Below are 143,709 nucleotides of genomic sequence, written 5' to 3'. Positions count from 1 at the left end.
GTCTGTAATGAAGTATATGCAATATGTGTCCATGTATATGTAAGAAACACAGTGCTTTTTATATTTGCATTTTCAATGCTTCTATTTTCTTCTGAGTTGTGGGGTTGAGGTCTGGTCTCTGAGGGGACTAAACAATTCTTCCACACTAAACTCACAAACTCACGCAGCACAAACTCTGTTTTCTTAGGTTAAGCGCTGGGGCGCACTAGCTTATGCTAGAGCACAACAGCTCCCTTCCCAAACTGTTTCCACAGGGTAGGATGCATATAATTGTCCAAAATATTTTGGTACACTTTAAAGTCTCATTCTGTTGTTTTTTATTCATTTTAAAATGTCTAATTGTGGTCTCTAGTATGAATGAATGCCATGCGAGCCGTTTTTTTGTGAAAAAGTGCTCCGGTGTTTCTGTATAGTATCACTGAATTAGATCACTGAATTGGAGGTCTCTAAAGAAAGACAGGATTTGGCTCTTTTGCATGTATTCATACATGCAAACATATCACTTCTGATTGGCTAACAGCACTGCAGCAAAGAACACCTGCCTTCCCCCACAGTCAATTTACAGCTCTAAACTCAAAGGACAAAATGTTTTCGGAGCTTCAGCCTTAGTTGTAAAGATAGGCAAGCGGCTGAGAAATGTTATTAATGCCACAGTGCAATCGAGGTGCCAATGTCCCCTCCCTGCGACCACACAGATTATAGCAGAGGGAGACCTTTAAAACACTGGATCTAAAGGGTCTAGGCCAACTACTGAAAATCAGTCTGGAAGCATTATCCCTCCTCCACCAAACTTTACAGCTGGCACAGTGCAATCAGACATATGTAAGGTTTTCCTGGTATTCACCCAAACCCAGACTGCTTCATCAGAGTGCCAGTTAGAGAAGCTTGATTCATCACTCTACAGAAATCAACTTTTGCACTATGCTTCTCAGCACTCTGTAACTCTATGGTGAGTTTCAATAATACCACTCAAAGCAAATGGTGGAATATCTGGGATGTTAAATGATAAATACAGGTTGCATGGATGATTATTTTTATTCATCTGTAAAAATGGAATAATAAAAACAAAACACCGGTATGGGGTTAAAAGGTATGTCCCAATACTGTTGTCCATTATATATATATATAAATATATATAAAATATATAAATATATAAAATGTGTGTGTGTAGTCAGTTGGAGATTCGAGCCTCTCTGCTCGGTTCTCACATTGTCGCTAATTATCGGCTTCACCCCCAAACTCTCATTAGTGCGGTAATGAGGCGCCGCGCGCTCCGTGATCCCGGGCCGCTCCGCGTGGTTAGTGAGATCTCTCCTCACTGCTGATTATGTTATTTGAGATGTGATTATTGTGATTATTGTAATTATATATTTTTAGGACGGAGCACGAGCCTGATCACACCGCGCAGAGGGCGGCAGCCCCGTAATTGGCGCACAGAATGCGTCCGCTGCTGGGAACGCGGACACAACCTGCAACCGCATCCTCCCCCTTCATCCCCGTCACCCGCGCAGGCGTGACTCTGTGCACGCGCAGACAGGCGATCGATTCTCTCTGCAGAAATCTCTAATTGAGGGAATGCAGTGTGTGTGTGTGTGTGTGTGTGTGTGTGTGTGTGCAGGGGTCGTCCCAATGCAGAATCCGCAGACCACTTTATACAAGCGCGCACAAGTGGAGGTGGAATTCTCCAGGCTGGAGAATGCTCTAAATTACAGTATTGTGTGTTTGTATGTGTGCAGATGTGTGAGTGTGTATGCATACACAAGTGTGTGATTGTGTGTGTGTGACACTCCTGGTCTCTGGAGTGTGTGAAAGCTCTACTTTCCGCGCAGATGCGCTGCATTAACTCTGCGCGCGCGGATTTGTTTGTTTGTCTATTTTTATTTACAGGCGCAAGGAGAGATTGATGTTATCAGCGCGCGACTAAACCAGAGATATGACTCAGCTCTGCTCCTGATTCACCACACACACACACACACACACACACACACACACATATAGTAGTAAAAATAATGATTATATACTACTACAACTACTATTACTATTATTACTACGACTAATAATAATAATAATAATAATAATAATAATAATAGCAACAATGATGATGATAACCATAATATAAATTGGTGTATTTGGGTTATAATATTTAGATTTAATTACACCAAATATTATATTTATTGGTTTTATAATAATATTTAATAATAATAATAATAATAATAATATTTAATATTATTATTATTATTATTTGTATATTCACTAAAGCAATAGAATAAGAATGAGGAAGGAGGAAAATATGAATGTATAATTATAGTAAATTTATTATAAATATAATATAATTATAGATATATATTTGAATATTTTGTGCCTTACATAAACACATAAACATGAGCGCCGTCATTTTGATTCTTTTATCTCAGTAAAACATTTCACACCTGCAGTTATGAGGAGAACAAAATTTAAAAGAAATATTTATTTTAGTTCTAAAAGCCACATGTAAACTTATTTTTAAAATATGGGAAAATAAAAATGTTAATTTATCAGCATTAACTTAAACTATTTCCTTGAAGTATTACAGAGTCTTAAATTCGGCAATGTTTGGGGAGTAAATATGTTTATAATATATGAAATAGTTAATTAATTTGATATATTTTAATAGCATATATACAACTGGATTAGTTATAGGTATGATAATGCTAAATATATACTAAGCATTTTACTAGTTATAATTAAGATAATTAGTTGCATAAATAGTATTTGTTCTCGTGTTAGTATATAGTATGTGTTAGTATTCTGTTGGTTTATTTCTTTTTAATTTTGTTGTGATTGTGGTTTATGTTGTCTAAAGTTTTATGCAGTTGTACCTGCTCTGTGTGTGCGCGCGTGTGTCTGTTTGTTTTTCTCCACGTGTAAGGGCGCGTGCTTTCCTCAAACTCCCTTAATAAAATGTTTTTGGTTTCTTTGTCTAGCGCCTCTCCAAATCGCGCGTGTGCTGCTAATCCCCGCGCGCAGCTCCATCGGCGCGCAGAAATTCAATTCTGTACAATTTCTCCGGAAGGTGAGCGCGCGCTGATCGCATTAGAGGGACCGCGCGCTCCCGGCTAAAGCCTATTTATTAGGAAAAAATCACTTTGATCCGCAGCGGAAATCCACGCGTGCTCAAATAAAGAGGGGGAGGGGGCCAACGCTAGCGCTGCAAATAAATAAATAAACAAACAAACAAATAAATTCGTGCGCGCGGTTTGCCTACGCTTTATGTCACGCGGAGTGACTGTTTTGTTTTGAACCCGCCGCTCGCTCTCGCTGACAAAACCGTAAAACCCGTGAGTGCGCGCGCGCACCATCCATCACTGTGCGCGGGGAGTGCGATCATGTCGTATCATAGTGATTGTAAAAAAGGCGCTCCGCCGCGCGCTCTCCTGCAGGTTTCCCATAGCTCTGTGCGCGCAGGAGATGAGCGAGCTGCCTGTTAAAATTGCACTGCTGTTAATACCCGGATGAGACTCAGAAGAGTGACGTGTGGGTCAGTTCTGACCCGGTCCAAATTCGTCCGCCCGGTCCGCCCGCTCCCAAAGTGCACAAGCGTCACACATCTGACCCATTTGTCCCGGTTACTCTGAGACACCCCACAATCTCTACCCTTAGTAACCCCCCACTCTAAAAGTGCCCCCAAATTCCCTCTTTTGTGCGCCTCTCAAAAAGATCTGCTTAGCCATACATCTATACATCTGTGTCTCTCTCCCACTTACTCTCTCTCTCACTCTCTCTGTTTCTCTCTTTACCATCTGTCTCTTTATCATTTATCCGCAAGAACCACCCCTCCTGAAAAATCATATTCCGGTGAAAGCATTTGGACACTGGTGTTTTTAAAGACATTTTAATGTATTACGTTTTCGTAAATTATTGGTACATTGTTTTTGAATAAATGTAATGTATAGTGTTTTTCCCCAAGAGATTTGTTGCGTTCTATTGCTTTCTTAATATATTTCATATTTATGGCATTTTTGGAAATGTCCGCTGCCTTCGTGGCGGATTTTTTTGTAAGGTGCGGTTTTTTACATTCAGATGCCTTTTGCTTCGCTTTTAAATGACTTACCCCACCCTTCAAATTACGCACCTCATTTACTCGCGTATCATTTACAATAAGCCCCCACCACCACCACTTAGCCCACCCACCATACACACACACCTCTTTCTTCCAGTGTGAGAGTAGAGTCTCTAAACAGCCCTAAATCAGCCCTAATTCATCCTGATCTCTAATAATCGCGATAAAAGCGCGAATAGATTCTGGGACTCTAATTACATAAAAGCCTAATGAGCTCTGAAATCACCGCCCCACCACCCCCACTCCGGAAATGTTATAGTAAAAAAAACACAGAGATTGCCATTAGAACAGGTTCACTTGGCCTCTAAGCGAGGCTGGACATGCTAGGCGAATAGACTACAAAATAATATATATATGTATGTGTGTGTGCGCTGATTATTTATATTGAAAACTTCAAAACTATGAAGGAACGAATGTAGTCACCTGGAATGGTGGTATTAAAATAGTTCCAAAAAGTGCTGTGTCCAACTCATCATGTGTCCCTCACTTGGATTTATTGTGGAGGCCAAATACATTTTTATTAATCCACTATTAATTCAGTGTTACGAAATAATAAGAATATGTGTCTGAACTTGAATGATACTAGTACTGTGTGGATGTGGATTCTTTATTATAATTATTATTAATTATTATTAGACAACATCTACAACTTCCACTCATCCTTTTACCTTAAGCTCTGTTCAATCAGATGCTCAGGTCGTTGTAAAGGGCGGGTTTTTGTAGTGAAAACACAGAGACAGAGAAAAGGAGAGAGAGAGAGAGAGAGAGAGAGAGCAGAAGCATCATAGACAGCTGAACTGCTGAAGGCTCCTTTGAGTGGCTGGCTGGACCTCGCTGACCGTGTCCGGCCTTCAACGCTGATTGGCTCTTATTTGAAGAAGCTCACGCGCTCATTCAACTATTAAGCGCCTCCCCGTTCCTCTAAAGGCCATTATAATGCAAGAGACCCTCCTCTTTAAAACCACAAACCGAATTTGCTTTCATTTAGGCCATCTATGTCTCGTTTTTTTCTTTTTTTAAACTCGTACTGAGGGGCTGCTTTCCGTTTTTATCGTTTTTTTCCGTTAGCCCCAGCCGCTCGGCCCCTTTGGAGAGGCGCGAGCGCGATGCTCTCGCACGCCGATCTGCTGGACGCTCGCCTCGGTGAGTTACCGGCCAACCCCGGTCTACAACTCTACTGTAAGCTGAAGAACTCTTCCTCTTCTTCTTCGTCCTCTTGTTGTTGTTGTTTATTGGCGTGTGTTTAAATGGAATAAACTGGCTGTGGGGGTTAAATTAGAGTTGATTCTGTTTAAGTGATTTAATTCATTGGGAAGAGTGATCATTATTATTACATTACACTTAATTTGATTTAGTCTGAATGTGTGTTTCAGTGTGTGTGATTGAAACTGAACTGAATGTGCTATAATGTTTTTTTATTTATTTGGTGCATGACATGACATAAACTTAACCACGAATAGCTCGTGCTTTATCTGCTCTAACCCTTTCATCCCAAAGCAGGCAACTTCAAACAGAATGCCTTTTAGATCTCAGACTGTATGTGCGGGCGCGTGCGCGCGCGTGTGTGTGTTCCGCAGGGATGAAGGACGCCGCGGCTGAGCTGCTCGGTCACCGGGAAGCGCTCAAGTGTAGACTGGCCGGGGGAGGTGGTGGAGGAGGTGGAGGAGGCGCGGGAGCTGACCCCGTTCACCCCGGAGAGCTCCCGCCAGGCTCGGACACGGTGGAAGGCGCAACGCTGCTCCCGGGAGATGACATCAGCAGTGCCGCCGCGGGAGTTCCGGTGAACGGAAAGGATCAGGACAAGCACCAGCATCATCAGCAACAACAACATCAACAACAACACCAACAACAGCAGCAGCAGCAGAACCAGCAGAACCAACAGCAGAACCCCGCTCAGCAGACCCAGAAGCAGAAGCGGCACCGCACTCGTTTCACCCCGGCACAGCTTAACGAGCTCGAGCGCAGCTTCGCCAAGACGCACTACCCGGACATCTTCATGCGCGAGGAGCTCGCGCTTCGCATTGGACTCACGGAGTCGCGTGTGCAGGTAAGCACAAGCTCGTTTAATTCTAACTACCTAAAACAAATAAACGAAAAATAACCAGCACTTAAAGTGACGCACCTAACGGACATGTATTCCATCAAGGGCGCATTTACAGGGAATCTTAGAAGTCCCACAAAAAAACATTAAAATAAATATTATTCGTTTTAAAGTTAATGAAGAAAAAAACGCGTTTAATTGCGAAAACAAAATAAAATTTTATTGGTAGAAAAAAAACACAGACACTATAAGACTCATTAATGATGCTAAAACGACATTCTCTCTCTCTCTCTCTCTCTCTCTATATATATATATATATATATATATATATATATATATATATATATATATATATATATAAAACGACAGGCTATATTTAGGCTATTAAATTTTTTTAAAAGGCTTTCTGAGGTTCAGTAGGTTACTATAATAATAATAATAATAATAATAATAATAATAATAATAATAATAATAATAATAATAATAATAATATTTAATAATGTTTTGAGAATGGGCTGTATCGCCCAAAATATTACATTGTGGTGTTGTTATGATGACTCGTTTTAATGTTATTAGAAAATGAAAAAAATAAAACTTTTTCATTGTCGAAAAGAACGTGTTTTGATAAAACATGAGTTTCGATAAATAAATAAACATGCAATTAAACTGTAAAGATGAACGCTGGTATAATAAAATAATATAAGTGGACTGTGCACACAGACAATATTTGTTAATAAATATAATGACACATTTTAACGACATTACGAAAGAAATTGTTAAGAAACGTTATACTAGGTATTTGTTTTAACAGTCCGAAAAAATATGTTTGAAAACAGCGTTGTTTATTTATGAAACATTCTGATTTATGTGGACATCCTGAGGCCCAAAAAGGAATCAAAAGGACATTTTCCAATAAAGACTGATCAGCGTCTCAGAACCTATAAGAGAACTAGCGTGAGAACATATCACCGGGTACTGAAACAGAGAGCGGCCAAATTGAATGAAATGACAAAACAACCCTTACATTTAGTATAAACTACTTAGCAGTAATGTTGCTGTGTAATGAAAGATTAGAAATTAGGAAATGTATCAAGCTATGCATGTAGTTTCTATTTCTGTTTATGTTACAAAAAATATATATAATATATATATATATATATTTAATGTGCCATTACTTGGCACACTGTATTTTAGTAGAACCCAGTAAACAAAAAATAACTAACATATACAGTATACCAATAGACTAGAAATAAATATATTAAGTATATCCACACATATATTTATATTTTCATTTGCTTATGATAACATTGATTTTTACCTTGTTTATTGATTTGTAAAAGCGGTTACATTTTACATTTATATATGTATTAATACTGCAGCTCGTGCATCTCAAATAATACCTGAGTGGAATATCACTTGCCATCTCATTTTCATTTTGTCACTTTAATCGCCTGAGCAGACAGCGACCTTAATCGCAGATATTACATTATGGGCTATATATTATACATTCTACCATTATAAGGTGTTGAATTTCAGCAATCTTGTGTCACATTCTGGAGCTCCAGAGATCATTAAGTGCACGAAGGTTCACAAGGCTTGTTAAACAGCGCGTGTTTTATTTACACTTAAGGTGGATAAGTAACATGATGGCATTCTCCTGCTGTGAACGAGCATGTCAAGCTCCAAGTCTTAATAACCCGGCTTCTAAAATACTACATATATATAACGCAATTTCTCACCGTAATAGCGTGCACGCGCTGTCCTTAATAACAGTGAAAAATAGCATTTTCTTTGTCCCTGGCGCAGCAGGCCGGGTTTCATGGCTGGGTGCGCAAAGCCTCCTGATATGACACCAAGCGTTATATGCGTCTCGTGCTCTCTCTCTCTGTTTCTACGCCGGACTAGGACGGGCTCGTTAATCATCGCGCGCTCGGCTGGACGGAGAGGTCTCTATAAAGACCTCGAGGACCTGGGAAATAAACACCTCGCGCTACCGAAGCGCTTTAACTATACGTGTTCTCGAAGTTCTCAGGCGATGCAATCTAATTGATTCATGTGCAATAATAATATCTAACACATTTCCAGCACCTTAAATGTCATTAAAAAACCCCGAACAATAGTGTTTATAATACATATTAAGTTGTGTCTACAAGAAAACATTTAAGGAAATGAGATTATAAAGTGTATTGTTATTGTGGTTAGCAATATTATTTTTTTTACAGTGATCAATACAAAACAAGTGTAAAATAGATTATTCTTACGCAAATACTTTACTCACATCTGTAAAATGTTAAAATATAACAAAAACAACATTAATTGAACGAGAACATGACCGATTATTTAAAACTAATTTTTAAATAAGAAATATAAATGTTCTCACATTATATTTCCGTATGCGTCTTCGTCAATAAAATACAAGTTTTGGCCCATATTTCAAAGTGCGCATATGTTTTAAATAAATAAGTTATTTTAAAATATAATAAGAAAATAAGAAATAAATTATTTAGAATTATTTATCAAACTTACAGACCGGAAAACAATGAAACGTAACGTATACAATACGTTTGGGTGCTAGGTTTGCACGAGCCATGTACATGTACATAACAGTGTTTCTATAGAAGAGGTGTATTTATTTACACCTACATCATCAAATATATAGTTATGATGATGTGACCAGGGCTGCACGAGCATTTGCACAGTGTGTGGCATTTATTAAAATAGTAATTCTCTATTTTAAGATTAAAATAGTGGTTTAATCTGTGAGAATAATCAGTGTGCTCACAAACACGGACAACAGTTAAATAAAAAAACAGATATGTAGAAAAATATTTGTAGCTCATTTTTGCCTCCTTGCGCATGGGTTGAGTCATAAATTGAAGTGTAATTGAACGCAACATTAATAACCAATATCAGTCTTAACCTTAATGGGGCTATTTAATCATAAAACGACCTTAGCTTTAAACGTTTATTACTGTGGAAACGGTAAAACGCGAGTCAGAGATTAAACAAACCAGAGGTCCCGGTCAGAGCTTCTAAAACAAACACGCCAGTGATAATTTATGCTAGTGCACTAAGGAGAGTATCATTTGATAACTACATAAAATGTTATAAATGTTAAAAATGTGTGTATATATATATATATATATATATATATATATATATATATATATATATATATATATATATATATTGTGAAATTAAAAAATAATAAGTCCCCATTTTAATTAGTTTTATTTGCTGTATGAATAAAACCATTACTGGAATTAAATACATACAAAATAAAATAATAAATAAATGAGTTTATATTTAAATGGCGTAATTTAATGTTGTAACATTAATCACAAATAAATTACATAATTGGCAGTGCAATAATTAAAACAAGTATTACATGTATATAGTAATTAATATAATTATTTATTTTCAATGATTTTTAAATGTACATAAAATAAAGCTACTGTTAATATCATATCGATCATCATTATCATCATCCACATCCTTATCTTAATCATCATTTAACCATACATTTATAAAATTAGCTTAATGTCCGCTCGCTTTATTAAATGTTTTTTTTTTTTACCGTTTTTCCTGGCTCAACACTACTTTTTTATTTTAAAATTAGTACTTACGCATTCTAATATTTAAACGTAAAGTGCGTAATAGATGACGTGTGCACATTTTGTAAGGAAGCAATGAAAGAATAGCAATACTAATAACTATATAATATGAATATAAAGACGAGTGTAGACAGCGCGCGCTGCTCTTCCAATGTCTAATCCTCCACTCCACTCTGTTCTCCATCCTCCTCTTCCCTCCACCCCACCAGGTGTGGTTCCAGAACCGGCGCGCGAAATGGAAGAAACGCAAGAAGACCACCAACGTGTTCCGCGCGCCCGGCACGCTCCTGCCCACGCACCACGGCCTGCCCCAGTTTCCCTCCGCCATGGGGGACGGCTTGTGCTCCTTCCACGCGAACGACACGCGCTGGGCGGCGGCGGGCATGCCGGGCGTGTCTCAGCTGCAGCTCCCCCCCGCGCTCGGCCGCCAGCAGGCCATGGCGCAGTCTCTGTCCCCGTGCAGCCTGAGCGCGGGCCCGCCGCCCACCTCCATGGGGCTCTCCAACATGTCGTCCAACGGCTCGAGCCTGCAGTCGCACCTGTACCAGCCCGCTTTCCCGGGCATGGTTCCCGCCTCGCTCTCGGGCCCCACGAGCGCGGCGGCGGCGGGAGGATCCCCGCAGCTCTGCAGCTCGCCGGACAATGACGTGTGGAGGGGCACGAGCATCGCGTCGCTGCGCCGCAAAGCGCTGGAGCACACGGTGTCCATGAGCTTCACCTAATGCACCGCTCGCTGTCCAGGAGCCCCGTCTCCACCTCCCACCACCACCTTGACCATTTTTAAAGCGATAGTTCGGCTGTCAAGCGACGGGTAGAATTTCACCCTTAGCTCTAATGTACAGCTAGTTTCATTAGCTTTGGATTGGACCTTCAAAGCTAATAAAGCTACCGTTCATAATATATCGTGCTAACTGACTGTTAAAGAACTAAACTATTATAAATATTATCATAAATTACTCACTACAAAAATTACTGTAACATTAAAATAAATGACTCATAATTTACTGTTAACTAGAAACATTACTGACATTGTTAAGTACAAAAAATACATTGAGTAGCATGGTTATCATTTTCAAAATAATAATAATATTATTCTGGGCTATAAGAATCCAGGCCAAATCTAGGTCTACAAAAACTAAATCGACTGTTCAGTGAACAGTGAACTTATTTGTTGTTAGCACTCACAATAGCATACACAGCCTGGAGCGCTGGAGCTAAAAGAACATGATTGTCTTTGTGCCAGTTGACGTTAGCAGACGGGTTTTGTTTTTCCAACAATGTGTGGAATACTATTAGCATTGAAAATCAACACGGCACAGCTAAAGTCTAATTATAAAGGCGAGCAGGCGACCTTCTGGGCAGCACTCTATATCTACAACAAAAAAATAACGTTTGCCTACAGTTGTGCACAGCTAAAGTGGAAAAGACTATTTGTTTTTGTGTTGTTATTGTGTTTTTAACGAAGCTAATGGAAATTATTAGCACTGTGCTAAGTGACTGTTAAAACTTTAAATTCTACTCTTTATGAAACAGATTGGCTTGCATTATTTTCATCATTGCTACATTTATGGCTCCGAAAACACAAGCATACCATTAAGTTGAATGTCCATAAACCATGGTTTTGAAAGCTAGATTTTGAGACATAGTCCGAATAAACAAACTAAATCGACTGCTTATTGAATCTCTCATTGACTTCCATTTATCTGTAAACAAGCTTAATTCTTTTAGAGATGAGGGTAAAATCCTTCGGCCGATTGTTAACCGAACTTTCACTTTGACAGACCCCAGCCACGCACCATGGAGTCTCAGGATGCAGACCTCCTCAAGCAATGCTACTACAAAACAAACAAACAAAAAAAAAACAACAGAAATATCAAACAAGTATCAGAGACTTGAATCACGTGCAATTTAGGGACTCAGTAATGCTTTGTAAATCCGTCCCGTTTATTTCTGTGCACATTTGGTTTATTTATTTACTTATTTATATGTTCGTTTGTTTGTTTATTTGTGTGTTTATTTATTGATTTGTTTCAAATAATCAGCATCCATTTCTGCAGCAGTTGGGCTAAAAAAAGAGAAAGAGATGAAACAAGCCAAAAACGGACTGCACGAATCAAGAGCTGGGATTTTTTTTCTTTGTGAAACGAAAAAGAAGGACAAATAAACAAGAAACGATGAAAAAGAAGAAGAAGAAATCGATTTTTATAACGACAATAAAACCGATCGTCGATAAGCGATCATTTTCAGAAGCATCAGCCAGACTGCATGCGCCCACTGAAGGTAGAGATGTTCTGGGGGTGGGGTGGGAGGGGGAGGTTCTCATTTCTAAACTCTGGACTCTGTTCTAAACTGTTCTATGGGGTGTTTGGTGTAGATAACGCATTCTTGAATTGGTCGGTTTGTGATCTGTTCTGAGTTCCTGTCTGTGATTTAAAAAAACGCATTTCGGATCTTTATTCCTATATGAGACGCTTTTGTTCCCTTTTATCATGTTTATATTGATTGAATGTGATGAGAAATAAAATCATTTTCAGTATCTCACACCGCCACAGCTTCTTGCCATTTGTAGAAAGATATTGTAGGAGCTCTACAAGGATTATATAGTAAAAGTATACACTGCGAAAAAAGAAGTTAAGTTTCGTTAAGTACTATCTATAAGAATAATCTAGTACAGTCTAATTACTTAAGAATTTCACATAAAATTATATGCACTACTTGGATCCGCATGCACAGTGTTGGTTAATACAGCTTTCCTATAGGCTCCTGGCACTATGTATTTGCAAATTGGGTGTGGCATCTTCCACACTTACCATCTTTGTGTTGTCTGTTGCCCAAAGCTACCTTATCCTAGACATACTTTAGTGTAATATATGTTGATTGTCAGGCCTCATTGTTGTAGGCTGTAAGAGCAAGTTAGCTTTATTTTGTGTTCCTAGTTGTCACAGTATTTTGGTTTGGAACTACAGAGTTCACTCTTTATGGAGTTCACTATTATGCTGCCCCAGTTTTATGCTGTCAGTATTGGCAGTTCTATAAAATATGCTAAATAATGTTGAGAAAACCTATTTAGAAATAAATAAACTAAATTCTTTAAGTCCACAAAAACTGTTGAGCTAATTAAACCATTGTTGTGTAAACCAAACTTAAAATGTTTTATATTGACTGAGTCAAAGCATAATTATGACTTGACTGAGTTGAGTTGAGCCAATGAATATTTTTTTCAGTGTACAGAAATTAATCCTATACAACAAAATAAAATATTTGGCAAGTGAGCATTACTAAAGAATTTCGACATTACTACTACTATACGGTAAATGACAAAAGCCGTGGGAGAACGTGGTGCTACATTGTTGTAATATCTACTAAGACTGAGTAAAATCTAATTGAGTTGCTAAATAGCATTTACTGAAAAATGAGTGAATTATTAGTAAATATTACTTGAATATATGCTCTGTTTTAAGTGAAAAAAACTTAACTAAGTTTTTTTTAAGTAAATACTATTTAACATTTTTTCAGTGTAGCAAAATCAGTGATTATATATACATAGATAATATGTGTTAAATTTGCTTTTAACTGAAAATAGTTCCCACTGTTAAGAACTGAAATCAGTTCTGTTATTGTATATAAATAATGTTTAACAAGCATTTGAAAGGTTCTTTGCATTCTACACCATAAACCCACAATTTAATTGAAATCAAATAAATTAAGCCTGTTTTTTTAGGGAAATTTTGATATTTCCAAACATTACTCCAGTATTTTCAGTTAAGTAAACATTTCATGCCACTTACAGATTTTTGTCCGCTTCTTTTCTATTAGCTTTTGGCACACACGATGCAACTGCGACGCAGGTGTTTCCCAAAAGCGTACTATGCAGGTAACCACGTTAGTAACTTACATAATGCGGCCCTTAGTTAAGCTACTCAGGTGTTTCTTAAAACCGTAGTTCCAGCGAACCTTCGCAACTATCGTGGTTCAACTGCGTCGTTCCAGCTACAGCTCTAGACCTGTTGTTAGGAGCTTAGTTCCTGGTGATGCATCATCAGTGACGCAAAATGCAGACGATGGATGGTAGGATTCAGAAAGCTGATAAATCACATTAACATTGCTGCTCGAGCATTTAAGATGTGAAGTGTTTTGAACATGTACCTAATTATTTTTTTATGTTTTTGCTTATTACATTTATTGAGTCACTTCGCTTTTACCCATGTGCGCAGGAAAAATAATCTAATGCAGTACTCAAATTTTTTGAAAATGTAAGAGAATTGCCAATTTTTAATGTATGACTTTAACATTTAGCTTTATTTGGCAAACATGAATTCAGTGTAGTGAAAAAAGTGCACAGAAGAAAATTTGTGCTGTGAACATTTATGAATTAGTGTTTTTTTTAAACCCACTGTGCTATATGCACTCTCTGAATAAGGGTACCAAACTGTCACTGGAGTGATAACGTAAACACCTGAGGGTATATTGAGGGTATATTAATATTGTTTGTACCCAGCGAAACAAATGTATCCATACAGTAAACAAGAAAGTATATTTTAATAATATATTCATAACAAGAAAAAATCAGTAAAAAGTGTCTTAAAATAAAAATAAAATTATAGAGACATGTAATAATAAGCAGGTGTTTTGAATGATCTAATTACTCCTCTGGAAGTAACAGGCCCAGTGTGAATATAGAAAATGTATCATTTACCCATTACGACTTGTGTGTTTCTAGGCCTATACAAATGTTATAAATTAGGCTTTGTTAAATAATATATATCGCACACAATAAGTCAAAATATGTAGGCTACCTTAATAGATATTTTTTAAATGAGAACATTTATTGCCATTATGAAAAACATTAAGAGAATAACACCACGACTGGGATTCAAACTAGGCTGTGTTCTGTCAAGTTTTGCTACCCTGTCAAACCGTGCTACCCTAGTGTATATTTAAGTGTAAAAATGCCAGAAAAAGGCCCTTATTTAAACATGCTTTCGGTAGGATATTTGGGAAGCCTGTATCAAAATATCAGCAGACAGTTTAGCGTTATTAAGGGTGATTATAACCCGTATTTTCTTTCATTGGTAACTTATTATTACTTTTATTATGATCAACTGTCATTTCTGCATTCGTAATACTCAGACAAACAATGGCAAGGGGTTTGCGGTTGTTTAATGCACCCAAGAAGAACAGAATTACCATAAAAAAAATGTTTCCGTGCATTCAATTTATTGAGTTCAATTCTAGGCTCCACCGTTGTACGGGAAATGCTCCCCAGAGGTATTCTTGCTGGTGCGTTTTGGATCATTGTCCTGCTGCAGAACCCAAGTTCATTTTAGCTTGAGGTCAAAAACAGATGGCCGGATATTCTTCTTTAGGACTTTTTGATAGACAGAGGTTCCATTTATCACAGTAAGTCTACCAAGTCCTGAAGCAGCAAAACAGCCCCAGACCATCACCCTACCACCACCATGTTTTACTGTAGTGTGATTTTCTTTTTCTGAAATGTGGTGTTTCTTTTATGCCACAAACCTTCCAAAAAGTTTAACGTTTTGTCGTCAGTTTACAGAGTAATTTTCCAAAAGTCTTGAGGATCATCAAGATGTTTTCTTGGAAAATTGAGACGAGCCTTAATGTTCTTTTTGCTCAGCAGTTTTTTTTTATCTTGGCAAAAGAGAGAAGGAGATCAGGTGATCTTGTACTGAGAGATGATTTTTCCCTCCTGCCTGCAAACAGATGTGGGATGATATTACATAAATATTGTAATTTGTCTCAGTACCTGCCGGGTTAATTAGTTTGTGGAAATGCGAGGGGCAGCTCCTCGTTACCTCATTTGTCACACGCTGACGAGGGAGGCGAACACTGACCCACCATGCCTCAGTTCCCACAATGCACTACGGCAGCGCCTACCAGTGTCCCCCTTGCCTCCGACCCCCCAACCAAGTAAATGAAATCAGTCAATAGAACAGTAAAGGATGAGTCTCTCTCTCTCTCTCTCTCTCTCTCTCTCTCTCTCTCTCTCTCTTTCTCTGTTTTCCAGCATATGGGTTATGAATGGGGACTCATTAATTTTTTAGGGCCTATGTGTGTGTGTGTCTGTGTGTGTGTGTATACGATAGTGTAGATGTCTGTATTCTGTGAAATATACATACACAATCTCATCAAAATGCAGAAAATTATGACCACTTTTCTTTTTCACGTTTCTACACTTACTGTGCATTTGTAAACTCCACTGAACTTGTAGAAGTACTTTGTAGTTCAATTACAGACTCTAATTACAGACTGTAGTCCTATATCTGTTTTTCTGCATACTTCATACATTATCCTCCTTTTACTCTGTTCTTCAATGGTCAGGACCCCGCAAGACCACCACAGAGCTGCTGTTATATGGATAGTTGGTCAAGTGACACTGGCATACTGGTGATGTGTTAGTACTAGTAGATCAGACACAGCAGTGCTGCTGGAGTTTTTAAACACTGAAGTGTCCACTCACTGTCCACTTTTTTAACCAGTCCTATCTAGGTGCTCCACTGTGTAGTTGTAAAGATAAGTTGATTCCCAGTTTGTGCTGGTCATGCTCTAGTAGTGAAATATCAGGAGAATTGCAAGTAATATGGGGAGGGGATCTATTGAGTAGGTGGGTTAATTGGTTTAGCTAAATACAGTAGGTGAGAAAATTGGGTTAAAGCTGATATCCATAAGTTTGGGGATTTGGGGGATTTAGGCCCCTCTTTGATGAGAGTGGGTAATTGCACTGAGCAATGGGGAAGAATCATTTTACACTGGGTGGGTGTGATGCGGTCTCTTTTCAGAGCAGATGAATCTGATTCCAGGTTATGTTCAGTCAGAGAGAGAGAGAGCGCTCAGTCAGAAACTTCACTTCTTCGTTTCTTCGTTTTAACTACGAGTGAATGACCTACTGAGGTCTGAGATTCCCCTTCTGAAGTCTCCATTGCTCCACCAGCCGCTCGCGTTCGGTAAAACTGAGTCGGATCCTCTTTTAGAGGCTGTACGAGTGACGCGACCAGAAGAACTTCCGCGAAAAGCGACTCAAGACCCCAGTTTTTAGAATGTATATATTAGGCTTAGCAGAGATGGTTGTTTCAGCACACTGGTACCTATAAACACAATATTTTGTCCCTTCTTCAAAATGGTATATCCTGACTTATTTTACAGTTACTGGACTAAAAAGAACTAAAATATATATTTTTTTAAAAGTCATTTTTGAAGTATTTTCACTGGTCCAATACTTTATATCAAAAAGTGTACAACAACAAAAAAACAGAGATAAACATAGATACATATTTCATGCACACTGAAACACGCACCCACACCCTGTTCTCCTGAACGCAGGCCATGGCTTCTTAAAATGCAAATGCAGCTGGTCGAAAATATTTGCTGTTGCCACGGCAACAGAATCCAGACTGAGATATTGTTTTTCTGATGCTCTGAATTGTTCACTGTTTTTTACTGTGCATTTTTGTTTGTTGTTTATTCTGAGTGTCCATATGCACCCATAATCCTTCCATTTGTATCCTCCAATGCACTGTGGGATGTGTACTGTTTGTGTTTACCAGAGTAAAGGTATAATTAATGTAGATGAATAGGTATATTGGGTCACAGTCACACACACACACATATGTGAAAAAAATGATTTAAATATTTGTGTGGTGTGTTTATGTGAATGGTGCAATAATTCAGATTATTAAGATGTTTTGTTTTAGTGGTTTCACTTAGTTTCAATCAATCCTGTTACCGTAAAACTTTACCCCCTCATTTTAAACATTCTAAAAGTCACATCTATAACAGGAAGGGACATCAGTTGGTTCTTCTGAAGATCATGGGAAGACCAAAACTAAGTTCCCTCATTTGTTTTTCTGTATATTTAATCTTATTGTAACTGTGACTGAGGAGGTCAATCTCAACACTCTGTCCTGTTACCTTAATTAATTCTTAGATTTTATTTGTTTACTTTTAAAATACATATTTTGGGAAAATAACCAGAATAACCAGCTATTTTTCGTGTTTTTGCTAATTCTATTCTAAAAACTCATCCCTGTTACTTTTATTCCTGTTACTCAAAACATAAAAAGTAACAAGAGTGAATGCCAGCAACAGGAGTGAGTTCCAGTAACAGGAACACGTGCCGTGATTTTTTTTTTCGTTATAAATATCAATTATTTGAACATGCAGTTTACTATTTCTTTAATATAAAGACTTTCCTGAGAGAAAATCAAAGGAATTAGTGCACTTGCTTTTAAACATGATTTTTAAATGTCACATTAGTTTGTAACCATCTTTGGATTAGAAGCTTTGTAAAAAATTAAGTAAAGCTGCCTGATTGACCAGTATATGCTTTGAATATTTAAATATATATGTGTTATAAGACTCAGAGTTGAAAAAAGATTAAAAATAGTGGAAGAGTTACAACAAGCAAATGGCACCCATTCTGTGGAATGGCCCAACTGCTCTTTGGGGGTCCTGGGGGATCCTGATCATTGAAGAACTTGGTAATTGGTATTATTATTATTATTATTATTATTATTATTATTATTATTATTATTATTATTATTACTATACTATTAATTCACATGGGACATGACCTCATCTCATATATTGACAAGGTATAAGAACTAACAAGCCAGTTACTAGGACACACACATATAAACACACACACCAACACACACAGAGTCTATGCTGTATATGGAGCCCTACTTTGCTCTACTAAAGGTAAAACTCCTAGAGCAATACCGCAGCATCTCACTACAGATTACAGGTTAAATCCCCCATCACTCCATCTATATTCATCTCTCTCTCTATGTTATCATTGACTTCAGTGTGTGTGGGGATTCATTCCATTGCTCATGTTTGACATTGTGTTCTCTGTGCTGACACAGAGCAGTGTGTGTGTGTGTGTGGCAAAGAGAACATCTACACCCAGATATCTCCACTACACAATTATCATTGTACTCACTTGCTTTGACTTGTTCTCTTACTGATATTTTTGACTCTCTCTCTCTCTCTCTCTCTCTCTCTCTCTCTCTCTCTCTCTCTCTCTCTCTCTCTCTGCCCTTGAGCTTTTCTATTACCGTGTGGAAAGCACCTCAGTGGCGTGACAAGCACGGCGGATCGACACTAAATCAGAAATCAGTGCTGGAGCTCCGTCTGACCCGCCGTGAAGGTCACACTTCTCACACACCCATCTCTATCCTAGTGTGTGTGTGTGTGTGTGTGTGTCAGAGAGGGGACAAAAAATTTACTTTAGCCCTAGTTACACATAGCACATGCATATATACATATATACATATGTATATGTGCCGGCTTTGTTGCGTATATATGTATACAGTACTGTGAAAAAATTATTTGCCCCTTACAGATGTAATTTGTTTTTGCTTTTTATTTGTCATACTTATATCAGACAATGATAACCTGAGTAAATAAAAAGTAATTTATTTATTTATTAAGTGAGAAAGTGTTCCAACGCAAAACAGCAATCTCACATTTATCAAAAACAAATCAGACCACTTCAAAATAATATGTTTCTTTGATTTAACTATTTATAGATATATGTAAACAGTGTGGTTTTATTATATAAACTACTGACAACATTTATCTCAAATTCCAAGTAAAAATATTGTAATTTTGAGCATTTATTTGCAGAAAATGAGAAATGGACAAAATAACGAAAAAGATGCAGTGCTTTCAAACCTCAAATAATGCAAAGAAAACAAGTTCATATTAAGTTAGAAACAACAACAATACTAAAGTTTTATCTAAGGAATCAATATTTGGTAGAATAACCCAGATTTTTAATCATAGCTTTTCATGTGTCTCAGCATGCTCTCCACCATTCTTACACACTGCTGTTGAGTGATTTTATGCCACTCCTGGCTCAGAAATTTAAGCAGTTCAGCTTGGTTTGATGGCTTGTGATCATCCTTCTTCCTCTTGATTACATTTTATAGGTTTTCAATGGGGTTCAAGTCTGGAGATTGTGCTGGCCATGACACCTTAATTGATCTAGCTGTGTGGAATTGAGCATTGTCTTGCTGGAAAAAAAAACAATCCCCAGAGTCGGGGAACATTGCCAAAGCAGAAAAAAGCAAGTTTTCTTCCAGGATAACCTTGCATGCAGCTTGATTCATGCATCATTCCCAAAAATCAAACTGCCCAATTCCACCCTTGCTGAAGCATCCTTAGATTCCTTCAGATTCCACCCTTCTCGAAATTTCACTGTGGGTGAAAGTACACCTCTGCAGGTCTCACATTTGATGGCTAGGTGTTTGAGCAAAGCTGAAAATTGTACTCGTCAGACAAGGTGATCTTACTCTAGTCATCTATAGTCCAATACTTATGATCTTTTGCAAACTTCAGCCTGGCTCTACTTTGCTTCTCATTGAAGAAGGTTCATTTTCTAGTGAGTCCTGCCTCTAACAGATTGTTTTAAACTGTTCTTTCCATGCACTTCACCCTAGCTGCCATTTGCCATTCTTCTTATAGGTCACTTGATGTCATCCTGCGGTTGCTGACTGACATTCAAATAAGTTGACGGTCAATCTCCAGCCCTGACCCCATTGAAAAACCTCTGAATGTAATCATGTAAAATGTAAGTTGGATGGTCACAAGCCATCAGACAAAGCCGAACTGCTTGAATGTTTATGCCAGGAGTGGAATAAGGTCTCCCAAAAGCAGTGTGAAAGACTTGTGGAGAGCATGCCAAGATGCATTAAAAAGCTGTGATTAAAAGTCAGGGTAAATCCACCAAATATTGATTTCTGAACTCCTAAAACATTAGCATTTTTGTTTCTAAATGAATATGAACTGTTTTTCTTTGCATTGTTTGAGGTTTGAAAGCACTGTATATTTTTGTTAATTACCTACAAATAGTTAAATCAGAGAAACTGAGTATTTTAAAGTGGTTTAATAATTAACTATTTTTTCCAGAGCTAATGGCACAATACCAGTTGAATTTCAAAAAAGTAAACATCACAAGATTCTTCTTAAGGTTCAAATTGTTGTATCTTATTCCGGCTGTAGTAATGAATTTCTCCTTACATTCAGCTACATTCAGACAGTTACTGACACACAAAGCTTTACAAAATGCTGACAGCCCTATTTTTTAACAATTTATTATGATCATCAGGTGTGTTTAAACAGGTATGGTATGGGTCAGAGCTGGAAGCTGCAGATGACTGACTGCATGCTGGACTGCTGCTAAGAAGACCTTCTACAGGCCCCTGATTCTGCAAGGTTGGTACTGGCTGCCATCTTGTGTTGATATGTGGGATTGTAGGCTTGTAAGGAACACATAGTGATGATCTGATTTCAGGATCATTAATTAGCTAATCAGAATTATCCCCACAGCACAGCTGACTACCAGCCACATACTACAACACATCAGCTTACTTCAGCTGGGTTAGACATGTTAGCTTTACTGTGTCAGAGGATCCATTTAAAAAAAAATGTATTCTCTGTAAATAAATTCTTTACTCATCCAAATAAACTGTTTATCTGTGTAGATCAAAATCCAGAGCTCGTTTGACTTTGAAATTTTTTTTTTTTTTTTTTTTAAGAATTACTGTTTTGCTTACTTTGACGACCCCCAGTGGCAAGACCTGCGGAATTACAAGGGTCCACCTTACATTCAGCTTAAAACACCCTATATTAGCTGGAAAATATATACATTTAAACTTTTATTTTAATAATAACAGCTATTAACCTGATACTGGTGGCTAATAATATGTGTAATAATTCGTATTTTCAAATCGCTGGGCTTACTTTGCCTGCGTAGGCTATTGTAGACATAGTGTTTCTTCACTGTGCCTATGGGATCGCATTTGGTTTGTATTTGTTTTGTAAGCGCTGCATCATTTCTAGATTACTTGTATGTGGCGGAGTAATAAGTGGAGAGCTTCGGTTACAGTGCATTACCAGCTGGTAACAACACTAACAAATCGCATCTTAGCCAATCACATTGCAGGGTTGGAACTAACTGTGGTACAATATGTCAGAAATAATGGCCAAATGCCACTTTGGGGCTAATTCTCCTCATTGTCAAAACGTCTCAAAAAAAATGAAAAACTGACTGTCAGAAACAATGTATTAGACTGTTAAAATCCTGGAGAAGAACAAATATATTTGTGGATTTTGTTTATAATAACTGTGTTAGACTTAAGTGACAAATTGGTTTGTTTAACACTTTAAATGTATACATGATTCCTTCTGTGTTGTTTTATAGTTTTAATGACTTCAGCATTCATTTACAATGTAGAAAAAAAAATGAAAACACTGAATGAGAAGGTGTAACTTCTGACCGGTACTGCGTATTTTGAAATGTTGAATACTTTAATAATCTGGAAGGGAAACATATTTAAAGTAAATTATTTGTGAGTCATCAAACCAGTGCAATGTGGCTAAACTAACACGACAATATAATACAGGCTTTTCAGCTGTACAGTTTCTGCTGCTGCTGGAGAGCGGAGTGTCCGTGTGAGGCTTCCGTAGTAGGTCATGTGATGGAAGTATGTTGTAGGTGTAAGTGACAGTACTAGACTGAAGCTGTTCTCTGATAAATAATAATAATAAACTCTAATAATGAGCTGTGAGCGCTGAGCTGAGCGGTGGTGAAGCCGAACTGGTGTTGGAGCTGCGGGTCAGTGTGTTTCAGGGCTCGGCGGCGGCGGAGGGGCGCTGGAGGGGCAGGTATGGAGCTCAGTGGGCAGAACTGGGGGACTGAGGGGTAAACAACACTGCAGCAGTTCATTATTAACTAACTAGTTGTTTTAAACAAGTATTCTGTTAATCTCTAGTACAAATAAGCATGTAACATTAGTTAAAAGCTAGGTGTTAGTTGTGAAGCTACAGATTTTAGCTAGTTAAGCTACAGCACTGAAAGGTATATATAGGTATATTAAGTAAAATAAACGTTGTTGTTTTATTCTATAAACTACGGAATTTGGAATTTCTCCCAAATTCCAAATAAAAATATTGTAATTTAGAGCATTTATTTGCAGAAAATGAGAAATGGCTGAAATAACAAAAAAGATTCAGAGCTTTCAGACCTCAAATAATGCAAAGAAAACAAGTTCATATTCATAAAGATTTAAGAGTTCAGAAATCAATATTTGGTGGAATAACTCTGGTTTTAAATGACAGTTTTCATGCATCTTGGCATGTTCTCCTCCACCAGTCTTACACACTGCTTCTGGATAACTTTATTCCACTCAAGGTACAAGGAGGGGCACTGGTTGATGTATGGGTTTAGGGGTGGGGCAGGAGGGAGAGCTGATTGGCTAAACTTTACACTTACTGTGTAACATGTGAACAAATTTTATTAATATTTACATATCCATATATTTTTGGTTATGTGACTATGATCTGTGTGTTTTCAGGTTTTAGAATCTGCTTCCTGTACAAAAAGTACATAAAGACCCTTAGTCATGCTGCGATGGATCCTCGGTGGTCGTGGTCCTCAGGGTGCTGTCGAAGTAAGTGCAAAAACATCTGCTGGCAAATTACAGAGAAGAAAGCTTTATGCTTCTTTTTTTATATAATACATGTATTCTGTGTGTGTGTATTTACACTAATGTGTCACAGTTTCATGTGTAAAGCGGGAGTGCCGTATCGTATCGTACACAATAATATTGCCAACATCTTTGAATATCGTGAATGATACTATACCATAAAATATCGTGCCATATCACTCACCTCTAATTATCAGAGCAGGGTACTACTTTTTTTTACTGTTTTTAGCAAAAGAAAAATTCACACTGATCTACTAGAGACAAATTATATCTGTTTAGTATCATTAATTTTACTTTAATTCTGGATATATGGTGATAAATGGAATGCATTATAAATTTTATTAATTCTGTTAAAAATCTGATAAAATTCTTGTATTTTTTAATATCCCAGTTAGGGGTGTGCCATATCATATGGTACGCAATAGGGGTGGGAGATATGGCCCTAAAATAACATCACAATATTTCATGGTATTTTCGCGATAACAATACTCCTGGCAATATGACAAAACATTAAATTAAAAACATTATTTCAAGAATACACTACTGCATAAAATATATAAATTAAACTATATAACTTATTATTGCATGATAAATGACATGGTATACCCAATGAGATATAAAAAAATACAAACTTTTTATCAGATTTGTAAATGAAGTTAATGATCCAGAATGTCATGATACTAATAATGCACATCAAATATCTCCATATATCCAGGATTAAAGTAAAATAAATGATAATGAACAGATATAATCTGTCTCTAGTAGATGTATAAATACATATAATGGGAAATAAAAACAGTGTGAATTTTTCTTTTGCTAAAAACAGCAAAAAAGTAGTATCCTGATGTGATAATTAGGGGTGAGTAATATGGCACGATTTTTTCAGATATCGTTCACAATCTACAAAAATTGTTGGCAATAATATTGTGTACGATATGATATATCACACCACTGGTATGCAATAATAAAATTTAATTTCTATTTTGTTGCAGTAGTGCATTCTTGTTTTTTTTTTTGTTCAGTGTTTTGTCATATGGCCAAGATTATCGTTATCATAAAAATATTATGATATTTTTTTTATGGCCATATCGCCCACCCCTAGAGTGGGGCCTACTCCATTGAATGTGGATGTGAATTTTTCCTCGGACAGTTCTAGTCAAAGGCTACCAATCACCATCATTATCATCCACTGCACTGTCCACTGGGGTGGTAATGTCTTCTATGACAAATATTTCTGTAACACATGTAACTTTGTGCATTGAGGAATGTTAATTGTCTGCAAAACATTGGAAATAGAGCATTCTTTCCATCTTGTCCCACTATTAGGCCTCCCTTGAACAGGCTGGCTAATGATGAACCTCACTGACAAGATATCACCTCATAACGTACACAGTGTGCTTTTTTACAGGGCATCCCCTGAGGTAATACTTTTACATAGCAGTATTATTTTACATCATCATTTAATGACTATGCATGAAACATATACTATATGTCATTTTAAGATGCACCCATATAAACACATATACACATACAGTGTGTGTAGTTTCTGTAGAGAAATACTGCCAATAGAATAGGACCGAAAAACATGCCTCACCCAACATCAAGACCGCACACCTCACAACGGTGCTTCAGAATCTGGTAGAAAGCCTTTTTCTCTGGATATTAGAGATGGTCACTCCAAAAAGTGTTGGAGAGCAGAGTTACCGTGACCCAGCCTGGGCAGCGAGCGTGATTCCGGCTGGCGAGGGCTGCTGATTGAAGGCCCCCCCCCGTGGCTCTGATTGGTTTGTCCACTGTGTGTTGTGTGTGGTGCTGCAGAAGAGCGCGGCGCTGTGCATCGGGGAGGAACAGCCCAAAAACTGCTTCACGGAGCTGCAGGTGCTGAAAGGACATTTTGACATTGTTCGATTTCTGGTGCAGATTGATGACTTCAGGTAAGCAATCCTCTCCTGCTCTTCTCTAACTCTCTCTCTCTCTCTCTCTCTCTCTCTCTCTCTCTCTCTTACGCTCTTACTCTCTCGCTCCTCACCTCTCTCTCGTCAGCTCGGCCGACCTTGTGATTGACAGCTAAGCCTGAGCTAGATCCTTTCCAAAAGCAAACTTACAGAGCGTGACAAGAGCTTAATCATCAGAGCCGGGAGAGTTTTAGTGTGTGTGTGTGTGTTTGTGTGAACCTGCTGCCCAGCGTCTACCCTTCACATAACACCCCTCACCTCTGCCCCTCCCCAACCCCCACTTCCCCCACCACAACCACAGATGCATTAAAGCTAGCCCAGCTATAATGGTGTGTGTGTGTGTGTTTGTAAGTGTAATAGGAAGTGCAGTAGAGCAGACAGAACTGCATTCTACACTGAACTTCCATTCTAGCAACCTCAGGCCTAGTTCTGAATCCCACTAACAAGAGAAGTTTGCCTTCTTTAATGTTTTCCAGGTGTTTTCACATCCACCCTATCTATCTCACACCCATCTCATATCTCCAGCTACCTCATCCACCTCATACTCTTCATCTACTTACCCTATCTACCTCATAATCTTCATCTACCTGATTCACTTCATAATCCCCATCCACCTCATATCTCCAGCTACCTCATCCACCTCATACTCTTCATCCACTTACCCTATCTACCTCATATCCACCTCAAAATCTGTATCCACCTCATCCATCATATCTACCTCATTCCCCTCATCATCCTTATCATCCACCACATCCACTTCATAATCTCCATCCACCCTATCTACTTTACATCCACCTCATAATCTCCATCTACCTGATTCACCTCATAATCTTCATCTACCTACCCTATCTACCTCACATCCACCTCATAATCTCCATCTACCTGATTCACCTCATAATCTTCATCCATCTCATAATCTTCATCTACCTACCCTATCTACCTCATATCCACCTCACAATCTCCAGCCACCTCATCCATCCTAATTACCTCATTCCCCTAATCATCCTTATCCACCACATCCACTTCATAATCTCCTTCCACCCTATCTACCTCACATCCACCTCATAATCTCCATCTACCTGATTTACCTCATGATCTTCATCCATCTCATAATCTTCATCTACCTACCCTATCTACCTCATATCCACCTCACAATCTCCAGCCACCTCATCCATCCTAATTACCTCATTCTCCTAATCATCCTTATCCACCACATCCACTTCATAATCTCCTTCCACCCTATCTACCTCACATCCACCTCATAATCTCCATCTACCTGATTTACCTCATGATCTTCATCCATTAACCTATCTACCTCACATCAGCCTCATAATCTCATCTACTTCATAATCTCCATCTACCTCATCCACCTCATAATCTCATCTACCTCATCCACCTCAAATCTCCAATCCACTCTGTGCACCTCATTCATGTTATTCATCTCATCCACCTAGTTTAAAAAATAATCTGTTGAATCTACCATAATCTATCCCTATCCGCCTTATCCTTCTCAATCTACTCTTCGTTTAATTCTTAGGTTTGCTTCTGCCGGTGATGATGGGATGGTGCTTGTGTGGAATGTTCAGGTGAGAGATGTTTTTTTTTTGTATCCCCTTGGACCTTTACATTTTGTCACATTACAACCACAAACTTAATGTATTTTATTGAGAGTTTATATGATAGACCAACACAAAGTAGCACAGAATTGTGTGAAATGTGAAATGAAAATGATACATGATTTCCAAAAATGTAATCAAATAAAAAGCTGTAAAGTGTGATGAGCAAAATTGTAAGGGTCTGGCCGAGGGCTTCTTTATCAGACCTGATCCACTTCACCTGGGTTTGCCCCCATATAAACTCTGAGATTCAGTTCCTCTGCACTGGATCTTTAAAGCTTATGGAAGCGAATCTATGCCAGATTTTCCTCTGAGCTCCGGCTCTCTTTTCCTCCCTGCTCTATCCACCCTCTCTCCAGTCTCCACCCTTTTTTGTGCGCTTGGCGCGATTTCTTTTGCGCCTCTTCTCGGGTTTTCACCCATTTTCAGGTTTTTGTTTTGCACCTGTGTTGAGGAGCTCCTGTCAAGTTAACCTGCTTTGTATTCTGCTGCTCTGCACTTGGGTTCTACAACCTTCTGGGCTGGAGAGCTACTGCTCCCCACCCATTACAAAAAGTATTTAGTTCGCCTATACCACGGGTTCTCAACCTTTTCTACCTTACGTCCCACCTCTTTACAACTTGAAAGCGTCCCCCAAAACCGATGGAAACGATTGTTTTCTTTTGGAGCTGCAGTCCATTGTATTTTCCTTGAAAGTACTCCACTGGCTTTGCCACAAGTATAGGGTGTTTGTTCTCGAGATGCTGCTTTAATTTTAAAGGATTTAGTGCTTCATTTGAAAGAGTCAAACCACACTGCGCATGCGCTAACCTATTTTTTTTATTATTTCTCATGTGTTTTATAATAATTCTGTTTCTAGTAATTAATAAAAAGTAAATTAAATATCTAAAAAAAAAAAAACAGATTATAATAAACTCTTACTACCATAACTTTACCCTGAAACGGTGATTTAGGCTTTCCGAACATAGTACATGAACTTTTTACTGGAAACATGCTCTAATATTGTGCTTCTTTTGTATTTTTAACTTTAAAGTCGCAGCTCTGATGACCTTTTTGTCGGAGGGCGGGGTTGCGCTCATGCAGCGGCTTTCTCTATTTAAATGAATAGGATGCGCTGTGGTGGTGGGCGGGGAGAGGATGAGTCTTCCTTGCGCGCCGCACTAACACTAAAAATGTATTTTAAATTGCGGCCATAACATATCGTTCCCCCCGGTTGAGAAACCCTGCCCTATACCAATACTTACTAGAGCCACCTTCAGCTGCAAGTATTATGGTTTATATGTGTCTACCAGCTTTGCGCAAGTAGAGACTGAGATTTTGGCTCATTCTTCTTTACAAAACAGCTTAAGCTCAGTCAGGTTGGATCGGGAGCATCTGTGAACAGTTTTACTCTTCAGAATAAAAAGTAGTGATTTCACTGCAGTATAATTCAGCAGCACATCCTATCAGAAGTCTGTAGCTCTTTATTCATGAAAACTTCAGGTCTGTATCGCCTGATCTGAAAAATTTAGAGTGAAACTGATGGAGACAGTCCTGTCTGTAAGTAAAAACTGTGTATTTGTGTGTTTCAGACTGGAGAGCGGTTGGTGGAGTTGCGAGGTCACACTCAGCAGATCACGGCTATGATATCATACACTTTCATCAAAGGAGGAAAAGCTCACACTGCGCTTCTGACGGCATCATCGGATCGTACACTAAGTGTATCCTTTCACGCACATAATACTGAAGAATAATAGAGAAACCGGGATTTGTGATGTATTTAAATTGAATGGCATTCATAGATCATTGAGGTCAAAGAAAAGGTTACTTCTATTGATATCCTTAGTCCTGATGCAGCTGTGGGACCCAGACACAGGAAACCGAGTGCAGACGGTGTCTGATCTACAGTCTTCTGTGAAGGTATGAAGTGGTATCTGTAAAAATAATAATGTAACAGATGTTATATGTAGTTAAACAAATCAACGTCTTTCTTTATGCTCTTTTGGGCCACTTTAAATTTTTCTTTACCATAAAAGTTTTTTTAAAAAGTGTTTGATGACAATTATGTGTAGATGTTACACAATTTATGTCTTTTTCTATATATTTAATATTTTTATTTAAGTTTCTGTAATATGATTTTGAAAAATCATCCACACACTGCGAAGATTTTAGAAATGTCCTCGATCCGATCATGTGATTTATCAAAAATGTAATGTAATGTTATGTTGTCCATACGTCCATGCTGTAAACACCACACACTGCGACCCCAGTGAGATGCACAACAGTTAGAAACGTTTTAAAATAAAGACATTTTTACACTAATAAGAGTCTTTGCAATGTCATATGTTACTTTACAACATGTGTAATGCCCTGCTAAGAGCATTTCAGTCACTGACCTAGTCTTAGAGTCTTTATAAAACATGAAATCCATCTGAGATCCCTGAGTGGTCTTAAAAACTTTTACATTTAATTTTCCCGTACAAACAGATAGCCTGTAACCCTGCATAAATTGTTCAAAAACAAGCACTGATTAATAAGAAATTCTAAAAGTCATGTCAAAATTCACGCATGTATTTTAAAAGCGGTGTAAAAATGTTAATTAGAAATGTATAGGAAAGTAGAATGATTTGTTGTGAGTGGTGTCAGAGGTTTGGACCTTGCTGTGTGTTTAGTGTGTGTACTGATGGGTGTTTCTCTTTCGACAGTGTTTACTGGTGTTGAACAGTGTGGATCTGTGGCTCTCTGGTGGTAATGAACTGTGTGTGTGGAACAGAGACTTTCAGCTGCAGTGTAAATCTGTACATCACAGAGATACAGGTACACACACAAACATTCTCTCTCTCTCTCTCTCTCTCTCTTTCTCTCTTTCTTACACACACACACACACACACACACACTCAAAAACACCACATCCGGTTCTTAAAGCTTGCTTCTTTAAATATATTTATAGGAATCTCTGCAATGGTGGAATTACCCAAAAACTGCATTGCTGCTGCCATGGACAAAGAGATTGGTATGTGGTGTGAAAGATCTTTGTTTATATACAGTATATAATATATATATATATATATCAGTGGCGTGCAGTGAATATAGTGGGTACCCCTTCTACAACCACCCACCATACCCCCCCACCCCGCCGCCGGCCGACCGACACATAGATAAATATTACAATAGCTACATATTCTCTTTCTTGACTTGGTTATATTAACTTAATACACATCAACAGCCCACAAATACAGCCACAAACTACAAAAGTATACATCAATGAACAATACCCAACAATAAATGCTTAATTTGCCTACAACTCATTTGTATGTCTACAGTACGCCAGAGCAGCCAAAACATTAGGAACACACAAAAACCTCACCAGTCAGGCGGCCTATTATTGTGAATTAGTTGCACATTGAAGGAAAAAAGGCTTTTTAATATTATGTGACACAATATTTGTCTGATTTACAGCCGCAATACCATGATAGTTAGCTAAGTATTGAACTAATCCAGTATGAGCTCCGTTTATGACTTAACAACGCGTAGCCCCTTTACCACAGCGCTGAGAAGGAGTTAGACAGCCATGGCCCCGCCCCCGTAGTGAAAATCATGAATCTGATTGGTTAGACTTGCTTTGACTTTGCTAATAGATTCATTACTACACCCTTTTTAAAATCAGGAGAAGGGGCACGCAGGCATGTGGGGGCAGAAGCCATTTTAAAAAGCTTTGATTGGTTAAAACCGCTGTCAGTCAGATAAGAGTCCGGTAGCAACTAAAAAAACACAGACTTATGCTTTGAATTAGTTGCTGTTTTTTATTTTAGTTAATTTATAAAATTAATTCTTACACTTACAATAGCTATGATATATATTTCCTGCTTAAAAAGCATGTAATTATTTACATGCATTTATTGTCACCCCTTCTCTGAAGGGTTAGAAGGGCCTCACTGCACACCACTGATATATGTATATAAGAGACCACTTCATTTTATGAATCCGTTGATCTGATTTTGCTGTTTATAGGTATATGTTTAAATAAAATAAACATTGTTTTATTCTATAAACTACGGACAACATTTCTCCCAAATTCCAAATAGAAAAATTGTCATTTAGAGCATTTATTTGCAGAAAATGAGAAATGGCTGAAATAACGAAAAAATATGCAGATATGTCTTAATTTTTTTCCAGAACTCTATATTTGAGAAATGGGTAACTTGACTGTATTATGTGTGTAAATATGTATTTGAGTATTTCTTTTTTTTCTATTTTAGTTATATTTAAGTTAAGCCTGTCTGACCCGGAGATGTCAGTTTTTGCTACCCGTCACCTGGCTGACCACCAAGATACGATCCGAACGCTTATCAGCATCAATGGTGAGATTACACAAACACAGGCTAAAGTTGTGTGGGATTTGAGTTGAATGTGTTAGTATTCTTGTTGTGCAATGGGTATTATTGTCAGGATATCTGCAGATTCTTAAATACATGTATCAAAATAGGGGCCTTTTTTGTATAATTTGTTTTAAAATGGCTTAACTCCATCTCTCCATGGTTTTAAAAATGCTGCAGAAAGTAAATGCATTTTTTAAATTTTATATGCGAGTTTGGGTCAGAAAATACTGGAATCACCAACTTATTGTAAAGTCTGTAAACTAAAATATTGGAGTCTTTTGCTATTATTGCAACAGTGGTCATAATTTTGGATATGAGTGCTAGAACATTTTTTAAAGATCTTACAATGAATTTCTCCATACCTGCACCTGCACTAAGGCTGGGTGCAGCAGCACTACCATTAGCCGCTAACTGTAGCGCTAGCGGGACATAAATGCCGCCCGATAGCGCTAGACAGAGGAACCCTGCGTGCTATCAGCTAGCGATTCGTCTCACGTAGTTAGTTTTAACACGGCAAAAATGCAGACTACAGTCCAATGTGCCCGCCTCTGAATGGTGAAAAAGCTAGCGCTGGGGTTAGCAGCTAATGCTAATGCTGGTCCACCCAGCCTTAGCGCTGGAGAAACTTATAACACTGCACTTCTAGCCTAGTGGCTTTACTGATCCTTCTTGGTAAAATGAAAGGATTTTAAATGTCTTATGTATTATTTACAGTATGTATGGTTTAGATTAGCCAAAACATTTTGATCACCTGCCTATTCCACAGTTCTGCATCCATGAGGCACTAAAACAGCTCGCTCTAATTTGGTTACTGGCACCAACACGTTCCAGCAGTTGGTGGTTATTGGTGTTCTTGGGGTTTTACAGATGAGTTGAGATGTTTTTATTCTAAAGAAGCTTACGTTGTTTTTTCTGATTTTTAGACAGCCTGTTTGCTAGTGGATCTCACAACGGTGAGCTTATCCTCTGGGACGCCCTGGATTGGACGATCCAGGCTTATGAACTGATTCTGTGGGAGGAGGCACCAGGAGATGGCCAGTCAGAGATTAGAATGGGTCAGCAGAAACAGACTGAGATGTCTATTCAGCACCTGACCTCTGATGGGGAGGTGGGTTTATTAGGGCAGTGTTATCTTCAATTTATATATCAGTATATTAGTAGTTTGGAAGGCTGAATCCTGAACACGGTTTTACACAGGTTTTCATAAAATTTGCCTTTTTACTATTTAACAAATTAAATAGAATAAATGCATTTTGTCTTACATTTCATAAACAATAACAATCACAAAAAAAAAACACAATTAAAAAATATTTATTTAACACTCAGTGTTGGCAGTGTTACACTAATCATACATTTGCTTCAGCCATACTATTCAAGTCACATATTTAGCTAGCTAGCTACTTTGGCAGTGGTAGTTTTCCTCAAACATTTACTCAGTACTGCTATTCTAATCATAAATGTACTTAAGAAGTGCTAATTTAGTCACAAACGTTCCTCGGCAGTGCTACTCCAGCCACATGCAACTATCTCACAAAATTTACACAGAGAAAGGCTGGCAGTCTTTTGGTAAAGAAATAGATGCTAAAGCTAAGTTACCTCAGCTAACGTTTCTATACTAGCCCTCTACAGCTTATATATTTCAGATGGAAACAGCTGGTTTGTGAGGAGGTGGAAAACTGAATAAACTGATACAGAGATTGATAAGTGATGTTGAACGCTGTATTTAAAGTATCTCATGCTCGTCAGCATGCCGTGTGATTTGATGCTATCTGTATGCTCAGCTCCAGTCTTGGAGGCTTTACTTTCAGCACTAGTGTAACACTTCAGTGTAAGAGTAGAAGAGTGAGCTTGAAGTCGTGAGTACGTCAGATCTCCTGGGTTGGAGACAGGATCTGTTGTTGTGGAGATTTTTAATGAAGTCATTTCTCTCACAGCTGGTGGTTGCAGCAGTAGGCAGTGGTCTGTATGTGTACAACGCGGTGATGAAGATGGTGGTGGCCTACAGGAAGATTGCACATGACTCTGATGTTCTACACACCATGCTGCTGGACAATGGGTGTGTATTCACCATGCTGGTGAAAAGCGTTCACCACACTCTGTTCGTCACACTAGTTTATTTCAGAGGCTTATAGAGCAGAATAGAATGTTCACATATGTGATCGAATGTTTATGGACGACCCTTTAAATTAATGCTGTTAGCTTCTTTAAAGAAGAACTCTGGTATAAAATTGATATTGGGTGTAGTAAATCACGATAAGGAGTACTAACCTTGTTGTTGAATAGCCCACCTCCGTTGTCCTGCAGCTTTCCGAGATCCAGTCATTTTTTTAGAGTTAGTTGAAACATGCTTTAGAAAGGATGATATGCTTTAGATATGCTGCAGAAAAAAGGCTTTTTACACCGTTATCCAGGCTCAAAGTAAAGGTAAAAGGTAAAGATGACAGCGCCCAGAGATTAGGTTACGCTTCGGGTTGTAAACAGTGTTTTTTAATAAGCTTCTTGTGCACCTCACAAATGTCAGGACTCTCTGGATTCTACCAATGAGGTGTGGAGCTACTTTGAGTCTGGATAACGGTATAAAAAACGATTTATTTGCAGAGGCAAAATATGCCCCATATCATTCATTCTGAAGCATGTTTGGACTAACTGTAAAAAATGACTGGATCTCGGAAAGCTGCGCTATTCAACAAAGGTAAGTACTCTTAATCATGTTTCACTACACCAAAATCAATTTCACATCGGAGTCCTCCTTTAAGATGCACCCATTACGTACACAGATATGCAAATGAACACGTGGGTTATCTAGTCTTAGTACTGGTTATGTGTTGATGTGTGTTGTGTTATTGATGATTTGTGCTCTCTTGCTTGTTTGTTGTGTTCTCCTGTAGACTGGTGATGTCATGCTCTGAAGATGGCAGTGTTAGGATCTGGGAGTTGCAGGACCTCCCCCTAGCAGCAGAGCCCGCCTCCTCAGGTGAGCCTGCCTCCTTTTTTTTTTCTCACTTTTTCTCACAAGTTGGACTTTTTTTATTTCCTCTTGTCTCCTCTCTCTCTGTCTGAGATTGATCCAGATGTTGGCTTTGTTCTCTTTTCACATCCATCACTTATGTACTGTGTGTGTGTCTGAGATCGACTCTAATTATACTTTAGATTTGTGCTTAAACTAAGTTAAGTGATTCATGAGTGAAATATAAGTGAATCGTGTTCTTCAATTGTATAAGTACTAACTAATTACTGAAGGGAAGTTCAGCCTTGTACACACCTCTCTTTCTCTATCTCACTCATCCATTTTTCTCTCCTTTCTTCCCACTGTTCATCTTTTTCTTTTCTTTCCATATATCTGTATTTCTACCTCTTTCTCTCTGCCTGTCATCCTTTCTTTCTATTTACATATGTATCTCTCCTTTTTTTCTTTATTTCTCTTCTCTTTTCTCTATATGACTGTATCTCTCACTTTCCATCTTTAATGTTCTCCTTTCTCTTACTTTCTAACTATTGTTTATCCTCTTTCCTCTCTCACTTCCAATCTTTAATCTTCTCCTTTTATCTCTCTTTCTCTGTATGTCTCTCCTTCTTTCATCCTCTTCTCTTTCTATTTCTGTCTCTTTTTTTTCTTGTCCCACCTTTTATCCTCTCTCTCTCTTTCTCTCTCTCTCTCTCTCTCAGGGTTTTTTGGAATGTTTGGGACGTTCGGCCGGTCCGGTAAGCAGGCTGCTGGTGCTCCTGTGAAGAAGCTGCTGGATGTTCCTGGTCTGCGTTCACTGGAGCTGATTGGAGATCTGATTGGTCACTCTGGTGCTGTTCAGGTATGGGGTCGTTAACATGGTTCTACCTAGGCTGTAAGATAAATTCAATTTATCATATTTTCAAATTAAACACATTTTAAGAGCTGTCATGGCACGTTTATTAACAGTAAAATCAAATTGCATTTGTGCAGACTGTGCTTACATGACATAACGAGACTGGAGGCAGAGCGAGGTAGAGTAAGGTACAGGTGCACACAACAAACTAACAAAATACCTCTTTGCCTGGTAAAAATTAGTGCTTTTAAGAAAGCCTCCTCAGAGGAGTTTAAATTCATTCAGGATCTTAATTTTTCATGTTCCACATCGATATTGGGATATCCAACAGTGTCATCATACATCACAGTTTTGTCCGTATCAAAGCCCCCCTAGTTCCTTTAGGTATGAAACTGCTGCTGAAGTCTGGGCTGAGTGCAGACTCTCAGCGCTGCTGGTTATCTGAGCTGCTTGTTTAAAGTTTGAGCCGTTTCGACTCGTCCGCGTCAGAAACAGCAGCTGATAGGAGATATTGTGAGATATTGATTGGTCAGATGTGTGTCAGTATCGATGTGTTTAACAGCAGCGTAATTAATGCAGCTGACAGTGTGAAGAATGTGATCTACATGCGCCTCAACTTTCCCATCGATCACAAGTCTGCCGGAGAACGCACAATGACGGCAGCCCAAAATCTTTTTGTGCTAAAATTCTGAAAAGTTCAGTGAGGACACTTCTAGCTCTAACGCTAAGGCTAGAGTCTTTAGTTTTTACAAGTTAGTGGGCATCATGGGGTGTGTTGGACAATCTCTAGCTACAAACATTATCACACTCATGCTCCTTGGGCTCTAAAAGGAGGATAAGATGCAGATATATGAAACATACTGTAACATATAGGTAATACATGATCACAGCAGTTAATGGGTTACTATGTGAGTTGAGGAGTCTGATTGCCTGGGGGAAGAAGCTGTTGCAGAGTCTGGTAGTGAAGGCCGGACGGACGGCATCAGAGTGAAGAGTCTGTGTGAGGGATGGGTGGGGTCATCTACAGTGCAGGTGGTGTAGATGTCTGTGATGAAGGGGAGAGATGTCTAATGCCCATGTCTAGTGCCAGGCGTGTGCTCTAAGAGGGATATAAAGCATTTCAGCATTAAGCTGTGGAGCAGTGGAACTGTATTCTCTGGAATGTTGGAGCTTCATCCAGTACTTTTCGGAAGAGTTGGGGTTTGAGGAAGATGAGGTGGGGTGGTGATCAACCATCCAACATCCTGACCTCACTCATGTCACTAAACCAAGTCAAATCCTCACAGCAATGTTCCAAAATCAGATAGAAAGACTTCTCTTTGTAATACTCTTGATGTAAGAAGAAACAATGAATGGTGTCCCAATACTTTTGTCTATATACAGGGTATCTGCAGGTAAATGTAAGAGTTTTTAATATTACTCAAAATTAAAACCACTTTTGCTGTAAAAATTAGAACAAGAAACAAGAACACCAATATTAGGTTAACAGACTGACCTGTGATTCTAGTATTTCCTGACAAACTAAGTTGTGCTCAAATAAAAAAAGGAAAGGTTCATACACTAAACAAAGGGTCCAGTTCAAAATTGTTGTTATCAAACCCCTAATGCCTACAGTACTCTCTGCAAGCTAAAAGCAAGTAATGTATCGTCGCTGTCCAATGAAAAGCACTTATCTCCATAACAGCAACTTTACAGAGAAAAAACCTTGTAAACTTTCAATGGAAGTCAATGTAAAAATAGTTTATTTCAGGTAATTTTGAAGAGTTTCTATTGGTCCGTTCATCAAGAAATTTTGGCACATTCTCAGAGCTGTTACTGATGCTGTTGTTTCCGTTTAGTTTAGTCTCCCCTAAATCAGTAAGCTATCTTGCATCGAATACCAAATATCACAATTAGAGGAAATTGTATTAAAAAAAATTAATAGGACATTTAGTATATATAAAAAAATACATTTTAGACAAATGTAAGACTGACTCTTTAAGACCTCCTCTTTTTGTGCTGCAGATGTTTTTGAGTTTCGGGGAGAGAGCCTTGGTTACCTGCTCAGCTGACCACCTGCTCATCGTGTGGAAGGACGGCGAGAGAGAGTCACAGCTACGCAGTCTGGCGCTTTTCGAGAAGCTGGAGGAGATGCAGGGTCTGTAGGCTGAGTCAAAAGTTCAGAAGTTCCTCATTCAACTCCATCCATCTGGTTTTAAAACTCCATCTATGAACGAGCTTAAAGCGAACTGACACATTTATCAGCATCAACCAGGGACAGGTAAACAACATGCCCCATGACCCAAAGTGTGACCACTCAGTGACTGCAGCTTATTTTAACTTTTTCTTAAAACTTCTAAGAGCCATTTTGAGCTTGGGATGCTATTCCTGCCTTACACACAAGCAGTATTTATCTGTTACTGATCTGGCTTTGCTGTCATGTTTTAAAGTGAGATTTTAATTTTATTTGTTTGTTTTTAGTTTTTAATTTTTTTTTAAGTGTGAATGCACTGGATGTGATTTTAAGCATTTTAAACATTTCTGATTATTCTTTTTATACACATTTTAATGTATGGTTTACATTTTATGTAGATTTGTGTGCAGAAATATTGTATTGTTAATTTAAATGGATCATGATTGTGGCAATGTTTGAAAATCGCACGTTTGTTTTTAACGTTTGCACATTTTAGTTTTTACCTAAATGTAAAATGATTTTAATGGTTATTTCAACAATATTAATGTAAACTGACATTAATTAAAGCCTGCTTTATGAGAAGGGCATAAGACAGAACATTTATTGCAAGTGATTTTTAATGTGTTTCACAAATACAACGTTTTTTATGTTTTCAAATGGGGAGCGACTCCTCAGAAACAACAGTGGATTCTCAGACAGAAATGAAAACAATGTAAGCAAAAACTGCGGAAAGTTTTGGTGCGACATACAGATATAGGCTTCTTTGACAACAAAATGTTAAATCCTTCAAAAACAGAATAAACAGAAAAGAAAAAAAAAACAAAACAGAAATGTCTGGCTGACAGTGTCACCACTCACCATTCCTGTCCTCAATATTGTTGTTCTTGTTTATTAAAAAATATAGCTTATGTACATTTATGCAAATACTATAATCTCGTCTGTTTGTCCGCTCCTGAAGGTCAGTGTAAAAATACAGCAATTGGCACAAACACACGACCCGTATGCTTACTTCTGCTAACGAAACTAACACGTCTGATGGCAGGAAGAGCCGCTACAGGACGGACGGATCCAAACGGCTCACTCTGTACTGATACAGTGGAGACCAGCACCCTCTGGTGGTGAAACTCCTCACAGTTTCACCTACAATTACACCATTCAAATTACAGTACCGTTTTACACCCCTGCCCTGCCCCACACATTCTAATAATATATTATTAATAATAATACATAGAAATCAAGCAATGACAATCAGGTGACAGAGCTGGTTGATCATAAAAAGATTAAATAAACAGGCGGTAACATTCTCAGGATCCCTCTGTTTATACCTTTAGAGGGTTTACAGAGAATACTGGAGCATTTAAAGCTATGAAACGCTCACACACACACATTCCTCCTTATGGCATAAAGACACACACACACATTCACATGTGTAGGCACACTTCACATATTAACACACAGACACGCCACACTGAAATGAAGGGGAAGGGGGGTGAAGTGAACTCGGACAGCTGGATGGTGCTGGTGCAGGGCAGTAGGAAGTCTGTGTGTGTGTGTTAAGAGTGTGTGTGTGTGTGTGAGAGAGAGAGAGAGAGAGAGAGAGAGAGAAAGATAGAGAGCAGTGTTTGTACATTAGGACTGTATTTAAGGCAAATATCTGCACACCAGACACACACAGGAAAACAAGCACAGAGTATTAACACACACATACTCACACAAATGATGACTTGGGGACATAAATAAGCCTGTAGACCTAAAGAGTGGGGACCTCTCAATTTGAAAGGACTAGACATCATTCAATTTAGTGTACAGCTGGATGATATTGAAACAAATTATTACCTTAATATAATTATCAAATTACTTAATAATGAAAAAAGTGTGCACTTAAAAACTGAATATTTGATTAGGTTTTTAAGTGGAGTGAGATGTACGGAATGACGTGGCATTTGAAGATTCTTTTAACTTTTAACTGTAGGCCAATATATTGTTTTAGTATAATTTAGAATTAAGTCTCAAAATGTCAGGTGGTACATTTGTTGATTAAATGTATATGCTAATTAAGTAAAAAAAAAGAATTATATATATATATATATGCAGCTCATTGAAAAATGTTTTGTTCATAAATTTCTACTAAATCAATTAAATGACTGTTATACTGAGCTGCTTTTAAAAAAGAATGGGCTTATAAAGAACAAGTAAAAGTGAACAATACCCAGGTTAGAAGCCCATATATAAATTTGTTGGGCTGGTGCAATCTACCAAATCAGTTGGTGTTTATATACAAATACTTTTTGCACACATTTTTGCTAAATGTGGAAAAAAAGCTAAAAGAAATAATAATTAAAACTTCTTAAAAAAGTTTTAATTAATGTTCGGTTGCACTACCTGACACAAAAATGTTGAATTGTTTTAAATTAATTTTAATCAGTTTTTAAAAAACGTTTTTTAAATCAGTGACTCAAACCTTGGAATACCTGTCCTACATCAAACCACCAAAGTGCCTAAAATTTGCAGGGGAACCATAGTTAACCAGTTCAATTGCAGTTACTTCAGTTAACAGTAAATAAAAGGTTTTAAAGCGAAGACAAATTGAAATTCTGGTGAAGCCGTCTCAAATACTACCTTGAACTAGACCTGCAGAAATGGTAATTCTACATAGAGGACATTACCACCCACAGTGGACAGCACAGTTTGTCAGATTCTTTCAGAAATTGCATCCACGTGCAATGCAGGAGGCCTCAAATGCATTTTAGGGACATCTAGATTACAGGCAGCAAATTATTAAATTACTGCAGTAAAAAAAAAACACATGAATCTGATGTAGTTTTCATTAGACCTTTTCTCAAGAACGAATTAAAAGACATTCTTAAAGAAGATAATATTGGTGAAAGAGGCCCAGTGTTCTGTTTCCTACACGATTCATAACTAAGTAAGCTGATGTCTGTTCATGTCGAGAACCTTGTGTCTTTGTTTATCAGCAGTTGTGAATGTTCCTATTCAGCCTTTTCTTTTTTTTTCCTGATAAGAGCTGCCCAATACAGCCTTGGTCAAACTGTTAGCCTTAGCATAGTTGCAGGTATAAATGGCTTAAGGGCAACACAACTGTCTCCCAGCTCTACTGTGAAATGCTTTTATTACTAGCTTAATACAAATGGCACCAGTACTTGCATCTGTTACTTCCAAACACTGTCAGGTTCTGTGTAAATGATCTAGGGCTAGGTTTGTGGGCTGTGTGGCATGACTATGCTACAAGGTCAACACATATGAGCCTCCTGGACACCAGCTTAGAGAGAATACAGAATGATTAAGCACCTCGTAGACTAGTACTTGTACCTTTGGCCAGTCAAGTAAACAAACTCATTACACAAATATATACATATATATAGCTCTAGATAATATGAGACCAACTTAAAATTTTAAGTTTCTTTGATTTTACCAAACTAAAAACCTCTGGAATATTATCAAGAGTAAGATGGATGATCACAAGCCATCAAATCAAGCTAAACTGCTTAAATGTTTGCACCAGGAGTGGCATGAAGTTATCCAAAAGCAGTGTGTAAGACTGGTGGAGGAGAACATGCAGAGATGCATGAAAATCAGGGTTATTCCACCCTGATGTCTTAACTCTACTTTATGAATATGAATTTGTTTTCTTTGCATTATTTGAGGTCTGAAAGCTCTGCTTTTTTTTTGCTTTTTTTTTCAGCCAATTCTCATTTTCTATATTTAATTTGCAATTTGGGAGAAATGTTGTCCAAAATTTATAGAATAAAACCACAATGTTCATTTTACTCAAACATTTACCTATAAATAGCAAAATCAGAGAAACTGATTCAGATTTCCAGAGCTGTATATACCAGCACATCAGATTTACACTGACTGGGGGGCATGAAGCTGAAAAAACTATTTTGGACACTTGGTACATAAATACTTTACAAGCTCTTTCCATTGGAACTGGAAATATTGCAACAAAACTAAAAATAAAACACCTCACTGTATATAACAAATTCAGTATGAGAGAAATACATTTATGATACATGCATGACCAGGCTTAACCCGTATTCATACAATCAACCCTAAAACCTGTAAGCCAGTGGAACTCCAGGACCAGGGTTACAAAACCACTGTACTAGAGGGCTTTATAAACAGGACCAAATGTATGTCCTGTCATTCACCACTAGAGGGAGACACGTGAGCAGCTTTTCTAATTCTCACCTTTCGTTCACACTGGCCAGTTCTGTAATCACTTCACACAGCACTAGAGAGTTGGCCTCATTCTCCAATATCTTCTTAAGAATGTTCTTAAATTAGTTCTAGAAGAAAGCCTTCTTGATTTTAAATCTACATCAGATTCATAGTGTGTTTTTAAACTATCCACAGCTCTGCTCTTAAAATGAGAATCTTATATAGACTCTCATTAAAGAATAACTTTCTTCCATACAGTTGGTGAAGACCAATAATTCTGGTACCAAAAACAATTTTATTTTCTTTTTGTTCTAGTTCTAGTACAGATATTTTTGCAGAAGGCTAACTGAGCCGTGAGTTGCAAAAGTTTGGAAATCCCTGCTATATAGAAAGCGTGAACTAATACCTAAATCTTCCTGCCCTGTCTCCTTCCGTATATACTCCAGGTCTACATCTGAACTCAGCTGTTTCCTGTAAACTTTTTCTATTACTTAGGGAAGATGATCACTACCTTACCTCATCCCCACACCCTAACTAATCCCAAAAGAAATGGATGGAGCACCATCATTTCAGAGAACACAGTTCCACTGCTCTGCATCTGAGTCAGTAATAGCTTTAGCTTTAGCCCACACCTGGCGTTTGCGATGTCCCCAATAATTTCATGTTTATCTGCTTCAGAGAGTTCTATTCTATAGGCAGTACTTCTCTAAATGGACTAGCCAAGCAATGGGTGCAACATAAATTAACTGAATCAATTTTCAGGAGTGTCCACAAACATTTATGGCGTTTTCACACCTGTAGTTGGTTTCTCTGGTCCAAATCAGTTGATGAGTTTGTTTACTTGGAGCGTTTTTCCCTCTGTTTGTTCTGGTTTCACACAGACATAAATGTAAATGCACCAAAATGCGCACCAATAAACCACACAACAGGCTGTGTCCTCTGATTGGTCAGAGCTATCTGGTGTGGGAGTAAATATACATATACGAAAAAAGTAAATATAGCGAGAAGATTCTGTGTTCCAGCGTGAATATCTGTGCTTTAACACTGAATGCTCTCAGACTGCGCCTGCATGGACACAGCGTTTATTCATAGCTGTGGTAATTAGTGTTATCTGGCTAATATATCAGATTAAACTGCGCCTTATCAGCAGTTTAGCTCAAATAAAAGGACTATATTTAATAGCTGAGTCGGATCGAGACCGGATTACGTTCTCACCACAAGCGAAGCGCTCCAGAGTTCGTATGGGACTGGACCGAGACCACCTCCTCTAGGTGGTCTCAGTCCGGTTCGTTTGATCCGCACCCGAGTGCAAAGTTACAAACGGACCAGAGTTCGTTTTAACTGGACCAAATAGTGCTGGTGTGAAAACGCCCTTAGACATGTAGTGTATCTTTCACACACACACAAAAGACACTATGGAAACAAAACAAAAAAATGCTGTGATTCTCTCTCTCACATACACACACACACAAAAAAAACACACACTGCTCTGAGGACTGTGAAGTGCGTGATGAAATGTGTAGGACTGATTCTTTGTTAAAAATGGAAAGCCATGCTTTCATAATCCGCACATTCATAACCAGACAAACCTATGTCTATGGATGTTCAAAAATAAATACAATCTAGCCTCTCGTCTCTCTCGCTCTCACACACACACACACACACACACACGCACGCACAAACCAGCGCGCCTCGCTCTCAACAATACAGTAAGTGTCATAAATACAGTTTCTCTGGAAAGTGCTCGGAGATCTACAGTAATCTTTGAAATTTCTATTATTGATTCCTCACACGTCCTTAAAGCCCTGAAGGGAAGAGTGAAAGAAAGAGCGAGAGACAGATACAAGCCATTAGCTTATAGAAATGTTTGGAATGATCATCCACTCCAAAAAAGACAGTGTGAACACACGTCTGAGGACTGATGCAGATATACACACACCCCTCAGAAAACACTGAAGAGCTTTCTCTTTAAGACCGAGAACATTTCAGGCCTGATCGTATTCGCCCTGGCGAGTAGTACACAGATAAACCTGTGTGGGGTTTATTCAAGCTCAAACTTGATCTAGAGACAACATTCTGGTTGTTTAACAGTGCCGTGTGGTACAGACATTGTTCTAGAACACTGCAGTGAGTCGGTGTGGTACTGTGCAGAAGTTAGAGACAACATGATTTCATTTCCAGTCAAAACAGCCATTAAGATTAGAGTATAAGATTAGGTCATTCATTAGATAGAGAACTTTTTCTCTGGGTTCATAGAACACCCCCACCAGATGATTAACAGATGAAGCAGGATGATTTGGATCTTCCTGCAGATTTCAAAACACCTCCACCACCATGTTTAACAAATGAAGCAGAATGATTTGGATCTTCCTGCAGATTTCAGAACACCTCCATCACCATATTTAACAGATGAGCTGGTATTTTTTTAATTTTCTACATATTTCTGTAGAAACACTGTTGCCAAAGCAGAAATAAAGGTAAAGGTGGATGCTCTAAATATATATTTTTTAATATTATATTTAGTTGTGCTCAGTTTGCTGTGCTCATATCTCTGCCTTAATGGTCTAGAAATGACAGTAATGTAAATGTCGGTCTCTAACTCCTGCACAGTGCTGTAACAGTGTCTGAAGGCAGCTGTGAGTGAAGGAATTCTTTGCAATATTGATGGTGGAGTGTGAAAGAGAGCTAGTACACTCGACCTGACTGCAGATCTCGTTCACCCGTCCATGTTGGCACAACACTGACAGAAAAAACTGCACTCGCTTCTTTTGTTGTAATCACTACATCTTGAGAGCCAGAATAATCAGCTTGTTCTTGAAGGCTTGACAGAAATGTGAGGAATGGCTTGAATTAAAAAATAAATACTTGATTCTAAAGGAAAGAAGAGTAAGCAGCGAGTTTCGGTAGGGAAACCAAGCAGGGTCACAAACACTCACTTGCACACACACACACACACACATCCCCAACACACACTCCTGCTTCCTGAGCACGTCACACTATCGTCTTGTTACGCATTTTTCTTGTGTGTGTTTTATATAACATCTCTCTCTCTAGGTGTTTTAAGTCCGGCGGCAAAGTCCTTTTCATAAAATGGAATAAACTATCAGTTCAAATTAGTCCTCTTACGCAACGATTTTATAAAACGTAGTCCTGTAGAACAACAGCGTATCAAAGAGAACAGGAGCTGGACGAGAAAAGGGTTACGAGTAAGAAATCTAGAGGAGGTTGGTCCACTTCTAAAGTGCGCTTTGTCCTTTTTTTTCATTTGCGTTGTACCCTTGTAACCGGGGCGATTGTCGTCAGGGGTGGAGGCAGCTCCGCCACCGGGGTGACCATTGCCGAGGCGACTGTTGCCGAGGCTCACCTCCACGGACTGCTAGTCTACATTTGTAGAAGGAACCTTCGAGGGTCCGGCTGGCGTTCTACCGTCACAGTGGGGAGGTTTGATTAGAGAAACACGCTACATTCAGGTCCCCGAGCTTGACCTCTGACCTTTGGCCTTAATAGGGGAGCAGGCAGTCGGGGACAGTCGGAGAGGTCATGGAGGAGGGGGCGGCCGAAGGCTTTTACATTTCATCTCGTCCAAACTCTTCCAGTACTTGTAGTTCTCAGTCAGGTGCTCCATTAACCCGGGCAGACCAGCAAATGCTGAGAGAGAGAGAGAGAGAGAGAGAGAGAGAGAGAGAGAGAGAGAGAGAGAGAGAGAAAGAATTACAAAAGAATATTTCACAGAACTTTTACACCATATACTGCATGAACAAAAACACATGCTTTTTTTATCAAGGGAAAAAGTATTTTTCTGTCTCTTCTGTCCAGGGAAGGCTTTTTACTACATTGGATACATTTGGATACATTTTGATTCTAGCTCATCCCGACCTGCAACACAACTCATCACAACTCAGTTCTTCTCCACAGAGAAGAAAACAGCAAACTGAAGGCCTGTGAGAGTCAATTTGTGTAAAATCCTCTAACACTACTTTACAGCCTCAGTCCATATGCATCTTTGACTGCAGATGTGTGGTCTCTATTTACTGCAGTTGATAACAGTGAATCCCACTGCCCGACCGTAGGGGGAGCTCAGGAGTACAAACATACCAATTCTCACATAATACTGTTAATTCACAATCAAATACTGACCTCCGACCAGAGCTGCATTTCTCACTGGCTAAAATAAATGGGAATGAAAAACACTGCTGTTGCTCAGGGAATTGCAGTGGTCAATGGCTCTTGAGATTCTGAGGCTTTATAAAGTATGAAAACACACACACACACAGACAAACAGGCTCTCTCTTTACTAGTCCCTTCGTCTGTTTTAAACTTTCCGTGACATCAGCAGAGGGGAGTAAATAGGCTTTGACTCTGGGGGGTAAACTCAGTGGGAAACGGGACAGATAGACCATAAACACCACCAACACAACTCCACCCACAACCCATCTACAACCACAACCTCCAAAAAAATCTCATTAACAACCTCCAGCACAGCTCATCTACAACCATCAACACAGCTCATCTACAACCATCAACACAGCTCATCTACAACCTCCAGCACAGCTCATCTACAACCACCAACACAGCTCATCTACAACCATCAACACAGCTCATCTACAACCATCAACACAGCTCATCTACAACCCCCAACACAGCTCATCTACAACCTCCAGCACAGCTCATCTACAACCACCAACACAGCTCATCTACAACCACCAACCCAGCTCATCTACAACCATCAACACAGCTCATCTACAACCACAAACCCAGCTCATCTACAACCATCAACACAGCTCATCTACAACCATCAACACAGCTCATCTACAACCCCCAACACAGCTCATCTACAACCTCCAGCACAGCTCATCTACAACCACCAACACAGCTCATCTACAACCAACAACACAGCTCATCTTCAACCAACAACAAAACACATCTACAACCACAACCTCTAAAAAATCTCATTAACAACCTGCAACACAGCTCATCTACAACCATCAACACAGCTCATCTACAACCACCAACCTCTAAAAAATCTCATTAACAACCTGCAACACAGCTCATCTACAACCACCATCACAGCTCATCTACAACCACCAACCTCTAAAAAATCTCATTAACAACCTGCAAAACAGCTCATCTACAACCATCAACACAGCTCATCTACAACCACCATCACAGCTCATCTACAACCACCAACCTCTAAAAAATCTCATTAACAACCTCCAACACAGCTCATCTACAACCACCAACACAGCTCATCTACAACCATCAACACAGCTCATCTACAACCATCAACACAGCTCATCTACAACCACCAACACAGCTCATCTACAACCACCAACACAGCTCCTCTACAACCAACAACACAGCTCATCTACAACCATCAACACAGCTCATCTACAACCATCAACACAGCTCATCTACAACCACCAACACAGCTCATCTACAACCATCAACACAGCTCATCTACAACCATCAACACAGCTCATCTACAACCACCAACACAGCTCCTCTACAACCAACAACACAGCTCATCTACAACCATCAACACAGCTCATCTACAAACATCAACACAGCTCATCTACAACCACCAACACAGCTCATCTACAACCATCAACACAGCTCATCTACAACCATCAACACAGCTCATCTACAACCACCAACACAGCTCCTCTACAACCAACAACACAGCTCATCTACAACCATCAACACAGCTCATCTACAACCATCAACACAGCTCATCTACAACCACAACCTTCAAAAAATCGTATTAACATGCAATACAACACAACCATAGCCAGTAAAACTCATCCACAACTTCAACACATCTACAACCACAACCATAGCCAATAAATCTTACCCACCAGCATAAACACAACACATCCACATCCACAGCCAAAAAAACTCACCCATAACTACAATTCTACTCATCCACAACCTCCAACATAACCCACAAGCACAGACATTACAACTCATCCATAACTATAATTCTACTCATCCACAACCTCCAACATAACTTATCCACAAGCACAGACAATTAAACTCATCCACAACCAGCTGATGAAACTCATCCATAACTTCAATAAAACTCATCCATAACTCCAATAAAACGCAACCACAACCTCTAACAAAACTCAACCACAACCATAGCCAATGAAACTCTTTCATAACTCCAACACAACTCATCCACAATCATAGCCAATAAAACTCTTTCATAACCCCAACAAAACACAACATCCACAACCATATCCAGTAAAAATTAAACTCCAATAAAACTAATTTGCATCTACATCACAACTCTTTCACAACTTTAAAACAGCTTAAACACAACACATTCAAAAACGACAACACAATTCTTTTACAACTCTTACTCAACTAATCCACAATTCCATTACAACTCAATTCATCCACAACGCCTCCATAATGTTCAATACAACTTTAAAACAAATCCATCACATCACATACATAATTTCCAATACAATTTAAAACAAAACATAAATCTGGCACGACTCCAACATGACTAATCTCCTAAACCTCTATATAAACATACATCTCCCTCTGTCTTTTTCCATTTCCCTTCTCTCTTTTTCCTCTATCTCTCTTTCTCTCTAGTTAATATGTTTGAATGTAAAAAGGTGGAATGGTGGAATGTTCAGAAGCATTAAACTTTCAGTAGTTGCTAATTTCAGTTCAGGCAAACTTTAACCCTGGAACCCGGACCCAAAGGAAGTACGAGCCAACAGGAAAGCAGAGGGTCGGCTCCTGACCCTGATCTGCCTCAAAAAGAAAGATTGCTACAGGGCACTCCGTTCTCCAAACTCACATCTCACCAGGACCATGTGTAATGTCCTGATGTTTACTTCTCCACAGAGAAGAAAACAGCGAGCTGAAGGCCTGTGAGGGCACTACTATATATACATGGCAGCTGCTGCTCACAGAAGGTCATGTTAGAATGACTCACATCTGCCAACAACAACCCTAACGCTCAAGTCAACAATACAGCCCCTAACGGCTCCTTACTGACGGATTACTGCAGAACTTGTGTTAGGCTGAATAAGGAAAAAAAAGACTTAGTAATTTATTTCAATTTAAATTGCCTCTGGGGCACTGCCTATCAGAGCATAGCTGTACAAACATTAACTAAATTAACTAAAAACAAAAAAAAAATCAATAAATCTGTCAGTTTCGTAGCTGATACAAGCTGTGCAGGGCTAGGATAGTAACGTTAGCTGAGCTCATTTAGCTTTAGAATTTCTGTGTGTAAATTTCTTTTAAGAGACTTGAGAAGTACTGCTGAGGTACAATTATGATTAAAATTTCAATACTGGAGTAAATGTATAACTTCAATTGCACTGCTGAGGTAAATCCATGATTAGAATACTACTACTTAGGTGTATTTACAAGTGCACTGTAAATATAAATATGTGACTAGATCAGCACAGCTAAAGTATGTTCATGATTAGAATAGCCTATTTATGACTAAAATTGCACTACACATGTACACACATGACTAGAATTACACGGCTAAAATACGTTCATGATTAGAATAGCACAACTGAGCTACATTTATGACTAAAATTGAACATTAATATGCTTGGCTATTAAAATATTATTTGAAAAACAAGACAAAACTATATATATATATGTTATTTTATTTATTCAATTGTGAAAACAGTGGCTAAACGTTCAACATTTGTTTTTATTTTGTACAGTTTTGGCCTAAATCGTTAATTTCTGTGCATCCCTACTGAAAATGTCTCTTAATTCCAGAAACAAAGTTTTACTGTCTAAAATCCTGGGTGGAATTTTTAACCGGCCCACATAGAACCGCCATTTGGGCTTTGATAATTACTAAAAAACAATCAGCCAAAAGATAAGTGAGTAGTGTCATGGTTTAAGCTTCCTTATGGAAAAGACTCACTACTCTTTACTGGTGATGTAAATGCAAAAATCTTTAGAAACCAACAGAAAAGTAGGATCTAATCTAATCTAATCTGTAAGAATGTTATAATGCAGCAAGACAATGACTTCTAGCATACTGACAACATGAAAAAGTCCTTTATCAGGGAATATAGAATGGCAGTTTTAGACTGGCTAAATCAATCACTAGAACCAGAACTTAACCCAACTGAACATTCATATTCATTCGCCTCCAATGAATACACTGAATAGATGGACGAAAGAGAACTAAATAAGATGTGGTAAAAAAAAGTCTGGAAATGCAAGAAAAAGATGTGCTTTTAAATATTAGGTGTATTTATAAGTTAATTAACTCATCTGGTTCTAAATATTGGATGATTTTGCATTTTTTTTTTCTTAAACCCATGTAACCAAAGTATAAAAAAAAGAAAGTTTGTGTTTGTGTGTGTTCGTTTACCGTCCCAGGCATCGAACATATCCGTGATGAAATAGTCGATGAAGGAAATCTGGGATTTGGGAATACTGCAAGTGTTCCGATCAAACACAGGCATGACAACGGGCAGCCCCTGTCTTTTTTCTTCATCCGTCTGTAGATAGATAGAAAGATAAATAGACAGACAGACAATCAGACATTTACATGTTAAGCTTTACATTTAGTGTTGTGAATAAGATGACTGAATAAAAGCAGCTAAATACAGAACCTTTAGCTTTTTTATGTACTTAAATAAGCAAACAGAAAAATTCTCAATTCTCAAGAACTCTATACATTTATGCATTTGCGTTTGTGTGTGTGTGTGTGTGTGTGTGTGTGTGTGTGTACCTGGGCAAAGTACTCCTCTGAGATGCGGCCTGCCCACTCGATGCAGAGCTGCAGGGGTCTGCAGGGATTCGCCACGTCAGCACATTTGATCATCATCCTCTTTATCAGCAGACGATTCTCTGGAGAATTCCGCACGTTGGCCTGGCCTTCACAATCACTCCCATCACTCTGAGACACACACACACATGGTCAACACACACACACTTTACACAGTTATACAAGGACATGGTTATACACAGACCGTCTTCCACACAGAGTACTGTATTTTTCGCACTATAAGGGACACTTAGAATTCTTTAATTTTCCCCCAAATTGTCAGTGCACCTTTTAATCTGGTGCGCCTTCTGTATGAATTTTACCAGTCAGGTTGTATGGAGCAGTAAAGCCACTCTGCTGAAGCCCAGTGTTATAAAGGTATAAAAGGTTTTAGATTAGCTCTCCAGCAGTATTAGCTTTACCCGCTAAGCGCTAGCCATTTGGCCGTTCAGAGGTGAGTATTATCAGCCTGCAGCCTGTGCGTTTACTGTATTAAAACAAGCTACGTGCGACGAACCGCTTAGCTAATATCGCCCTGGCTTACTGGAACACTTATGGGTCTTCAGTGTAGCGCTGTGGGGTGGTAGTTAGACGCCATTAGCGGTTAGCCACTAATGCTAATGCTCCAGCCTTAGTGGAAATCTGGAAATCTAAGCTTACTGTAAATAAAAGGAAGTGCTTTACTCAAATATACAGTTTTTAGGGGAGAAATCTGTGTAGATTAACATCCAGCACTGGTTGACTTGTCTGACTCATAAAAATGTTTTTTTTTTTTTTTTTAAGAATTACAGTTTTATTTACTTAGCTTAGCTTTACACGCCTCAGCAATGAGACCTGCTGAATTAGAAGGAAAACATGGCCACAGCCCTGTTTCTAAGAAGTGTTGCTCAAAGTGCCTCTTTTAATCCGGTGCGCCATATGTATGAAGATACATCTATACAAAAAATAGACATGCGTGTTATAATCAGGTGTGCCTTATAGTGTGTAAAATTTGGTAACATTGACACAGCCTTAAATACAGTGACGTAGCACTTTTTGTGACGTAGATTCTTATTTAAACAGAATTGCAAAAAAATACAATGGACAATATTGAGATCACCAAAAATAATTAAGGGTCATATCCTTTTATTGTATGATAAGTGGAATGGCTAATTTCTAATAGTTTTTTCAACTACTAGTTACTAGTGTTGCATAAAATGCGCCTTATAATCCGGTGTGCCATATGTATGAAAATAGACCAGAAAATAGAAGTTTATTGATAGTGCGCTTTATGAGCCGATGCACCTTATAGTGTGAAAAATTCAGTAATAAATACACATTCATAAAGAATGAGATGGTAAATCTGTAAGATTCTGAATATCTTACATTAGAGCTGGACTCTTCAATGGCAGCCATAGGCTTGTTGATGCTGTTTACAAACTTGTTCACATGCTCAAAATGCCTGGTCATCTCTGTGGCCAGCACCATGTCTATGATCGCCTGCCTCAGAGTTCGAAACTGAGTCCTGAAATACAGAAAGAAAGAAACTGTTGGCAGATCAAATCATTTGTAGTTATGGATATTTGTCCCTTTAAACTCATTCAACACCACTGCTTCAGCTCAGCATATGACAGATATTCTGTACATCCTGTGTCTAAATATTTGTAGGCATCCCTTATATTAAATGATTTCAGTACACTGAAAAAAATGATGCGTAAAATTAACTTAAAAAAGTTTCTCAACTTTCTGCATTTGCTTTTTTTAAGTAAATTTAAGGAAGTTCAACTCGGTTTCAATACTGAACTTCAGTCAATCCTTTCTTTTAGTAAACTTTACTTAATTTAATTTTACTGAATCAAAACTTTTTTTTAGTAATCTTTACTTAATTTCTGCATACAATATTACCTTTACAATTACAATATTATTCAAATAATTAATGATACATAATATATTATAATTCCTGAAATTTAAATATGTTTAGTTAAACACACATATTACAAAAAAAAAATATTACATGTGATCCATGTGTTGAGACAGTGAGACTTGGTCTGTTTACAAAATAAATCTTTGAGATTATGTAAATATTTGAATATGTGTTTTAACAAAAAATATTTAAATTTCAGTAATATTGTATAAATTAATTAATTGTAATTAGGTAATACTGTATGCAGAAATTGAGTAAAGTTTACTAAAAGAAAGGATTGACTTGATTGATTCAGTTCACTCATTTACTCTATGTTACATTTAAGTCTTGAACCCTAGTTTTTAAAGTAAATTTTACACATCATTTTTTTCAGTGTAGCTTTAATGTGCAAATGCTCACACACAGCTTGTCTAATCCTTGTATAGCAGTACTGCCAATAGAACAGGACTCTCTAGAGCAGATAAACATAAACCTATTGTCTCTATGCCTAATGTCAGGCGTGGTATGAGGCAGAGGAACTGAGACCTCTGGAATGATGGTGCTCCTCACATTATTTTGGGATGAGTTGAAAAATTTGGGGATGAGCAACGCTTATTTATATATATATATCAGTCTTAAAGAGACAATAACAGAAATAGTAGGTTTGAGGGTTTTTGTGCATGGATGATTTTAAATGATAGACTGACACAAAGTAGCACATACTAGTAATTGTGAAGTGCAATGAAAATTATACATGGTTTTCAAAATTTTAATAAAATAAAAATCTGAAAAAATCACTGCAATTACAGTTGCAAGTCTTTTAACGTATGTTTTTAACAGCTTTCTACCAGCATCTAGGGACTGAGATTTTTGCTAATTCTTCTTTACAAAACAGCTAAAGCTCTGCCAGGTTGGATAGAGAGCCTCTATGAACAGAATGTTCATGTCTTCCCACAGAAGCTCAATGACATTTAGGTCAGGACTTGACTGAGCCATTCTAACACATTAATATATTTTAATTTAAACCATTCCTCTGTAGCTCTAGCTGTATGTTTAGGGTCATTGTCTTGCTGGAAGGTGAATCTCCTTCACAGTTCACAGTCTTTAAGAGCCTCTAACAGGTTGTCTTCCAGGATTACCCTGTGTTTAGTTCCAACCATCACCTTCCCGTCAACTCTGACCAGCTTCCCTGTCCCTGCTGAAGAGAAGCTTCCTCACATCATGATGCTGCCACCACCATGTTTTACAGTAGGGATGGGATGGTTTGTTTAAGGTGAGGAAGGAACGCTTGCATTTAGGCCAGAGTTCAACCTTGGTCTCATGTGACCACAGCACCTTCTACCACATTGTGGTACCACGTGTCCCCAACATGGCTTGTATGTGGTAAACTGAAAACCATCTTTTTTCTATATCTTTATGCTACTCTTGCATAAAGGCCAGATTTATGGAGTGCACAACTTCTAGAGTTGTACTGTGGACAGATTCTCAACTATAAATTTCTGCAGCTCCTCCAGAGTGACCATGGGCCTCTTGGCTGCCTCTCTAACCAGTGATCTCCTTGCTTGATCTGCCAGTTTGGGTGGATGGCCATGTCTTGGTAGGTTTTCAGTTGTAGAATACTTTTTTTCATTTATGAATGATGGATTGTACAGTGCTCATTGGGATGCTTTAAGCTTGGGATACGTTTTTACAACCTAACCCTGCTTTAAACCTCTCTACGTTTTTATCGCTGACCTGTCTGGTGAGTTCCTTTGTCTTCATGATGCTGTTTGTTCACCAGTGTTCTGTAACAAACTACAGATGCCTTTACAGAATCTTGTTAACTAATTAAGTGACTTCTATAGGCAATTAATTACACTGGATTTTATTTAGGGGTTTCAGAGTAAAGGGGGATGCATACTTTTTGTCATACCTTTTAGATTTTTATTTGATTAACCATGTATCATTAATTTATCATTTTGCTTCTAATGTAGTACAGTTATGTGCTTCATTGAGTTGGTTTATTACTCAAAATCTCAATAAAATACATTTACGATTATGGTTGTAAGGTGTCAAAATGTAAAAAAGTTCAAGGAGTATATTTTGCAAGCCACTGTACAGTCATGCTTGGTACTGCAGAGTAGCACTTTTTTAATACTTTAGTTGTAGCTCTTGTAGCTATATGTGTGTGTGTGTGAGGGAGAAAGGTTTCCAACAAGCTATTTCCTGGCATAAAGTAAGAATCAAAGGAAGAAATGAAAATCAATAAAAGATGTGTTTCCTTTGATGTCGTTATGGTTTATGTTGGTTGTGGTAAACTAAAAGGAATTTTTATGAGCGTGTGTGTGTGTGTGTGTGTGTGTGTATGTTCTTGAATATGTTGCACTTGCGGTTTTAATAGTCCTCTGTGTGTGTGTACCTCTCCATGTTCTTGAAGATATTGCACTTGCTGTCTCTGACAGTCAGCTGGAAGGCGAGTGCAGCGTGGTGGCTCTCCAGTACGGCTGTGTCGTTGTACAGGATGGCCAGTTCGCTGCCGGCATTACACAGGAACGAATTGGTCCGGCCTGGGTGATCCACGTCATGAACTGTCGCTGCTATCAACGATGCTATCTCGTCTAGCTGGTCCAGACTGCCCTAAAAACACAGATCATAGGTCATCTGCAGCTCGGAGTTTGTGTCTGTAGATGTGCAGCCAGTAGATGTGAACAGATTTTATAAGAACACTAATAAAATAAAATGTAAGCAGATTATAAGGTGAAGCTTTATTCCACACATGCCCTATAATTAACAAAATATGGTTATATCAGTAATCAATAATTCAAAACTCATTTAAATCTCAGCAAGTGTGCCAATGGTTAAGTTTTGTTTATAGGTCATATGGCGTGACACTATGTCATATGGTGTGACATTCAGAATTGTAAAGAAAAATAAGGATTTAAGTTATTTATCATAAACTCTTTAATGTGATATATGAGAAATAGTGCCAGCAAAGGTTACAAGAATTTTGGTACTTTTATAAAAAGGTATTCCCAAATTAATTTATAATAAAGTATATTGAAAGAATTCCATTAAACGTCTTTCTGTGAATTAAAAATAATGCAAAAGGTAACATATTTGCATGTGAACAATGCTATACTTTTATATAGTAATGATAAATAATCAAGATAAATTTACTTACATTATCACATTATACCTATTTTTAATTTAATACACAATAACATTCATGTCGCACCATATGACAATTTTAGTCACTAAGACCGTAAACTAGTGAATGAATGTACATTTCAAGAAAAACATCTACAAGATCATCAAAAAAATCACACAAAATCTAAAAAATCTACAAATCTAAGAGTTGGTAGAATATAACCCAGTGATTTCCGTGACTTAATTCTGAGATTTTTTTTTTAAACATTTTTTAGCCAAATATGTCAACCACCCTTATACACAGATCAAGCATTGCCCCATTACCAGTTGCAGTTCTGTTTCTGTTTTTCTGCATACTTTATTATCCTCCTTTTTTCCTGTTCTTCACTGGCCAGGACCCAACCGGACCACCACAGAGCAAGTATTGTATGTGTTGTGGGTCTGTTTTTCTGTATGAGTTGATTAGACACTGCAGTGCTGCTGGCGTTTTTAAACAGTTATGGCCCTATTTTAACAATATTTATGCAAGCTTTCAACCAGGCAATGTAAATCTGGATTTAGGATGTGTCAGTGTGTGTTTAATATTGTGGTATCAATTTAAAATAAGGCTTCTTTATAAATATGTTATAAATAGTTTATAAAGTAGTTTATTAATGTTATAAATTAGGTTACTGTGTTAATAAAAGCTACATAGGATGAACCGCTAGCTAATATCGCCCTGGCTTACCAGAGTGTTCCTCAGTGTAGCGCTGTCTGGCGGCATTAATCGCTAATGCTCATGCTCCAGCCTTAGTGCTGGAGAAATTTGGGAATCTGAGCTTACTGTAAATAAACGGAAGCGCTTTACTCTCCCAAAATAAACAGTTTTCAGGAGAGAAATCTGTGTAGATTAACATCCAGCACTCATTTGACTTTAAAGAAAGTATTTTTTTTACGTAACTTAATTATCTATCACCCACCAACACCCAACAGGCAAGACCTGCTGAATTAGAAACTCCTCATAGTGTCTCTTGAAATGCGCCTTATAATCCAGTGCACCTTACGTATGAAAATAGACGTTTATTGATAGTGCACTTTATAATAATCCAGTGTGCCTTATAGTGCAAAACATACAGTAAAATACCACAAGTAATGTACTACTGTGTTGTTTACTGTTTTATATATTGTTTTTTACATACTGTTTAGCATAGTAGTTTGCATTTTTGGAGCAATAATAACCTAAGCTACCACCATTATCTTGTCTCTCCACACCTCATAGTGAACAAATGTTTCAATCTTTCTCTTTCTCTGTATCTCTCTTTAAAATTTTGTGCTGACTGCTCATTAGTGTCATACACATTAGTGTCTGTGTTCATATTAGGTCAGGCAGTGCTACTGGATGTCCTATTCACTTTATTTTAATACATTTCCTCAACATTCCTAAGTTTATTTGGACAGCATGTTCAGTTGGCAGAGTGTAAACATCAGTGATCTATCTGTAAGCACTTTGTGATTCCGGCCAATTTTCATTACATCATTTTAATATAAAACGCTTTTCAAGACAGTTTTTTTTTAAACAGAGTCAGGTGCTTGGCATGTTTTTCAGTGAGGAATTTCATTTCTAATTTGTTTTTTGAGAAAAATGAACAAAGCTATGTTTAAATAAGTAAAATAATATGTGACACAAGTTAAGTAAATGTATGTAAAAAATGTACAAATACCTACAGCTCCATTGTGGCTAATTTGCTGTAGCTTTATATTCATAAAAAATGTATACTAAAAACAAACTTTTGATCATAATATGGCCAAACATCTAAATTGTTTAAATATTTGAATCTGAATTCTAAACCTTTTAGGGTGGTTGGTATGTTTTATTATTACAGAGCAACATATTTCAGCTATTAATGTAAAAAATATTGTAGTAACACTTTAAAACATATTTTAAAAACCTATGGTCTCCTGATAATAACCTCTGACATGTATGACCATCATTTCTAAATGCTTTGTAAGTTTGGGACTCAAATTTATTAACTATATATCTAAAAGTCTTGTGTATTGTGTATAAGTTTTATGGTCAGGTAAATAAAATAGATTTGTATTTAGATTTAATGTATGTAAAATACAAATTTTAAATTCTTATAGAAAGTCAGATAAAGAAAGAAAATGCTATAGATGCTATACAGTTTAGCATACAGCCAACACAGACTTACTGCAGCTCGGAAAATGATGCTTCTTCTTACAGTCAACAACACAGAGGCCAGGCAGTTAATCAGCGTGGGGGGAATCACTACACACTAATGGTGAGTGACTAAGTTAAGTAAAGATAAGTAAAAAACTGTAATTATAAAAAAAAAATCAAGTCAGACGAGGGCTGGATATTAAACTACACAGATTTCTCTCCTGAAAACTGTTTACTTGGGCAAGTAAAGTTTTCCAGATTTCCACTAAGGCTTGGTGCAGCAGCATTAGTGGTTAGCGCTAGTAAATGCCGTCCTCTACACTGAAAAACCCTGTTCCAGAGTGTTACAGTAAGCCAGGGCGATATTAGCTTGTGGTTCGTCCCATGTAGCTTGTTGCAACACGGTAAACATACAGGCTACAGTCCGATTAACTTACCTCTGAATGGTGAAAGAGCTAGCGTTGCAGTTAAGGGCTAATGCTAATACTGCTTCAGCCTATGCTGGAGAAACTTCAGTGAAACTCCTTTATATGGCACACTGACAATTTTGGGGGAAAATGAAAGGATTTTAAGTGTGCCTTATAGTGCGAAAAATACAGTAATTTGTTTGAGTTTAAACTAATTGGGATAATTGTGAACTAATATAGTTCACTGCATTCAAGCCAAGCAGTAAGTATAGAACACTATTGAATACCGTCAATGTGTGATGAAGTATACAACAGGTGGCAGTATACAGCATCCAGCACTACTCTATAGCATTTTCTTTCTCCATCTAATTTTCTGAGTATTTCAAATCTATATTATTAGTTCAAGACTTACTACAAATCTAAATTATTCACCTGACCATAAAATCTGAAGTAGAATTGTGCACAAAGGAACTGATATGACAAGAAACATCAAGTAAATGAACGTACAATTTAGGCACTATAATTTAGTTTCAAAGACTAATTAACTTAAGTGCTTAGTAAATTCAACTTACACAGGCGGACAGTGTTCTGAAGAAAGTAAAGGGTTAAAGTCAATACAGTCCATTCAGTTCATCTATAAAAGGGCATCTCAGGCTCTCACAGTAGGTACTGTGCTGTTCAGGCCAGCATTAAAATGAACACAAAGTGCTCTGTTTCTCTGCAGCTGTGATGATCATGACATTTTTGAACTCCAGTACACACACACACACACAGTCTCCGAGTCTCTGTTCTGTAGCTGCTCTCTGGTCTCACACACATAAACAAGTGCTTGTCTTTCCAAACACTCACCCTCAACCATGACATCACTGTAAGCTGATGTAATGCCCAAACCCACCAGGTCTCAATATCCCTCGAATGCACTAATAACACAGCCAGATCCCACTTTCTCTACGCCGCCTCAAACTATTACAACATATGAGAAAAATCCAGAGTCATCAGTGTTAAACTCCTTTTACAGGCCAAGACAGACTTTAATATCAGCAGATTCGCATGAGCACAACTCCAAATATCTGAAATGAACTGGATGACCAGGATTAAAAAAAGATGCTGAATCGCTGAAGCTCTGAAACAAGCTCAGCACCACAATCCTCATATCCACTCACAGTCAAATATTACACCATCTCACATTCATGAAAAGCCTTGCCAACCATTATTTACTCCCCTCACTATTTCCTCTAATTTGGCCTAAGGGAAAATAGTTCTTCAACATCTGTATTACCCTTGAAAAACATCTGTATTGCCCATGAAAGATTAATTGCTGCCTCCTAAAAATTATAACAGGTTTTGTCTCTTTTTTTGTATCTACATAATGACAATCAAGAATGAAAGCACTTACATATACAGCTCTGGAAAAAAATAAGAGAGCACTTCAGTTTCTGAATCAGTGTCTCTGATTTGCTATTTATAAGTATATGTTTGGGTAAAATGAACATTGCTGCAAAACATTTCTCCCAAATTCCAAATAAAAATATTGTCATTTACAGCATTTATTTGCAGAAAATGAAATATGGTCAAATTTACAGAAACAAATGCAGAGCTTTCAGACCTTAATGCAAAGAAAACAGAAGAGTTTAGAAACCAGTATTTGGTGGAATAACTCTGGTTTTTAAATCACAGTTTTCATGCATCTTGGCATGTTCTCCTCCACCAGTCTTACACACTGCTTTTGGATAACTTTATACTAATCACTCCTGGTGCAAAAATTCAAGCAGTTCAGCTTGGTTTGATGACTTGTGATCATCCATCTTTCTCTTGATTATATTCCAGAGGTTTTCAATTTGGTAAAATCAAAGAAACTTTAAAAAAATTTAAAGTGGTGTTTTATTTCCAGAGCTATACGTATTTATAAATGAAATACTCAGTACAAAATTTTACATAGCACTTGCCACCTTCACCAAAAAATCTTGGGCTGTTAAAGAAAATACTTTGTAGGACATATTTTAGGTATCTTTAAAAGCATTTTTTTTTTCACTTTTACTCTAGTATGTTTTTAAGGAAATGAATCCACGTGTTACACTTTAGTGTTTTGTGTTCAAATTTGGTATGCTACATAAAAATAACATTTTGTAATATAAAATAAAAATAAAGTTGTTATACAGATATATCACTGTTATTGAACCAAACTTAAAATTTATAGCTATAACAAAATATGCACGTAAATAAAGGTAAAAATAGTCATTATTTGTCACCAATGTTGTAAAAATGTAATACATACTGTAAATAATGTAAATGTTTATTTTAACAGGTGATTTATGTATTTGGAACACTTGTTTTAATGTGTGTTTTAATCAAATACTTTTTGTTTTTGATGGATTAAAATTGGCAGAAAAAAATGTTTCTTTTCTGGCAGCAAGGTTGCAAGAAAAAACCTTAAAAACCATCTTACGAACCATCTAACCAGCAGTAAAACACTTTAAGCATGTTTGCATCTGGCATTATCATGTTTTAGTAATCAGATCACTTGTTCAGTGGTGGTCAGGTGATCAGAGATGTTAAAATGTAGTTAGTTTTATGTGATAGGATTCTGTCAGGCAGGCTGAAATACGACTGTAGGTAGATGGATGTACCTTGACTTTGTCTTTGCGCAGGAAGTAGGCAGTAGCGTGGAGTACATCAGCTGCATGAGTGGAGTTGTGGTAGGAGTTGGAGGCATGGTAATTAGTTTCGATCATCTGCAGCCACGAGCGCATCACAGCCTCTGTACAGTTCAGAAACTCAGAAACTCCAAAATGAGCAAAGATCTTCAATCCCAGGTACGTTAGGGGCCTGAAATACACAACATACAGCATGTGAGTTACAAAATCATAAACTAAATTTGACCAATCAGCTCTGTAGTTAAACACATTTCCTTCTTCTCCTTTCTTACACCTTTCTTTATACTCACTAAGTTTGTAGCCCATACCAATTGACTTTTTTTAAATTTTTTCCATGATAGATTTAATAGATTTTCAAATGCTTAAATTATGTGGTGCTTGACTGTCCAATAGGATTACATAAAGTTTTTAATTTTAAAATCCCAGTACTCTGGATAGGGCAAACAATTTCTAGTACTCATTATATCTCTCTTATTTTCCCTCTCTCTGTTTTTTCTTTACCTCTTGTGTGTAGCAGCCTCCAACTCCAGGATGCTGAAGTCCCAGTGTTCCTCCTCGTTCAGTATCTCAGCGATGGAGGCCGGCACGTCTGTCAGCGGTACCGGTACTGCCAACTGGCTCTGACTCATATCTGTCATATAACACACATCACACATAATATCACACACATGTATCAGACTCATATTTGCCATATTATACACATATTACACTCAAATCTGACTTATCAAACAAATTTCACACTTGTTTGTCATTTTACCCACATATCACACTCATATCTGTAATATGACACACATATCACACTCATATCTCTCATATTACACATATCACACTTATATCTGTAATATGACACACATATCACACTCATATCTCTTATATTACACACATATCACACTCATATCTGTAATATGACACACATATCACACTCATATCTCTTATATTACACACATATCACACTCATATCTGTCATATTACACACACATCACACTCATATCTCTTATATTACACACATATCACACTCATATCTGTAATATGACACACATATCACACTCATATCTGTCATATTACACACACATCACACTCATATTACACACATATCACACTCAAATCTGTAATATAACCACATCACACTCATATCTGTAATATTACACACATATCACACTCATATCTGTAATATTACACACATATCACACTCATATCTCTCATATTACACATATCACACTCATATCTGTAATATTACACACATATCACACTCATATCTCTTATATTACACACATATCACACTCATATCTCTTATATTACACACATATCACACTCATATCTCTTGTATTACACACATATCACACTCATATCTCTTATATTACACACATATAACACTCATATCTCTTATATTACACACATATCACACTCATATATGTCATATTACACACACATCACACTCATATCACACACATATCACACTCAAATCTGTAATATATCCATATCACACTCATATCTCTTATATTACACACATATCACACTCATATCTCTCATATTACACACATATCACACTCATATCTCTTATATTACACACATATTACACACATAGCTGTCGTAATATACACATTATTTTGTATTATACTCAAATCTGCTATGTTAGACACATACTACACATTTGTTATTTTACACATGCAATCTATTAAAATCTGCAATATTGTATGCATTTTACACTCATTATCTGTTTTTTTTTACATCCAAAAACTTCACACTTGGCCTGAGATGGCCTTAAGAAGACTCCAGGTTTCTGACCCAGAACTGGATCTGTGTTTTGAATCAGGCCAATGTGTGATCAGCTTACACAATCACTCACAATGCACCGTCACTGCACCTCTCTGTACAGTTACATAAGGACTTATAATAACTCACTAAATCACACAGCTGGTGGTAAAAAGGCCTCACAGCTTTGCCTCACTCACTGCTGCTTTTTCAAGGTGATGCTGGTTGTCCAGAAATAGTGTCCTCAGAAAGGTAATTTCTCATTCTATTTTTGCCCATTCAGCCCATTCTCATCTATTTTCCCCATTCATTGGAGTAAATATAAAAATAGCTACTTGTATGCCCTTTAATGATCATAAATCCCTTTGTATAACATATCTGAACAAAGGCTTCTGCACACCAGCACGACTCCATCGCCGTTTCCCTGTTACTGATTTGAATTATTTCTCCAAGCAGCACTTTTTCCTGTTTTGCCAAATGCGGTTCCATTCTCTTTCAATCTTATACTATACAAGCCTGCAGTTCTTAAAGGTTAATACATGCTTACTAAATATATTAATGTACACAACATACAGCTCTGGAAAAAAAACAAGAGACCACTTAAAAATGATGAGTTTCTCTGATTTTACCAAATTGAAAACCTCTGGAATATAATCAAGGACCAGGAGTGGCATAAAGTTATCCAAAAGCAGTGTGTAAGACTGGTGGAGGAGAACATGCCAAGATGCATAAAAACTGTGAATAAAAACAGGATTATTCCACCAAACATTCATTTCTGAACTCTTAAAACTTTATGAATATGAACTTGTTTTTGTTATTTCAGCCATTTCTCATTTTCTGCAAATAAATGCTCTAATAACAATATTTTGTATTTGGAATTTGGGAGGAATGTTGTCCGTAGTTTGTAGAATAAAACATCAATGGTTATTTTACTCAATATACCTATCAATAGCAAAATCGGAGAAACTGATTCAAAAACTGAAGTGGTCTTCTAATGTTTCCAGAGCTGTATTTAAAGTTTTATTTAAAATTTACTTGAAACAAACAAAAACACAAACAATGTCTGTATGTGTAAACAATGTGGCCTCTAAGCTTTTAATAATGAGCATTTATATGTAATAAAATAATCAGTGTTAGATCTGATTATAATTATAATTATATTAATGTCAGTTGCTTAAAAATGTTTTGTATTAATTAACCACAGTATTTAAACTGTGTTTAATGTTCGATCGGCTGCTAACCATAGCTAGGGCTGCTTCTAACCGCGCTTCTGCTATATTCTAGAAATCTGAGCTTACTGTAAATAAACGGAAGTGCTTTACCCATCTAAATAAACAGTTTTCAGGAGAGAAATCTGTTTAGATTAACATCCAGTTATTGTTTCACTTTGAAATAAAAATTAAGTTTACTTAACTTAGCTTAGCTTTATAGGTCTTGCCACCCAGCAGTAAGACCTGCTGAATTAGAAGAGAAACATGACGACACCTTTGTTCCTTACTATTGTCACTTGAAATGCGCCTTTTAATTTGGTGTGCCTTATGTATGAAAATAGACCAGAAAATAGACGTTCATCAATAGGGCGCCTTAATATACGGTGCCTTATAGTCCGTAAAATACAGTATTTTTATACTATTTTTGATCATTTTAATTTTTGTTTCCTTATTAATGTACTATAATGTTGGAGCACTGTCAATAAACCCTGCACTGGGGGCAGAAAGACTCATGGCAGCCTGATTAATATATTTATGTCTGAAGTGCAGCAGCCTTTAGACTTTCAATGATAAAACTTTCATGCAGCAGTATTCACTAGCATAACGCATCAAAAAGACACAGGGTGTACAGGGTGATGAGAGGGCATGCAACAGTGGCTTGGTACTTACTCTGAAATGAACTTTTGGAGAAAACATACTCGTTTCCTGAGAGACGCCTGAGGCCATCCTGAGAAGACACAAAGAGGAAATATAGACAGATAAATGAGTAGAGAAAAAGATTTATAAAGCAGTGTGCTTTAGTGGAATCTTGGGGAATTATTCCTAGAAGTACAAGACTAACTAAAATACAAGAAAAACAGATGCAGAAATTTTTTTGTACATTTAGTTCAACACTGCCCATCATTTGCACTCTACTGGCTCTGAAATGATGTTCTGTGCTTGGGTCCCGAGATTGCCACTGGCAATGTAATCTGAGGACAGTCCATAGAAATCTGTGCTGATCATCAATGTTGAAAAACTGCTATATGTTAGCTGACAAACTTTGCTACTAACAATTAGGGCTGGCCCGAATAGCGCTTTTTGAGCTCCGGATATTCGGCACTGATTCGAAGCGAATATTCGAATATTCATTTTTAAAAAAAGAGGTAAAAAATAAAAAATAAAAAAAGCAAATCACGGCCCCTTTAATCCACTGAAAAATGTTCAATTTGCTCTGACCGACGAGACATATTCACCCCGGATTTTTGGTGTTTTTATCCCGGATTTTTGTGTTTTCACCCCATATTTTTTCTGTGTTTTTAGCCCAGATTTCTTTGTGTTTTCATCTCGAAATTTCTGCTGCCCCACACCGAGGCTGCTGCTGCACGGTTTCTCCGCTGCGCAAGCCAGCCCAGTAAATTGCTGTTTGTGTTTTCTAGGGCTGGGGCGACGCGTCGACATAATCGACGTCATCGATTACAAAAATACATCGATTTGCATAACGTGCGTCGGCGCGTCGTAAACATGGCGGCGCCTGTGGAGAGCATTAGAGGTTAGATCGGGCCCAAAAATTCCAACTGGCTGTTTTCGGGCTGTTTTAATGAGCGAAATATGATCAGAATTATGTTAATTAACACGGTAACATAGAAGCATAGAACTATTATTTAATTTAAATGATTTTTTAAGAACAGATAAACACAGTTCTGCAAGTCAAACGTGGAGGAGTTCACGTGCGAGAGACACAGAGAGAGAGAGAGAGAGAGAGAGAGAGAGAGACAGAGAGAGAGTGCTCATATTCTAGTCCCATTCATAATTCTGCAGCTCCCTCAGTGTTTTCTGCCGTATTTTGCGGCTAGCGCGAGCGCTTACAACTGACACCGCGGACCGCGAGGTGCCGCCGCGCTTGTGCCGAATCCGACTCTCTGCTGAATCTGACTCCCGCTTCGCGGACAGAATCGGCACAACACCCCCGCTGTAGAACTGCGGTAGTGAAAACAGCGCGTATAAATAAATTAGTTTAGTTTCACTTTCAGTTTTCGTTATTTTTTTTTAAAATAAAAATATAATTAAAAAACAGACGCCTACATCTCGGACTATTTTCTGGAGCCCGGGTCGGATTTACGGGCGGGCCTCGGGGTCATGTCGGGTTCGGGCAGAGAATCTAAGCTCTAGAGAGCTTGGACTCCGGAGAGCAATCTCCAGCTACAAAAAAACGCCAGCGGGCATCTAAAGTTTGGGAGCATTTCACGCAAAAGGGCAACAATGTGGTCCTCTGCCATACGTGCAAAAGGAGCACTTGAAGCGCAAACATCCAGGAGCACTATGTCAACAGGGTCACACAGTAAGTTACCTTTTACATCAGGGTCTCCGCGGGTGTCCTTAAAAAGACTTAAGGCTGTCTACCAAAGGTTTTAAACCTGCCACAGGCAGAAATTATACATTTTTGGTTTATATTTGTGCATGGCATTTCGCAGTTTCCAGAAACAGTAGCATTATTCATAAGTTCAGGTGTTTAGCTAAGCTAGCTGCCTTAAGTTATTTTAGCTAGCGCCGTCGGCGCTGCGGTGTCACACCGTTTTCTGTCACCGTCGGAATTTTGTGACCAGTGCTCACGGTTATGAGCGTTCATTGGCAAAACGGAAGCTTTCTATACCTACACCTTACCCTCAGCCCTAAACTGAACCGTTTTGGCCAGTCGGGGTAAACATTAGAAACGAACACGTTTCGAATCGGCCAGTGCACCGGTCTGCTGAGAACTACTTGCCAGTGGTCACAAAATCTAGCGGTCACAGAAAACAGTGCAACACACGGTTGTGGTGTATGGGAGCTTATCCATTTTTAGCGTTATAGATCTAAACAACGTGCTGTACATGTAAGTGATTATAAGTGTGGGGTTTGGTTTAGTAGGCTTGTGTTGTTGTTGTTGTTATTATATATAAATATAGTAATTTATCGTTTGCTTTAAAACGTAAAATAATAATTATTTAAATATGTTTCTCAATGAATAGATTAGTCGACTAATCGAAAAAAATAATCGTTAGAATAATCGTTTAAAAAATAATCGTTAGGGACAGCCCTAGTGTTTTCACACTTAGGCTATTTGCTTAAAAAAACAAACAAAAAAAACGTTTGTTCAGGAAGTATTTTATATTCTTAAACATTGTTAATTATATTAGAGGACAGTCATTGTAAACTGTACTTGGTCTATTTCGGTTAAAGGATTGTGCAGGGCATAGCCGTATTACTGATTTTGTATTTTTGCACTTGGGCTATAAGCTCAATATTAAATATTTCGTTTGCTTAGAAATTATTTTATATTTTTAAACCATTTTAAATTATATTAGATAAGAGGAAATTCGTTCAGACATCATTTTTGTAGGCCAGGCTTTTGTAACCGATTTAGCCCCTACTGTTGCCACATTACCCCTTACGTTTTATTATATAAATCAGTTTCGAAGAGCCTGCATTTTTTTTATCATGTATAATAGAGGTCTGCGCGAGACTGATTTTTAAACCCACTCTTCCACGCTCCCGCGTTTCTGTCTCGTTACCGCTCCGCAAAAAAATTGCTTCTTTTAATCCCGCGCCCGCCCGCCACATACACATTTCTGCCGCTCCCGCCCCACGTTCCTAATATAAATTAAATAAACTACATTTAATGCTTCAAATTTACTTATATATTTATTAAAACAGCAGCGCTGAATAGTGCGGTCCCGTTCCTTACCCCAGTCCAAACACCATCGGTGTGTGCGTGTGTGTGTCGGTCCATCCTGCGCGTTGAGAGTTTTCTTTAGGTTTTTTTTTTTTTTTACAATTATTACAGTTTTCTTAACTATTTATTAATTTGCTCCCGCATGGTCTGGATTAAACTCCCGCTCCAGCCAATAACAGTTCAGTTCTGTCCCGCGCGCAAGATATTCTGACGGGACCCGCGAAAACAGAAGTGGTTAGAGTGAGGTGGAACTCTGGAAAGGAGAAAAAAAACGAATATCCGAATACCAAAATTAAAAACCGAATACCTACTCAACGAACGAATATCCGAATACCCGAATATTCGGGTCCAGCCCTACTAACAATATGATCATTTAAACAAAATAGAATGGAAGCTGTGTCTTTATTTGTTTCTTTTTGTATGTTTTAATACATTTATCTTAGTTCTGATTGGCCTGTAAATATTATTCACTATATCCAGGGGTTGAGTGAACAGTAATCTGGACTGCTGCTGTGCTCTGGCTGGGGGTCAGAGTGTTGTGTGTATCTGGCAGAAAACCATCCTGTTTCTAACATTACAAACTCATCAAATCTAAACAAATTATACTAATGGTATGTGTATCATTTAAAACGGCCTATTTTACTGTCCCAAAGGCAATGTGTTTGCATGTACATAAAGAGAGAAAGTCCTTAAACAAGATCCACAACTGACCTCTGCTCCAAACAAAGCCCCAGTGAGAGAGAGGCTGCAGGCTTTGGGTAATGGGAGCTTACATATACAAACTCCCTACAACACACATACACACACACACAACACACACACACTCCAGCTGCAGCATCTCCTGAGATATTTTTATTGCAACATTGACCTTTAACCTCTAACTAAAGGCCATTTGGGGAAAGGTCACTTAAGTCACACGCTCAGCACATCTCCGGAGTTCGGACTGAATCTGGACTAATGAACTTCTAATGAAAGTTTTTAGATCCGAGATCCAAACCGGGTCTTACCACAGCCCAATATCCTCTGGGCCCTATTTTAGCAATCTAGCCGTCAACCACGCCCCGTGCAGCTTGATTTATGGTTGTCGGTGTGTTTTCGCTATCGTAGCAACGAGAAAAATATACGCCGCACGTCTCAAAACACGCAAAAGGCATGTAATTATTCTCTCAATTAATTATCAGCGTGTTTTGGATGTAGCATGAGTTAAACCAATCAGCATGTAACTTGCAATTAATTCAGTTTAGAAGCCAGATGCGCTCTGACTTTATTGGGATTTTAACGGTGCAGCGCTTCTAACTTCTCAGCAGAGGCAACTGACCTGCGCGTTCATGGGAACACAGTGCGTGTGGAGACCCTGCAAAGATAAGACAGGTGTTGACGTCTGACGGTTGACTGTTGTCAGGGTTTAAATCAGTCAGTGGAGCACCTGTGTTTTCCGCTGGCAAGATAGCAATAGGCCAGAAATTTACTTCAAGACACCTTACTTTCAGACCACCATGCCCATCTGTGTAGATATATTCGTAAGTGCCAGGTGCAAAGTATGAAAACAAACTTTTTGTGAGGGGTGTAAAATAGCAATGAACATCGTAGTGTGCCTTCTGCAGGGTGTAAGATAGGGCCCAGAATATTTTGGACTTGTGGGTTTGGTTTGTTATGATGCAAGGCTTTTTTCATGAGAGTGTGCTCATGGCAAGCGATGTGAATAAACACAAGATTTTGAGCGAGGCCTGATACTCGGTACAAGATGGATGGGACAGTACATTCCGCGTGTGTTTCGGAAATACGTCATATATACGTCACATATTAAGGTATTGCTTGTTTTAAACACAGTTAAAAATGTAGGCTACAGTCCGATATTCTCGCTTCTGGACAGTGAAAGAGCTAGTGCTTAGCACGGGCCGATATACAATCACCTCTGAATGGCGAAAGAGCTAGCGCTTAGCAGCTAATGCTAATGCTGCTCCAGGAGCTAGCTGGGGTTAAAAGCAGGCTGTAAGCCGATAAACTCACCTCTGAACGGCGAAAAAGCTAGCGCTGTGATTATAGGCTAATGCTAATACTGTTGCTGCCACAGTGCTGGAGAGCTAAACTTAAACTCCTGTATAATGCTGCGCTTTAAAAGAGTGGCTTTACTACTCTATACAACCTAACTGCTAGAATTCATACATAAGGCGCACTGACAATTTTGGGGAAATTGTAAAGGAATTTAAATGCGCCTTATAGTGTGCATTTAAAAATAAGGTAGTCCCATGTTCCAGCTCATGGCATGTCAGTGTATAAGGTTTGGCTTAAATAAACCAGATTCAGTTTAATTAAATAAAATCTGCAAGGGAATTGGCTGCAACCGAACCTCAGTGTTGCTTCCTTTACACTGTGTTTAAACACTGATGAGTTCTCAGAGCACTTTCTGTTTACACTATACCATGATATCGTTTAGAACACAGGTACAACTTGGCTGAATGTAGTCTTTAGAGTTAGAGATGTCCACAAATGATTTCCAATGTCTCTGCAGTTTCCTAATATATCGGGTGATTTAATTGGATGAGCGGTATATCTGTCCCCTTAGTCACACAAACACACAATTACTCACACTCATGAGCCCTCCCACGAGGTCATTAGTATGAGGATCATCCTCTTTGGAGCCCAACTGTGGCGAGTAGAGCTCTGTAGTGCGTAAAATCTCCAACACCCGGTCCAGCGCTTCTGCTACCGTTACTGGACTGCTTTCCTGCGCTGCGTTTATTATGTTTATCACCTACAGAGAGAGAGAGAGAGCAGAAGAGAGAGAGAGAGAAAGAGAGATAATTAATAAATAAATAATAACAATTAAGCAAGAACACACACATACAGAGACGCTTGTTCAAAACAACTGCTTCTCTGAATGAGGTTATGTAACACAGTTACACACAGAGATCTGATCCAGCATCAATTTCCTTGCTCATGTAATCTAATTGACAAAGACATTAAAGACAAAAATACAGCGGACCCTCTCTCTCTTTATCTCTTTGTGTGTGTTTATGTGTGTGTGCGTGTGTGTGTGTATAAATTTAATTCCAGTGGTGACCGGACTCTGTATTGTGCTTTACTATGCATGCAAAAAAAAAACACATAGTAAGTGAATATCTATATATATGAAAGTCATAAAACATCAAATTTGTTCCATCATCTTTTCCCCAATTTCATTTTCCAGTTTAATTTTAGACCAGGCTCAAAACTGGGACTAATACTGAACACAGAACAATTCTGCACACATTGTGCCAATGTTTAACCACCACTTAGCCATCATTCTGCCAGCATTATGTCAGTATTTAACTTTCATGATGTCACCTTTCTGCCAGCACAATATTACCTTTAACTATCAGTATGCCCACTTTTAACCACCACCATTATCAAAAAAGTTTAAAGCTGATGTCCATAAGTTTTGGGATTTAGGGCACTCTCTGGTGAGAATGGGTAATTGCATTGAGCGTGCAGAAGAATCATTTTAAACTGGGCGAGTGTGATGCGGTGTCCTTTCAGAGCGGATAAATCCGATTCCAGGTTATGTTCAGTCAGAGATAGAGAGAGACATAGAGAGAGAGAGCGCTCATTCAGAAACTTCACTTCAACCACACACTTTGTTTTTACTATGAGTGAATGAACTACTGAGGTCTGAGTTTCCCCCTTCTGCAGTTCTCCATTGCTCCACCAGCCGCTCGCATTCAGTAAAACTGAGCCGGATCCTCTTTTAGAGGCTACATCCAGTTTTCAGAATGAATATATTAGGCTTAGCAGGGATGGTCATTCCAGGACACTGCTATCAATAAACACGATATTTTGTCACTTCTCCACTCAGAAATGCTTCAAATAGATGCTGAAACGTGTGGGTTTTACAAATACCGAAATGTTATGGGTGGGTATGCAGGCGGGTAAGTTAAATACGGGTGGGTAGCACGTGAATAAGTGGTTATTTTTAGTAGCCTTTTATTTGCTATGTAATGAACAGAGGCTACTGTTCTGCACAGCAACCTAAAATAAATAGATATTAAGATAGCCCCTACCATGCACAGGGCGATTTTACTTTGTCATACTAACGTTCTTCCTCGAAAAAAAAAAAAATGAAACAAAAACAATTTCTCATGTTACCAATAACTTGGCACTTATTTCCTATGGAAGCCTCGTGGGCACCACATTATTGTTTTTTCACAGGCGCATTGAAAAATAAAGTGCGCTATGGGAGTACTTTCGATTTGAGTGATTTTTCAGGGGCATGGGTGGGTAACGGTTATAATATTAACTGGTCCGGGCGGGTACGGATTTAACTTTGAAATAACCATGGGTTCGCAGGTGGGTGGGTGCTGTACTCTGCGGATATGGGTGGGTGCGGGTCTCAAAAAACAGACCTGTGCAGGACTCTGATGTGAACTGCTATTTAACAATCAGTATGCCTATATTTATACAGAACTATGCCAACATTATGCCATGTTTAACTATCAGTATGCCCATTTATGTCCAGCAGATCACCAACATTCTGGCATAACTATACCAAAGTCTGACTAATATAATAGAATTATGTCATTTATATATACCTGTGCATTACTATCAGCATACTGTCACACATCTTGGACCTATTTCTTCCACTATGGACTGCATTTCCCAGAATTCCACTCCCTCACACACAAGAGTCACATGCTCCCCTTCAAGCAACCATGGACAGCTCCCATGCTCACCTGACTTTTTTTATATATTTTTTTCTAATTGTTTTCCCCATTTTCTTCATAATTTTGCTCAGCCAATTATCCAACCCACTTATTAGGACCCCCCTATCATTAGTAATGCTCCAACACACCAGCAGGGTGAAGACTAGCACATGCGAAGCCAGCCACTGCATCAGCTCACAGACGTCCTCTGATGTGGGGTGGGGAGAGAGCGCCATCTACTCACCCGGAGGGAGCGAGGCCAATTGTGCTCCCTGTGAGCACCGGCAGCTGATGGCAAAGCTTCATGAGGATTATGCCATCCTTTACCAGTTTCATACCCTTATTTAACCTGACTTATGCCAGTGATTAACTTGCATTATGCCAGCCTCAGTGTTTTTTAGCATTTGATCTCTAACCCCCAGGGTCCAGCTTTGCGTGCGAGACTCTGCACTGAACAAAACGTCCTCTCTTAAACCCCTCATCACGATCATCACCATTATGCCCACTGTGCGCCCATGGCTCATTACCCTGAACGAAACATGAATAGGCTGTTACTGTTAAAGTGTTGCTCTGATAACTCCGGAAACAAATGGCCCACTATACTACAGCACCTAAAAGACCTGAGGGAGACCTGCTGTCCTAACATCTTGTTTCATAAGGTTTAAGCAGCAAACACACACACACACACAACACAGCGGTTAAATGTGGGTTTTGCAAGCAGATATCATGCTGGTATACATTGAAATGCCTAATGTCTTGAAGCATGAAAGAAATATTGTGTCCCATGACTTTTGCCATATTTCTTTCTGTCTCTTGTTTGCTCACATGGACAATTCTAGCCAGATACCATCGGTTATGATCATTACCACCTACTGCGCTGTCCACTGAGGGCGGTAATACCTTCTAGGATATATTCCCAGTACACACCTAGTATCAGACCTCGCTCTTAGTTAACTTACATTGTGTTTAAACTCGATGTAAGTTAATGTGATACTGTTTGACAGACAGTATCACATTAGTAGCATGTACTGGTACTAGTTATTCTCTGTCTAACCATGTTGTGTTAGCATGTTAATTACTAAGATCAAAGTTTTCTGTTTGTGTGTCATCATACCTACCTTAGTGATGGGAGCCTCTATAGTCATCGAGTGAATTCGTGCCATGGAGGAATACCTTCGGTTCTGTAGACTGGGGGCTGGAGAGACAGGAGGGTGAAGGGAGATTGATGTATTTTAATATCTAGATATTTATAATATCTTTACATTACACAGATTGCAGTACTGAGACTGATCTTAAAGTAAAAAGAAAACAATTTAAACAAAAGCAGACTTTTTTCAGTGGTTATTTTTGGTTTACCAGCTCATGAGGATGGTTTTATTATTTTGTTTTCTGGTGTCGTATTAGTAGTTGATGTGTCTCCTCAAAGGCAGAGTGATGGTGTTGGGTGGATATAGGTGGATAGGGCACAAGACAGGAGGTCATGCACTCTAATATTTAGTTGGGCCGTGCATTCCCTGTGGCATCTTTTCGATAAGCTTCTGCAATGTCACAAGATTTAATTCAATCCAGTGTTGCAATATTATTTCCCCAGATCTTGCAGCAGCATTGATTATGGTAGAATCTGACCACTGCACAAAGCCTTCTCCAGCACATCCCTGTGGATTGCTGTGGTGAGCAATCCATGTGTGAAAATGATGAAATCATGCTCCCTGAATCACTCTTTCACAATTCCAGGCACATTAATCCTGATATTGTTATCCTGGAATATGGCCGTGCCATCAGGGAAGAGAAAATCTATTCATGGAATAACCTGGTCTATATTCAGTATATTCAGGTAGTCAGATGACCTCATTCTTTCAGCACATACTGTTGCTGAACCTAGACCTGACCATGTACTTACTTAAATCCAGGTGGCAACCTTTTTTTTCTTTTTCAGATTGGTAAGTTTGTGAATGTCATTTTACATATTTTGAATATTTGTGTATGGTGTAATGTACTTTGTATGATGACTTTATACTGAATGGATTATAAGAGTTAGAAATTAGTCTCTCTGACCATATGATGATTATCATTACACACTTGGACCAAGAAATCAGCATTAACACAATCAGAATCTCAAGATTGCTATGTCCTCTGATTATGCTGGTTTAACACTGCTGTGAGTCTTCTGGAGTCAGCTATGTGCTGCAGGCACCTGCTGAACCTCTTGTCCATCCTGTACCTTTGGCACCAGGCCTTAGCGAAGACGGTGGGAATGCGTTCTGGACCACAGGGCTCAACGTGACCTTCACCTGACTCTTCACCAGCACCTGTGCAAGGATCCCTACAGCTCTTCTGACATTGCGGCTAGGACCAATCATGGCAACTTTGCTCTCACTTCCTTTTTAGTCATTTCCAAAGAGGGAAATTGTCAACATAAGCCATGCTGATGAAGTGACCCCAGAAATCTGTTATCCCAAATAAAATGCTGTTGCTAATGAAGCAGTTTCAGTACGTTCAGTCCTTGAACAGTCAGTTCTCTGCTTGCCTTATCTGGTGTAATAAGCGCACACATCTTGCGGACACACATCTTGTACTGACCAGCACACATATACAGTGTATCACAAAAGTAAGTACACTCCTCACATTTCTGCAGATATTTTAGTATATCTTTTCATGGGACAACACTGACAAAATGACACTTTGACACAATGAAAAGTAGTCTGTGTGCAGCTTATATAACAGTATAAATTTATTCTTCCCTCAAAATAACTCAATATACAGCCAATATCATGTCTAAACCACCGGCAACAAAAGTGAGTTCACCCCTATAGTGAAAGTTACTGAAGTGTCAATATTTTGTATGGCCACCATTATTTTCCAAAACTGCCTTAACTCTCCTGGGCATGGAGTTTAGCAGAGCTTTACAGGTTGCCACCGGAATGCTTTTCCACTCCTCCATGATGACATCACGGAGCCAGACGGATATTCAAGACTTTGCGCTTCTCCACCTTCTGCTTAAGGATGCCACAAAGAGGTTCTAGTGGGTAAAGGTCTGAAGACATGCTTGGTCAGTCCATTACCTTTACCCTCAGCCTCTTCAATAAAGCAGTGATCGTATTAGAGGTGTGTTTGAGGTCATTATAATGCTGGAACTCTGCCCTGCGACACAGTTTTTGGAGGGAGTGCTCTGCTTCAGTATTTCCCTCAATGCAGCCCCAGACCATGGCACTCCCACCACCATGCTTGACTGTAGGCATGACACACTTATCTTCTTTTTGTACTTCTCACCTGACCGTCTCACCTTCTCAACTGCCACATATGCTTAAAACCATCTGAACCAAACTAATGAATCTTGTTCTCATCAGACCATAGGACATGGTTCCAGTAATCCATGTCCTTTGTTGACATGTCTTCAGCAAACTGTTTGCAGGCTTCCTTTTTTAATACAGACTTCAGAAGAGGCTACCTTCTTGGGTGACAGCCATGCAGATCAATTTGATGCAGCGTGCGGTGTATGGTCTGAGCCCTGACAGGCTGACCCCCCACCTCTTCAATCTCTGCAGCAATGCTGACAGCACTCCTGTGTCTATCTTTCAAAGATAGCTCTTGGACGTGATGCTGAGCACGTGCACTCAGCTTCTTTGGGCGACCAACACTAAGTCTGTTCTGAGTCAACCCTGCTTTTTTAAAACATTGGATGATCCTGGGCACTGTGCTGCAGCTCAGTTTCAGGGTGTTGGCAATCTTCTTGTGCCATGTTGGAACTTCAGAGACCATTATAAGAGAGTGTGAGAGCTGTACTACAGAATTGAACACCTGCTCCCTGTACAGACCTGAGACCTAGTAACACTAACGAGTCATTTGACATTTTGGAGGGAAAATGACAAGCAGTGCTCAAATTGGACATTTAGGGGTATTGTCTCATAGGAGTGTACTCGCTTTTGTTGCAGGGGGTTTAGTGTGTTTAGACTACTTTTCATTGTGTCAAAGTGTCATTTTGTCAGTGTTTTCCCATGAAAAGTATACTTAAATATGCTGTAACACAGAATGCTTTGAGTCCACTGGTGTAACACAGAATGCTTTGACACACAATGCTGTGAATCTACTAATGTGACATAGTGTAGTACAGTTCCAGTGGCGTAACAGAGAATGTTGTAAGTCCACTGGGGTATAACACAGAATGCTGAGTCCAATGGTTTAAGACAAAAGGGCCCTATCTTATACCCTGGAAAGCATTATCTATAATCCATAATCCATAATTGTAGAGCTGCAACGATTAGTCGGTATAATCGATAACTAAAAAAAATCGTCAACACAGAATTTAATTGTCAACATGTTGTTAATGTGTGATGGAGCGAGAGAGAGTGGGAGCACACACAAGAGAAATCCTGAGCATCCTGATTGGCCTCTCCTCATGCTTAGTTGACCAATGAGGTTTCAGTGTGGGTGGGACTTGCAGCGAGCGGGAGAGAGAGAGCAGTAGAGAAAGACGTGCATACATGGTAACAGCAGCTCTGTGTCCATTAATCACAAACAAACACATTTAACTCAATACTCACAACTTGCTAGTTCTGTACAGTTTAAACATCGATTCTATATTATCCATGGTGAGTTAAATTACTGCAGAGAGCTGCTATGGTGAGTTTAAACAGGCTTCACTCATTACCTCATTAACATTACTAACATTAGTTAAACTTACGTTAGCTGTCTAATGCTAGGTGTTAGGGAGATATTGTACACTGACCACTACATTAAAATTAAGTTATAGCCTAAAGTAACTTCAGACTTTAATACAAAACTTTATTTTCTTAGACAAACAAACATTTTAGTGAGATTTCTCCTTGAAAAAGGAGAAATTTTGTTTAATATAGATACATCAAGCTCCCAAAATGTACTGAAAAATTGAGTTTGGGGCCTAAATGTTTACCTGTCCACATCAGTAGGAAGTACAAAAGAAGGGCATGATAAAAAAAAAAAATAATCGCGACTAACTGACTAATAAACAAATAGTCGGCAGGTTAGTCGACTACTAATAAAACAGTCATTAGTTGCAGCCCTAAATTCTAGCATTTAAACCTCCTATTATGTTCATTTGTCAGAACCAGCAGTGGTGTTCCCGGGTAATATTGACCCGTTGCATGTTTAATTATCCAAAAGATATCTGAAAAAAGTCCTAACAAGCAGTGTGAATATTTAATTATAATAATATTAAATATTATTTAATATTTAAAATAAACATTGCTATTTTTTATCAATATAATTAATATTTAGTGCAATAGTGTTCCCTACCTCTAACAGGTAGTGGTTCAATTAGGATAATTCATTTGTTTAAAAATGTTTTTTAATGTTTCCCTACTTTATTACTTTTAAAAGACCAACATATAAAACAGTAGTTTTACATAACATTAAAACATAACATTATAATTTTATTTTAGTTTAGTTTTTGCGCGGGGTGGTTGCAAATATTTGAGATTAACCATTTTCATATTATATGTTGATCACACTAATTAAAGCAAAGTATATTGCTTTAACTATTTTTTTAACATAACAGGAGGGTTAAGTACATATTTCTGCCTGTATCTGAAGTCAAATGAAAGCAGCATAAACCAGATATGTTTTATACGCACATTGAAATTGACTGACATTTTTAAGAAAAAACTACACGTGTCAGCACTCTCGCCTCCACCTCAGTATTTCTATCTTTCCTAATGGTATGCTAACAGCGCGAGAGAAAAAAATGGAGAGAGAGAGACTGATAGAGTGAGAGAATGAGAGAATTAGAGCGAGGTGGGGGGTGTAATGGGGATACTTGGTCTTTAAATAGCCGCTGTGTCTGCGTCAGAGCGTGCTGAGGCAGTGGGAGTGCTGATGTCATCGCCGCTCACCACGTCACAAAGAAAACTCCCCTCTGTTCACACAGCCATTCAGACAGCCTGACTCACACCAATTTCACTCCCATTCTCTTTCATGCAATTTTCACTGCTGTTCACAGCTTTACCTTCACAGCTCCACTCTCACTGAGTGTGTGTGTGTGTGTGTGTTTGAAGATATCTATATGCAAGAATTATTTGCAGAAATCTACCTGTCTATCTATCTGCAATGATAATAATAATAATAATAATATTAATAATAATGTTAACATAATTACTATTAAAATTATTATTATTAATAATAATAATAATAATAATAATAATAATAATAATAATAATAATAATAATATGTACTATATGTTAAGTATCTATATGTATTTATGGCCCTTATTTATTATTTATAATATATATATATATATATATATATATATATATATATATATATAATTTATTTATAAATGTAAGTAGTATAGTAAGTATATATATATATATATATATATATATATATATATATATATATATATATATATTTCAAGGATCAAAAAACAATGTATTATAAACATATACAAACTATATATGAATATGTAAGTATCTATTGTTTCTATATACATAAATGTATATGTATTAATAATTATCTTTATATTATTAAATATTATATATATTTTTTATTATACACACTCTTACCGTCGCTGCCGCGCGAGCTGATTGACCTGACGTCCACAGACTCTTTCCTCCGGTCCTTATGACGTAGGGAATTGCATTCTGGGTGGAGAGGCAGAATGGACAATAAGTGCACGCACAAAAACGCACACGCGTAATCACACACGCACACACACACACATACATTTGCGTCATCCAACAATTCTCTTTCTTCCTTATGCTAACAGCCGCACCAAAAAGGATTATTTTCATCATCATTATCTTAATGTGTGTGTGTGCCTGTGTATGTTGTGTATGTGTGTGCATAATGGCGCATGATTGAGAGTGCTCTCCCCCAGAGAGGCTGTGTTCCACTGTGTATTTACGTATTAGTGTGTGTGTGTGTTCAAATAAGTGCGTGCCAAGACATGAGCACACACAGTCTGTTCCTACAGATGGAATCACAGTCATCAGTAGCATTTCATAAACATCTAATAACAGCGTGATGTAAAGCTGTAAAAAAAAACAGATTCCTTGGGTCATGATGACTCGTCTTCATGCAGGGCTTCAGTAATGTTCTGTAACATTTCTTTAGATTTTGTGAACCTACTTTACAACACTGTGGAAGTCTGAACACCAACTCAGAGCTGAGAGAGCCTGCTTACACTTTCCATGTGTTCTGTATATGAATATTAACTGAATTAGAAGCGTGCCATATTGTATCAGATAGCATAAAATCATTTTAATTTCTAAAGTATATTTAAAAAATGTCTTAATTAGTTGAGAGTAATTAACTAATTAATTGAGACACTTAACTATTTAACAATGAATAGTACTGTTGTACACTGTAAACCTAAACAAATTACTCAATTATTTTAAATTAGTTAAACACTTGTGGGCACACAAACATTCAAACACAGATCTTTGAGGTAAATCGACATGTGATAACTTAGTTTAGTCTGTTGCCATTGGCAGCTTCTTTTGGCTTAATTCACTTCTGGACCAATCTATTTGCATACTGGGCGTGTCTCCCCCAGTGTCTGACACTTAACATCATCAGTGTGTAGTGATTCCCCCTGGCCTACCTTAGGTAAAGTTGTAGATTATATATTATGATTAACTGCTTGGCATCTGTGTTGTAGGCTGTAAGAATAAGCATCCTTTTCTGAGTGCAGTAACTCAATGAAATGTACTTAACATTTAGGCATAGTAACTAAAAGCTTTTAGTCTAATTAACTCAAGTTTTTAGTAAACATTTCTTAAAAATAAGGCAACCGGTTTCCTGAAATAATTTAAGTAAATTCTATATATTTTGACTTACAGTGTAAGTAAAATAAAGTAAAGAACTGATAATTGTGACCCTTATTCTAAAGTGTTACCTTAAGGTTTACATGCCTGCACTAAATATGATTTTATATTATATTATATTATATTATTATTATTATTATTATTATTATTATTATTATTGTTATTATTATTATTTTCTTTTTAATATACCTCAGAGTCTGTTGTACCGTATAGACTATAAGGCGCACCGGATTATAAGGCACAGTATCTATGAACGTCTATTTTTTGGTCTAATTTCATACATAAAGCACATTAATCGTTAAACATTAAAGAATGCATACTTAAAGTCAAAAAGAAAGGTGCTCTCTAATGAAAACTAGTGGGCAAGTAAAGTGCTTCTGTTTATTTACAGTAAGCTTAGAATTCTAGTATTTTGTCAAAGAGTGAATGTTAGCCAGCCCCCTAGCCAAGTGCAGTTAGCAGTGCTAGCCAGCCATGGCCCCAGTTAGCGCTAATAAATGCCGCCCGATAGCAATAGACTGAGAAATCCTGATTGTTCCCGTAACTCAGGACACTATTCATCTAGCTGCATGTCCCATGTAGCTTGTATTAACACGGTAAACATGCAGATTACAGTCCAATATAATTACTTCTGAGCTAGCGCTGTGGATAGAGGCTAATGCAAATGACGCTGCACTCAGTCTCTGTGCTGGAGAAACTTCACTGAAACTCCTGTATAATGCTGTACTTCAGCGGAGTGGCTTTACTGCTTCTTACAACCTGACTGGTAGAATTCATACATAAGGCGCACTGTTAATTTTTCGGAAAATTAAAGGATTTTAAGTGTGCCTTAAAGTCTGAAGAATACGGTAACTTAAAACCAGACAAAAGTTTACAGATTTTTTTTGCTTCTTTTAAAGCTCTTATCACATAACACGTAACACAATATGACATCCAATATTACTTTTCAAACTGTCTATCAGAAAATATGAAGGAGTATACTAAGTTAAAGCATATACCAGCAAATGTCCCAGCATGAGAATGAGTGTGTGCGTGGTTTTTACACGCTTAAGTACCTGTGTTTTCTCCACAGCATCGTTCATCTCTACTGATCTTATGGACCTGTGAACAAAGATATCAAATGAGTGCAACCCTTCAAATCAGAGCCAACAAGCAGCAACAAATGGCGAGACAAAGGCAAGACAAACAACTGTAAACGGTAAAAAGGAAAAAGGTATTTCATGGAAACAAACAATAAACAATGAAATGCTTTGTATGTCAGACGGAACCAGAAAGATATTCAGCCGGGATGCAGTAGGAATGAGGGATGCAGTGTATATATATATATGGGTTGGACCAGGTGAAAACAATTTACAAATCAGGTGATGCAGAACAGTGTACTGTCATGTTTGTGCACCTCATTCTGGTGCATTCTGGATAATGGAGTCTGACACTCTATTAATATCTACCAATGAAGCTAGGATATATCATTCAACTCTTTGAACAATAAAGCACGTGTCTAAACCAAGAATGCTGATTTTATACTCCATTAAAGAAACGTGCAACCAGGCTTTAACAGTAAAGAATCCAGAAGACCTGATGAATGTGAATCCACATGTTTCAGTAAAACACACCTTTTTGTATTTATCAAAGGAGAAGACAGAATCACTCTACTGTGGAGCACTGACCTTTCACTTCTCCATAAATTTTAAACGAGACAAACACACACCCCCATAAACTCTGTCCCCTGTCCACATCCTTTCATCTGACAGTCAATAAAAAAACAGGGACATCAAAAACCTATCACCGTTCAATTATACCCAATGTATCTCTGTTGAGAACGGCCAATCAGGACTGACCAACACCAAACTAAACACGCATTAGGGGCCCTATTGTACACCCTGCACAAGGCACATAGCGATGCTCATAGCTATCTTACACCCTGTCAAAAGTCTATTCCATGTTATAAATAGAATAATAAAATAACATTGCTGTTCCCTTAAATGAGCTGTTTGCGTACCTTTACAGCGTGAATGCGCAGGTGAGTATCCACTGCAAAAGAGCTGGCTTTTAAAGGGAATGACAACTGACACACTGATTGTTTTTTTTTCACGTGAAGCCCAAAACACACTCATGATTAATAAAAAAAAACTTAGTACATACGCTCTATCGATACCAAAGACCAAACACTGACACACCCTAAATCAAGCTGTGCAATGCACAATTGACCTGTGTGCTATAGCTCGCTAAAATAGGGCCCTAGGACTCCTTCTATAAATAGCAATGCCCCCAACACTAGGAGAAGGAAGACTAGAACATGCCTCCTCTGATACGTATGGAGACAGACACTACATATTTTTAAACTGCCGCTGATGCAGCATCTCTGAATAAGTATCTAGAGGGCTGAGAGGAAAGCGAAGCAACTCAGCTCTGATACATCAGCTAACAGACTTCTGTGCTGACAGACATCTCATAACCTATATACTGTTTGTTGGTACTATTGCTGGGTATCACTACCGATTTACAAGATCGATTTGATTATAATTGACAAGGTGTCAATTTAATTTAATCTCTGTTTCAACTCTAAATTAAAGAAACACTTAATCTACCATTGATTATTAAATATATTAATGACTGAAAAATTAACAATTTCTGTAACAGCTACATTGATGTTTTTCATCATTATTTAATGTGTCCACAACATGACAACAATGTATATAATGTAAACATACATGATTTTCACACACTTCCACAAAACATCATCGTCAGAAATGAAACTATGAAAACGACTTTGAATTTGAAAAGAAAATGTAAATGTGAATTTGAAAAGAGAATGTAAACTGCCGCCACAAGGGATACACCCATTTAATGAGATACGCCTTGTTTAACTAGCACAACAGGCTCTAGTAACATTAAATATAGAGAAAAAAACACTACTGTTAGCTTTTCTAAAACTACAACATGTTTTGAAACTGCTGGACTATTGTATTTAAGGTGTAATTGTAGAACAGAAAATGCAAACTGGTTTGCTAAATGCGAGTAAGATATTGTAAATTTACTGACACCTTGTTTAACTAGTCTAGCAGGCTTTAGTAACTTTGTGTTAGAAAACAAACTTGTCCCTAAATTTAGCTTCTCTGAAACTATGGCAGGTTTTGGAGCTTTGGAGGTTTTGTCCCCTTCATTAGGTTTTTCAAATCACAAAAAAATACTAAAACTATTACTAATACAAAAATCTGGACTGGATCTGGGAATCGGCTTTAAAAACAATTGTATTGAGACAAAAATCAATGATAGTAAAAAGATTATTTTCTGCTTTTTAGAGAATAAGTGAATGTCAATGAGGTTACTCCATCTCCTTTCTCAACTCCCCAATGCAACCAAAAGCACTGGATAAGGCACTATCATTCCAGAGAACACAGTTCTTCCACTGCTCCACAGCTTAATGCATAGTCTTCTAGCCCACATCTGGCTTTAGGCTAGTGTCATTACGTTCATGTTCACCTGCTCCAGATAAAAGTCCTATTCTATTGGTAACCCTTCTATTTTCTGGGACTAGATAAAATTGTGGTGTTGACAGGCATTTGTGCATCTGTGTCAGCAAAAGGTACAACATTAAGATGCAGAAGATGTGTTCACAAACATTTGAACATATATTTTATATGAATACATAGATCAGTTTTTTTATGTATCAGGCACAGAATAGTTCTGGATACTGGATGCCAAACTGCAGGCATTTTTAATGATGAACAAGGGCCTTTGTTTCACATTCAGGCAGTGCTATATTCGTCTTAAGGTGGTCTGCTAGGTTAAAGGGCTATAATTTCTCTAATTACTCTCATTTTTTTTTACAATAGACCACTGCGCCAAATGGTATTTAATCACCCTTGTGACTTTCCTATCCTCATAAGACAGGAGCGTATATTACGCTATATAGCATATGACCCACTTTCATGCATTTATCTCAGAAGACAAAGCTGGAAGATCCTATACAAAGAAAGGATACATACAGTGACCCCATTAAAGTCATTAGATCTGTCTGAATTACAATTATAACACAGATTGTTCCAGAAAGTAGCTTTACTGCCAGCCAATCTGCCTTTTAAACATGCTTTTTGAAGTATATGTTAATTATAGAATATAACTGAATAGAATAGAATAGAAAAGGGTATTTTCCATAACTGGAAATTTGCCTTTAGCTTCATCAGGTTGCACCATATAAAGAAACTTAAAAATAAATTAAAATAACACACACCCAGGACCACACATCAGAATATTTACAATACAGTAAAATTATCTCAATTTTATCTAATCAGTAAACAGGCTTGTGTAAAGTACTAGAGAGCCAGATCTAAGTAAAAGTACAAGGACTCTATCAAAAAAGTCACTTAAGTAGAAGCTGAAGTGCTCTTTAAGCTCCACATTTTTGTACTTAATTAATGCAGCAAGTAATTTATTGTAGGATAGGCCTGTCATGATAATAATTTTTTTGTGGACGATATTTTGTTCCAGAAATTATTATCTGGCTTTAGTGATAATGTGGGTTTGTAATAATTTGTAACATTTTTATAATTGTAACAAGTTACAATGCAGGACATAAAAATGTATTAAAGCAAAAGTATTACACTCATCATAAATATGTATTGAAGAAAAGTGGAAATAGGAAAAAAACAAAGCACAGACACAGCATTTTACTACTTAAGTACAGCAGTGAAGTATTTCTACTTTGTTACTATACATCTCTGTCTGTGAGCGACTTCAGAGTTCATTAAAGAGATACCGTAAGCGATAAATTAGGTTTTAAAAATATTTCTTGTGGCTTGAGGTTCCCTGTAACACTTTCCAGAAGGAAGCAGATCAAATTCAACAAACATTAGATTAGTAGGATCCCCACAATCTGCTGGGCTTTCTTGATAATACTAAACAAATATATATCACATAGCTGTTATTGGGGCTTATATGATTATCCCAGCAATATTCACAAGCTGAGTTTCCTCCAGCTCTGCGTTTATTTTTCCTCCTGTACAAAAGGTTTAGTCTCCTAGAAAATTAGAAAAAATGCTGCTCATTTGGGCAAGTGTTTAGTTTTTTAGTAAAACAGTAATATTGCAATAAATACAAAAAGAACTGATTTTACATAATTCTGTTGATGTCATAAGCACCAGTTGGTTTAATGTTGTAAACCAGTACTTGATGTAATAAATCAAATAAACGAGTAATGGAATTGGACACATCCACTCTGGCACTGACTGGGGGGTCCAGGAGAACTGTTACCAAGCTTTGTTCTTTAGACTAGCTCATAAGATCTTAACTATTTTCTTAACAATAGAAACGTCTTGTCTTTGTTTTTTACTGTATTTATGTTTACCTGAATCTATTCTAATGTGGTGTGTTTCTACCATAATTTTAAAACCAAGTTAGTCTTATTTGATACTTATTTTTAAGTTTTTGAGACCTCTGCAACATCAGTAATCATTAAATAATTAACAATTTCCCATTAATAATTTAAAAAAAAAGAATTATCTTAAGTCCATGTCGTTAATTTAATTTTATTTGAAGGAAAAAATAAGCACTGCTTAAATAGATGCCTAACTGCATAATACAGTCCTTAAGCAACGAATAAAAAATATTGTATAATAGTAAATAAAAACACCTCTATATACAGCTCTGGAAAAAAATTAAGAGACCACTTCAGTTTCTCAATCAATTTCTCTGATTTTGCTATTTATAGGTATATATTTGAGTAAAATGAACATAAAAATATTGTCATTTCGACCATTTCTTTTCAGAAAATGAGAAATGGCTGAAAAAACAAAAAAGATGCAGAGCTTTTAGACCTTAAAAACTGCAAAGAAAACAAGTTAATATTATAAAGTTTTAAGAGTTCAGAACTCAATATTTGGTGGAATAACCTTGGTTTTTAATCACAGTTTTCGTGCATCTTGTCATGTTCTCCTCCACCAGTCTTACACACTGCTTTTGGATATTTTTTGATGCACATTTACCTATGTGACCCAGTTGCTTATTCTGTGCGCTGCATACAGCAGAAAAATACATACAGATATCATAATATAAAATGTACTGTAATTTGAAAGAAATTTTTAGAATATACAGTTTGTTTAACTCAGTCGAGATGTATTACACAAGACATTACATAAAAGTCTAATATGAAAAGTGCTATTTCTTTTTTTTTTTTTTTTTTAATTGGTCAGACGGTAAAACAAATACTTAAAATCATTTTCTGGCAATTATTTGATGATTCAGGCTTCAAAGGGTTAAACAGACCCTCACCTGTGAAACTCACCTGTCTGTTGCTGTCACAGTGAGGCCTCTTGATGGCCACGAAATGCCGGATCTTCCTGTGAGGTCACAGAAGAGACAGAGACAATAAGATGCAGGTTTGTTTCAGTCGGAGGTGATGTGAAGCTGAAGGTTGTGAGACTTACCCTCCCTGGCCGATAACGGGGGTAATTTTGACATGCTGCTGGATGCTGTCTCCTGACTTCCTCCTGGCATTACAAATCCCCTGCCACTCCTATAAACACACACATACGTCTTTCAAATCATGGGTTCAGTGTCAGTGATGGGAAGCTCTATTTGTGGTCACCTATAGACAATCTAGCTAAATGTGTGTGAGTGAAGATTGCTCTGTGTTGTGCACCAACCACGGTAGCCATTACGCATATTTACAATGTCCTATGCAGTTACTGCATAGTCTCAAAGGGGCGAACATATTAATGCCTGTGGAATTAGAATGGATAGTCATATAAACTCCAGCAGATTTAATGTGCAGGTCTCCCTACACATTTGCCAGTCTAGTGTATCTTCCCAAAATCATATATTTCACTACAACATTATGCTACTTATTTGGATAATGCAAGATTATGTTTCTTATAGTCCCTAAATATCAGTTTTGGTAAAATTGTGTATTAACTGCCCAGCCTTAGTTTGGTGGCTAATGTCATGTGACTCATGTAGCAGTTTGTTTGCAGCTAGCTAGTCATTATTAAAGGGTGCTCTGTGATTGGCTGACCTTTCCCTTCTTGATGCAGTTGTTGATGGACTCCAGCAAGTCGGCACAGTTCTTATCACTCTTGGAAAACTCTGTCAGCTCCTTTCCTATCAGCTCCCCTTTGTGGTATCCCATCATCCTCTCAAAGGCAGGGTTTACATACTAGTATATACACACACACACACACATAAACACAACACCACACACAGGCATGAGGAAAAGTGTTTTTAGTTGATTCTGCTTAAAAAAAAAACAATACCCTTTAAAATAGTTAACCCTTTAACATCTTTACTAAGCAAAAAACTATAAATACTTTTATTTTTGTATTATTATTTTTTTAGGGCAACAATACACATTTTTTCACAGTTTTTAAAATATACACCTCTATAAAAACTTTTAAATGAGGTTTTAAACCAGAACTCAAACCACAAATCCAGAATTAAAATAATAAATTGTCTGTTGTTCAAGTTCACTAAATTCAGTCTTTCTAAACCTCTGAAACTATAGTATTATATATTATATATTAGTATACTGTATTTTTCAGACTGTAATATAATAGTATAATATCCGATTATAAGGCGCACTATCAATGAATGTCTATTTTCTGGTCTTTTTTCATACATAAGGTGCATTAAGCAACACTAGTAAGAATGCATACTTAAAGTACACAAGGGTGTCGCCATTTTTCACTTCTAAATTAGCAGGTCTCCAAGTAAACAAAACTGTAATTCTTGAAAAAAAAAAAAAAAAACTTTTCTTTCAAGCACTGGATGTTGATCTACACAGATTTCTCTCCTTAAACTGTTTATTTGGGTAAGTAAAGCACTTCTGTTCATTTACAGTAAGCTTAGATTTCCAGTAATTTTTCCAAGGGTAAGCACTAACCGTGGTTAGCAGTGCTAGCCAGCCACAGTTAACGCTAGCAAATGCCGCCTGATAGTGGTAGACTGAGGAACCTTGAGTGTTCCAGTAACCCCGGGCGCTATCAGCTAGCGGTTCATCCCATGTATCTTGTTTTAACACGGTAAACACGCAGACTACATTCCAATATACTCCCCTCTAAACTGGGAAAGAGCTAGCTTTGCGGTTAGCGGCTAATGCTAATGCCACTGCACCCAGCCTTAGCGCTGGAGAAATGTCACTGAAACTCCTGAAAAATGCTTTACTGCAGCAAAGTGGCTTTACTGCTCCTTACAACCTGACTGATTTACACATAAGTCTGAATTCTTATAGTCTGAAAAAGAAGGTACTAAAAATTATAATCTTACCTTGTTAAACACCTTTTTAAATAAGAAATAGTAACTAAAAATGTTTCTAAAAACGGTTGAGCAGAGGGTAAAGGGTCATTGACTACAAACTGTAGTGCAACTTGTGGGCACTACTGCTCTTCAGTGCTATAATTAAACCAAATTTAACTTCTTCACCCACCTGTATGACATGATCCTCACTAGTGATCTCTACAGCTTCTTGACAGTGCTCCAGTGCAGTGAAAATAGAGTTGCAGGCTCTTTGACACAAACACAATCACACACAAAAAGACAGACATGTAAATACACTCATTACCAAATTACCATAATTATGTTTAAAAACACCAACCGACCTTGTCAGTAAAACTAATCTTCCTGTTTCTACACTCACTGGAATCAATTTCATCAGTTCCCCTGAGCATACTGAGGCACTTTCTAGTTCTATAATTACATACTTTAGTCCACCTGTTTCTCTGCATACTTTACTGTAACAAGCCATTCTGGCCCAGATGCAGCAAAATGGGCCCAAGCCATCATACTACCATCACCATGTTTTACAGATTAAATAAAGTTATTATGTTGGAATGCAGTGTTTTCCTTTCTCCAAATATAACACGTCTTACAGAGCTTAAACAAACTGTAGATGGGTGGCAATGTTATTTTTGGAAAGCAGTAGCTTTCTCCCCTTTGCCATTCTGCTCCACACACCACCGTTCTTCAGTGTTGTCTTGATGGTGGACCCTTGAATTTCAACATTAGCCAATGTAAGAAATGTGAGGCCTTCAGTTGCTTTTAAGTTACATACACAGATTATTACCTTTGTTTGTCGACCACTCCTGAGGAAGGTCTTAAATGTCCCCCATTTGTACATATCATTTGTTGCAAACTCTTTAGAGATGTTTTTAACCTCTTCCAGACTGCATCAATAACCCTTCCTACTGTGCTCCTCAGAAACATCCTTTATTTGTGCCATGATGCACTTCCACAAACATATGTTAATTTTCAAATTATTTACTCATCCTTAAGTTTTACTTCCTTTTGCCACTTACAGATATGACATACTGGAACATTTTTTTTTTTAAACTGGGAGCGAACCTCTCCATGCTCGATCTGTATCAGCTCATTATAGCAGGCTAATTTGATTTTCAATTTATTTATTCGTCCTTAATTTTTACTTCCTTTTGCCACTTACAGATATGACATACTGGAACATTTTTTTTTATAAATTAATTACCAAATCTAATATTTTGATGACTGGTCTTCTGAAAACCTGATGAGGTGTAATTAATGAGGACATATATACAATTTTAAAGAGTTCACAACTTTCAAGCACCTCTGTATACTAATCACATTTAAATGTACAGCATTTCTCACTGCAGTTCTTCGTCAGTGTAATTAGGGTGGTTTAATATGATCAACTGAGCACTTCGACAACTGAAAATTATGGTTAACAGATCCAATCTTTCATGTTTAATCATTCTTGTACCACTTCATTAGTTATATGGGGGTGATATCCAGTCTAATTTAACTAATATCTTGTAGAAATTCCATACAGGCATTTATTTATATTGTAGCTTCTGAATAATTTAAGAATAATAAGCTTATATTTATAAGGGAATAGTAACAGAATAAAGGCTGGGTCTTTTTCCAGAACCTACCTCAGTTTAAACTGGGAGCGAACCTCTCCATGCTCGATCTGTATCAGCTCGTTATAGCAGGCTGACACACTGGTGTTCTCCACAAACCTCTAAGAGCGAGTGAGTGAGAGAGAGAGAGAAAGAGAGAGAGAGAGAGAGAGAGAGAGATTGTGTTTAAAATATGCAATTTCACAAACAATAACTTTATATCACATACTATTATTAATAGGGCTGCAACAATTATTCGATATAACCAACAATGTTGATTATTTAAATTTGTCAACTACAATTTTTATTGTCGAATAATCATTCATTTGTAACAGTACTGCATTAAACAAAGTGCAATAGGAGATGGGTAAATGACTCACTTTACACACAGTTTACACTCAACTTAGTCTGTGTCTCCAAAAGTGACCAAATACAACAGCTTACATATTTAATCACTAAATATCAGTACTCTTCACATTTAAACAACATCTAGACATTTAAATGCCTTTTAAATCTTGTTTTTACTAGTTTAGCTTGTTTTTCTGTTGTTTTTAAAGATGGAAGACATGACAGAAATAATCGTTGACTAATCAACTAATCGAAAAAATAATCAGATTAGTCTACTACCAAAATAATCATTAGTTGCAGCCCTTATTAGTAATAACATTAATAACACTATACTATATAAAAACAATATGTATTCGACAATTCTGGATAATCTTTCTAATAAATTAATGCATTTAGCTGACTGCACCCATTGCTAACACCGACGTGCAAATGCACACGCAGACACAGCTTGCCTAGTACCTGTGCAGAAGTACTCCATTATAATAGTACTCTCTGTATCAGGTATACATGAACCTTCTGGTATCATGCCTAACACCAGAATTAGGGTTTTTAAAGCTCCCAGTATTGGGCTGTGGAGCAGTGGAAAGAGCTGTGTTCTCTGGAATGACGGCGCTCAATACAACTTTTTTGGGATGAGTCGGGGGGTTGGGGATGAGGTGGGATAGTGGTGAACACTCTTGTGTTCAACCAAAATCTAGCAGAAAGTCTTTGAGTAGAGACAGTTACTTCAACAAAAGCAAGAAAAGCGCTGTATTTATTACCCTTGATTTTGGAATAAACCACGAAAGAGCGAGTGTCCCATTACTTATTACATGTACCACTTTAATGATGCTGTGTTAATGAAGGAGATTGCTTACTCTGGAGAAACCAGAACACAGTAGAGGCAACACGGAGGGCTCCTCTTGATCTGAGGGGCTGAAAAAGACAGAGGAAGTGAGAATGAAGAGAGAAAGCGAGAGAGAGAGAGAGAGAGAGAGAGAGAGATAGAGAGTATTTAATTCAAAAGATGGTCCAATTAATTGAATGAATAAATTATCTGGTGGAATGACTAAAAAGTGAAGACGCTAGGCGTGGGTTTCACAACTAATTTATAGAATCAAACTGATTCCCAGATTTTAATTAGATTCAATTACATTTGATTCAATATCGATTCATTTAGAAATGTTTCAGTTACAATACTAGGTTTTCAAATATGAAAGAGAGAGATTTTCATATAATTAATGTTGTAACTGTACAAGGAACACTTAAGCTACCATTACTAACCTATTAACCTATTAGCCTTTACCTGAAGAATTAACCCGAGACATTTGTGTTACATTCATGATTTTTTTAATTAAATGCAAATTCAAAATCAAATTTATTTATAAAGCAGCTTTACAGAGATATGGGTCCAAGCTTTTTATGAGCAAACACCACAGTGATAGGGGAAACAGTAGCCAGGAAAAACTCGAACAAGCTGAGAGGAAGAAACCTTAGGAGAAACCAAGACTCAGTAAGAGGAACCCATCGTTCTCTGGTCGATCCGGACAGCAAAAACAAATAACAGAACAAAAACAACTGTACAGAGAGATAATGGAGAGCTATAGATAATGTAGAAACAGGTTATGAGTGTGAGTAGGTGATGAGCACAGGCTCAGTGTTAATGTTAAAGAGATAATGGAGAGCTATAGATAATGTAGAAACAGGTTATGGGTTATGAGTGTGAGTAGATGATGAGCACATGCTCAGTGTTAATGTTAAAGAGATAACGGAGAGCTATAGATAATGCAGAAACAGGTTATAATTTAAGAGTGTGAGTCTCTAGTACTTTATACATCGTTAGAGTTGATTGAGATCCATATCAGTAAATAAATTAATGATGTGTGAGGTCGACAGTTTGATTGATGGAGAGAAAGTTCTTACGTTTGTGGCACCACAGCAAGAATAACAGTGTGTTCAGAAGGCTTGGTGGCTCGGATAAGCCTAGAGCGAGGGGCAAACAAAGCAGCAGAAAAAAAGGATTATATGTAGCATCCACTGGTACACTGGAACACTTTACTTTGTGTCTACACACATTTTTATCGGAAACATCTAGTATACAGCATAGGTGTGTGTGTGTGTGTGTGTAATGTACATTTTTGCACATTTCCATGACTTGACTTAAGACATTTTACTTAAAAAAAAAGATTTTGAATCAGGTTTACCTTTACTTTGTGTGAAACAATTATGATATCATGACCAAACATTTTATCACACACACTCGCCTAAGACGCACACATAAACACACACATAAGTCACTTCCTGCTATCCAGGGCATTTATTAGATTGTGAGAATGTGTGTGCAAAACATTTACCATTACATAAATGTAATCCAACATGAACACAAAAAAATTATAAAGTAATCTCATAATAACTGCTACACACAAAGAATTATAATATCACCAGTCATGATATTAAACTTATAGTAACGCTCCAAAATAAATTGTAATATATATATATATTTTTTTTTTTTCATTTGGAAGCTACGATGTCAATACGAAATATTTAATACATCAGGGATTTCAAGTGACTTCTATAAGCTTTTACTATTTATATTATCGATTCAAATGTATATGCTTTAAATAAATATTTTATATAATATATAAAATGCATTTATTTTTTGCCTTTTGAGCAAAACTGTTTTATCAATTCATTTAGCTCCCAGTTATTTAGCTAATTTGCTTGTGCCTTATGTTCTGACATGGTCTCTAAAATCTGCTGATCAAATTGGGTTGGTGGTCCCCAAGTTGAGGCTGAAACTGAGGGGGACAGAGTGTTTGCTGTGGCTGCCCCTAAACTGAGAAATGAGCTGCAGCTGCAGATTCGATTGGCACCCACTCTGTCACGTTTTAAATCCAGTCTTAAAGCTCATTACTATTCCAAGGCTTTCATATAATTGTTTTGTTTCTTTTAAATTAGTTTTATTATTACTGTAGTGTAATGCTTGTATTTGTGCAGCACTTTGGTCAACTTATATTGTGTAAAATGTGCTTTATAAATAAACTGACGTGGACATTAAAAGACTAGCTTTTTTCCCCACTGGAATACAATTCAAGAATTTTGTTATTCTTGTAAACTTAAAGAATGAATACAATGTATCTCCAGATTTAAATATCAAGGCAGATCATCACTGAATGCATGTTTGCTTTAAATACTAAGTTTAACATCTTCAGACAAACCTATGGCACACTTTACATATTTACTGTGAAATCAGAAAATCACCTGTGAATCTAGAATTGTAAACAGCAGTGTGTAAGCGCACGTCTGTATGTCTCACCGGCAGACCGCTTCGGCCTCGAAGTAGCGTGTGCTTCTCCCATCGATAACGACGATTTCATGGTGTTTGTCTAGGAAGCATTCGACCGCAGACTCAGGCGTGTGCGCAACGTTATACCTGAACCCCGCCCGCTCACACGCCCACCAGAACGCATCACTCTGCCCATCCTCCTTAGCAAACACCAGCAACACCTGTACAGGTAAAGAATACAGAGATTACAGTTAAAGAAAAAAAAAACAATATCCAAACGGGATATGTATTTCCTGCAGGAAATACCACTGCCTGAAAAGCAAACAACAACAAAAAATATTACATACAGACTAAATGTATACAAATAAAATACAGGCAGACCAATAGATAAAGGGTCTGTGATAAAGGCCTACATTTTTAATGCTATTTTTTGGTTTATACAAAGCGATGATAATGGAGATAATCAAAATATAGCAAAGTTACAAATCACCACTGTGATCATAAAAAGGTTGCAGAATTTAGAATATTATAATCACACAGCACTGGCCTGCACAGTGTGCACACATGAGCTCCTCCACTTGTCTGCATTATACTTAATTTGGAATGTCATTCTTATTAAATGTTTTTCTTAAATAACAGGCCTATACTTTACAGGCTTATACATCTTTAGGAGAGTTGTGGAACCAATGAGAAGTTTAGCTCTGAGCACATGGGCTGAGTATGGCGACTGGAAACTGGTGCACCGGAGTGTGGAAAAGACACACAGGAGCTAGAGGACCTGCCTGCTGATTTTAAATCAACTGTGTGGGAATACTGTGGGTTCCCTGTGAACTACAGTAGGCTGGACAGCGAGAGGTGAACCAAACAATGACGGTGTGTCGATGCTGCGCAGCAGTTGTAGGGTGTGTTTGTGGAAATCACATCTAAATCACATCTAAGCTAACTACGCGTCGCGTGACGTGGAAAGTCGCAGCTGTGATTGGTCCGCCGGGCCTCGCGTTCCAACCCACACATTCCCACCTTCGAGTTTTGAACTGCAGCTGCATAGCGCACTCTTGCTGAGAAGCGTAGACTACACCGTAAGTTCCACACAGAACTATAAATTGGCTTAACATGCTAATGCATATTCTGTGGCATCATCCAGACCTACCTAAGAATTAATAATAAAGAAGTAACTTCAACCCAACTACTTATCCCCACTGCTTTTAAGCAGCCTCTAGGTGTGAAATCAGACAGGTCCTAAGTAGGACTGCAACTAATGATTATTTTGGTAGTCAACTAATCTGGCCATTATTTTTCCGATTAGTCGATTAGTCAACGATTAATTTTTGCCATGCCCTCCATCTCTGTTTGCTGTTGGTATGGCTGCTTTTTCTAGGTTCTTTCTCTGTCTTTGCTTCACACTGATAAAAACAACTGAAAAAGGGATTTAAATGCCCTTTAAATGTCCAGAACATTGCCCTTTAAATGTGGTAAGTGCTTCTATTTAGTAAGAAAATGTGTCATCTGCTGCCAAGTTGAGTGTAAACTGTGTGAGTGTCCCCAGTACTTTGTGTAGTGCTGTACAATAACGACTAGTCGACAATGAACATTTAGAGTCAACAAATTTTTATAATCGACATTGTCGATTACATCGTCTAACCGTTGCAGCCCTAAGCCATTACTGAAGTGTTTTCAAAGCACATGGTTATGATAAAGTTATATTGTTATTATGAAGTTAATAAAGGTGAGGCTATACAGAACCTCCTAGTGCCGGGTCAGGCTTGGACAGAATCCAAACCAAGTCCAATCTAAGGAAAAGTTTGGACTGACTGTAAATCCAGTCCAGATGTACCAGATTGAATCAGATATATATATTTTTTTGCTCAATTTGGAGAAATCATTCTTGCAGAAAAAGCAAGACGAAGATCAGGAAGATCCAGCAGAAAGTGCTTGGCCCCCTAATGTCAACTAGAGTTGACCTATCTTTCGAACCTCATTAGTTAAATTACTGGAATATAAACAACAATAAACAGCACATCTGCCAAAACATAAACAGATGGAAAAAGACACGGATCTGTCGCTCTCATTTCTGCTCTCATGTAACCCTCCACCCACGCTATTCCTGACTCTCTCCCAATCCCAACAATCTGCTAAAGCTACTGTTTACTGTCCCACAGCATCATCAGAGTTCCCTGAAGCTTAGAGAGTGAGTGAGTGAGCGAGTGAGTGAGTGTGTGTGCAGAGGGGTCAGAGTGTGTGAGCGTGTGTGAGAAGAAAAGAGAGCATGCATCTTTTTCTTCGTTATGGCAATGATAAAAGTGGGAAGAGAGAGTAAAAGAGAAAGAAAAAGAAAGAAAGAAAAGGGAGAGAAAAATGCGGTGGTGTTGGTGGGGGTGTGTGAAAGTTCAACACTCTTTCATCCTCAGCAGCGCTGGGTAACCACAGAGCCCAGGTGTGAAATTCCACATGGGCCCAGTCACGCAGCGGACTTTTCCCACTGCCGCCTCGCTCAGGAGGCCCAACCTGCAACCTGCGTTTTGCACTGCTACCTTTAGGAGGCGCAGTGTTCTCACCCCGCTCTCACCAAACCGGCCAGAACTTAGGCCTTTTTTTACTTTACTGCTGTATTTCCTTATTTCAACCATCAGGCGGTTCCCTTCATAAACTGCTCATAATTTTGCTATTTTTATCGGGCCCGGGATGATGGGATGGTGTTAGTCTGGAGGCCTGTATATAAACCTATTGTACAGGGCTGCCCACTGAAAGTTATCGAGTCGAATCACCACTCAAAGACCCGTGAGTTGGCTGAGACTCTGTCTGTCAGTCGAGCAGTAGAACAGAGACAAAAAAATGCATGCATTAAAGTTTGACACTTTAATGAACTTTTATATTCTAATTTTACCTTTTTTATGTTGTGTGGTGGGTGAAAGGCAGAGTCACCAATATAATTTTTTTTCCTTAATCACAGACAGGTGCTGGTCATCAAGAACTTGCAGCACTATTAAAGCACAGCTCTCTCTGGCCATTCACTGTTCCATTTAAAAGTTTGCAGCTTGACAGGTTCAGAGCAAATACCCGGATGACCGCTCAGCGTCTTCCTGTCCTCAGTAGTTTGTACTCGCAAGTCGAACTGAAACCCGAGTTTCAACGCAGTAGAGACCAGAGGATGGAGAAAGACTGTGGAGAGACAGCCTACTTATTTGAATAACCCCGCCCCCGAGGGCTGCCTCGAGGTCACAGGCTGCAGAGCGGAGCGGAGCTGACGGTCTGTTATTAGTCCCACCCATAACCAGCCCTTTTACAATAACATCACCTTTTTGAATAGAGCTAAATAACGTTTTAAAAAACAAAATCTGTGGGGATATAAAATTTTGACAATATAAGCAGAGGTTATACTAGCTGTTGCATTTAAATAATGGAGGTAGAATTACAGTATATTGGAAAAAAACGTGATTGAAAGTTGTCTGTTTTGCCATTGAAACCTATGGGGATGGGAGGGGTTACACAGCTTTCTGCAACCGAACAGCAGGGGGCGCCCGACCTGTGGTAGCTTCACTTTTCAGAGACGATGCTCTGTCCAGCTCTAATCCAATCATGTGATCGTATTTTCAAAGAATCATAATCAGGTGCAAAAGATCCAGATCACTGATATATCAAAATGTAACGTTGCGCTGTTACTCCACAATTTAGACTGTTGCACATGCGCATTGAAAATGTCCGTGCTGCATTCACACTGGCAGCGACAAGTTGTTTTGTGAGTGTGTTCATGTGTGCTCACACTGTTGAGCTGTTTATCAACACTGATTTATGGCCAATTATTGCTTGCTGGATAATGCCACAGAGGCTAATACAGCAAGATACCTATAGAGCCATCTGCTACTTTCATCTACTCTTCATTTTTCTCCAAACGGTTAACACACAGCCGCTGTGCTGAAGGCTCTCAGGCATTGTCATTCTCTCTCACAGTATACTAATATTACTGTCACATGCCCCCCCCCCCCAAAAAAAAAGAGCTATTTTTTTATGATTAATCACAAATTTGTTGTTGTTTGTTTATGCAAGAAAATATGCATATTTAAATGGAAATAATTTATATGGAAATTTAGCACTTGTTTATTGTCTTGTAATTTTTTATACCATTGTTTTAAAAATAGTTAAATATATACTTATATAAATAAAAAAAATAAAGAACAATTTGGATGTGTTCTTTCTTTTTTTGCATCGCCAAAGTATCGGATCAGGACTTGGGGCCACATACTCAAAATCAAGCGACTTGGGGCAAAAAAAAAAATTGATCAGGACATCCTTAATGCTAGTCCAAACTATACTGGCCCTCCGCAGCTACATCCTGACAGCAGACCAGTTTTTACAAAGCAGAAATTTTCTTTCTGATCACATCTCAGAACGGGCAATTAAAATTATAACTCTTACTAAGCTTCACTTTGGAGGAGAAAAAATGCACCAGTCACACATCGTGGTATTTCTACATTAAACTACTCACCAACACACACTGAGGACAGTCCTCACTGATATTAATCTAAATAAATGCTGACTGCATTAATGCTGAGTTTAGCGTTTTTAATCACCATTTTAATTTAATTTTAAACTGAACCGGAGTGAACGGAAAGCAGCCTCAACACACACCCACACACAGTTCTTTAGCAGGCCAAGAGACAACAACTCCCCAGATAAGGACATAAAATCACTCAGATGGCCCAGATAAGAGTCCATATGAGTCGGGGAAAAGTCCCAATTTGTCTGAGAGTCCTCTGAGCTGTGAAGTACAATCACTCCTGCAGCCAGCTGGGACACGCTCCAAGCTGTGACGGAGAGACATCACCAGACCAGGAAATGTCCCGAGCAAAATATAGAGAGTAAATGTCTGCCCAAGAAACACCCAGGATACTGTATAGAGACATTACCAGACCAGGAAATGTCCCGAGCAAAATATAGAGAGTCAATGTCTGCCCAAGAAACATCCCAGACACTGTATAGAGACATTACCAGACCAGGAAATGTCCCAAGCACAACATATAGAGTCAATGTCTGTCCAAGAAACACCCCAGACACTGTGTAAAGATATTACCAGACCAGGAACAATATAGAGAGTCAATGTCTGCCCAAGAAACATCCCAGACACTGTATAGAGATAACACCAGACCAGGAAATGTCATAAGCACAATATAGAGTCAATGTCTGCCCAATAAACACCCCAGACACTGTATAGAGACATCACCAGACTAGGAAATGTCCCAATCACAATATAGAGAGTCAATGACTGCCTAAGAAACACCCTAGACACTGTATTGAGATATCACCAGACCAGGAAATGTCCCAAGCACCCCAGCTTACTGTATTGATATCTATATTCTCTTACATTCAATCTCAATCTCAACCATGATGTAGACAATTCACCAGCCTCAAGAAAAATCCAAGCCACAACATGGCCACTCCAGGTTTTCCATGCTGAGGACATATTTAACTTTAAAACTGTGATGTACAAACATTTAGAACAAAGCAGAGAAGTAATTTTGACAACAGCTAAATCATACATAATGATTCAGAAGCAAAACAAATGAGATTGATGTAAAGTGGCAGTGAACATCTTATATGACCCTCTGGTGCTGTTATACTCTCAGAATCTAAGCTTACTGTCTAAGAAATTACTTTCACTCATGCAAAGCAAACTCTTGAGAGGGAAGCAGTATGTGGACAAGCATTGTCCTGGTGAAATAGTGCACCAGAGCGTGTGTTTAGAAAAAGTACGTCCACTCATTGCAGGACCTTATTATTGTATTAAAGTTGGCTAACAATGTGTCTGTAATGAAGACCAAATGTAATCTGGCATTGTACGAAATTGCACCCCACACGATGACACCAGACCTTCTGGATATATGACGTGCGATTACAGTGCTTCCAAATACTAAATCATTTATCATATCAGCTAATCTAATCTAACTTTGTTGGTCAAAAACAACTGTGTGAAATTTTATGTTCTTTTAAGTTCATTCAGATTTTTGTTAAACTAAGCAGAAAAGTAAGTCACCTTCCAACCACAACCAACAAGGAACCAATACAAAAAATTACAAAAACAAAAAAAATGAAATGAAAATGATTTATAGTTGCACCCAAAATGTGCTGTGACATGATGGTGCATGTATGCAGATTTACTTTCACTCACACAAATCAACTTCCATGCAATCATAATGCCATGAAATCCCATACCACTCAACATGCATTCACACTCAGGCTAATGTCAATCTCAATCAGCCAGCTGGTGATAATCCACTCTACCCGAACGCTTACAGTACAGACACAGGCATCACTTTATATCTCTTCTATATCTTAACAGTATATCAGAGTCAGATAAAAGTCCCTAGGAACAGAATTGGGGTCAATTGAAATACACTTACTATCAAAAAATAGTTGCAAGTCTCAAAAATCTTATATTGCACTTGTATAACACACATGACACACGTCAGTTGGCACTGCATGGAGTTGTAGAAGTTTCTAATGTCGTAGTGTCCCGCAATAATCCTGCCATGCAGCTCAAATATTTCTGCAGATTTTGTGAAAGGGGTGAAGAGTTCATACTTGTTTAAGCTACCATATTTTACGGACCATAAGGCGCATCAGATTTTAAGGCGCACTATCATTAAACGTCTATTTTAATACATAAGGCACACCAGATTGTAAGGTGCATTTTATGCCACACTAGTAAGGAACAAGGGTGTCGCCATATTTCCCTTCTTATTCAACAGGTCTCGCCACTGGGGAGAGGGGTGCCTAAATACACAAAACTGTATTTCTTAAAAAAAACATTTACCTTTCAAAGTCAAATGAGTGCTGGATGTTAATCTACATAGATTTCTCTCCTGGAAATTTATTATATTTATTTGGGTGAGTAAAGCACTTCAGTTTATTCACAGTAAGCTTAGATTTACCAATTTTTTTAGCCTTGGTTAGCAGCCCTAAGCGCTAGTAAATGCTGCCGACAGCGCTACACTGAGGAACTCAGCGTTCTGGTAAGCCAGGGCACTATCAGCTAGCGGTTTGTCCCATGTAGCTTGTTTTAACATGGTAAACACGCAGGCTACAGTCCAATATACTCCCCTCTGACATACTCACAGCGAAAGAGCTAGTGCTGCTGTTAGAGGCTAATGCTAATTCTGCTTCAGCCTCGTTGATGGAGAAACTTTACAGAAACTCTTTTATAACGCTGTATTTCAGCAGAGTGACTTTACTGCTCTTTACAAACTGAATGGTAGAATTCATATATAAAGCACACCGGACAGGTTCATAAATTGCCATGTTTTTTGACTTCAAAGCGAATTTTCATGACCATACGATTTGTAAATCATTAGTGCAGACATGGACTATAAAACCAAAAATCAACTAAAACTATAAACAAAATTGACTATAGTAGGTTTAAAATGAATCTGATAAAAATGATGACACACAATCTTTAATAATGAAATGTGAGTCAGATCCTGAGGGCTCCATTGTGTAGGGCTAAATTACTGAACTAAATCTGACCTGACGTATTTGTTCGCTCAAAATAGATTTTCTTTGTCGATAAACAGATACACAAACTTTTGTAGACCAAATTTCCATGACTTTTCCAAAACTTTGAGTATTTTTATTTTTCCAAAACTTATCCAGGCCTCGGAATTGCTGTTTTCATATTCCATGATTTTTCCAGGTTTTTCATGACCGTATGAATCCTGCAGGATTTTAAGTGCGCCTTATAGTGTGAAAAATACAGTATAAACTAATCTGATCGGAATTTTGTTGGTCGAAGCCAACTGTGCAAAATATGCTTTCCTTTTAAAGTTTGTAGTTTGCAGTCATTTAACATCATTTTCATCATTCAAAGTACTGTGTAGTTTTGCTATTGCTTATCCCAGGTTTGAAAACATCTCATATTAATGACATGATGCTTGTGTTCTACAACTGTTCTACCTGCATTTAATATGAATGGGCCCAATGCTCAAGAACCTGGAGCTATTTGACACATCACTCCACAGGATGTACTGTGATAATGCAAGCAGGACAATACACTGTAAATTTTTAAATCAAAATTTTAGGTAAACTGTCTCTATTATATGAATACAAAAATCCTGTATAAAAAATCCAAACAAAACAGTTGGATAAGAAGACAGAGTACAAAAATACTGTACCGATTTCAGTGCAGCAATTGTGCAAAGCAATAAATGTCACAAACCAACTAAAAACCGCATTAGAAGGAAGGTGGAATTGACTGTACTGATGCTTTAAAGTAAAGAAGCCTGAGGTACTGTACCTGCGTTGCTTCCTGGGTCAGACGCATAGGCCCAATACATTCTTCAGTAGCAGATACCTGAGGAGACACGAATAAGAACAGTGAGAAACAAAGAAAAGAAAACAGATCAATACCCAAAACAATCTCAATTATTTATTTCACCGCTTTTATTTTTTTACCATTCCTTATGTTTCGGAGGAGCTGTTTTACAATGTCTGCATGTTATAAACCCAGTATCTTCATAAAAAAATAGATGCCATGCCCCAGTGTTCTTCAGACATTGTCTAATGTTGCTTTTACTGCTAAGCCAGCGACCAGATGATCCTTTCTTCACTTCTGGATAATAAACTTCAGCACTACTTCAGTGTTCCAAACGTAATCCCCTGGTAAAAGCAGGTCCTGTATGTTATGAGAGGTTTAGAATGTGAAAGCTGGGCTGGAAGCTCTGCAGTGTGAGACAGGCTCTCGCTTTTAGCTTACCGCTACCTGCCCGTCATCAGCACTTAACACTCAGCGTAAGCTGCTCAGCCGGACGCACAGTCACTGACAACATAAGCTCCTCAACTGTACCACATGGCACACGTACCACATGTTCCTCTCTCTTATGTATGATGCTCTCTCATGTAAAAGATGTACAGTTATATATCTGATACGGGTGGAAATATCTAGGCACCTTACCATTCGATTCGCCTCCGATTCCTTGGTCTGCGATGCAATTATAAAATGATAATCAATGCATCTTGATGCATCTTTTTTCCTTGTTGCATGACTTCTTGGTACTTGGTATTTTATAGGCCCTTTGACAATATTTCTATTTACTAAAAAATGATTAATTAAAAAATCTAGGATTAATGGTGTTTGGGTAATGATCAGGCAAGCATCAGCCACAATATAAAATACAGCTACAAGGAAAGCAGAAACAAGAAGGTGAAACATTAAGATATAAATAAAGAGCTTAAGCAAGTTATAGAAGTAAATGAAAAGTAAGGCAGATACCAAAGAGTAAAGATATAGATGTTTGAGTGGAATTAAACTGACCAATTAATGGTCAGTGTCATCTGCATTAGACTGGCAAAATTACATTATATTTAGTGGCATCAATCGCTTATAAATAAATAATTGTATTAATCACATCAATATTTTGTGATGAACCACAGTTTAAATCAGGATGTTTTTTAAATGTTCATACTACCCTATATGCCTGGGAGGTGGACAGTAATAGTAATAGTGTAGTTTAGGTTTAGTCCTGGCAGCCTAGAGCTTATTTAACTGTATTATAATGTCTCTGGATAGTTCTGATGCTTTTCAAATGAGAATATAGTGATATCTGAGTTAGGGGTGTTTCATATTGTATCGTACGCAATAATACCGCCAACATTTATAAATATCGAGAACGATATGATACCCTGAAATATTGTGAATATCACCCACTCCTTATTATCGCATTAGGGTAGTACTTTTTTGCTGTTTTTAGCAAAAATTCACACTGTTCTTACTTCCCATTATATATCTAATAGAGAAAGATTATATCTGTCCAGTATAATTTATTTTACTTTAATTCTGGATATATGGAGATATTTGGAGTGCAGTATTAGTATCGTAATATTCTGGATCTTGACTTCTGTTACAAATCTGATAAAATTCTTGTATTTTTTTTTATATCTCAGTTAGGGGTGTGCCTATACTATTATTAATATTTTATGCAATAATAACATTTAATTGTTATTTTGTTGCAGTAGTGTATTCTTAAAATACATCTTTTTTTTAATTTATTTTGTCATGTCGCCAAGAGTATCGTTATCGCAAAAATACCATGAAATATAGTGATATTATTTTAGGGCCATATCGCCCACCCCTAGTCTGAGTTACTGAGTTACTGGGAGCATTAATGGAGGAGCTAAACTCTGAGTGTGTTCATGTGTGTACGTCTATGAGACAAAAGAGAGAGAGAGAGAGAACTGTGATTTTGTGTATCGTTACACCCCTACTCTGCAAAAAACTTAATCTCAGCAAATGATCTCATTTAAATGCAATGAATCTTATTTTTCCTCTGATAAGAATTTTTGTCATTATAAATATTGTAAGGGTAAGATTTTTTAGCTTATTTTAGAAATAATGATCTTAATTATCTTATTTTAATAAGTTTAAACTCACAAAATTCACCAGTCAATTCTTTTATTCTGATTCCTGTGTCCAAATTTAAGCCAATAATCTGTGAATTTAACTTGAAGTCTAACTTCACTCGTTTATAAATTTTGCAATTGCTTATTTTAAGGAATTTTTCTAAGAAAACATTGCTTACCCCACTGGCAGATTTCTTTGCTTAATATAAGCATATACTTTTCAATTTACACATATTTTGCAAGTGGACATTCTGAAGTGTAGATATTACTGGTACATTTTAACACTCACACACATCCCCTTTTTTCTCAAAACACATATACTCACTCTCTTTCTCCCTCTCTATCTCTCATAAACACACACACACACACGCTGCGTACTGTTCCTCCTCATGGCACAATATGTGTGTGTCACTGCTCAGTCACATGTTCCTGCTGAGGACACACACACGCGTGGAACAAAGCGGCCCCTTCACACAGCGCAGGGGGGCATGATAAAATCAGCCTCTGCTAAATTTAGCCTCCCGGATGATGAGGCCTGGCTGCGGCACCGGCCCGCTATTGATCCACATTCACTCAGTCCTGCAAAAGACAGAACCGAGGAACAGCATCCGGAACAGCATCCGGTATACACACAGACACACAGACACACACACACAAGTGTTAATAGTGTCACAACAGAGCCAATCAATATAAAGCAATGTAGATAAATTGCACAGGACCCCCCCCCCCAACTCACACACAAATTCCCAAAGTGTAAGAAACGTGCTGTTCTCAATTAAGAAATCACTTAAATAGGACCTGCCTGACAAAGTGAAGTAGACTAAAAGATACTTAAAAGCTACACATCATGCCGAGATCCAAAGAAATTCAGAAACTAAAAAGAGAGTAATTGAGATCTATCAGTCTGGAAAAGGTTATAAAGTTTTTTCTAAAGTTTTGGGACTCCAGTGAACCACAGGGAGAAGCATTATTCACAAATAGTAAAGATAAATCTTCGTTACAATCATTCAAGATTTTCAGACCCCATTCCTTCCTTGAAGATTGTTTTTTCCAGTTTTTATTAATGGGTTAGACGGTTCTAAACCTTTAGGTAGTTTCGGCAATCTCCTTAGATGTTTTCTCTGCTTGATGACATTAATTTGACCTTTTTGAAACATTAACATATTTTTCACGATCGTAGGATTTCACTGCATTATTAGGGTTAAATAACTTGTTGCCTGCTGACACATAATCACCCATACAGTAATTTTCCAAGGGGAGGCTCTTACCTACTGTATTTTTCGCACTATAAGGTGCACTCAAAATCCTTTACTTTCCCAAAAATCGCCAGTGCGCCTTTTAATCCGGTGCACCTTGTGTGTGCATTTTACCAGTCAGGTTGTAAGGAGCAGCAAAGCCGCTCCACTGAAGTACAGAGTTATACAGGAGTTTCAGATATTTTATCAGCCCTTTTGCTGTTCAGAGGCGAGTATTCTTGGCCTATACCCTGCTGCTAACCCTGGATAGCACTGCTGGAGCAGCATTAGCATTAGCTGCTATCTCTTTTGCTGTTCAGAGGTGAGAATATCGGACTGTATCCCGTGTGTTGACCGTATTAAAACAAGCTACATGGGACGAACCGCTTACCGGAAAACACTCAGGGTTCCTCAGTGTAGCACTGTTGGGTGGCATTAGTGGTTAGACGCTAATGCTAATGTTCCAGCTTTAGTGGAAATCTGTGTCTCTAAACTTACTGTAAATAAATAATAAAAGTGCTTTACTCACACAAATAAACAAATTTCAGTAGAGAAATCTGTGTAGATTTACATCCAGCGCCCTTTGACTTCTTTGATGTTTTTTTTTTTTAAGAATTACAATTTTGTTTACTTAACTTAGCTTAGCTTTACAGGTCTTGCCACCCAGTGGCAACACTCCTGTTCCTACGACTAGTTACTAGTGATGCATTAAATGCGCCTCATAATCCATTGCGTCTTATAGTCTGAAAAATATGGTATTTGCTTATTTAAATTCAGGTGGTGACCTTTTTTGGCCAGGCAGTATATATCTTTATATTCCACAAATTTTACATGAATATACAGTACCTACAATAAAGAAGAAAAATTAAAGGATGAGAATTTCTAATATACGCACTTATTAAAATAATCACAATATTCAATAAAATTGATGCCCAGTTATCAAAATTCTGAAGGCCAATGTTGTTCCAGCCAATAAAAAAACGACACACACACAGGCAGAGAAATGTAAAGATCTCCATGGTAACATTGCAATCCCCTCCTCCACCACCAGGAAACACACACACACACACAGTATTCCGAGCAGCTCTGAGTGATCCTCCAAACAAACACCCGGTGCTCCGTCTCTCCTCAGTCCATCAACAAAACCTCAGAAGAGCTCTTTCAGAAACAAACACACATCTGCATCACTCAGAGTGTGTGTGATCTCATCTGGACTGCTCTATGTGCAACACACACACATACACACTCAAACACACTGGAGTTCATGTCAGTCCCCTCATTCTCTCTACCGTGCGTATTCAATCAGTCACTCACTCCTTCACTCTTACATCACATAAATAAAGTGAAAGACATTTAAACATTTACACACTAACAACACAGAATAGCTGGTGTGAGAGAAAGAGAGAGAGAGAGAAATACTGAAAAAGAGAGACATTGAGAGAGTGATAGAGGCAGAAAGAAAGAAACAAAGAGAAATGTGAGAGTGTAATGTAAAGACAGAAATGGAGTAAGAAAGAGATGCAGAGATTAAAGAGATAAAGAACAGATGAGCGAGAAAGAGAGAGAGATCTAGGGAAAGAGATGAAAAATGGAGAAGAAGAAAGAGAAAGGAAATGACAGACTTTGGCTGAGTCTCAATTGTGTAGGGTACACAAATACTGAGAGATCTAACAGAAATCTTATTCATCTTAACAGTGCAAGTTAGCAAGTTAGTACAAACAATATTAACATACTAATCCAGTTAGTACTAACAAGAAGTGATAAAGCACTGCTATGCCAACATAGGTCACTGCAAGTTCTCCAGTCAATGATCCTGCTGCTCTTGCACTGGTATCTGACATTTTTTTCTCAAAATTGTCCAGATGTGAGTAGCTCCTCCCTTTCTGTTTTGCATTGCATCAAAAGACAATAGTGTCCATCATAACCACAGTTAAAAACTGACTAGTTCTAAGATAAATCCAGAGAGAGAGTTAGAGCATAAGTGTTAAAGAGAGAGAGAATAGTAAAAGAAAATAGTGAAAGTAAATCGAGAGAAGGATAAAGAGAGAGTAAATGAATATTAAGGAGAGAAAAAGAATGACAGATAGCAGACCTATCACAGTTTTTGCTTGGATGAAAATTGCTCAATAAATAATTGTAATAAAAGACAATGTCAATTTTTATGACCAATTAATGCCACTAATAAAATAATTAAACAGAAGCACAATAATGCAATTACATCAAATCATAGAGCTTTGAACTTTTTCAGATATCATAAATGGATTATAGTATTTTCTAATGATTTTCTCCTTGCTAAGGAAAGCAATATTGATGGTGTAATGGTACATGTATACTTTAGGAACTGTCACAGTATGCAGGTACTGGTTTGATTTGCGGACTAAGAACACATGTACATGCAACATATAGAAACTCAATGCACAGGAACCTCAGGTTTACAGTGTTGCTATTAGCAACTTTCAACTTGCTTAGCATACCATGCTAAGTGTAGCTCTTTGGCTAGTGGAAACAGCAGTACACAGCTTAGAGTAGAGTTTAGGGAGTGGAAATGACACACAGGAGTTGGATGACCCGTCTGCTTCTTTAACTAACACAGCACTGAAGAGCATGCACTGTGTCGACCTTGTGGTATAAAGACAAATGCTATACATTGCTTAAAAGCTTAAAGGTTGTATTGCCTGTTACATCTGCAATAGGCATCCCTATATTTTTAAATAAATCGATATCGCAATGACTGTGACAGGCCTTGTAAAGAGAGTTTTAGAAAGGGAGGGAAAGGGTTTAGAGGGAGAAAGTCTTTAGAGAGAGAATGGTAGTGTGTGTTTTAAAGAGAGAGAATGATGCAGAGAGAGAGAGAGAGAACAACAGTGAGAGAGGGCAAAAGACAGACAGAAAAGGACAGATTGAGAGAGAAAAAGAAAAAAGTGTGTGTGTGTGTGTGTGTGAGGAAAAGATAAAACATAACAAACACAAGGTAGGACTTCACATGATGACGGACGGCCCTGAACTCTAAACAAAGCCTCTGTGAGAAGCTGCAGACTTTGGCTAATGGGAGCTTACATATACAAACGCTCCATGCACACACACACACACACACACACACACACACACACACACATCACTGTGCTGATGTTTACCATATCCATGCGTGTTGAACAGAGCAGATAATGAACAGCCCCGTGTTTCAGAACTCAAAAACTGTTTTAGTTATCATTATGAACTACACTTGTAGGAAAGAGAAGTTCTGTAACAGTTCTTTTACAAGCGGATCTATTTAGATTAAATCAAATTACACAAAGAATTATTTGAATGCTTAAATGCTTCTCTGCCAAGCTAAAGAGTGTTTTAAAGACAGGTCACACTACAGGCCCTGCATTAAAAACACCTGGAAGCATATCACCGTCAGATGCACGCCCTTCTACAAACCAATCAGTATCAAGTACAGGGATGCAATGCAGCCCACATTGGTGATGACAACAGGATTATCTAAATTCTAAAGTATGAAACCATATGTATTCAATGTAACAAACACATGAGCATTGGTTCAGATATTGGCCCAGACTTTCAGGTGTTGAGTGGATCAGACACAGCAGTGCTGCTGGAGTTTTTAAACACCTCGGAGGCACTGCTGGACTGAGAATAGTCCACCAGGAGTATCCTGTGGGCAGAATCCTATGTTAAGTAATGACAAGGCACAGTTTAATCTGATATATTAGCCAGATAACGCTAAGTACAACAGCTTTGACCAAACGCTGATTCTGCTTCACGCTGTTTACATACACTGTATGTGCTGCATTCACTACTCGCAGCCGCACCACTGCATTTACTGTGTGTACATCTGTACTGCATTTCCTATTGAAAACACTGTGTTTGAAAGCGCAGAAGCAAATTTGCAGCATTCTGTGTTAATGCATCTTCTATTGCACAGAGATACATGATGGAACACAGTATCTTCTTGCTATATTTACTTATTTGCCTGTGAAACCAAACCAAACAGAGGGAGAAAACGCTCAAAGTAAGCAAACTCATCAACTGATCTGGACCATAGAAACCAACTACAGGTGTGAAAACACCCTAAGTCTAATGGTCCTGTTGGGCTTGTGCTGGTAAACAAACCTCTAAGTGATTCTGCTCAGCTTGGTGCTGTGCTCCAAAAAGAGTGTTCTGATGAATTTGTGTCTTATTGGACCTTAATACAGTCAAGAGTTACAAATACAGTGATTTTTAAAACTCACACAGCAGGGGCCTGATGATCATACTGGTATTATATCCAAATTATTCGTTCACTTCTTGATGAAGGCTGAAATTTCAAACATATCATTTATGGAAAGACAGAACATCCGAGTCTGTATCCCCTAAGTACAAATGAACAGGCCTTTATTACTATTCTGGGATGCCCAGGAGAACTGCTTCTCTTTAAGAGCTCCTGCATGGTGTTTTATTATTTATAGAAATATTAATCTCAGGTTTCACGGCAGTTTAAGATGATTTTGTCTCTAGAGGAAACAGTTACAGCCAACTCTACACCACACGTGGATCATCTAAAATAGTAATTATACTCTTAATATGCTGCTGTTTTTCCATAAACCTCTAAATGTAGTATCTATCTGATTATAAGCTGCCAACACAGTACAGGTATGAATGTCATACAATGCACAAGATTGAAGATTTTTCTAATTTAGTGGAATAGATTGGAAGAAGTATAGAATAGGTATTTCTAATAAAGTGGCCAGTGTACATTTTTTACCCCAGAGCTTCGGAGCTTTTGGCTCTGCTAAATACAACTTATCATCAATATCATCATCTTCAGCATCATCAGGATATCAACTGATCCTTTTACACCCCCTTCAGTTCTGGGATAACACACAGCGCTGCTCTGTGTGTGTGCGCGAGGAACGGTCCGAGCCTCATCATCCTTTTTGCATGTGATTGTTCACACCCTGCAGAGCCTTAAGCCAGAGGGGTAAACAGACAACAACACACACACAACACACACACACACACACAGTTCAGCTCATGATGCCCAGCTATAAACAGGCCTTAACCCTGAGCTCTGAAGTTTCAGGGGATAAAGATGATGATGTGATAATGGTACAGGAGTTACGATACAATACACATATACTGTACAGTATATTACAGTATAGATACTATAAACAAGACAATATAATAGAGATGCACAATATATATCGTTAAAGCATTCTCACTGAACTGTTCACATGTGCAGTATATACACTGCTGTATGTGCAATGTCATGTAAACCAGATGAAATCACACATGCCTCAAGTCACTTTACCATGCAGGGGCAAATAGTTTTGAGCACGCAAGGTAACGGTTCCAGTGCTTTTTCCACAAAAATATGGTTGGGCATGGAACATTTACAAACCAAGTTAGTTAAGTGTATTTGTGGGCCACAGAACCGTTTATTGAGACCAACACTACGTTCACACTAGAATGCGACATGTCGCCCTGCAAAAAAAATGTTTTGCTTCAAAATAGTTATAAAATGTGTTTGTATTAAATATGTACTTGTTAACTAAATTAAGATCACTAAAAAGGTTAAAAAAAAAAAATAATAATAAGCCATATATATTATTCCCGCTTGAAAAATATACATTTTGGAGGAAAAATCTGATATAAATTTGAGGAATCGCTTGGCCATTCATTCTGCAGCTATGACTCCCGAGCTTGCTAGACTCTTGGCCGTTTCTCCGTGGTAGGAAGGAAATGCGAAAGCAACCAAAAGTTCAGAGAGCAGAAGCTTTAAGACCTCGGAGCACCTTGTATATGAATGGTCCAAAGAAAAGCTAGAAGCCAATCTGGTTAGAATGTCGCTTCACTGCGCCATAATTCTTTTGCATAAAGTTGAGAAAATTTCAATTCCATGTCACATGGTGCTCCCGCTGCTTTGTTGCTTGTCGCCTCTTGTGTGTCGCGGTGACAAATCGCGTCATGCCATAGGGAAAAAAATGATCACCTGTTGCTGTTGTTGCTTTCCAGTGTGAACACAGGGTGAGGGAACTGCTTATTAGCTGGACAGACCGGGCTGATGCCAAAGTGATGCTAACTGTACTCTGTCAGAGGCACACTAATGGCAATTTAGCAATGTTGGATGAGCTCAATTGCCAGCATTGGTACCACAGTGTTCGCATTGCTGAATGAACCTGGTCGCCAGCAATGCGAATGGCGAGCTAGTGATGCTGGATGAGCCCAACTGTGAACATGCTTACCCCAAGTTAGCGATGTTGAATTATGCATTAGCGCCGTGTGATGTGCTCAGTCGCTGGCATTTATAACAGGACATTAGTAACGTTGAATAGCCCCGACTGATTAGCGATGTACAATGATCCTGGCTGCCAGCATTGCTAACAGCACATTAGCATGGTAGGATGGGTCCAGTTGCTGGTATTGCTAATGCAGCTTTAGCAAAGTTGAATGAGGCTGGTTGCTTTAGTGAAACTAGATGAGCACATTCACCAGCATTGCTAATGCTGTTTTAGTAATGTCGTATAAGCCCGGTCGCTGGCATTTCTAGAGCCGTGGGATGCTAACACAGCATGGATGACTTACAGTGGACAGTAGTAATGTAGAACAAGATTAGTAGGTGGCATAAAAACACACTGTTCTCCATTTTGCATTTAGATTTAGCTACTATACTATATTTCTTGCACTTCCTGGTCCTGATTAAGCAGTGCCGTACATAACGGGTCTGCACTGGCACGGACTTACTAATTATTTGGCCCTAAAGTGGAAAATCGGGAATGGCTGTGCTGAAGGTAGTGCTTGAGTAGCATGATTCCAAGGGCATGGAGTTGTGGGTTTGATCCCTGCTCTGCTCCAGTGTGTTATCCATGTGTCTGTGTGGGATTCACGTGGTAGGTAAATTGGCTAAGCTAAATTGCCTAGGTGTAAGTGAATGCTTGTTTGTAATTTGATGGAATGTGATGGACTGGTATCCTCTGTGATGTCCAGAGGATAGGCTTTGGACACATTACAACCCTGACTAGCAGAAAGTAAATGAGAACATACATAGATGGGGAGATGGCATACAACAACTTGCTTGATACAAAAGGATAATCTCTAAGGTTCTCTTTTTCTAAGACAGATCTACTAGTACTAATTATTTTACTCCAATCTTCAATACAAAAGTGCATATTAATATCTTGACATGTTGGATCATTGACCATTTTAGCAATTTATACATCGCAGCCCATCAAACTATTGCAATGTCAAGTGATTTTGGTCAAATATCATGCAGCCCTTCAAAAGACTGACCTTTTCTACATAATATAATATCACCATACATCAATATATCAATATTTTATAACTCCCCTAGTAAGTGAGGCCATTCTTTGGCTAAATTAGGCTGGACCTAGCATAAATTTAACCCTGAGAAATAAGGGCGTTTTACCAACAACCCTAACCTGAGCTTACAACTTAACCATGATCACAGTGGTGTCAATAAGACAGAACTGATCCTGGATCAGGACACATTGTCCCAGGGCTGATTTTGTATTCAGTACTGCTGTTAGAAGGATGTGTACCAAGTCAGCAGTCAGTTGGACAGTCAGGGCAGCTTTCTGCACTGTAGGCCCACAAGCCTTTATCAATAAAAAACACCTGCTCTGGTAAGTCCGTAACATTAGCAAAACACACAACAACATTATGTCTGACTGGAGCTACATTTTCAACTAAAATGAAAACTTCTGATCAGATATTATCATAGGATGATGATGATGATAAATACCCTAATCATATACTTGCATTTATAATCACATGTATTTTTAAGCATTCATTCATGATCATTAGTATTACTATATTTTTATGATCTCTATTAGCATCATTATTATTCACCTCCGTTAGTATACCATTATCACTTGTAACAATAGCAGTTACCAGCACTACCTTAATGAACATTAGAATATCTAATTCTTTACTATAATTGTAATCTTAAATTATTAGTACTATTAGTATCATTACTAACATTGTTATATTATTACCAGTATATTCTATATTGCTGTATTGCTATTATCTCTGCTATTATTGTTCTCATTCTTAATGTTCTCATTGCTTGTATTATCAACAATATTCACTGCTATTGTGTTAGGCCTTCTATCATCATCATCATCATCATCATCATCTTTAGCAGCAGCAGCAGCAGCAGCAGCAGCAGCAACAATGTTGATAAACCGGTTTGTGTTAAAAATGTTTAGGCCCTACTTTGCAACACGTGCCTACAGGGAGTCACAAACTACCGTGCTTGTCTGCTTCTTCTCATCGCCACTCAACAAACAAACAAATGAATGACTGAATGGCTACACGAGCACCGGTGCAGTCACGCACCTTCACGCTGGCGTGGCTGGTCTGGGTCTCGGCTTCGGTGCACGCATGCGCAATGCCGCCGCTGCAATCTGTCCGCTCGCGCCGGGAGCCGCTGCGCGCGCGCCGGCCGCTCTGGTAGGCGATGACGGAGGGCAGCGAGTCGGCCGCGTCGCTCTTCACGAAAAGCCCGTGCGAGAGCGCGGCGGTCTGGCGCGGGGAGTTGGACTCGTCCGAGTCGCGGCAGTAGATCACTCCGCTCTGAGAGACGTGGATGCTGGGCGCGCAGCCCATGGCGCGAGCGCGGGCGCGAGCCTCCTCCTCCCCCTCCGCGTGCTCGTGCTCGTGCTGCGCTCGGTGCCGATCTGCTGTCGCCTCGGCGACGCCCGCTGCTCGCGTGCATCAAGCAGACCCCGTCCTCGTGCCCGTCCCTGTCCCCTCCATAGCATTCTCAGCCGCCGCTGCGCGCTCCATCTCTCTCTCTCTCTCTCTCTGCGCTCTGACGCTGATCAGAGCTCCATCTCTCCGCTGCTCTTTACTGTTTCACTCTTTATTAATCACCCCTAGCTCTCCTGGCGGGACGGTCGCGCGCTCCTCGGTGCAGTAATGACAGGTTGAGCGCGAGGAGCAGCAGGAGGATGAGGAGGAGTGATGATCACAGTCAGCTCATGGTGAAAGCTGCTCTCTGAGCGCGAGCCGCCGAACCGAACCCCCTCCCTCCCGCTCGCGCGCTCGGTTCCTCTCGTCTCATCTCAGCAGCACTTAGATATGCTCTGATCTGCTGCGCGCGCCAGCCCTCATCGTGCGCGCGCCACGGCGTTTGGCGCGCGCTCGCACCTCCCACGCGCACACAGAGCTGAAATACATATACATAATGGGGTAGGCGATATGGCCCTAAAATAATATCACGGTATTTCAGGGATTTTTTGGGATGACGATATTCTTGGCGAGATGAAAAAACATTAGAATAAATATTTCAAGAATACACCGCTGCAACACAATTAATCTAACATTGTATTCGACAATATTACTGCATGCAATATATGGCACCCCCTTCTCCTCTTGCAGGTTATCACAAACCGGATTAGCTCTATGTTGAAAGGCAGGACCTTATACGTAAACAGACTACAGGCCAATATATACATCTGCATTGAAGTAATGCATTATCTAAGGCGTAGCCTGCGCAAGCGCCCTAAGCAGTTGCTAGCGTTTATACTTATGCGTTCATGAAAGCAAGCAATTTAAAACGAGATGGTAGGATGGGACTGTTACTGTCCGTGTCATGCTCTGCATACTTACATGGGGAGCAATAGGAAAACTCCCAGTCATATTTCAACCAGCAGGGGGTCTCCTCATAAAGTGCTTATAAAGTGCTTTGACTGAAAATGACAAGCAAAAAACATTTTCAAGTGTTTGATTAAATAAGTGAAAGTGGCGAATGATACCAAACAATGATGAGTGTTTCCACCAGGATTTCTTTTAGCAACAGAAGCACAATACAGGTACTAGCATATTGTCCCATGACTTGGTGTCCAATGGAAGTTAAAGAATGCTGCTCTGATTTGCTGCTATCCGATTTGCAGAGTATGTGTGTGTGGGGTCTCCAGCAATAAATGTGGATGTGATTTCTGCCAGAGTTGCTTTTCTGTTCACCAGACACAAGATCATTACCATCCACCAATGACATATTCTTGGCACTGTGGATAAAAGAATGTTAAATTTCTCTACAACTTTGGAAACGTCCGATCTATCATGCATCACCTAACAGGCCTGTTCCAAAGCTTTTAAAAAATAAATTTAATATTAAAAAGTGTCTAGCAATTCATCTCTGGATAGTTAATAAACCCTAAGCTTAAATCTTTGAATGAGTGGCAGATTAAAAAAAAAACACAATATTATGATAATAGTAGTATTCTGTCTTGAGGAAGTCTATTATTCGCTGTAAAGCTTTGAGAGTATATTCGTGAAACTGTTTGTCTTTGTAGTTCTTATGCATGCACTAAATATTCTGCAATCAAACTCTACTCTGCCATAGGGAAGGTAGGGTTGTTAGCCACTACACTACACCACAACCACCTACTTACTCATAGTCCTACATCAGCACCAAACCTCACTGATGCTCTGCATTTTAGGGGCGAAATGCAATCAAATCATTAAGATACAAGTAGAGACTGTTTGTGCAGCACACTCCATTTTAAGAGCAACACTGGCCGTGGAGGTGTCCGAAAACACAACTATGCTCTCACTGTCGGGGGGGCGAATACAATCAAATCCAACTCACAACAATGTCCTAGCATCTAGTATAAAAGCCTTCAGAGAAAAGTAAAAGCTGTTACTAAAGGGAAGGGAGGCAAACATCTCTATTTACACCACTGATTTCATAAGAAACACTGGTTGTGCAGGTGTGCACATATCTTTGCACATATGTAGGTGTATTGGTATGGCTTCACAGAAATGATTAAATGCATTTAATGTGGATTAGGACTACAGGACATACTGTTTCCCTTGAACGGCTTATAAAGTTATTATAATAGACCTAAGTGGGGGTTTATAGTCTAAAAATATCCACAATACAAAACATTTTCATTAAGAGACACAGGTGGGGGGCTTTCCTGATTAACTGCAGCTTTTTTCCGGCCCATGCTCCGGACAGGCAGTTATGGTGAAACTACACTGGAGCCCTTAGGCTAATGTAGTATATAATATTATACACACTCAATGACAAAGCCAAAATAATTGATGCAATTATTGTTGCAATCGGAATACAGGTTCCGTATGACACCCATTTGCCTTTGCCTTGTGTGGGAAAACATCTTACTGCTGAAATACATATACGAAAATGCAAATTAAAAGCACACAGGATACCCTGCACTTATTGCTTAGCTGTTAGTGTCACTCATATCACTACTAAGGGTGACTGACTGTCGTATTCGGTGGCTCCCCAGATCATCACACCACCAGAGTTAGAGTTAGAGTCTTACCCAAACACTCTTACTGATGCAGAGTGATGGGCTTGCCTGACCAGGGAATTAAACCCTACTATGCCATAGGGAACATAGTGTGATTAGAACCTACAGTACATCATCATACATATGTCACAAACCACAAATGAGGTTATAGCGAAGTCTTAAAGATTTATGTGTATTACAGTTGCTTCCGGCTACCACAGATATGCCATCTGTGGATTTAATTTAAGCAATAGTGAAACAAGTGGGAAAATGTAATAAAACCTTTAAAAAATGTTTGTTATTTGTTTTTCTTCCTTCAGTCAATTTTTGTCTCTTGCCAAAAATATACATTTCAATGCATTACCAAGATAATTTATTAAAACTCCAATCTTACACACAGAAAGTGTTATTTTATAACATAACATGTTAAATTACTGATGTCTGTATATATATAATATATATTTAATATGGCTAAACATGCTAAACATATGTATTGCAAAGTCATTTTTATATTGTGCAGCTCTAGTTATAGCATCTATTACTTTCTTATTTTATAATATTGAAACAAAATCAGGGTGTCATGAGAATTTGTAAATCCTGAAACCCTCTTATTTCTACATATTATTCATTTCTTCCTATTTAGGATTCTCCTTTTTCAGTTCTAAAATGTGAAGGATGCTCATAAATATTTAACATGTACTGCAGCCACTATAAAATAAAAATGACTATTTGGGGTTCTGATAAGATATACTGGATAGATTTTCTTCTAAATCTAAGAATCTCTGAAGTGATTATCATTTTGTAAACTTAGTTACCTTACCTCACTGAATTCCTATGATCCTTTTTGTAGACAGTAGACAATGGCACCCTGCCTTATTAATTACACTATTTCTACAGATAGGTTAGCAATATTTACTTAAATATGTTGACTGCCCTTAAGACTGCTTTTGCCTTCTGTGCAACACATGACTGGAACTGTATACCATTTGAAGTAAAAGGGTTAACAGCTGTTTTATTTTTTGGTTTGTCCAGAAGGAATTTTTAATTAAGCAGATCGATTTGTCAGCATGATGTTTAACCTATCCAGACAAATCACTCCATCCGTACAGAGCGAATTTGATTGTGGTTGGATGAGAAGTAAAAACATTTACCATTGGTTTATATGCGATCAATCACACCTGGACGTCACGTCCCACTCCAGCAAGGACATAGCAGACGTACAGTGAGCCGTAATTATTTTCAAGATTTTCCTTTATAAATCATTAATTGTTCAGTTCAGCAATTTTAGTAAAATAAATTATATAGCAGACAAAGTGATATTTGAGAAGTGAAATTAAATTTACAGAAAGTGTGCAATAAGTCTTTAAACAATATTACACAGTTGCATATATTCGGGCACCCTTGTCATATTATTGATTTAAATACCTTTAGCACTAATTATTGGAACACAAAATTCATTTGGTAACCTCATTGACCCTTGACCTACATACACAGGTAAATCCAAATATGAGAAAGGGTTAAAGTGGCCAAGTGCAAGTTGTTCTCTTTGAATCTACTCTGAAGAAAGGCAACATGGGAGCCTCAAAACACAACTCTCAAATGACCTGAAAACAAAGATTGTTAAACATCATGGTTCAGGATTAAAAATAAAAGCTATGTCAGAGATTTTAGCTGTCAGATTCCACTGTGAGGAACACGGTGAGGAAATGGAAGACCACAGGCAGAGTTCTAGTTAAGACCCGAAGTGGCAGAACAAGAAAAATCTCAGATAAGCAGAGGAGAAAGATGGTAAGAACAGTCATAGTCAGACACATAGATCAGCTCCAAAGACCTACAACATCATCTTACTGCAGATGGAGTCACTGTGCATCGTTCAACTATTCAGCACACTTTGCACAAGGAAAGGTTGTATGGAAGAGAAATGCAGAAGAAGCCTTTTCTGTGCACACACCACAAACAGAGTCGCTTGAGATATGCTAAAGAACATTTGGACAAGCCAGCTTCATTTTGGAATTAGGTGCTGTGGACTGATGAAACTAAAATTACAAGACAAACACTTTCAACCCACAGTAAAATTTGGTGGTGGTTCCATCATGCTGTGGGGCTGTGTGGCCAGTGCAAGTACTGCTCCAAACAGCCAATGATTTGTAAAGACAATTAATGGAAATGATCAGGGGTGCCCAAACGTTTTCATACCACTGTGTGTACCCTAAAATAAATATGATCCGTAGCAGAGACGAAGGTTTAACTTTAATATATTTATATAATAAATAATAATAAAATGCATTCATTTCCAGTGGGCATATATGCAGCTGAATCAGGCAGCCTAGTCCATCCCAAATTTATTAACATTTTAATAGGGTTTAAAAATAGTCCTGTGCAAGTATCAACTCAAACTTTTTAGTACTGGTTTCAAATCTAGTGAAGTGAAAAAAAAATTAAGTAATAATGACTATAATATTATAGTATTTATACTTTTGATGAATTTGTTACATTTGTTACATAAGACTTGATCACTTCTCTTAATCAGAATAAATATCGTTCAGCCCTGCTGTTAATCATCGCGTGTCCGTGGCCACCACCTGGCGGCTAGACGGCGCTACTGCAGTGTGAGGAGCACTGCAGGTTCAGTGACACATTAACTTACTGTATAAATATGACACATTTATGGGTTAAACGGGGCATATCTGATAATAGAAGTGAGACAGGAGTGAAATAAAGTGTGAGATAAGAACACGGAGCATTCTGACAGCGGAATAACGGTGCATTATCAGCTGATATTAAAGAGAAAGCCCAGGCTGAACTCACAGCCTGTCCACCGTCGCCATTTATCACATAACGGGATTCTCCACATTCACAACGAGCTAACTAACTAGCAGGCTAATTATACGTACATTTCTTTAAACGCAGAAATATCAGCTAAGATAGCTAGTTACCCTAAATTAGCTAACCACTGCTAATAAAACACAGTTTAATTAGTTAGTTAGCTAGTAACCTACCACACATTCAGCTTTAATAACTCAACCTCAGCAGCGTTAACCTGGTTTATTTAAACTAGCTGGTTTGTAAACGTTATTTAACGTTAACGCAGCTTTAACGTAAAAAAGACAAGCTAAAAGGTAAGTTACAGCAGCAGCTCGAGGCTCCGCGGTCCCCCGTTCACCGTTACCGGTGGCAGCTCCGCACCTGAACCGAGTCCGGTTCCTCCTCACGTGCTCCGCCGCGGACCCACGGGTCCCTCACCTTTCTGAGGGGACCGTTGGCCGGCTGGTTCATCTCGCGACTCTCGTTCCGTTTCTCGACGTTAACGTAATTCCACCGAGCCCCTCACGAACAGCCGCCGCCGCCGAGCGCGCTCTCCTCCACCATTCTCTCCCGGACAGACTGACGGGCGACCTGAAGGGGAACTTTCCGAGTTTTACCTCACAACTTTCCTTTTTTCACCCCCACAAATCTCTCTCTCACACAGCGCGCGCGCTTCCCGCGGTCCTAGCGCCGCGAGCGACTCTCTGAGGAAGCGGATCTTCTGAAGCGAATCATTTGAACCGACTCCCTTAAGAAAACATAGCAAATAAATACAGTTTGAATTGGAAACATTAATATAATAGAAAAGTAATTAAAAAACGTATTTATAAAAAAAAAAACGCACTCCAGTCGTGCAGTTTAACGTTACGAGCTGTCAATTCCCAGAACCATGAATCGACTCCGAATCCGACTCCTAATGACAGGAACCGATGGAGCCAGTTTTACACAGATTACTAACACAGTTAACTAATATTTAACAAACGGCAACATAGAATTCAAAGGCTCTTTAATAACAATAAACAAATACATAAACAAACATATAACTAAATAAATAAACTCTCCATTTATTATCACACGCTGATGAAACAGTGTAGCAGTGTATTAACTGTCAAATATCAAAACCCTGGGTCGACTCCGAATCCGATTCTAAAGGAGCCGATTCAACACAGATTTCTTTTCAGGAATCGTGCTGTGCAATGTTTGTGCCAATAGATTGACCAGTGTGTCGACTCTGAATCAGATTGCAAAAGAAAGAACTGTTTACAAAACATACTCGAATTTAATCATATATAAACTTGCATTCTTAAAGTTAACATTGAGAATTGTGGTAAATTGAGATGCTGGTGCTGTGGACGGTGAAGTGTTTCAGGGTGCCTCCATGTCCATGTGATCTTCTGGCTCTCTCCCTTTAGTTAGGCAGTTTTATTCAGAACTGCCGGAGTTATTAGCCACGCTCTGATAATGTTTCAATCACTGCTTTGTGACATCATCAGTTGTAAAAAGACCTATACAAATAAACTAAAAGAAAAGAAAGAAGAATAACTCTGATATGAAATGGACTTGGGGTGTAGTGAAACATAACGCGTATGATCTTTTGTCGAATAGCCCACCTCTGTTCACTCCCAGCATTCTAAAATACAGTGCTTTTAGCCGATGCTCCCAAAAGGTTCATGAATAAATAAATGAAGTTACATTTACATAGTGTATTTCTAGAAACCCACAGACACTTAACAATTTACACGTTTTACACACAACCATCCATACTCAGCACTCATCCACACACACCGGCACAGTGCGCTCTCACCCAAAAACAACCGTCCACCTGGAGGACTGCATTGAGATATTACATTACATTACATTTGGCAGACGCTTTTGTCCAAAGTGACTTACAATAGTGAGGTACAAAAGTAATAGAAGTTAAAGGTAAAACATATTTAGATAGGGCATAAAGGAGGTCAAGGGAAATAATGTGATAGAGGAGTAGAGGAGGGGAAGTAGGAAATGAGGTTAGAAGTAGTTAGTTTGTTAAAGGTGTTAAGAGAGTAAGTGCTCTTTGAAGAGCTCTGTCTTCAGGAGTTTCTTAAAGATAGCGAGAGATTCTTCTGATCTGGTAATACACTCTGGAGATACATTTACACACACACAACTTACATACATACCATTTGTACACATACGCAGCAGATCGACTTAAGTGTTCAAATTTTACTGGCCAATTTAGAGTATCCAGTTTACTTGATCTCCATGTTTTTGGACTGTAGGAGGAAACCAGAGTCCTCAGGGAAATCCCATGCAGGCGCAGGGAGAACATGGAAACTCCATCCAGAAAGGGACTTGAACCCAAGATCCCAGTGATGGAAGGCAAATGTGCTAACCACTAAGCCACCGTGCCACCCAATGCTAGGGATAGGAATAGCATTGACCATGCAAAGAAATCGCTATTTTTACAATGTTAACAAGATCAAAGTAGCTCCAAGCTGATAAATGTAAGTTATTATTATAATATTTTATAATATTACATAATATACATTTTTGTAGTATTAATTCATATTATATAATATAAATTGTTGTATTAATAGTTGTAGAGTCCCTGTTAAGTGCATCAGTGATCACACAATATCTTCTGATCATCATAGTGACTTACAGCAGTGATAATATTTTACATAAATCCAACGAGTCCATCAAAAAAAACGAGTGTGCTCTTCTCGAACATTCTATTCTTTGACAGACTGACGGGTGACCTAAAGAGGAACTTTTTCAGAGTTTTACCTCACAATTTTATTTTCTTCACCCCACAAATCTCACACAGAGCATGCTCTGCAGGAACAATTCTCTAAATAGCAACATAAATGTCTGAGTAACCACATTTCCACATACATTATTGTTGTTTACTCCAATTTTATTATGAAAATATTGAAAATGTATTCAATCAGTTCATCAATCAGTGCATCTCTTTTTCAACTTCAGATGTACAATACATGTGCACAATTCAGTCTCTTCTCTTTTACTCTGGACCCATGAATAAAACTCATGGAACCACTGGCTCTCTAAGAGCAGGTCCTTTCTCTAGAGCCAATAATGTTTCAGGACCAGTCAAACACAGACAGGTCCAGTGTATTTTTTTGGGTTAGCTTCTGACCTTTAGGTCCGCATTTTGGTCAGTCTGCAGGCTGACCTTTGACCCAGGTCTGTGGTGGCTTCGGTGTGGAGGCTTTAGGTTCTGTCTGGGAGAACCGTTCTCTCGCTCGCTCCCAGTTCTGCTGTTTCTTACTCTTGCCCGCAGATGCCTCCTCCATCGTGAGAGCAGCAGTAGAACCCAGACCAGACTGTGCCTGACGCATCTGCAGCCCAATCTGCAGAGGTACAAGGAAGAGTATCAAGTACAGTGTCAAGTACAAAGTGCAAATGTTAAGTCAACCTGGGCACAATTACACATTCTATTCAGTTCAGAAGTGAAATGAAGTAAACAACAACAACCTCTAGGGCTAACCAGCTTGTTAATCTGCATATGTCAATGAAGTTACTTTATAAGTAATAAAAAAAAGGACAAAACAATTACATATATTAGAATAGGGATGGGCATTTCAGTAAAATTTGATATTCCCTTTTTTCTGGAATTATTTAAAGAAGGGGTTCCCTTTTTCTGGGGGGGGGGGGGGGGGGTCTTGACACTCAAGGGGGTCCTGAAGTAGCCACTGAGAGGTCGCAAGTGCGATACTAACGTTTTTTCCACCAATTTTGAAGAATAAGATCTGATGTTGTCCTTTCCCTGAAACAGACTGACTCATTCATTTACTCTTCTCTCGACTCTTTGACTTCAACTTGATTAAGGTTTATTTGCTTTTTAGAAGCAAACTTCTGTTTTTGAGGCTGTGTGCTTATTTGGGCTCACGGTCATGGAAAGTTTTGAGAGACGTGTTTGTATTTTCCAGAGAACAGTGTAGTATAAGTAAGAGATGGGGGGAGAAGGAAAAAAAAATCTCTGCAGTCACTGATTTTTCTAAGCACTGACACCAAGTTGAAACTGAGGTTTACAGAACACTCCCTGAATTCTGGATTTCGAGTTTACAGCAGTTTAGTGGCACTAAAAAACAATGCATCTCCTTTGCATCTGCATTTCTTTGCAAATAAGATGAAGATTGGGACTGCTTTTAAGCCTCATTAACCCACACATGGAACATAAATGTTAACTTATAGAAAGTTAAGAATATTACACTGAGAATTATTGGTGTTTGTGAAGAGGGAGCTGTGAAAAATACTCTAAAACTCAGTGGTCACACAGTGAAAAAAAAGTTAAGAGCCCCTGATTTACAGAATTATTGAAGTAAATTATTTACAGGCTCTGTGATGCCAGCTCCGTCCTTGCCCAATCCTTCTCCACTCTTCCATCCCATCTTCTCCAACATCTGCCGGCCCTTATTCTCCTCGTTGATCGCTCTACACACACACACACACACACACACACACAGAGAGGGAATGTCAGATTTCACAGATAATGCAGCAGCAATTCAGTGGTACAGATGCTGCTATGTTCGTGGTTAGACACAGCAGCAAAAGAGGAAGTGCAAACTGTGCCAAAGGACAACACACTCACACACACATTCACACGTACTTGTCTTAAAATTTGTTGACCTTAATTTGTGCAGTTTGGAAAAAAACTGCAATAAATGTGTATTATAGAATTATTTTTATATACATTTGTGAATGTGATTTAAAACTGCAGAGAAAATTCTGCATCTGTGTAGAAGGAAAAAAACTACTACAAAAAACATTGGCAGACACAAATAATAATAAAAAACAAGAAAGAACCAGCATGCTTATTGTAAAGTTAGAGTGCAAAAGTGCAAAAGGTAGAATAACGCCTAATAGCGGATACCAGATGGATGGGGACATCCCATTCCGAAGATGTGTTAATCTATAGTGTCACGTGTGTACCGGGAATATGTCACAGAAGCAGTGGGTGGAAATTGTTCATGACACTGTTTATGAAAACACACACACATCCCGTAGGTCATTGTAGCACTCTTCAGCTTCCATGGGGCATGGCAAAAATCATGGGACACAATGCTAGTTCCTGCCTGATGACATATCTGTGAAGAAATCTTGGGGTTGCTTATATAGCTCAGTTGCACTGGGTGAAAGTGAAGTGAAGTTACAATGAGTGTATGTATGTATGTATGTATGTATGTGTGTATATATATATATATATATATGTATGTAAATTGCTCACATGGTCAAACAGCATGAAGCCTGTCTGTTGTTGATCAGTGAAGAAAAAAAAAGAAAAAATGAGAAGTTTTGGTTAAAGTTGGGTAACTGACAGAGCAGGCGGTTGCCACAAAAGGCAGCAGCGTAAATTCGGCCAATGAAACTAGAGTCAAGTTTGTGTCATCCCAAAAATTGGCCGTTTTGTGCCACTTTGTCACTTTGGCCACACTCCATGATGCCATGATAATGCCAGGAGTCTATAGAACAACTAGCTAGAGTGTGGAATTTTCTGTAACCAAGTTAAATATGTTTACACGGATTTTATGATTCTCTTTGACCTTAATCATTCTGATGACCAAGGTACACTGAGTGAATGAGTGATGTTCCCACAGAAGGGTAAGCTAGAACTGATCTATGCTCTCTGCCCTGCAGGGAAATTTACAGCAGATGGTAATCTATAATCAGTCCAGCATGGTGAGATCTCCTGTGACAGCCAGTTCCTAAAATCAGTTATTAATAAAGTCCTGAGTTGCACCCAGGACACAACCAGACACTAAGCCAATCCTGCAAGTGCATTCTCTTTGTCTCTTTCCAACTGGTTACGCAACAATAACTCTCCTCAATAATTCTAAACTAGCAATGTACTGAAACATGTGCCAAACAAAAAACAAAATCAAACAAACCCACCTGCACAATTTCACAAATATATGTTTAGCCAAATAAATGAAAAGTCTGAATAATAATTAATACAGAACAGTTGCAAATATATTTTAGGCTATTTTAGGCCACAATGAGCAGTTTAAAGACCTTAATCACTGTTTTAAGTTAGCAGTTAGCAACCTCAGCTAAGCTGCTCTAAAACAGGTCTGCCGTGTTTGTTAGCAGCACAGCATTTTAACCCGGCTATTAGCAACTGCAGCTAACTGCTCCAACCCAGGTCTGCTGTGTATGTTAGCCGCACAATTTAAACCTGGCTATTCACAACTGCAATTAAACCACTGCAACACAGTGAAAGCTGGTTGCTGTGTCTGTTAGCAGCACAGTTTTAACCTGGCTACTAGCAACCGCAGCTAAATCTTTCCATCCCCAACAAGGCTGGCTAATGTGTCTGTTAAGATCACAGTTTTAACCTGGCTATTAGCAACTGCGGCTAAATTGCTCTAGCCCAGCTGAGGCCTGCTGTGTCTCTTGCTGTTTCAATTTAAAAGTCTAATGCAGCGCTTTGTAATTACGATTTTATTATGAGGTGGACCTTCACTGTAGTAGAAACACTAAAGTTTTTGCTGGTATGTTTGCTGGCATGTTAAAAATGTTCATTGTTCAATATATATATTACAAATTATACGTAATTATAGTTTTGCTATTGTCTTTTCTTTCAGCTATTTAATTCATACAATGGTTAAAAAAATAAATAAAAAATAAATAAAACTTGTAAAAACATTTTGATTTAAAATGTAAAATTTCGGTGCCTCACTTAACAAAACGTTCAATTTAGTGGTGATGTATTCTGCAAAACAAATTGGATAAACGTTGGCTAATTTCTCCTCATAAAACTGCTTCAATCCAATGAAGCTGGTGAGCTTCCAATCATGAACCAATGACCTTAAGTCATTGAACAGCTTTTGCAGCTTGTATCCACATACTGAACAGGCAAGCTCCGCCCCTGCTCACTCCTGTGATGCTAATGTGTCATGATGTGCTCTGAAATTACCAGTATGTTCTCATTTACATAATCAATGCATGATGCGCATGATGATGAACGGGAGGAACAATCAATCAATCAAGTGAAACAGAGGTCAGCTAGTCACCAGCTAATTAACTGGTAATTACAGTTAAGCAGTGCTTAACTGTAGGCTATCCAGGCATGTACAATCCCAAACAGAAATACAAATGGCACGACTGGACGCAAGTTGGCCCTCTCTTATTTACTTTATTTACTTTATTTACTAAGTTTCTTTACAGCCAGTCGGTGTGTAGAGTCATGGACAGATTTAGCCAAAATGAGAGTTTCCCCAATGCTGGGCCTTTAGAGCTGGGTCGTCTCATTCAGGCCAGCACAGAGCGGACACTTTTATTTGTCATGGACACAAATTTGTGTGCCAAAGTTCACCAGAGTTGAACTTGACTTGGGGTTTAACTGTGGGAGGGGTTGAGGATGATAACAGACTAAAACAGTTTACTCATAATGTAAGAAGGGTAACCTCGCTTCAAGGATACAGCTGAAAGCACCTGCAATGGTGACATTTCTAACAGTGTGGCCACAACTTACTTTGTGCAGTACAACACTTACTACTACACCTATATATCACTGATTGTTGGGAATTTGGATAAAACTGTTTTTTATAGTTTAAATGACAAAATCTGAAGGTCTAACATTATGAACTAGGGTCTTGGCTGTTTAGAAATGTACTGGTGCAATCTCCTCATTTTATATTTTTTTCATAAAACAGGCATTCTTTCAGTTATAACAGACACAATAAAAGGGTAATTATTTTTTATTACTGGGTCTAATATGTATTTACAAAAAAGTTTTTAAATCATTATGTGGCATTCTTTCATGTCAAATGAAAAACACTTGTGTCCAAAACAGCAACTTTACAGGAGAGAGAAAAAACCTTGTAAACTTCCATTGGAAGTCAATGTAAAAAGAGTTTATTTCAGGTCATTTTAAAGAGTTTCTATTGGTCCGTTCATCAAGAAATTTTGGCACAGTGTAAGGGACAGTTTGTCTGTTCAAATTATGTAGTAAACTAAAAATCGACAAAAATGGAGGTAAGTGTTTTTCATAGGACAGCGACGATATGCTATTAGTAGTACACCTACTATACAGTTGTGCACTACTATGGAAATGGCATAGTATTACATTGAGAGAGATGGAAGGCACACCTCTTCCCCTAAGGTTTAAAAATATTGTAACAAATATAAATATAAAAGAAGTCAATGAAATATTGCAGGTCATATTGATATTATTGTGAACAGTAATTCTATTCTAGCATCTGCTGAGGAGCATTTAGAGGTTCAGACAGAAAATGGTGGTGACAAAATCCTTCTCTTTCACATGATATGTCGAAGTTGTTCACATTAGCCATCTTGTTTCTCTTCTGTCTGCAGCTACTTCAGATTTTAGATCAAATCTAATTAATCTAATTAATATTTTATATAATCTAATAATATTACATAGGTATGGATGTGACAGTGTAGCAGTGTCCAAATATATGAACAAGTTAAGGAGAAAATAGTAAATCTACAGGATCTTGAGTGATATTTAAACATGCTGTAAAGCTGAAGGTTTAAAAATGGGGTCTTAAAGAATGTAGCTGGCTCCAGTAGTTTCCTGATTTTACTGCTTTGTGTAAATATCTGACGGTGGTGACAAATATGTGGGACACATATTGGGCGACCAAATAATAGCGAAGATAAGTCAATTTTGTTAAAAGCTCACTGTTTATAGATTTAAAAATATATTACAATGTACTATTTCGTCTGGTAAAAATATTATTGAATTTAACTATTGCTTTTTGTTTTTACTAAAGTAAATATGATTATCTCCTATCCGATGACAGCTGATTTTGTAGGCAATATGCCAGCACATAATCATTAAATTAATAAAAAATAAATAAAATAAACCTTACTCTGCACAAAGCTAGAACCCATCACCACGGTGGAAATACTTACACGTGCAGAGATGCTGGAGCGTCATCTCTGAAGAAGGTTCCCTCACTGCCCACCGTCTGTCTCCGGGTCTCTGCTCGGTCCTTGTATTTACTGTTCCTTATCACCCCGCTCTCCTCATACTCACTACTCTGTAAGACACGCACACAAACATATACTGAGATTCATAACTCATCATAATTTTGGAAACTAAAAAAGGTTTATAAGAAATCATGCACAACTGACATCCTTTAAGCTGTGATGTTCTTAAAGTTGTTCATAAATTTGTTACAATAACTAATATTATGAAACAAACTTGTGTATCATCAGATGTTGCAAATGATTAAGAAATACGGTAAGAAATGGAGACTTACTTTAAGGCCATACTTAATCTTGATTTGTTTGAGCTCTTTTTGTCTCTGCACTTCTTTTTCCTCCTTACTCAACACACAAACTGAAAAACAGAGACACACAGGGTCCAGTCATATCACCTTCACAAACACACATTTACATACATATATAAACTATTTATATAATATATATATAAATATATATAAAATAATAAAAGAAAAAGGGAATATTTTATTCTTCTGGAATATATACTGCATTATCAAAAAAAATTGAAAGATTTTTTTAGACATCAATAATTCAAAACGCTATGACATTAAAAATGCACTCAATGAATCAAAGACTGGAGTAATTAAATAATCTGTCTTCGATAGATAGGTCATGAAACATTTATTCAAATATTTTTATCCAATATTTTCGGATTTGCATGGTAAAATTAGCCTTATGAGACTTTGCCAGGGTTTTCTTCTTTCTAAAAATCCGGTTTATATTTACCGGTCTTTATATGTACTCATGACCGCATTGCAAAAATCAATGGCACCCTGCATGTCCTCCAACTATTGTGCTTGTGTGTTTTGCAATGACGCTCAAACAATATATGATGCAGCATGCATACTGTTAATCTGCATGTTTTATTATCCTTCTTTAAATGAAGCAGCTATTATTTAGGTGATAGGTCATTCTCAGCGCTGCAGTCACACTGACATGGTAGGTCAGAGTATCTTTCACAATTCATCACTTTATTACTGAAATCAAGCAAAATCATGTTTTATTATTGAACTTTTTAGAATCTAACCTAACTTATCTAAAGCTGTGAGAAACAGGCTGTCTTTAGCTTGTCGTCTGTCATGCTGCAGGTCGTTTAACAGGATTCCCACCAAAGCTTTAAAAAAAAAACAAATAAATAAATAAACATGGGAATCTTTACTGAGGTAGGGTAAATAACTGTACCCCACCTGTCCAGGTATAACTACTCTTATCCGAACAGAACTCTTGCAGCTATCAGAAGAGCTTTGACACACTGGCACAGTGATGGCTAGATCTGTACTCTCACACTATAAATCTAAATGTCATAATACTGTTATCACTAGTTATCATAGCAGATTATGCTCTGTTATAAAACAGTGTCACGGTTCCAATCACGACAGACTCTACAAACAGCCTTAATTAGCATCAGACATAAATCGCTGTGACATCAAGTATTGTATACCGTCTCGACAAAATTAACATGACACTGTTATGGTGTGGTTATGTCAGTTATGTGGAGATAATGCATGTTTAACCTGTGCTCTCCTCTTGGCGGTGCCGGTTCAGGTGAGCTCGGACCTGCCCTGGTTCACAGCCGTCACAGGTGTCGGTGCCTGAGTGGATGTGGAAGGACAAAACCGTCTCCCCGAGCTTCACCTCATCACCGTGGGTCAAAGCGCACGGATCACATCGCACCTTCGGCTGCAGACACACAGGCACACAATATAAAATCACAAATAATCCAGCAAATAAGTTCTGTAAAACTAGGGCTGGATGATATGGCACAACACTATCACCATATACTTCTGAATTTTGGTCACTACAATACAATTCCAATAGCAATCTGAACAGACTAAAAGTCACATACTGATTGAGCTGGGTGATAAGGTAAAAATAGTAAATCACAATAATTATAGACATTTTCATGATACATAGTATTATGTATTATATTTTGACACAGAGACAAAAAGGAATCAGTAGTGGCAGATTCTGCTATTTAGCTATTTGCATAGTCTTTCGTGTACAGAACTCTGATTCTTATATATATATATATATATATATATATATATATATATATATATATATATATATATGTGTGTGTATGTGTATATATATATATATATATATATATATATATATATATATATATATATATATATATATACACATTTTTTATTAAACAGCATTTATTATACACTTAGTAATAAAGTGTACAGTACTAACGATATCCACATGATATCATATATTCAGTATGCATGCTGAGAGATGAGGGGTACCTGTAGTATTCTGTTGCCATTGATGACCGTGCCATTCTGACTGCCCTGGTCTACCAGCATGTAGCACTGCTGATCCTGATCGAAGAACACCTCCGCATGCGACTACAAAAAAAACAAAAAAAACAAACAAAAAAAAATAATATATATATATATATATATATATATATATATATATATATATATATATATATATATATATATATATAAAATATAATAAAATACTACAGTGAGTGTATGAACAGAAGAAAAAAAAAACAAGTCATGAAATGGTCAGAAGTTCTCAGAGTCATCATACCTTGCTCACTCCCATCTCTGGAATCCTGATGGCATGGTTCATGTCCTTCTCTCTATAAAAAACAAATATACACACATCTGGTGACCACTTCATCCCCATAAATTATCCCAAACAAAGACTACTGATTCTACTTATTGTAATTCTCACCATTCAATTTTCACTGTATCAGCTCCATTAAAGTTTCTCCCCTCCCTGAAGTTCAGTGCTGATACATTCAATGTAACATCCTCAGCTGAGGCTAAATTCGAGCGTAATTCATGTCTAAATCCAGTTAATAACTAGAGACCTTTATAAATGACACAGTCTGCCCTGTACTTGGTCGTCCAAAACACAATTTATCATTTGCCAATATTTCTCTAATTCATTTTTTATTTTAACAAAATCAAAGTCAAACTAACGTCCCTCATAAGGAAAGCTAAATAGAAAAACGTTAACACCACTAAATGCACAATATTTCCTCTCAAGAGTACATCACCTTGCAGCCGTTTGCAGTATCAGAGCACTAACTGAATACTCCTCTTTAGAGTACACTAGGGTTTGGTAATAAAATTTGATAGTAAAAAGGCTACTTTCACACGCTGGCTTTCTCTCACTCGCTCTTTCTCTCTCTCTCTCTCTCTCTCTCTCTTTTTCTGTTTCTTTCTCTGTTTCTGTCCCCCCCCCCTTAAATATTATAATACAGTAAAAATTATCTAGTCTGCCAGACCTAAACCTCACCACACTACTGTTACTGTCCCTTCACAATAACACAGGGAACTAGCATGATTCATGATTATAAATAATTACATTTAAAATTATATTAAAATTATAAATAAGGTTACTGACACCACCAATATAAATATAATATAATTGTACCAATCTAATGCTGATATTTCTTTAAAAAAAAAAATAAAAAACTCTAAAACTGCATCCAGTTGTATGCTTATGAAAAAATATTTGTAGTTAAGCAGTTTAAAGTAATATTTTTGTTCATAATAAAGATCTCATGGTAACAGTATGAGAATGAGATGAGTCATGTTGATTGTTAAATAAATATATTGTGTAAGAATACTGTATGAATGAAAAAGGTATTGAAAAAAAAGTACTGTTTGGGTATCGGAACAAAGTATAGAAACGGTATCGATGTCGGATATTTTTGAACAATACCCAGTTAGCTCAGTGCAGTGTCAGGATACTAACTGAATACCCCTCTCTAGGGTACATCACTCCCTCCAGTGACATATCAGAGCACTAACTGGACTTCACTCTCTAGAGTGAATCAGTCAGACCAACACTGTGAGTAAACTATTTCTTTATCTTTAAGATTAATTTAACTAGTAGAGAGAGTGTTCTGTGTACATAAATACTCTCTCAACCCGTTTAAGATTTTGGTACAAAAATGCTTTAGCAAATCACAGTCCTAGACTGCAACTGACCGGCCGATAGTCGCCGCAGCATCAGCTGTAAGGATAAAGAGGGTTCCTGGCTGCAGGACAGGAGAGCGGACAACAGTCACCCTCACACACGGAGGCCAGGCTTCTGCAAAACATACACACAAACATGACAGAACATAATGACCTATTGGGGGAAAATATACACAGTATAATTCACTAGTCAGTGGCTTAATGGGTAAGTTTACTATATGCTATAGCAGTGTAAACCAGTGTTATCTTCACTACAGTTTGTGGAGAGTGAATTTTAATAGAGCTGCAACAAACAACAGTTAAAACTTCAGAACGCAATCTTTTAATATTTAATTAAAAAAATCAAAAAACATGTTCACTAATACTCTACAATAATAAAATGTTTACACTGTTACATAATCTACATTCTGCTACAGTTTCAGCTTAATAGTTAATCATAAAAAAAAGTTTTGATTTTGTTGCAGCTCTAGTTCTTTTTCCTAGTGCTCCCCCACCAAAACAAACCCTTCCTTTTCTCCTCCACCCTTCTGTTCTCTTCCTCTCACCTTCCTGAGTCTGGGTTTCTCTTTCTGGACTCTCTGCTGATGGAGATGCTGCTAGAGACTCAGACCGAGAGGAGGACGATGATGATGAGGATGATGGACGCTTATTTTCTCCCTCTGATCCAGTTATCTCTCCTTCCTCCGGCTCACTCTCACCACTCGTATCAGATGGACGTGCCTTCTTACTCTTACTAGACCTCTTCTTCTTCTTCTTCTTCTTGTCCCGCCTGTCATCAGAACGTGACCTGTTTCGTCTCCGCCTCCTGTTTTCACGTCGGCCAGATCCGTTTGAGCGAGAGGATCTTTTCTTGCTCCGTGAGCGAGAGCGCCGTTCCTTTCTCCTCGGCTCTTCCTTCCTTTCCTCACTGAGCTCCTCTCGACACTTCTCCTCTGGCCCCTCCCCTGCATCTGTCTGGTCCTGTTTGTCAGCAGACATTCAGCCAATCAGAGTGTATCTGAGGGTCTGTTTTGTCCAGTCTCCCCCCATTTTGGCAAACAGTCCAAATCTAGCCAGCAAAGTGGTGTTTGTGGTTTTATGTGAGGTCATTTATTGTATGTGTAAATTAGTATTTGAAAGGATACCTTTGGGTAATGTACCTATTGGTGAGAGACCACTGACTGCCTGTCATGCCTCTGCAAAGCTCTCAAAGACAATTTAAGACATACTGTTCCAATTGCTGGTGTAACAATCTGAAGGCTATCATATAGAACAAGCAGTACATCCTACAGCCACGTGTTGCATTTCACTGCACAGCTCCCAACTAGTATATTTCAGCAGGACAATGCTGGCCCACACACAGCACACCAGACTTACATTTTTTCAGTCTGTCTGGTCACCAGATCGAGCATTTATGGGACCAGCTGGGATGACAGCTTTGGAAACCTGCACAGGATCTACAGGCCCAGCTGCAACAACAGTGTGCAAATGTGCTGCAGGATGCCATGCAAAACCTCTATACCGTATTTTTTCGCACTATAAGGCACACTACAAGGCTTAAATTCCTGAATTTCTCCAGCATTAAGGCTGGAGCATTTGCATTAAGCAGAGTAACTTTACTGATCCTTACAACCAGACAACCTGAGAAAACCCTATTTAGAATTCCACAATGAAAACATATTTTAAAAAGGTTACTAAAATTATCCTTCTCTTCTGAGATCAGCCCAAAATGTTGCTAATGCCACTGATAACACTTTAGCCTTTTAATCACATATCTGATATTTTTATATGATTTTTTTTTATAAATAACAAGCTTAACAAAGTATCCCTAAAAGTCATAGTATTCCTACATACATAGTACCTGCCGAGGAACAACATCTCCACTGCATAATGCTACCACCACCATGCTTTACTTTTAAGGTTGTTTACAAGTGTCATTCATTGCACTCTTGACTCAAGGTTGGCTTGCAAAACTAGTCAAATCCGATAAACTACTGCACTTCTTGATCTGAACCTCCCTGCAGAACCTCAGCATTCTACAGTTGTGGCTAGCATCTGATAAGGGGCATTTACATAAGCAGTATGAGGTAACACTGAAATCTACCTCTATGGGCTGGTCTTCTGCTACACCTGGCTATCTTCAGCTTGGCCAAAGAGTTAGTGATCGCCTCAACCTACAGCCAAAAATAAAATAAAATAAAACACCATCAGATTCTTCTTATGTGACTTATTTTTTTCACAGCAGCTACACTATGGAGACAAAGGTATTGAAACAGCTACTCAGCTACATGTTTATTCTTTTATATCAATTTTACTTTTGTTGGAGAAAGGCCCAATCTTATTTCACAGCTTGGCCCTACCACTTAGCCCTTGGGACAGGGTGTCCTGATTCTTGTTAGGCTGGAGGGGTACATAAACCTTAAAATAAGATTTTTCAAAGGCACACTTAAAACAGAGGGATATGAGAATCACAGGCAGGATGGCAGCACAAGCGACCAAAGAATTCCACAAATTTTCTTTGTTACAATTTACAGAAACCACTATTTTACCATAGTTTAATGCCCAATTTCAGTCTTTTATTGCCAATTCCCTCATAACAAGCATAGAAAAATGCTAGTAGTTCGTTTCAGCAGCTAGAGAGCTAGTCTAATAATAACCTAATACAAGCTATTGCTTTTTGCTTGCTGCACCACCTGACACCTGACTTTAAAATGTTTCCTGTAAGATTTTTTTGAAACCCTTCTAAGATTCCTAAATCAATCATCTCAGAGTACAGTTTACTACATTCTCAAGTGTGTGAAATGCTGGTGCCACCTCCTGTTTAAAAACATTTACTGCAAGTACTGCAAGTTTTGCATTTATCAATAGAAATCGTTTTTTTTGTAGTGCTGTCATTATCATAAAAAAATGAATCAAGTGAATCACAACAGAATTCTGTTATTGATCACGAAGAATAAGCTTCTGATAATAGGTATTAAAAAATAATCGTTTTAAATCACAACAACATTTTGTGAATAAAATATGGATAAATTCACGATTACATTTTTTAAAAAATGCTGGAACTGTATTTTTGTAAAGAGGACAAATGCTTTTTAAACTAGAATATTGTACTATTGTTAGTAAGTTAGAGTTTAACTGAGGAAATGTGCTCAGCTGTGTGTCTGTGTGCACATGACTACAGGAGTGTATGTCAGAGAGAGAGAGAAAGCATAAACTTCATAGGTAAATAGATAATCTTACTTCTGAACTCAAAAGTAAGAATTGCTGTGTTACATCGCTAAATAAAAATATACATTTATAAAATAATTTTTCCATTTAATACATTTACGTAAAGATATTAATAAGTGATACAAGGGCTGTTGAGAGCCCTAGTTTTTGGCTAGTTTATGGTGATGTAGCTGATTTAAATACATATTTTAAAACATTAATTTAATATTTGTATTTGTAATAAATATTAATTTATTATTTCTGCACCAAAACTTTGATCCATTTTAATGTATAATATCACAAGCTATGAAAACCAGTTGAGTCTGAGACTTCACAGATGAAATTAATGACTGACCTGCAGGGTTTATTGAGAAAGCAGTGCACATCAGATTTCAGAACATTTAGTGCAGAGTCTGTCTTTTCAAAAACTTTTCGGTGTGACTGAGTTTCCAGATTTGATTGTGTGTGCGTGTGTGTGTGCTTGTATAAAAAGAGCTTTAGACCAGAATGGGGAGAGATGTCTGGAGAACAGAGTCCATCAGCTTCAAAACAACACATGCTTTTCTTACACAAAGATTTTGTTTCACAATTATCTTCAATTTTAATCAAGTCTCATTCATTATAAAACAAATAAATCGCTCACTGGAGGAATTGATGACTTCATGTGCAATGAATCAAAGAGCCATGTTAGCATTTACTACTATAAAGAGGCCACATAATAATAATAATAATAATAATTATAATAATAATAATAATGAAAAAAGTTCAAATTTAAGCTTTTACAAAAAAATCTGTCCATGCTGCACCCAGTCCAATTAACTGATCTATACACCACACATTTGCTTTCTTTAATTACTGGGTTGAAAAAGTATGTAGAAATGCAAGAATTAAGGTATACTTGCTGTTCTTATTAATATAATTTGCATCTAATTAACTACTAACCCTAAAACAGGAGCATTTCAGCTCTTTGTTTAGTCAATAAATCAGGTTAGAGCTGTGCAATATGACAATATTATACCATATCTTGATCCTTTTCTTATCGTATCGGCGGTATACTTTAACAGACATATAGATGCTGACGCAGCATTGCCGAGTAGCATCACAAAAGCGAAGTAACCCAGCTCTGATACATATGCAAACAGATGCCTGTGCTGACCAACATTACCTGGGAATCTACCCACCAAAAGAGAGCAAAGCCAATTGTGCTCTCTCAGACTCCGGCTGCTGATGGCAAGCAGCATGACGCAGAAATCGAAATGGGCAATCCCAATCGGAAGATCAATCGGACAGTTTGAGACATTTATACTGTTCATTTCAATATCAGAATGACATTGAAAATATAGAAATAGCCTTAATTAAGAAGTATATTGTGGTATATATGTTGGCCACATCAACATATTCCCAAATTAGAATTTAATTCTTAAAAATGTTCTTTTGTATCTCTTAGTCTGCACACCAGCTTTAATACATATGTATATACTACTATTCCCTTCTCTTTATTTACGTTATATATTTCTATTACCTCTGTATACATTTTCAATCTTTGTTTTTTCTTTAAACTTATTTGCTTTAACTTTATCTTATTTTATACAGTTTATTGTTTATCATTTGACCTTAATTTAAATTTCATGTGATTGGACAATCAAAGCATCAAGTTTAAGGTGCTAGTTGTACTGTGATTTTATGACCGTATGTGTGACAAAATAAACCATATGATAAGATAACTGCTAGGTAACAGAAGTATTGTATGTAAATAAAATAAGTTTTGAGTTTCCAACTCAATAAGAGAGGTTATAAAGGATGTATTTGAGAGGAGGAGTATGGACAGATCAGTTAAACCCACCTCTGTTCTACTCTATTAGTATTTAAATCAGTGGCCACACTACTGTATTGTTCTTTACACGCGTGAGGGGTTTACCTTGTTGTCTAGGCGAGCTGGTTTCTCTGTGGTCCTCTTGCTCTTCTTCTTGCTGATTTTTTCCTGGCTGCCGCTGCTGGTCTGAACTGGCTGATCTGTGGGCTGTGCTGTGGGAAGCTCAATTCTGGAGTGGAACTGGTATTTCCCGCTCTCTGTGTCGTAGTAGTAGTACATGCCTGTGTTGGCGTCGTAATACAGCTGGTTGGTCTGGAAGAGGTGAGGAAAGGGATTTAGGGTTTAGTATGGGTTCAGTGAGATCAGATCAGTGTATATAAAGATAGTAATTATTTATTACAAAAACGGTTAAATCTGTATATCTTAGTCTGTATTATACCCTCAGACTGCCCATTTGGCTTCTCTATAAACTACCAGTATAATTGTTTAAATAATTTGTTAAATAGAACAAAAATCATGGTGCCTCATGGAGGTATTCCACTGTCACCTGCTAACCTTTTTACTATATGCCTAGGTGGGCCTAGGTTATGAGGAACTCACCGAGTCATAGTAAAAGCCCGTGGCATGGTCGTAGTACATTCCCGAGTTCTCATCAAACACGAAGCCCGTTTGGTTCAGAGCCTCTTCCGCTGTAGCTCTCAGCATGTCTGCTATGGACGAGCTGCCCTCACCACCCGCCTGACACACAGATACGTTCAAACACAAACACACAGTATTACATTATTTGTCCATATGTATACGGACACGCCTTCTTATTATTGCATTCTGCTACTTCATGTGTCAGAAAAAAACACAGATCAATCTTACCTCTGTTACCTCAGCACCGGTCACAACACTCATTTCTTCTGACGGCTGCTCACTGACTGCTGTCATCTCTGTTGCCATTGGACACGAATCCGGTTGTTCAGTGGTTTCTTGCGTATCAGTGGAGACGGTCGGATCTGCTTCTGCTGTTCCCTCTGTTGTGCTCTGATAGTAGCCGCCATAATAATAGTTATAATAATCTGTCAAATAGAAACAAAAATCATGGTTAAAAAAAAAAATCATAATAAATAAATAAAATAAATATCACACGTTCGAATAAATGGATGCATATAGGCCTGTATCGATAACTGTTTTCGGACAATGTCTTGTCCCAAAAACTATGTTCCTGTCATTTTTAACCATATCCTGCCACTGATGAAGATAATACTATAAATAATAATAAATTAATATTTAATAACACAAATAACACAATCATATTAGATTTTAATATATAAACGGGTATATGTCTGAGTAAAAAATATGTTGTTTTATTCTATAAACTACTGAAACACATCTTACAAATTCTAAATAAACAGTCATTTAGAGTATTTATTTGCAGAAAATGAGAAACGGTCAAAATAACAGAACAGAACAGTGCTTTAAGCCCCAAAATAATGCAAAAAAAAAAAAAACACATTAAAATTCATTTAGGAAAAATAATGTTTTAAGAGCTCAGACTAATTGAAACTCGAAAACAATAGTAGAGATCTAAACAGCTTGGTTTTCGTGCACTAGAAAAAAGCACTGTTAAAAATCTGTTACACACACATTTATTTCTACTTTATATTTCAGCTAGTATTTGTCCTATTTTATTGTAGAAAATGACAAATTAGTATTTGTGTTTTTATATTATACTGTATTATTTTACATAATATGTTTATGCTATGCCTTTCAGCATTTTATTTAATGCACAAAATGTTTAATAATATTAATCATTATTAAGCAATATTTTATAATATATTCTTACTGTTGAAAGAACAAATGAATAAATGAATGAATAGTGTGTGTATATTAGAGAGGAGTAATGGTAAAGGCAGTATTGAATAACCTGTTTCTGTCCAGGTGTATTCCTCAGTCTGAGTCTCAGCTTCAACTCGGTTCTTCTCCTTCTTCTTCCGTTCGTGAAGCTCCACACTCAGCTTCTCAACCTACAACACACAGAACAGAGAGTCAACTTATATTAAATCACCTTTTTAAGCTACAACCATACCAGGGGGATGAGCTCATTATGGCTTATTACTACAGCATCCTTCTTTCGTCTATCAATGTGGTATGAATGTGGTTTCATAAGGCACCTTATTTTATTTTATTAACGTGAAGTAATATGATAAGCTGAAGCAGTCATATTACAAAATGAACCTAACCACCGATTTAAAGTTCTCATTCCATTGTGTTTTTTCCACTTTATATCATAAAATCTGAACAGCACCTGCCTTGACCAGTGTTCTGCCAAGTTGTGCTGCCTTGTCAAACAGTGCTTCCCTAGTGTATATTTAAGGTCTCGGTAAAATGCATAATCAACCAGAGATACAATTTAGACCTAAAGTTATTTACCCAAGATAGCTATAAACAGAGCTGTAAGGGTGTTACCTGCTGTCTCAGGTCCTGGTTGTAGCTCTCTGTGCTTTTCTGGAGTCTCACGCTATGGCTGAGCTGCTTCTGCACTTTCTGCAGTTCACTTTGACATTCCTTTAGCTCCCTCTGCAGCCTCTCCACTTCTTTTTGCAGAACAGCAACCTCACATCCAGACTCATCATCCTGCTGGCAGGATATATCAGACACTGGTTCTGCTGTTTGTGGACAAACTGACTCATGAACAGATTCTTCTCCTTCTTTTTCTTTCTCTTCTTCTTTTTCTTCTTCATTCAGGGCCAAGGACTCAATATGACCACCATTAGTTTTCTCTGCCTCTACACTCTCCTCAGTGGACTTGGAACTCTCCTGCATCTCCTGATCCACCGGATCTGAGGTGCAGATCTCCTCAGCATCACTGGCCATCCCGCAGTCTCTCTGCTCTCTAACAAACAGTGAACAGAGTATTCAGACTCACAAGTAAGGCTGTATACTGGAAAAACTTAGAGATATATCACAATACAGGGGTTATGATTCAATATACTGCAATATATTATGATACTGTTAACCAGAGATGTGAGGTAACGAATTTGAAGTGATAAATCTCCACTGTCTCGGTTATAACTACATATTACAACATTTTAATACTTTTGTACTTTAGTAGTATATTTTATAATTAACTACTCACAATACTTAAGTTTATGACTTGTTGAATATTTCAGTCCTTTCACTTAGGCGTGGTGCTACTAAAGTATTTTTTTTTGATGGAGCACTTGACTTTTTTCTCAAGTCTGAGTCTCTAGTACTTTATACAAGTCTGCATATTTCAGCAATGAAATATTTTCTTTGTTTAAATCAAATTTCAGGGAAAAGAAATGTCTGGCATAGTAGGGCTGAGCGATATCAAGATTTCAAGAAATATCAATATATTTTCATACAAGACATAAGATGAGACAATTTTGTTCATATCGATATGTTTATAATTAACTACTGTAATTGCCTTTCAGATATTGATGAAAAGATTCTCCTAGAAAAACTAGGCTATTAAAATATACAGGATATGGTATTTACATTGGTATTTTACATGGTATTTTACATTGTACTTGACTATTGTAAGTCGCTTTGGACAAAAGCGTCTGCCAAATGTAATGTAATAATAAAAGTGGCGGTATAAATTCTGGAACATTCAGATTTGTCTCAAAAGTGTCTTTTTGAAACTACCTTATGGGGTAGAATAAATATAGAGACATATTGTAGATTTTTTTTTTCATATCACCCAGCCCTACTAGGTACAAAACAAACATATTTGTAATATATTGAGTTTTCAAAAAAAGTTATCTTATGGTATATAAGGCCAAACAGTTCTCCCCATGTATACTTTTCTTAAGCAATTTCTTTAGACGCATTTTTATTTCAAAGCATATTGTGTTTCTTTATGTGTTCCTTGTTTTTAGTCTACTCTAAGTGGGAGGAAAAACATTGATTAGAAAATCTGTTTTAATGTGTGATAAATAGCAAACATTCGATCAAAAAAGCTGTATACAAACATCATCATTCAAACATTAACATTTTGATCTCAACATATGATCTCAAACATTATAAAAGACGTCAAAAAGATAATTTGATAAATTATGCTTAATATTTTTTCTTGCATGGATACACATTCACAGTTTTTGTTTTTTGTGTTATCTGGAATTTGATAGTTTTTTTAAAGGTTTATCTTTGTTATTTTCTTTTATATATTACTAAGGCAGAGGGTTTATTTAAGCCTTTAACATGTTTTTTTGCCTCTACCTGCACTGTATGTTATATTTGCATTTTGTGTTTTCTTTTTTATTCTGCAAAAATAAAATTCTAATTAAAAAACTAAAGGCAAACATTATTAGTATTATAAAACAAGCGGAGATCTACAGGGAGAACCTACCTTTACCTGTAGTAATATTTTATCTTGGGTGTCTCTATTTTAACTGAAGTACTTTGCTAGGTAACCTATAAGTGCTATATTTTGTTATTTACATATTTAGCTAGGTTATCTTGCTATATGGGTTATAAATGGGGGTTGTATTTTGGTTACACTTTTTTTTGCAGGGTCGGCTGTCTGCCTGTGTTACAGATATAAACTGGCTTTATTTAGAGAATGTTAGTATAGTGGTTTAAGCTTTAATAGAAGGAAATTTAATCTGTATATAAAAGTAAACATGAAGTAATAACTAAAGCTAACTCAGGAGGAGTTGCTGTGTTAAAATGCAGCAGATTCTCTCACCGTTTAGCCGAACTCCTCTCTCCAAACTCTCCACTTCACCACCGCCACGACCCTCAGCTCAACCTGCGAATCACACATAAACATCTTAGGACCACCCAGCGTCCGAAACACACCCCAGTACATGTTAGTTTGATCAGAAAATGAGTTACAATCAATCAAATCGATGTGTTTATAATCCACTCCGAGCCAGGCTGCCATTTTAACTCAGCTCATTTACCCACGCAGCGCGGCGCTACTGATCTACTGCTCTACCGCCCCCTGCTGTTCCGGAGGAGAGAGGATCACACTTTTCTTGACAATCACATTCATCAAACATGTTAAAAATGAATAAATAAATAAAATAAAAACTAAAATAATTTGGGGCAGTTACTTCATTTGAAAAAAAATATTAATTCGAGATTTTAATAATTCGTTTGGGATGGTTGGATTGAGACTCGATCTCCCAACCTTGTTTACTACAATTTAAGACTAAACATTTTCAGTTTGGTGTTGTAGACTGCTATTCTTTTTACTTTTTTATATATTAAAAGGTACACACAAAACACAAACACTGTCCCACACAGTGACAAATATTGTGACATTGGAGTGCTCCCATGATGCTTTGGGGTGCCCGTGCTTTTTTATTTGGCGAATAAGTAAGGAATTGTATTGTATGTTTGTTAATCAGGTTTTGTGGTGTTAGTTTGTGCTGAAGGAGACGCTTTAATGAGGCAGGTTTCTTTTTTTTTTGTCACTTTGGAACCTTACCACTCACTGTCTTTATGTAAATAGGTACGGTGGTATCGTGCCTCAAACATCCCCGGAACCTGACCTACATATCTCTGCTTAGTTTCTGGAGTGAAAATGGGCGCAAAAACAGATTTAAAACAGCGTGTGTAGGCACACCTGAATGCAGTTTCCGCTTTATAAATCACAACCTGCTTGAAAATATGCGCAAATTATCCAGCCTTGTGTTCCGCTTCCGTACCGCCCAAATTTACCACGCAAATCATTAAATTAATATTATATATGGGATTCCACATTCATCCTGAGAGGGATAGCGGAGAAATGCACCGCAAGTAAGTTACATTTAGGAGACTGTGAAGTAGAAATCCTTGTTTTGGAGGTCGAGGCGAGGAAGAATGTGCTGTTTAGTGGTTTTAGCCGACATGTGTCTGCAGCAGGTGATACTGTAGCTCCACAAGCTGAACTGTTACAGAGTAACACTAGTCTCTAAAAATCTGTGCCCAACTCAGCACACAGTTCAATAAGAATGACTACTGGAAACCTAAATCGACTCATTATCATCATTCACAAAAAAATCTTTTATGATTCTACAAATCGACAACATTAATAATAATAAAATAATACTACTACTAATAATAATAATATTTACAAAAATATTTACAATCATAAAAACAATAATAATAATAATAACTACAAAAATAAATACAATACTAATGTTTGTATGTAGCACCTTCCGATTTTTTAAATTGTGAAACAAAACAAACCAGATAATAGAAATAAAATAGAAATTATTTACGAGTGACATTTACAAGTTAGCATTAAAAATAATGGCGAATAAGATATCGCAAGCATTGAAACTTTATACATGCAGACAAAAACATATTTGAACAAGTATATTTATATTTTATTATATTTAAACTTCTTTAATCTTACGTTTTTAATTTTGATACATGCAGTACGTATTAATATGCGTGAGGAAGGTTTACGCATTTACCTGCAATTCCGTGCTTTACCATATGATGTCACTAATTGCCGCTCTCTCCGCAATTTTTTATGGAATATGGTCGGCCTCAAACCTTGCTTAAATATACGCCAAATATTTCTTTATAAATCACAGTTGTTATGTAAGATGTTGCGCACGCACATTTCAGGCTTGTTTTTATATGTACGCACCCTTTATAATTGAGGCCTACGGACTTCCACTTTGTAATGTATGTTAGTCTTCTTGAAAATCAACTCAGAACACTGTAAAAACTATATATATCTTATATAATCTGATGTCAAATTGAAAAGGGAAATATATGGGGTTTAACTATTATTTTAGGGAATTCTAAGTAGTTTTTTTTTTTGCACTGATCACTTAAACATCTTTTATAAAACTTTAAACTATAAACTTCTTTCTCGTTTGGGTTGGTACGATGTTGGGAGTATGAATTCACCTCCCAACACTGTCCACTAAGATTTAGTTAAGACTAAACCTGTTCAGTTCCCAGCTGGCATTTCAACGTTGAATAAACGTTGTATCAATGTTAATCAACGCTGAAGTTATGATTGAATCAACGTTATGATATAGCAACATTGTTTCAACGTCATACGTTCAACCTTTAATAAACCATAGCTTACTTAAACTAGAAAATCCTATGGTTAACAAAGTGTTAACAATAAACTTACATCATGAGTATATAAAGAATGTTACTGTCCACTACCAATCTGATTCAACA

General features: G+C 37.8%; 4 protein-coding genes across 9 annotated transcripts; 2 read left to right on the top strand and 2 right to left on the bottom strand.

Annotated features, from left to right (window-relative positions):
• The first annotated feature begins 4,914 nt into the window (after nt 1–4,914).
• On the top strand, nt 4,915–12,295 carry otpa (orthopedia homeobox a). 2 transcript variants are annotated; one of them, XM_007241203.4, is made up of 3 exons: nt 4,915–5,242; nt 5,677–6,146; nt 9,964–12,295. In XM_007241203.4, the coding sequence occupies exons 1-3, from the start codon at nt 5,206–5,208 to the stop codon at nt 10,474–10,476; spliced, it is 1,020 nt and encodes a 339-aa protein (XP_007241265.3). In that variant the 5' UTR covers nt 4,915–5,205; the 3' UTR covers nt 10,477–12,295. The 2 variants fall into 2 exon arrangements, with proteins under 2 accessions (XP_007241265.3, XP_015459150.3); XM_015603664.3 differs by having other exon boundaries at nt 4,915–5,278.
• Nucleotides 12,296–22,253: 9,958 nt separating this feature from the next.
• On the top strand, nt 22,254–37,990 carry wdr41 (WD repeat domain 41). The gene is made up of 14 exons (XM_022676196.2): nt 22,254–22,444; nt 23,134–23,229; nt 25,084–25,199; nt 26,758–26,806; nt 28,408–28,536; nt 28,673–28,735; nt 29,521–29,632; nt 29,766–29,828; nt 31,075–31,176; nt 32,118–32,302; nt 33,129–33,250; nt 34,083–34,168; nt 34,861–35,000; nt 36,999–37,990. The coding sequence occupies exons 2-14, from the start codon at nt 23,182–23,184 to the stop codon at nt 37,137–37,139; spliced, it is 1,356 nt and encodes a 451-aa protein (XP_022531917.1). The 5' UTR covers nt 22,254–22,444; nt 23,134–23,181; the 3' UTR covers nt 37,140–37,990.
• Nucleotides 37,991–39,965: 1,975 nt separating this feature from the next.
• On the bottom strand, nt 39,966–119,279 carry pde8b (phosphodiesterase 8B). 3 transcript variants are annotated; one of them, XM_007246984.4, is made up of 22 exons: nt 119,077–119,279; nt 101,236–101,292; nt 92,982–93,172; nt 91,589–91,648; nt 90,544–90,601; nt 89,372–89,460; nt 87,895–87,973; nt 86,488–86,628; nt 85,901–85,989; nt 85,759–85,813; nt 80,531–80,576; nt 78,213–78,290; nt 72,795–72,871; nt 69,588–69,752; nt 63,976–64,033; nt 60,845–60,974; nt 60,317–60,515; nt 54,397–54,614; nt 51,482–51,620; nt 50,081–50,248; nt 49,718–49,847; nt 39,966–44,997 (listed from the first exon to the last, which is right to left on the bottom strand). In XM_007246984.4, exons 1-22 carry the CDS (start codon nt 119,107–119,109, stop codon nt 44,888–44,890), a joined length of 2,370 nt encoding a protein of 789 aa, XP_007247046.3. In that variant the 5' UTR covers nt 119,110–119,279; the 3' UTR covers nt 39,966–44,887. The 3 variants fall into 3 exon arrangements, with proteins under 3 accessions (XP_007247046.3, XP_007247045.3, XP_007247047.3); XM_007246983.4 differs by lacking the exon at nt 119,077–119,279 and adding an exon at nt 112,910–113,610; XM_007246985.4 differs by lacking the exon at nt 119,077–119,279 and adding an exon at nt 101,394–101,759.
• Nucleotides 119,280–121,513: 2,234 nt separating this feature from the next.
• On the bottom strand, nt 121,514–141,500 carry aggf1 (angiogenic factor with G patch and FHA domains 1). 3 transcript variants are annotated; one of them, XM_049466526.1, is made up of 16 exons: nt 141,412–141,500; nt 141,263–141,325; nt 139,018–139,444; nt 138,476–138,575; nt 137,431–137,627; nt 137,164–137,301; nt 136,669–136,875; nt 133,648–133,717; nt 131,577–131,679; nt 130,162–130,213; nt 129,867–129,968; nt 129,126–129,291; nt 127,869–127,948; nt 127,519–127,646; nt 122,973–123,072; nt 121,514–121,988 (listed from the first exon to the last, which is right to left on the bottom strand). In XM_049466526.1, exons 3-16 carry the CDS (start codon nt 139,423–139,425, stop codon nt 121,794–121,796), a joined length of 2,046 nt encoding a protein of 681 aa, XP_049322483.1. In that variant the 5' UTR covers nt 139,426–139,444; nt 141,263–141,325; nt 141,412–141,500; the 3' UTR covers nt 121,514–121,793. The 3 variants fall into 3 exon arrangements, with proteins under 3 accessions (XP_049322483.1, XP_007247049.3, XP_049322484.1); XM_007246987.4 differs by lacking the exon at nt 133,648–133,717 and adding an exon at nt 132,110–132,524; XM_049466527.1 differs by lacking the exons at nt 121,514–121,988; nt 122,973–123,072; nt 127,519–127,646; nt 127,869–127,948; nt 133,648–133,717 and adding exons at nt 128,346–128,725; nt 132,110–132,524.
• Between the last annotated feature and the right edge of the window lie 2,209 nt (nt 141,501–143,709).

This window comes from Astyanax mexicanus, chromosome 17, assembly GCF_023375975.1.
Source record: "Astyanax mexicanus isolate ESR-SI-001 chromosome 17, AstMex3_surface, whole genome shotgun sequence".
Lineage (NCBI taxonomy): Eukaryota > Metazoa > Chordata > Actinopteri > Characiformes > Acestrorhamphidae > Astyanax > Astyanax mexicanus.
This window is presented reverse-complemented; position numbering and strand designations above follow the sequence as displayed.

Excerpts from the sequence above, each read along its gene's own strand:
- otpa (XM_015603664.3), top strand. The coding sequence starts at position 5,206 with ATGCTCTCGCACGCCGATCTGCTGGACGCTCGCCTCGGTGAGTTACCG. Across the intron at positions 5,279-5,676 it reads CCCCGGTCTACAACTCTACT|GGATGAAGGACGCCGCGGCT; the intron begins GTAAGCTGAAGA and ends TGTGTTCCGCAG. Across the intron at positions 6,147-9,963 it reads TCACGGAGTCGCGTGTGCAG|GTGTGGTTCCAGAACCGGCG; the intron begins GTAAGCACAAGC and ends CCACCCCACCAG.
- pde8b (XM_007246983.4), bottom strand. The coding sequence starts at position 113,179 with ATGGGCTGCGCGCCCAGCATCCACGTCTCTCAGAGCGGAGTGATCTAC. Across the intron at positions 72,872-78,212 it reads CAGCTCGCGCGGCAGCGACG|CCCCCAGTCTACAGAACCGA; the intron begins GTAAGAGTGTGT and ends CTGTCTCTCCAG. Across the intron at positions 44,998-49,717 it reads TATGTTCGATGCCTGGGACG|CATTTGCTGGTCTGCCCGGG; the intron begins GTAAACGAACAC and ends TCTCTCTCTCAG.
- wdr41 (XM_022676196.2), top strand. The coding sequence starts at position 23,182 with ATGCTGCGATGGATCCTCGGTGGTCGTGGTCCTCAGGGTGCTGTCGAA. Across the intron at positions 28,537-28,672 it reads CATCGGATCGTACACTAAGT|CTGTGGGACCCAGACACAGG; the intron begins GTATCCTTTCAC and ends GTCCTGATGCAG. Across the intron at positions 33,251-34,082 it reads ACCATGCTGCTGGACAATGG|ACTGGTGATGTCATGCTCTG; the intron begins GTGTGTATTCAC and ends GTTCTCCTGTAG.
- aggf1 (XM_007246987.4), bottom strand. The coding sequence starts at position 139,425 with ATGGCCAGTGATGCTGAGGAGATCTGCACCTCAGATCCGGTGGATCAG. Across the intron at positions 138,576-139,017 it reads ACCAGGACCTGAGACAGCAG|GTTGAGAAGCTGAGTGTGGA; the intron begins GTAACACCCTTA and ends TGTGTGTTGTAG. Across the intron at positions 131,680-132,109 it reads AGAAACCCAGACTCAGGAAG|AAGCCTGGCCTCCGTGTGTG; the intron begins GTGAGAGGAAGA and ends TATGTTTTGCAG.